The sequence below is a fragment of the Cupressus sempervirens genome, chromosome 9, assembly GCF_028749045.1.
Source record: "Cupressus sempervirens isolate cs-2001-9-10 chromosome 9, ASM2874904v1, whole genome shotgun sequence".
NCBI classification, from domain to species: domain Eukaryota; kingdom Viridiplantae; phylum Streptophyta; class Pinopsida; order Cupressales; family Cupressaceae; genus Cupressus; species Cupressus sempervirens.
The window spans coordinates 471,831,815-471,975,993 of NC_143126.1; the positions used below are offsets into that span (position 1 = coordinate 471,831,815).

Below are 144,179 nucleotides of genomic sequence, written 5' to 3' on the forward strand. Positions count from 1 at the left end.
AGTCCATGCATTCAATGAATGGGCACTTTGTGTGTGTGTTTAGATTAGTAATGGATGGTACTGAATTCCATAGTGAGAAAGTCTATTATAAATCATGATCATTATGTCTGATCAAATAATGCTTCTTCTATATTACCGTGTCTCTTAATAGAGATACTTTGTTCAAAATTTATTGATAGAATCATTCGTCATATCACTATCATGATCCCTCTCAACCTTGGCCTTTTTGATTTTGCCCAAGTTGTCATTTCATATTAAATAATTATGTATTTTGACTATCAACAATAACTTTTTTGAGTTTTTCAAAGTTACTATTCCATATTCAATATTTCCATTTGTTGATTGTCAACTAGTGCAGTAGCACCAACATTGTTCTTCATCACTTCCCTAAATTTTGGTGTGATAGTTAGCCATAACATATCATTTCATATTTGAATTATATTATAGTTAGTTCATTTTTTGTTTGGACTCATTTGAGTATCTTTTGTCCCAATATGACCATGATATTATATTTTGGTCTTAGAAAAATGAACAATTAATCCATTACCCACTTTAAAACTATCGTTTGCATCTTTTGTGTTAGTCTTTATCTTCTATTCCACAAAAAAGAACCCATACTATCTCATGGTCTATGCTCTCACTCAATAACTTCATTATTGATCTTCAAAGAGAACCCAAAAAGTTAATGCAAATGGGTACTTTGAAATCTACTCAGGCACCATTTCTAATTACAACAAATGAAAATCATCAAAAATTCAAAGAGGAGAAGAAAACACTAAAAATGACAAAGAAGAGAAGAAAGAAGACAAATTTGATAAATTCAAAAGGGATAACTCATAAGTAATGGAGCAAGGGAGAGTTAAATGTTTGCTTTTATAATCAAAATAGTCATGAAGAACATCAATACATCAAACAAAAAATAAACCTAACTTTCCTACTAAAAAGGAAAAATATTGAGGTAAATGCCTTTTTTAATGCATACTCTTCAAATCAAAAAATTTGAAGGACAAAGAGAAATTGAAAGGGATGGTCTTATTTTCTCAAATCGAATATATGAATGAATATGAAAAGAAAAATATCTATACATCTTGTTGAATTATCATTTGAACCTCAACTCCTTGACCCATATACAAATTTTTATCCACAAAATCTAAATTAATGAATGTAGACACATTATCTTTCGTCTTAACCTTTATTTTCCCTTCTAAATAGTCAACCTCTACAGATTTCTTATTTTATTTTCTTTTGATATAACACATACAATTTATTTTGATAAAAGATAAAGTATCCATCAACTCTCTACCTTGAATAAAAATAAATATAGTGAGAAGGAAAAGAACCTTTCCACCAAGCAATATATACTTTATGACTAACTATATAATATAAAAAATAAGGGAAAAAAATTATTAACTCTCATATTTTTAGTTATATCACTTTTAAACTAAGTAAATTAGTAATGATTAAAATTCATTTGTTAACATAGATTTTAAGGTTATAGATACATCTTAAATAGACTTAGTGGTAAGGAACTTCATACAATTGAAAGAGAGGTCATAAGATTAAATCATATAAAAAATGAAACAAGATATGTATATAAATATAGAAATATATGACTAATATTATAAAATAAAATAAATATTTTCCTCTCCTAAACTTTAAACTTAGAAATCTAACTTATATACAAATCCTTAATGCTTTCTTTTCTTACATTCTAAACTTGACTTCTATGCCAATTCCAACTTCATTTTAGGATGCATCCGGCAGTTACATATTATTCTAACTTGACCACATTGCCATTGTCTTTGCTATCACTATCAGTATCATTGTCACCTGAATTTGCTTGCGTCTCCATGAGAACAGAAGTTCTAGGCTCAACTTTCCCTTCGAGTATCAGCACCACTTGCCCCATACTTGGCCTCATATTCTCATCTCTATCAATGCATAGTAATGCCACGACAATTGCTCTTCTTATCTCTTGAATATCTTTCTCCTCTGCAATACCCTTCTCCACAATATTAATTGTGTTCCCACGACATATCTGGGCTGTAGCCCATGTTGGAAAGTAATACATACTTGAATCTTCCACGTTGAAATCAAGAGTTCTTCGCCCGGAAATGATTTCTAACAGAGTCATACCAAAACTGTACACATGAACTTTGGGAGTGATGGGAAGTCCGGAAATCCATTCTGGAGCCAAATAACCTCTCGTCCCTCTCGTTGTGGTCACTATGCGGCTGAAATCTCTGCTCACAAGCTTTGCCATCCCGAAATCAGCCAACTTGGGTCCAAAATCAACATCGAGCAGAATGTTATCGGGTTTCACATCACCATGAATGATGTGATCTCTGCATTCCTCATGGAGGTAAGATAAAGCTCGGGCAGTCGCTAGAGCGATCTGGAAACGGGTCTTCCAGTCAAGTACCTTCCTTTGATCACCAGGGAAGAGAAGAGAACTTAGGGAGCCATTGGGCATGTAATCATAAACTAGTAACCGTCTGGGTCCTTGTACAAAAAACCGTCGAAGCCTTACTAGATTAGCATGGTGTATGTTTCCAAGAGAACTAATTTCGGCTCTGAATTGCTTGTCATCTCGGCTCGAACTGGACTCCAATTTCTTCACGGCCACAAGTGCACCGCCTGGTAGAGATCCTTTGAAAACTGAGCCGAATCCTCCGCTCCCCAGCTTAGACCTGAAGTTCCTTGTCGCAATCTTCAACTCCTTGTAACTGAACATTCTAAGAAAAGAGTCGGAAGAATATTCTTCACAACGTTCAATAAATCGTAGCCGATCTTGACGCCTCCTCCACATCAAAAATGAAAAGATACCCGCAAAAATGACGAGAGAAGCAAGAATACATAGCACTAGAAGGAAGATAGGTTTGAATTTGGAGGGCGATCGTGGCTCATAATTTGGAAGGAGGCAGCTACTTGAATGAAGACATTTGAATTGGTTTCAAATGCAGTGTTACGCAAGCCTAGCAGAGTTCCGGACCAGATGTGGCAGGGCCCTGAAGGCAAACTGAAAACATAAGCTGTGCACGAGTAATTGCTGAGACATGCATTCTCGCAATCCTTCTTTGTGGGTGCGGCGTATGAAGACGCATAATAATCATTGGGCAATGTTGTGTTGGAGTCGAAGAATATGTCGGTGCTGCAATTCAGAGGGCTCTGGCGAACACAGCCACTGGACCACCATTCCCTGGAATCCCAAGCTTGATTGACTTTGGGAGTGAATCCATTTACAGAGCTGCAGAAGTGAAGGTTGCCAGAGTTGCAGATAGCGAAAGGGCCACAGAGAGCATATACGGCGCATTCGTCTCTGGGCGCAGACCAGACCATGTTCCACTTGCTGCCATCGAATACAAGATGTCGAGTATCTCCAGACTTCATCATGACGAAACGTATCAGCCCATGCATCTTGCGCGTCTGTGTTGAACGTTCGTACAAACTAGAGCCATTAGTTTGAACGCTGATATTGAAGAAATCTTGGTTTGACATTTCTGGAACATTACTGAAAATTTTACCGTCCCACACTCCACTCTCCCAATACTTCACAGAATTATTCCATAAATTCACCAATTGCTTGGCGCCAGATGGACCCGCTTGATGAGAGAAAAGCCCGGGAGCGGGATCCGATCAGCTTTTCGAAGACACCAGCTTTTGTCATCCACCGAATCTCGTCGCGGGCAGCCAGGTGTCTGTCGGATTGTCGAAACTCTGCCAAACCGTTTCATTTTTGTTTTCATTGCTCAGTATGATAAAGTTACCGGAATCTAACATCACAGCCCGGGATGCCTTGTTCGATGTGTTGACTGACCAAGTAGCCTTACCCTCCGCATCAAACAGATCCAGTTTACCTTCTCTCGACAGCTTCAAAATGCCAGGCTTGTTTCTCGCGGGAGTTTCTCTGTTGGCCACCCAAACGAACGTCTTCTCTAGTAAATTAGCAAACCAGATTCCAATATACCAATTTTTTGTTCCATTTGGGTTGAAGAATCCCAATTCAAATGTGCCGTTCTTGGAAATTAATGTCTGATTTCCAGCCAGCGAGGCAGGGAAAGAGTGTCTCGAGCCTCGACTGCAGCTGCATAACTCTTGAGATGAATAACCACCGAAGCTGCAAAAGGCAGGCTAAAGCTAGATTTTGCCCTCTTTTCGGCCATCTCCAGGGTGTTGGTGATTGAACTCACTCCCCTGTGCACTTAAAACAAGAGTTTCCAAGCTCTTTTAAAATAAATATCTCCGAAGACTGATGGGAACGTGAATGGTGGCAAGTAAAGTGATCATCAAAAAGATTTGAAGATAAGGGTCCGTTTGGTTCCTGGAAGATTAAATTGGCTTTTTCAAAATCGAATTTAAAAATTTGTGCGTTTGTTTCAAAATTTGCAAAACAGAATTAGCATACGAGACTTCCAATTATGCCTCAAAACCAGGTTTTCCAACTTCCTAAAAAAAGTAGGAATTGAAAATCAAAACCTGGTTTTGTTTTTTAAGGACTGTAAAAACACTACATTTTGAAATTTGTCTTCAACTCCCAGCTAACGCATAAAAATGTGTCTTCACATGCATCTTCTGAGTGAAACAAACGGTTTCAGTAAAATCCCAAAAATCGGAATGAAGATATACAAAACATTGATTTGGCTAAACCAAGGTTTGTAGAAATTCGGGTTTTTTAAATTCCATGAACCAAACGGACCCTAAATGCTTTAAGAAATTAGAGGTCAAAATGTTTCTCTCATCCCGTGTCATGCATGTTAAGAGGGTTAAAAAAGAGTTGGATGGTGGAGTAGATAAGCCTCCCTACAAAAAGGCATGCCACATACAAAAGAGTTGGACGATTATGAAGGCTACGACTAAACCATTATGTTGTATTTTCAACATTACACACCCTGTTCCAAAATTTCAATGTGTCACAGCCAAATTTAGACTCTATATTTCAGTATGATTTATTTATTTATTTATTTTTGACTCTTTTGAGTAGGTCAGATAGTTATTGACCTAGGTCACTATGGTTAGTTGATCACATGTGATGCATTTACATTTGTATATGTTAACCTTATATAGCTTTGATGTTTAATTATTTTTGACATGTGATTATGGTGTATACTTTTATATCACGTGATTAATACTATATCTTGATGTTAAAAAATGAAATAAACACACGATTAAATATGATTAATTTTATTGATGAAATATAAAATGTAAATGATGAATGAATATATGCTCAATTTATTTCGATTTGGATTTGGGACTAACTTACTGATAGCACGTTGAGTTATTATTGTTACATAGGAATGTGAAGACGAGGGGTGGTTGAGGTAGAGGAGGCTAGCTCCTCAGTAAGGATGTGATCGAAAAAGTATGTTTGCACACACCACTTAGTTTAAAATCTGTTGTGAAAAAACAAATCAAAGCTAAGTTTAATTTGAATATTTCCTCATACAATTAGTTGTACTTATTTGAAAATTAGAGATTAATGAAAATATTTTGTTTACAATATTTTAAGGTAAAGGAACCATTATAGAAATAAATTAAATTTAATAATCTTCTAAAGTAATAAATGTTAACTACAAAATTAATGATCAACTTAAAAGTGTTTTAAGTTGCATGATGAACTTAACCATAGATCTAGCAGAGTGGGCAATGATTAATGAATAGTTTATTAATTAGCTAAACTATAGTATTCTATTTTTTAAAGAAGTTACCATTAGATTAAAAGACATGATACATTAATCATGAACTCAGACTACTCACTCGAGTTGAATTCAACATCTAAGACATTGGGAAAGAAATTGGAGTGTGTCATTGATAAGAGGAGGAGGCCCAAGATATTTCATACTTACTAGACCAACCATAAAGTTGATTGGTTTTTTTTTAATGCCCATGCTGGATAGGAATCAACTCTACTAGCTTATTCCTATCCTATGTCTATCATTTACAATGGCACCACTATAAACAAACTATGTGAGTAGAGAGTAGTGAAAATATTTTTCAAAGAGCTTTGAGAAGAATGAGGAAGGAAGAACACACATGACCAACAAAGTTTTAAAACAGTGGTGAAGATAAGATTAATTTTAGAACTCATATCAAACATTCCTAGTTCCAATTTCTTCATTCTTTAACTGTTGAAATAAATTGTTGTTGAAATATTAAATATGATAGTTGAATCCAATTATAACCATTTGTGCAACTTAAAATTGTAATGTTATTTTTTTAGAAACATTTCTTTAATTAGAAAGGTCATTATATTGATATTGCAATTTCTATTGAAGTAAGATGGTTACTTTCAATTACATATTTTATAAACAATAATTACATCAAAATTCTATTAATAAATAATGAGGGTTATCCACAATCTTATTATTACCTCACAAAGGCTTTGACTGAGATATCATTTGTAGCTATAGATTTCTTTTTAGAAAACTCTAGTAGTGATGATGTGAAACTAGCTAAATACATAGGTTTATTATGCTTGTAATGGTTTGGTGATTATATTCAATAAAATTGTTGCTCTTTATAAATCCAAATACCTTATATTTTTCATGGGTAATGGCAGCGTTGGGAAATGTCAAGTAGACTATATTGTTGGTTTGAAATCGAATAGCTAATAGTACTTGCCAACTGTAGAAAACTCTTTCCATTAATTAGAGGGAAGGTTGCTAGTTTAGTTATATTTGTGATCTTTTTTCTCAATAAATTTTTAATAGAAAATATCTAAGCATAGAGACTAGAGGTGCAATGTTAATCCTTTAATTATCACTTGCCATGCAATTTCAACAATAGTAATATCACTGCGATAGTCTAAATTTTGTAAACTCCATGACTAGGGCCCTCTAAGAATAAAATGGTCATGTAAAAATTCAGTTTAATCATGTTTTAGAAACCATCTAATTTATTGTACAGTTCAGATTCTATAATGCTCTGTGGAAAAAAAATAGAATAACCAATTTTGGAAGTTAAGAACTTTATTTTCTAGACTCCATTGATCTGGACAAATAATTCCTTTTAGGCAATATATTAAGTGTATCATTCTCATTTCTCCTCTATCATTCTTATCTTTCTTTTTATTATGATTGTGAATATGATTGTGAAATGAAAGTAGATCCTTGACTTTGAGTTGTATAATTTTTTTTTTTGAATGAGCCGGTTGCTCAAGTCCATCGATTTAGCAATAAAATCATTGCAAGATAAAGTTTTCATTAAGAAATATATTGTAAATAAGTAATAGCACAATTTGTAACCTAAAGAAATATATTTTTTACTGTTGATTAGATGACCCTATGGAATAAGATATAATGATTTTCTTAAAATCACTTGTACTTGGAATTGTGCCAAGCTTTAGCAATTGATTAAATATTGTTTGTTAGTATGTTTGTTAGTTAGTCTATGATCTACTCTCAACACAATCTAATCATGTCAAATAATTTCTTTATGGTTAGAACTATCATTTTTAATACTATATATAGTATAATTATTTTAATTGATGAAATGAGTAAAACTAAAGTCATCTGTGAGAAACCTCTGCATGCCATGTAGTCAATCTTGTTGATTATTATCTGTTAAATCATGTATGGCATTGTTGTATTTTTCTTTCCAAGTTATCTAAATAAAACATCTACAAAGGTTAATTGTATAAAAAGATATTTAAATTTAGAATCTTCTAATTTCATGTATCTATCCATTAGGGAAAATAAAAGAGAATTGGTCTATTATTAACAAGACAAATGATTTGGAAAAGTGAAAGAACAATTTCTGAATTATGGTGTGTAATGTGAAGGATGGAGAAGGGTGAATAGAATGCTTATTTACCTACCAGTTATTTGGTTTCAAAAGTTTCCTTGACCAACGCATTATTTCATTTTATTTTATTTTTTGCATACATTCTTTTATGTGCTTGATTAGGTGTTATTTATTTCTCTCTACCACCCTATGTGTATGATTTCTACTTAGACTAAATAATGTTAAGTAGTTAGATGTATAGTTATGTGAGAGCAATTTTAGTTCCCCAGTTTTAAACTTCAATTTATCATCAAGTCAAGTCAAATCAATGGCATAGAATACACTAGAATTTTCATGTCACATGTTGAAAGGTCAATTTCCCTTGGAGATGGATCCCTAATCGTCACATGAATATTAGATCAAAGCTTTCCACAACATCATAGCTTATATTTCATGTGATGAAAGATGAGTTTGAAAGCTATAAAAAGTGACCTAGGCAGTTAAGTATGTAGTCATTCCAACATCGCATAGTTAAACAGGAAGTTGAGATCTTAAGTTGCAAATTTGCACACAAGATGAAAGTCAATTTCACATAGTTAATGCAATAATATGGGTGGTAAAATAGTTGATACTTTTCAAGTTGTGAGGGTGCAAAAAGGATTCTACATGTTGAGAAGGCATAAGGTGGACCTACAAGAATCAATATGAAGGATAAATCTCAGTCATTGATCAAGGATAAGATCAATGATGCCTCTTTCATCTCAGGAAATTTTCCTGCAAGTACAAGATCACTTCAGTTAATCTCTAGAAAGGATGCCCAATGTTGTCACATGTTAGAAGTGAAGGTGGGCAAAAGATGTTACGAAATAATGGCAGGTGGCAAGTGGGCCCATAACCAATGGTCTCCTAGGACAATGTAAAGGAAAGACATCATGCTAAAGGGTTAAAGCAGAAAAATAAATTAAATAGTGCCATGTGTCAGGAGAAGGTAAAGGCATTTTCTTTGTCAACACACGAAGACTTAATCACAACTATCTATCAGGCAATAAGGAAAGATATATTGACAATGGTCATTTAAACTTGGGTGTCTTTTAGAATCTAAAGATGTAGTTGATGGCGCAGAAGGAAGATTGAAAATTTCTAAGGGAAATCCAAGGATAGAAAAGGACATCGGTGGTATCAGTTGTCGATGAGGAAGGTCAACTGCCAAGATCATGACAAAAATATTGGGATGCTTCATTATCATCCTTATCTTCACAATTCCCTCTTCTCTCTCTAATGTATGATTATGTAATGGGTGACTATTTGTATGTCGTATTCTAAATGGTTCAAGTTCTAAAATGTAATAATGAATTGTAAGGGCCAGATATCTAAAGGCCTATAAATGTAACTTTCATAGTGAATACAAGGATTGACAAGTTTCATGCATTTCTCCCCTCATAGAAGAGACTATTGAGAGAGAATCAAGATGTGTATGGAATGGAGAATTTGTATGATGTCTACAACTAGGTAAGGTTATGTTTTAATTACACTTAAGACTATCATGCATATGTTTCTTTCATTGTCTCCTTTAGCTGAGAAAGCATGCATGTAGATTAGTTTCTCCTCATAATTGTAGGACAAATACATTGTGGAGCTATTAATGTCTAATTGATTAGAGAGTTAGTAAGTGTTGATAGTTAAAGAAGTCAAATTGTTGTATTCCACGTGTTTCTTCTCCTTTCCTTGGTTGCATTGTATCCCTTGCATGTGTAATGTGATGTTAGAGTTGAATTGAGCTAGGAGTTTGCTACAAGGAAACCTTGACTGGTCTAAGAGCCACTTAGGGTCATAGATGTTGATTTTCCATTACAACCCCTTTGCATTTTGTAGTATAGATGCATTTAGGAGTAGGAGCAGTGTTAGTAGTTTTCCCTAAATCTCATCTATATTTATTATGCCTATGAGAAATATAGTTAGCCTCTTCTACTCTTAGGTTACTTGAGCATACCCCATAGTCACCCTTTAATCAAATAAAAACACAATTCATTGTATATCTTACATATAAGGGACATGTACCTTATAATTCAAAGGGAAGTGATATAACACACACACAAACCTATTTGTTGGTGACATCCTTTTTTTTCCTCACATTCTAGGTGTCTAGAGTCAAGGTAAAGACAAGTTAGCAAGAGGGACAAACTATTAACCAACATTTTTTGGTTACTATGTTGGTGATTGGAATCAAAGACCAGTGCTTGGTTTCTCATTCTTAGAAATCTAAAAGTGTATTCCCTAGGATGAATACTGGCAACTCTATATGAAGGACATATTCCATTTGATCTAAGGAGGTCCAATATAACTCAATGGCCATGCCAAATTCAAAGACTAGGAGAATGCCAAGGCCTAATCCCACTCTCCAAGAACTCAATGAGACTACTGACAAGATGCTGCAAGAGCTTCAATTTTTATATAAAGAAATCATCTCCCATGCCGTCTAAGAGAATATCAACATTGAAGAGGATCATGTTTCTACATCTCTATGGGAATGCGTGTGAACTAGATTCTACAAAATGAAAGGCATGTAAAGAGAGGAGTTGAAATTGAGGCAAGAAAGGCTAAAGCTCATTCTTGTAGAACTCCATGCCATGGATGACAAAGTGCTTCATGATATTTTTTATCACTATAGAGAAAGCATCTCCTATGCAGTCTGAGAGAACATCAACATAGAAGATGATCATATGTCAAAGATGTTGTGGAATAACATTTGTACCCTTTTCGAAACACTCAAGGACCTAGAAGAAGATGAAAGCAAGAGGCTAAAACAAGTGTAGATAGTTAAACTCAAAGAACCCTTGACGAAGTCACCTGGCTCTACTTCTTATGATTTCCAAATGTCTAAAGAGTAGGTGAACATTCCTGATGTTTTAGGAAGAGACAATATAAGTCTTCATCATCTTGTTTTGAAGCATCCATTCAATTATGGGAAACTAAGAGGTATGCAAGAAAAAATCCATGAAGAAACCTACCAGTATGAAGAAGAGTTTCAAGAAGACAAGGTAATATTGTTCACTATTAAGGAATACTGTCCTAAGAAAGATTTGACTAAAGACGAAATTTTTGTTCTGAACTTTCATCCTCTAACCTCTTCTACCTCAACAATGGATATAAGTCCTCTTGCGAAAGAGAAAGATGTTGTCTATTGGACCTTGCCACCATTCGAAATCACTTGATGACCCAAGTAAAAATACAAATCAAGTTAAAGAAGGGCCATTAATCGTTGATTTTTCTTCTCCTTCTCCTATGTCTGCTCTTGGTATTTTCATTTCTAAAAATAATTTTGATACATTGGAGGATAATGAGAATGATGATTACTATATATCTGAGGGTGATTTGACTCTTGAATCCAATGAAGTGGATGCTCATCTAATGAAAGATCTTATGTAGAAGAAGCTTCTCTTTACCTAGGTTGATGAAGCTCAATTATGCGAGAGTTTCACTAAAAGCCCCAATGCTAATCACCTTACTCCTGATAAGGAGGTGTGTGATGATATTCCTCTCCTAGAAGATTATTCAAAGGAGACTATAAGAGGACTTGAGGAGGATGAAGTAATCTATGATTAGGCATGGTTGTTTGGACCTGAATGGATATATAGCCAGCTAGTGCATATAATCAAAGAACATGTAGAGTTTCCATGTTATTTCTACTGCTACAAGTAGGAGTCCTTCTTAGAGAGAATAATCAATTATGGAGGAAGGGTGTTGGTCATAGAATTGTTTTGACATTCAAGTGTCAACACACTTAACCATTTCCACCTTATATGCGAAGTACACTATGTATGCTGAGTGAATTATAGTATGGGCTGAGTCAAAATCTCAATAGGTGTTGAGTGACTTTAGGTGCCGAGCAAGCAATGGATGCTAAGAAAGTAACATATGCCAAGCTACATAGAACGTAGTATGTGCCGAGTGATTCAAAAATATTTAGGTGTCGAGCAATCCAAAAAACTAACACGTCTCGAGTATTACAGGAATGTTCATATGCAAAGCAACACAGAGAGTAATGGATGCTGAGTGATCTAGGAAAGTTCATGTGTCAAGTCATAGAGAGTGTAATAGGTGTGAAGCAATACAGAAACTTACATGTGCCGAGCACCAGTAATGCAATATGTGTCGAGTAACACATGATCAACATAATAGTTTGTACCTTTACAAACTAAGATGTAAAACCATTTTTACATGACTCACGAAGGGATAAGAAGATAAGATCAAGCCTTTGCATTTACCTATGAAATCAACATGCAACCAATCAAAAAATTTGAGACAACATGCAACCAGTAGGTGAAAACCAAGGATTCGAGTAGGAATTTTAAGTTCATGATTGCATTGAAAACTTTAAGTCCACAATGTCTTTATAAGGAGATTTAGACACCATATTTTTTTTGTTCAAAAGGTTGTTGAGGTTGTTAGAGCTATCAAGAAACTGTTGTAGAATAGAGCAATCAGTAGAGGTGTCAAGGACTTAGTGAAATTAACAACATCTACACATCTAGTTGATCAAAACATAACATAGGACACACACAAAGATCAAATCAAGAAACGATTAGAATAGGAAGAGCAAATCTAGCAACTAAACCCAGCAATTAGAGATTGCATTCTATCAGATCTATTGTTCTAATACTCTCTCACAATTGTATTAGATGATGAAATGCTATGTTGATAAGTTAGCTTAATAGCTAGGTAGGAGAACCTTTGGAGAAGGTGATGAAAATCCTATTGAATTAAGTGGGTTTAACAACCTATTGTAAATCCTTTAACAGGGTGATGCTTCTTGTAAAGTGTTTTTAAATTCTCTAACCAGGTCACTATTGACACAATGTAATGTCTTTAATAGGGTAGACCATCAGAAGTGGTTGAACATATTGTTGTAGTAATTTTTGTGCATGTCATCCCCACCCCAGGTTTACCTTCTTATTCCTAGAGGGTTTCTGGGTCATCAAATATTTTGTGACATGTGTTGATGCATGCTTTTATTTCATGTTTTCTTATATGTTTACATGCATGTATTTTACTTTTAGTTATGTGTGAAGGAGGCTTTAAAAGGATAAAAATTAGTTACTTATGATTCACCCCTCCCTCTCAGAAGTAATCTTCCCATTTGAACATTTCAAAAATTGGTATCAGAGCTTTGGTTCTCACAAGGAAAAGCCTAACACCTTAGAGAAAAAGATTAGAAGATGGAAGTCTTCAAACTTGGGAAGATCATAGACAATCAGGTGATTGATGTGCACCTCACTCTACACAAGGTAGAGGAAGCTAGAGAGGAACTGAGAAAATCCTTAAAAAGAAGGAAGGACATAGCCATAGCTGAGAATGACATACACTACAAGGAGATTAACACCACACAAGTGTTTGCTAATGGAGATTCTAAGGAATTTGATGCAGCAATAGCATAAGTGATGGAGAAAAACAAAACTCAAGTAGAAGAGATAAGATCTCTTAAGATGGAACAAGACTCACAAGCCATGATGCTATGTGAAATAATCGAATAGAAGAAAAGAGCAATTAAGGATAGAGCCATGCTTGAAGATGACAAAAAAAACCTTGCTAATAGAGTTTAGGAGAAGTCCATAGAACTTACAAGGATTTCCAACATGTAATTGGATACACTTAGCCAGATGATGAATGCTCATCATGAGCTAAACATGAAGGACATTGAGATATCCACTTTGAAAATGTAGAATGAACAATTGCAAAATGAGTTGAAAAGAGAAAAAGAGATAGAAAAGAGTTTCAAAAAGTCAAGTGAAGCCATCAAGCACTTTGAGCAATTGCTAAAATCACCAAAATCTAGCAATGACACCTCAAGACTAGGATTCACCAGTATTGAAGAAGGTCAAACATCAAAGAGTGTAGAGAAAAGGAGTGACAAAGGTAAGAACTCTAAACCCACTTGTCATTTCTGTAATAAAAGAGGGCACACTGCTAATGTATGCAGGAGTAGAAAGACCAATCAACAAGACACATCCAAAAGTAAAGGTTATTGCCACAAGTGTAACATGCAAGGACACCTAACACAAGATTGCAGAGCCAAAGTCATGAGGACACCACAATTTGATGGTCATTACTACCACTGCAAAAATTATGGACATAGAGCTTTTGAGTGCAGATCAAAGTCTATATGGACACCTAATCAGCTTGTAAGGAGAAACAATCATGCACAACATTACAATTGGGATTACAATACTAGGAAAAATTGTCATTACTGTTAGGAATATGGTCATGTTCCTTAGAACTACATAAGAACACACTTCAAGGGAAAGTACAATAGATGGTTGAGTCAAACTACATGTTTCAGTTGCTTGAAAAAAAGACATGTAAGAAGATATTGTCCAACAAAGGTCAATGCACCCAAGTTAGAAGTCAATGAGGGTAAAGAAAAGATTGATGTGAAATACATTAGGGTAGAAATGGAGAAGACATGGCAAAGAAGAGATGGATCAAATACATCTAATGGAGGGATCAATTCACCCAAGAGGTCAAGTGATCACATTTCATCCAATTAAGTATGAGACAGGTATATGGGGTTGACATAAATAAAGATGTATCATACATCAGCCCAAGGGAACAAAGAAGTGATACAAAGAAGAAATCTACATGAGAAAAGATGCCAAGACAAAACTTGAAAATTTTGTAGAAGATGCTGAGCTACCTTTGGTTGTTGTGTAAAACTCTAGGATATGCCTAGTTTGAAGGTCAACTTGATGCCGAGTGAGATATGTTAGTCATTTCTAAGTGAACATAATTTAGTTGATGCCGAGTTTATGAAACCTTTGGATGCCGAGTTAACATCCATAAGCACTATAAAATAAATGCTAGGTTTTGAACCTAATAAAGCTGAAAATCATTCATTTTTGTGTCATTTGAACATAAAGCAAAGATGAGAAGAGTGAAGAGGTGATCAAACAATGATTCAACAATGATTTGTATAGATTTTAACAAGAACTCAACACGACTCCTTCAATTCAAAAGGTATTTCATTAAGTGCCAAGCTACACAGTATTTGAAAGTTTATTTGAATATTAAACCCTAGTTCAGTTACAATGGTATCTGGGTCTAAAACCACAAAGGGAAAGGATAGTCACAAGCTTCAACTTGTTAATAATGAAGTAAAGCAACCAGAGTTTAAACCCACTCTTGAGGTCGCTCACAAAAATGACCCAGGCAGTGCCCTATCAGTCATTCCAGACAAATTTGTAATAGTCCAAGACATGAGGAAATACTATAATTGTAAGATTGGAGCCATAGGAGACTTAGATATCTTCAATTCCTTTGACAAATTGTGTGACAAGGGTATACTAAAAGATGAGTTCTCAATAGTTGAGAAGGAGGGTTTAACCAATGCCTTATTTTTTCCCATTATTTTTAAGATTGAATGGTTTTTTATAGTGCTAAGTTGAATCCATGATGGTGCATTTTGGTTAGAGATTGGGCTAGTGAAGATTACAAAGAAAATTGCTCATAGGGTTACTAGTTTCTCAACCCTAGATCGGCCAAAAAAATTGGGAAGTGACAAAAGGGAGGCTATAGATAAGAACACTGGTGTAAAATGGAATAATAGGGGAATGACTATTGATACAATCACTAAACACTTATTGGATTTTGCTGTCAAAATAATATCCCATATATTTTATCAATCAAGCAAATTGTACAACATGTCATGTATAGTAGTAGATGTTGCATACAAACTGGTGAAGAAGGATCACACATATGACTTAGCAAAGCTCATGCTACAGCAAATCAATGAGAATTTGGGAACCATAAGGAAATCAAAAGGAGCTCAGTGCTAATTTGGATCAGTATTGGTATATATCTTCTTCTATGACATGAAATAATTTCCTTCAGTAGGTAAGGTGAATTGGGATCCAAATAAGACAATAGTTGCACAAATTAATGAATTCATTGACTAGATGGGAGACAATTTTGATGCACAAATGACAAGCTACTTTGAGAACTTCAAGAAGTCCATGAAACAAAGGATGAGGATACTAGTATCACTGGTGGAATAGCACATAAATGGCATCTATTTTTTAGTTGACATTGACTACAACTACATCCAAGTAGTGGTACCTAGAGTTATATGGCTTAGGCCACTTGGATATGAGCTTGATGTAGACCAAGCGTCAGTTGCAATTACTACTCTACTTGCAGAGGAAATAGAAAAGGCTACCAAACCCTTTAGGACTTATGACATTGTCAAATCTAGGGTAGTAATAGATCTAAAGACAACCTCTGCAGTAAAGAGGAAAGATAAATTGATAAAGAAAATCAAGAAGAAATTTGGAGCTAATATTGGAGTAGCAAGCATTGTAGAAGAAGAAGAACCAGATGAAGAAGAAGATGAAACTGAACAAGAAGGAGAAGATCCAAGGCAAAGGCCATTGGAATTAACATAAGGCCTAGGTGAGGATAGAGAAGAAGGTGTTGAAGAAGCACCCACCAAAATTAAAGCCACCAAAAGGAAAGCTAAGACTTAGCCTGCACCACAACCTAAGGAAAAGAAGGCAACAAAACCTATTGAGGTTAAAGCAAAGAAGCCTACCACAAGAGCTACAACTCAAAAGGCTAAGGATGAAGCCAAAGACAAGAAGAAAGCCACAAAGAAGATTGGTAAAGAGCCAAGAAAAAGGAGGAAATATGTTGCCCAACCAGACATAGATGAAGAGAAAATAGAGTTTGATAATAATAGGCAGTTCAAAGTGGTAAGTCGTCCTAAGTCTACCATTGATAAGTTGTGTGTCTAAAATTGTGGAAAATAATATAGAAGAAAATAGATGACGTTTTTGATGAAGAATATAAGGCAAAAGCCAATGCCAAGAGACAAGAAGTTAAAGAAATTAGAAAGAAAGAGGAGAAGAAGGGTGAAGAGAAGAAAGATGAAGATGAAAAGAAATGTGAGGAAGGAAGAGTAGAAGAGGAGAATAAGGGAGATAGAGAGGAGGAATTGGCCAAAGGAGAGGAAAAGGAAATAGATGAACAACAAGAGAAAAGTGTGCAAGACACACAACTACCACCTCCAAGCCCTCCTCATGCCACCATCACACCTGCAAAGACCATTAAAATAAAGGATGTTGTTGACACTTCATGTCAAATCATCAATCCTTTGACTGCAGAGGATCTCTCAAAGATCCTTGATCAATCTACACAACAAGCTTGCCTATGCACAAATCCAATATTGGTTAGTGTTGATGAGTTGCAAAAAGTAGTAGAAGATCCAAAAGAAGTCAAGGTGAAAACAAAAGAACCACCTTTGACCATCAAAATCACTAAAATTGTACTACTTCCGCCACCATCTCCACCAAAATAAGTAATTGATGCACTTTAGATGCTGAGTGCAACAACAAGAGAAGATATAGGAAAACAAGAACAATCAACAAGTACACCCCTAGTTAGTGTGTTGAAAAAACAAAAACTAAAGGAGGAGAAGGAAGAAACAAGAGATGAGTAGCAAACAACAATATAGACATTGGTTGAATTACCAAAAACTAGTACTCCCACTTAGACTCTTTAGAAGTTGAGAACTGATATGATAACCATGCAAGTTCAAACACCAAGCTTGAGCTCCAAAAAGGTAGCCAAGATGCTTCACTATGGAGATCCTGAACTTGATGAAGAGATCATCATTCCCTCCTATGAATCCAACATCCTTACCATAGAAAAGATCAATAAAATACAAGGTGCATTGGATAGAATAAAAAGACAAGAGGTATTGAGGAGATAATAAAAGTATAGGCAAGCATTGAATGAGATGAAGGACATCTTCATGGATTCCTTCAACATGCAGTCACTAGATGAAACAAGACCAATAATAGAGAAACTATCAGACATAGTTGACTAGGTGACTAATGAAGACCAAGACACTAATACAAAATTGATGGAATGGTCATAAAGGAAGTTTCAAGGTAAAGTAAATGAGAAAATATCTAATGATATAGCATTGTCACAAGTTGAATTCGCTAAGAAACTAGAGAAAGTGAAAATTGTACTTGGAAACATGTTCTCCTTGTACAACAAACTGTGTGATTTTTCCAACTTCACATAAGAGACTAGCCAAATAATAATGAGCTTGGAAAGAAATCTTAAGATTTCTAGCATGTAGCTTCCAAAAAATCTAGCTCAAAGTGAGAAGTATTTTGCCCAAATGCTTCACACTCAAAGGGAGTTAGCTATACTGATAGCAGAGGAGACAAACATAAAAGAAAAATTGATGCAAATTCAATCCTCCATAACTCCACACTTAGAGGTCCTCCACAAGGAGCAAGCATACGTAGAGATAGTCCTCAAGAAGGATTCAAAGCTTTCTACACTTGATGGACTAGTACACCTTGCTACAAAGATTGCCATCTTGCATAAGTCATTGGACATTGCATTGGAAAATTGGGATGCAACTTTGAAGATACTTCTGGAGGTAAATAGTACTTTTTTTGCTAAGTATGGTATTACTCCTTAGGACCCTTTGAAATCAGTGTCAAAAAGGGGGAGATGTGTATAGGGATATATATATAGTAGGGGGAGATATATATAGGGAGATATATGATGATATATGGAGAATACCAAATTTTGATAATTTTGATTACATTCTTTCATTCATTTTGAAAATAAAGTGGAAAGATTGTAGATAGCCGAAAAAGGGGGAGACAAGTAATAAGACAAAGTGAAGGGGAGATGCAAAATTTTCTTGGAAAATAGATCTACAACATGGATCTCATACAGATCAGATACAACATACAGGCACACGGAACATGAACATGACAAAGAATACAGAGAATCAGGCACATCGGCACATTATTTTTGTTGCAAGAATAGACAAGGCATAATCAACTTAGCAGGAGTTATAAGGTATATTGCTATTTACAAAATTTTGAAATTTTGCATATATGCCAAGAAGAATAAATAATGTACTCAATCAAGTCAATTCATGAATGCATAGTTAAGTGTTTTTGACACTCATGCCAAAGGGGGAGATTGTTGGTCATAGAATTGTTTTGACATTTGAGTGTCAACACACTTAACCATTTCCAACTTCTATGCCAAGTACACTATGTATGCTGAGAGAATTATAGTATGTGCTGAGTCAGAATCTCCATAGGTGCCGAGTAACTTTAGGTGATGAGAAAGCAATGGATGTCAAGCAAGTAATAGATGTTGAGCTACATAGAATATAGTATGTGCCAAGTGATTTAGAAATATTCAGGTGCTAAGAAATCCACAAAAGTAACATGTGCCAAGCATTACAGGAATGTTCATATGCTAAGAAACACAGAGAGTAATGGATGCTGAGTGATCCAAGAAAGTTCATGTGTTGAGTAATAGAGAGTGTAATAGGTGCAGAGCAATATAGAAATTTACATGTGCCGAGCACCACTAATGCAATATGTTTCGAGTAACACAAGATCAACATAATAGTTTGTGCCTTCACAAAATAAGATGTAAAACCATTTTTGCATGACTCAAAAAGGGATAAGAAGATAAGATCAAGCCTTTGCATTTACCTATGAAATCAACAAGCAGGCAATTAGAAATTTGGAGACAACATGCAACCAATAGGTGAAAACCAAGGATTTGAGTAGGAATTTTAAGTTCATGATTGCATTGCAAACCTTAAGTCCACAATGTCTTTATAAGGAGATTTGGACATCCTATTGTTGTTGTTGACAAGGTTGTTGAGGTTGTTAGATCTATCAAGATATTGTTACATAATAGAACAATCAAAAGAGGTGTCAAGGACTTAGTGAAATGAGCAACATCTACACATCTAGTTGATCAGAATAGAATAGGGGACACATAGAGAGATCAGATCAAGCAAGAATTGGGATAGGAAGAACAATTCTAGTACCTAAATCAAATAGTTAGAGATTGCATTCTATCAGGTCTATTGTTCTAATACTCTCTCACAATTGTATTAGATGATGAAATCCTATTCTGATAGGTTAGCTTAATAGCTAGGTAGGAGAACCTTTGCAGAAGGTGATGAAAATCCTATGGAATTAGGTGGGTTTAACAACCTATTGTAAATCCTTTAACAGGGTGACACTTCTTGTAAAGTGTTTGTAAATCCTCTAACTAGGTCACTATTGACACAATATAAAGCCTTTAATAGGGCAGACCATTAGAAGTGGTTGAACATATTGATGCAATAATTTTTGTGGGTGTCATCCCCAGCTCAGTTTTACCTTCTTATTCTTGGAGGGTTTTTGGGTCATCAAATATTTTGTGTCATGTGTTGATGCATGCTTTCATTTCATGTTTGCTTATATGTTTACATGCATGTATTTTACTGTTATGTGTGATGGGGGTTTGAAAGGATAAAAATTAGTTACTTTTGATTCACCCCCCCTCTCAGAAGTACTCTTTCCATTTGAACATTCCAACAAAGGGATCCTAATTTAGTCAACCATTAAGTGGATTCACTTGAATATCTTTGGTCATTGGTTTCATAAGGTGATATTTATCTCACCTCTGTAAATATGTTAGGTTGGGTGTGTGTTTTTAGTTTAGTTTTTCTTCTTTCCTGTCCTTCTTTCTATGTGTTTGATTTCTCTTTTCGTTGGCTACCCTACGTCCCCACCAACCAAATGCATAACATCTCCTTGTGTTATTTAAGACTCTACAACCCAATGGACTAAGGCATTGATCTTTGTTGTTTGGTGTTTTTTTATAATAAAGGAATAAAATAGTTGGTTTGTGTGTGCATTTTCCATACCTATGTGAAACCTGAGATATCTAAGTCCCTACTTAGGCACTTACATACCTAAGTCCCCAAGTCAGAGCTAGCCCTAAGAGAAATTTTAGTTCCTAGTTTTAAGCTTAAATATGTTGTCAAGTAAAGTCAAATAAATGGCACAAAATACATTTAAATATGCACATCACATGTTGACAGGTCAATTTCCCTTGGAGATGGATCCCTAATTGTCAAATGAATATCAAATCAAAGGTTTCCTCAACATCACAACTTATATTCCATGTGATGAAAGATGAGTCATGAAGTTATGAAAAGTGACCTAAGCAAATAAGTATATAGTCATCGCAACATCACATAGTTAAATGGGAAGTTGAAATCCTAAGTTACAAAGTTGCACACAAGGTGATAGTCAATTTCACATAGTTAACATAACATCATTGGTGGAAAAATAGTTGAGACTTTTCAAGTTGCAAGGGTGTGAAAAGGATGGTACGTTTCAAGAAGGCATAAGGTGGACCTACAAGCATCGATATGAAGGATAAATCTCATCCATTGATCAAGCACAAGATCAACTACGCCTCTTTCATTTAGGGAAATCTTTCCTATAAGTACAAGCTCATTTTAGTTAATGTCCCAAAAAGATGCCATGTGTTTTCACATGTCAAAAGTGAAGGTGGGCACAATATTTTATGAAATAATGACAGGTGGATAGTGGGCCCATAACCAATGGTCTCTTGAGAAAAATTAAAGGAAAGACATTGCACTAAAGGGTTTAAGCCAAAAAACAAATTAAAAAGCACCACATGTTAGGAGAAGGTAAAGGTGTTTTCTTTGTCAACATGCAAAGAGTTAATCACAACCGTCCATTAGGCAATAGGGAAAGATATATTGACAATAGTCATTTAAACTTGCATGTCTGTTAGAATATACAGATGCAGTTGATGGCATGAAAGGAAGATTGAACGTTTCTAAGGGAAATCCAAGCATCACAAAATTCATGGATGGTGTCAAGTGTCGATGAGGAAGGTCAACTGCCAAGATGATGCCAAAAATATCATGCAATGCTTCATTATCAACCTTATCTTTACTGTTTCTTCTTCTCTCTCTGATGTATGATTATGTAATGGGTGACTATTTTTATATCCTATTTTGAACAGTTCAAGTTTCCTAAAGTTTAATAATGAGTTATAATCACTAGGTATCTAAAGAACTAAAAATGTAACTTTCATAGCGAATACAAGGAGCAACAAGTTTCATGCATTTATCTCCCTGTAGTAGAGACTATTGAGTGAGAATCAAGATGTGTATGGAATAGAGGATTTTTATGATGTCTACAACTAGGTAAGGTAATGTTTTAATTCCACTTAAGACTAGCATGCCTATGTTTCTTTCATTGTCTCCTTCAACTGAGTAAGTATGCATGTAGATTAGTTTCCCCCTAGAATTGTAGGATAAATACATTGTGGAGTTGTTAATGTCTATTTAATCAAAGAGTTAGTAAGTGTTGATAGTTAAAGTAATAAAAGTGTTGTATTCTACATGTGTTTATGCTCTTTTCCTTGGTTCCATTACATCCCTTGAATGTGTAATGTGAAGTTAGAGTTGAAGTGGGCTGGGAGTTTGCTCCATGGAAACGTTGAATGGGGGCCATGGATGTTGATCTTCCATTACATCCCCTTTGTATTTTGGTGTATAGATGAATTTAGGAGTAGGAGTAGTGTTATTAGTTATCCTTAAACCTCATCTAGGTTACTTATGTCTATGAGAAATCTAGTTAACCTCTTCTACTCTTAGGTTAAGAGGATACCCAATAATCACCCTTTGATTGAGTAAAAACACAATTCATTGCATATCTTGCATTTAAGGGATCTATACCTTATAATCTAGAGGGTAGTGATATAATTCCTCACATTTTGGGTGTCTAGAGTCAAGGTAAAGCCAAGTTAGCAAGAGGGACAAACTGTTAACTAGCAAGTTACACCATAATCTTATGATCCATCAATACCAAGTTGCTGGGATTATTGAGCAAGGTTTGGGAGTTCTTCATATCAGGAAGAACTTTAGGGGAGCTTACCACTCTATGGTTGAGTGGTAAAAGTGTTTGAGCCACACTCCTATATTAGGACTTGTAGATGGATGATAGAGAGTCTGAAGGCTTAGGAGACAAGAGCATGCATATGAACACCAGTCACTTTGATGGAATATTTAAAATTTTTGATCTATATTGACTAATGGGTCATGTTTGTGATGTATAATAAAATTTATATGTGATATGTACTTCTCAATATCCTTGTGGAGATTATAATTGTGTATATCAAATTTTATTAATGTTTTATTTAGTTATTTGTTTGAATATGTATTATTTAATTCATTTTGAGATAAAAAAAATATGTTTGACTAGTCTTGGAAATTAAAAAGACTAGGACTTGTATACTTGACCTTACGCTTTTTTTTCTGTTACTTTTGATGACTTGGCACTTATTAGGAAAATTAGTCTTTACACAATGCAACTCAATAGCCACAATACCTATACACGTAATGGACTTGAACAATGCAAAATAGAGATCCCACTTGACAAGGGAGTAGAGATCGTCAATCAGAAACAATGTATTTATTTTTCATTCCATCTTCTTTATAGTGTGAAAGTTTTTTTACGGAGTGTGTTAGTTAATTAATTTTTTTCTACAATTTTAACATATCATTGTATTTACAATCATATTTGCAAAAAGGAGTATAATCTGCTGACCTAGCAGTTTTATCGCTCATTTGAAAAGATAGGATTTTCAAGTAATGATGAACATTTTAAAAAGGTGATAGTAGGAGTCCTAATTATGACACCCTATAAGATAGGGTTTCTTTAGATAATGAATTTAAATTCACTCACCTCTTCATCAATTGTCTTAATTATGGCCAATCATGCTAAGTATAGATTTATAACCATAGGAGAGATTTGAAATTATTTTTTTGCAATTCCAAGGGATGGGTCTTTCCAAATATAAATGGTCATTTTGAGGGAAGGGTTATGGAAAGGAGATGAAGTGGCATGAATTAAATAAATTTAATTTTGGTTTCTCTCATGGAAATGCCAAATATAATCAATACATCATAGCCCATTTTAATAATAAGTCGGGTTGTCAAGAAACAAAAGGCTTTTCTCTAGTATCTTTGTGTATATTTCTTAAGCTTGTTGGTAGTATGGCATAAGCGATGATGAAATTTGTGAACAATTTGATGTTGATCTTGGGGACGTAGAGTTGATGGAGAGTGTTAATTCTTCGATTGAGCCTCTCAAAATTGAAGAGGGCATTAGGGATGATGAGGCTACATGGACTTATTTGAGGAAGGACGGATAATTCCATTTATGGAATGCATCAAAGACCATGACAAGAAGGTCTCTTGGTAGTTTGTTGACTTCTATAAGAATTGTTAGGTTAACATTAATGTGGTTTTGTTTGAAATTACAAAGGAGGTGATAGAGAACATCATAGGTCTTGCTTTAGAGGGAAAGAACTAGAGGAAGCAAACAAAGGTCGTAGATGAGACAAGGTTGCAAATTTTTTTCATCCTAACGAAGATCTAGTTCATTTCCATGGTGGTTTTTCTTGTGAGTAGCTTCTTGGACCCTAGGATATGGTTTTCTATGTCATAATGACTCAGTAAATTACCATGGAAGACATGTATAAAGTGATTTATTATTACTAGTTCCCCATTCTTAACCATTTTATGAACAAGGAATTATCTCTTTTCCTTACCAATTATTGCATTCAATTGAAGATTGTGTTTAGAACATTCAAAAGAAGAGGGTAAAAGCTTTACTATTTACCATCAAGCCTTAATTTTTCTCTCATCCTATGTCATGAATGTTAGAGGTGGAGTAGATAAGCCTCCCTAAAAGGCATGCCACATACAAACAAGTTGGATGATCATGAAGGCGACGGTAAAAGATGATTTGATTTTCAAAAAGTCCTTTCTCGCCAAAAGACAATTCCAATTTTTTTATTGAATCCCTCCCATCACTTCTTACTTTACATTTTCATTCTCTTTGAGCATATACATTTTCCTAAGGACATAAATAAGTTCAAGTTTGTTTTTTTCCAGTTTTGGAGTCTTTTTAAACAATTGAGTTATTTTTAGCATTCCACAACCTCTTTCAAGATTTTAATGTCGTTCAACCACTACGGCACCTATACATGAGATGGAATTTAACATTACAAAACAAAGATCACACTTGATGAGGGAGTAGAGATCGTCAATCAGAAGAAACAAATTTATTTTTCATTCCACCTTCTTACAGTGGATGTGTCAAAGTTTTGTTATGGGATGTATCAGCTGATGTATTTTTTCCTAAAATTTTAACCTAGATTCATATTTTGAGCTAAATGAAACCAAAATGAGGTTATTGCTCAATCCATGGTATTCAAGTGTTCTAAAAGTTTGAATAGATAATTTAGTTTTCATATGTTGTGTATGGGTTAATCAGAAATTGCATGACAAACAACTTAGGGAGTTTTAACTTGTTAGTTCCTATCTTATATGTAGGAGACTATAGTCTTCATGTGCTTTTTCTTCATTAATTTTTTCTTGAAATTTCTGCCAATATTTTTTAACCTATATTATTTCATTATATTATTTGATTTTTCACTTTCTTATATCCATTTTATTATTGAATGGAACAATTTATTTGTAGCCTTTTCCTAATTAGTTTTTTAAAAATGAAAATTTGCATGTTGTCTTCCACATGTCATTTATAAAAACTAACAATGTGGGATACCTCTATGCTTCCACATTTATCATGCATGCACAACACGTGGGAGTTAATGGCAGCCCCTTCAATATGCATGCAAATGTAAACTACATACGAGAAATGGAATGTTTTGTGCAGAAAATGGATGTTGCATGATCAAAATCTATTGATTCACATTTGGAACAGGAGATATCACTCTATTTATTTCCAAAGGGTTTCATTTACAATGGTTTTTGGATATATATAGGGATAAATAAAGAGAGAGTGTTCCATTTGCAAAGCCAAATGTCTTCACTATTAAGATAGCAAAGTAATAGATATATCAATTTTTTTTGTTCAAATGCAAACTCAAATACTTTATACATTTATACTAGTGAGAATGCTTCTGGGTGAAATTATCACAATTTGAGCCCTACAATGATGTGGTCATGATAGTGCACTGCATATTAATGGAGAAAGAGGATTAGTAGAAGGAAGATGATAGATAGGGTATTAAATGGGTTGCAAGGGGAGTGACACAACTATATTCAATAGCAAAATTTGCATATAGATGTCTATAAAAACATTTGGCATTGCTTTTCTGTATGTAGAAGCAGGGTCCTATGCTCTTGGAGAAGTCCTCCACCACTCTGGTATTCCTTTTCTTAAAACATTGTTTTTCTTTTGTTCCCCTATGTCACACCCAATTTTTTGGCTTGCCCATTTTATGGAAGTACAGACATTTTTTCTGATTTGGTTTGACTAGGGGAAAGTATTAGAAGAATATTAGGGGCTCATCCATAATGTCATTCATCTTAGGGTAGAGTTCCATATTTTCTGGATATAGAATGACTCTTTTTAATTTATGAAGTTAAATGCTATTGGAGATCATTTTAGTAATATTTTTACACAATTGTAGTGAAAAGATAAAATGGAAGAACCCTAGATAGAATAAAGCTATTTATTTTACCTTTAGAAGGATCACCTATTATTTACCCTCCAAATATTCAACCAGGATGATAATACTCACATAATCTAAGGAATACTCACTTCCTATTGACAATTATATGTGCAAACCATTTGGAACCAACTTCAACAAAACCAAGGATGGTTTGTTACTCTTTAGGCTCTGTAGAAACAAGGTGGGTATACCTATGGGATGATTCAGAATAAATGTTGCAGTATGAGAATTTAATTAGTTTCATTCTGCTTCTCATCTACTACCTCTACCATATACATAGTTCTAACCACTTCTTGACACTTTTAGATGATATACATCCCTATAAAAAAAATTGGTCACAATTCTCCTTAAGTTTACAAATATTTTTGGAAATAGCGGCTACCTAAGAATTAGAAATTAGATATAAATGAGTGTTGACCAACATTTACAACTTTGAACAAAATGAAGTAAATTTGATTTGATTTTAGATTTGATGCTTATTCATGATACACCTATCTACAGATTGGATTAATTAGATCAGTGCCTATTCCATTGGGATTTAGAGTCTACTCCAATTTATAGATATGATTTGTTGCTTTACAACAAATACTATCAACGATTCTTACTGGAATTCATTCTTATAGACATCATTTCTACTACGATAGCAATCCCATAAAATTCACTAAAGCTTTTACTTAACTCATTGAATTAATAGCAATAATGAATTGAGGTACAAACTAGATGAATTGCATTCAATTGGAAAAGCTTTGCTCACACAATATCAAAATAACCAGGTAATAACAAAGGAGATAAACTTCAGTAAAATAGATATGGGGATAGCTAAATTTTGTATTAATTTTCCTTGAAAATTGTATAAAATTGAAGTAAGCTCAAAATAACTTCTAAAAAGACACAAGGATCATATGACATCAATATATTCTCAGAGAAATTTACAGAGAAGATACATCATGAAGTTTGCTATCATAATTGGACCAAAACATACTTAGTGTAATACTAAAATTGCATTAGAAATTGGATCCTTCTCTAGCCCTGGAATCTCACTTATATAGTGTGAGATTCAACAAGCCTCGGACGTAGAGAACTGACAAGTGTCCTTTAACAAAAGATATTTACATTTTAAAACCAAGAAGAAACAAAACTTTATGTAACAAAAAGGTAATACATCACAATATTCTCTTTGGTGAGTCCTCTTTCTATTACACCTTCAAATGCTACAATTCCTATGATTGGCCTTTATTCATTCTGATTCCTTAGCATATGTAGCAACCAAGTTTGCTAGTGAGGTGTCAAGTTTTGATTCCTGCAGTTTGACCTCTACTCTAGCATCTTCATTCATATCATCATGTACTAACAAGGTGACAGATACATCTAGTTTCTTTTTAGCCACATCACCCAACTGATCCACTGTATCTCTCACTTGAGATGATTGTCCTTCTTTATCTTCTTCTTTCCCAGGTAGTGGTGGGAGTGAATTGATGATTTGAAGTTCATCTTCATGTGTTTCATCATCATCAATTTCAACTTCTTCCAACTACTCTTCAAAAGAAATATCTACCATCCACTTGTCAAAAAGTGTGTCATCTGGCCAATCAAATTGCAAAATATCCTATTTCCTTTTGATTAAACATTCACCTTCTTTCTCAATATCAATAAAATCCTTTTTCAAAGAATCAAAGAATAACTAAATTTTCACCAATTCCTCTATTGTGGTGGCCCACCATGCATGACCTATTTCATTTATGATTTTATTCATCCTTAGACAAAATAAATCATCTAGTTCTTTAGTTCATTCATCTTTACTTTTCAATTTATTCTTTCTATCTAGGGCATGAGGGAATAAATAAAATTTCCGGCTCTTATATTTATTCAAGTAGCCCACTATTATTCTTTGTAGGTGAACCCTTTTATTATCAAATTCTAGAAGATCATTAATAATATCATAGGATTTTTCAATATAATCATGTGAAGACACTATGACAGAATAGCACAAAAATTTCATTTCTTTCCTCCTCTTTTTCTTTCCCCACTTATTCACAATAGGCTTCAAAGCCTCATCACTTGCTTTCAATTCATCCCATATGTTTATCACTCTTTCCAGTTGATCATAAAATAGTGGCCATTCAATTTTATCTGCCAAATACATGAGAGCCTTCATTAATTTTTCTTCATACTGTACATTTAGCTCTACATGTAATGCCCACAACTTGCTCTTTTCCTCTTCAAAATCTTCAGTTGTGTAGTACTTTGGCCTTTGGGGTGTATCTGGTATTTCTACAAGGGGAGTGGATTTAAAAGGTTCCTCTAGAGGGCAAGGATATGCAATCCTTGGTTTGGAAGATCTTCCCAACACTTTATTTTCTAGGTTAATCCTCTTTCAAACCTCTTTATTGTAAGCCTCCAAAATTGTCTCATATTTACTTTGCGATTCAAACATGGCCTTTTCTTCCTTTTCAATAGTGGCCAAAACAAATTGAGATGTCCCTATGCCCATTTGAGTTGCGTGTACATGGGTGGTATCTACTACCATTCTTACAACTATATTTCACATCAAACTAGAATCATCTAGTTGCGATGTGGTAGCTCATGACCCTTTTCTTAATGACCAAATGACTAAAGTAGCCTAGTCTTCACTGAATGCAATACTTGTAAACTCTTTCCTATTTTGGTCTTGCAAATCTAGCTTATTTGAAATAGAATCAAATACTAAAGCATCAACTATGTCCCAATTGGGTAGCAACAAAATGTTTGATTCTTTTACCATTTTCCTTCCCTCTTTAGGGCTTACATTCTTAAATTATTTCATCATTTCCTCCTATACTTGATTTTGCAAGGAAATTTCATCCATTTTTGGATCCCGTGTTCTTAACTTATTACATTTGTCTTCAAATTTTCTGATATTGACCCTCCATGCAAATTGGTGGAAAGCTCTAGATTTGACAAAACTATCGTTTGATAAAAATTGATAACTAGCCTACTCTATTACAGGGTCCAATTCCCTACCTCTATAATCTACTACTGTTAAATCAAGACTTGGAATAGGAGGCTCCTAAGGGTTTCCCTCATCTAGTTCTGCTTGTGTAATAAAAAAATCCTCCCTATGACCCCATTTGCTCAATCTGTTCTATAGTGAGTTGCTCTTCTATAATCTGCATTTAGGGGATTGAGTTGGTGAATATTCCTCTACATAAGGATTCTATTCCCTTATTATTTTCTACCTCTTAGGAGAAGGCTCATCAAGTCTCTCTTCTAAAATAACACTAGTGGATGCCATTATTCATTTTCCTTTGTCCAGAGAAGCCTTTTTATTTTGAATTATAGTATAACCTAGCCTTTTTTGGAAAATTAGATGTATAGCTCCTACATTAGGAGTGAATGCCAACCTTCTCATGACATCCCTAGCCTTATCTAGATATGAATCAATAAATAATTGTTTCTTTTCATTGATAGCTTCCATTATTTCAGGAAAAGTATTCATGAGTTTATTTATTTCATCTAGCTCTATAGTAGCATTATCTAGAGGATTATAGTCCTTATCAAAACAATGTATAAATTCCAAGACCTTGGAGTAGACTCTCCATTTCTCTTTCTTGGTTTCCTATTCCTACAATGAGAACTCATTCCTTATGATGTCCTTAGGGAAATATGAGTCATGTTTTATTTTTCCTAGTTTGATTCTATGCCTAAAAACCAAGTTGTAAAATCCCTCAGTATCACAAAAATGGGTATGAGAAACAACCATTTTGTATTGATCCAAAATTTTATATAAGAAAAGCCAACACCCTTTAGTGATAAAAAATTGGTGGGCTATAGTACAGGTAGGGAAAATTAGCCCTTTTGCCTCTTCAACAAATAAGTTTCCTCCAGTCCTCCTAGCTGCCACAAAACTTCAGCCATTCCTACTTTTAGAGGTACCTAGTAAGGAAATACACGTGGGGTACCTTTCAAACCATAAATTTTGATGACAATAGAAATAAAGTATGGAATAAAATCCCCCCAATTGTGTGAAACCTTCAAACCAATAGAATTATCCATAGGCCTAATGAGACTCATTAGTGCCTTAGGGACTCTGGGATTGTCACTTAATATGAGGCATCTCAATTTGGATGAAAAATAACTATCAAACTTGACAAAACTAGCATTCTCTACATCCGAAGTCATATCTACACTCCATAACTAGAATGGGAGTGCTTCTCCATCCTACTCTCTATTTAATTCCATCTCCTTACCAAAATATGTCACTCCTTTAAACAAGAACATGTGCATCAACAAAGAATAGTGGCCAAAAGTTTTTCCTACTTTCCCCTTTGCAATTCCAACCAGGCCAGTATGAATCTCTTTAGCTAAATAAGAGGAAAAAATTAGAAATAACATCTACACCAAAAGAAGAAATCTGAACCATCATATACATAAAACTGATAGGCATGACATTCTACTCATCTTCACCAAAAAGTTGACATAGAGTCCTGTATGCCTCTACAGCCCCAGAAGTGAAAATTATTTCTTAAAGGGTTCCCTAGAGGCTGTAGTGATTAATGGTAAATTTCCAACTATGCTAATATGTGCCCTCAGTGCACCTCCCCTAATCACATCCTTCTTTTCCATGTATTCTTTTCTAATTCTTGCAAATTAATTGGCAAATGATAATCTGTCAAAGGTTCTAGACAAAATACTTCTCTAATCTCTTCAAGATTAATTGTAACCAGAGGCACACCATCAGTTCTTCTTACTACTCTAATAGCTTAGTCATAATTTTTTGCAATGGCTTCAAGAAGGTCATAATCCATAAAAAAACTGGGAACCACTAACTTTTGTAAATCAAAGTTCCTGATATTGGCATGTGGGGAGAACATATTCCTTTTTGAAAACCATTTCTTGAATAAAACAAGACTAGTTTCGGAAGTTTTGGCATCCTTGACCCAATTCCCCTTATCATATAGGCTATCTGCAATTTTTAGCCTAGGGTTTAAGGAAGTTAATTTCTTAACTTGCATAGCCTTAGTGGTGGATTTAGGGAGTAATTCTAGCAAGTCATCATGAATATTTCTAGATAAATAGTCCTCTTGCCCTAAGAAAACCTCCTTTGGAGGAATTTTAACTATAATTCACAGGAATTAAAATGCTACAAAGATAATTGTAAATAGGAACTTACTTGATCTCCTACTTGTTAGCTCTATAATTCTACAATATGTCGTGAACAATGGGGGAAACTGCTTCACTTTTGACTCAAGTTCGACACAATATTCTTAGTGATTTCTCTTGCTCAGAAAGCTTGAAGTTTTGTTTATATAAGATGAAAATGGTGAGATCCTATGCAATATACTCTATTTTTTCTCACACGGGAAGCCTTCAAACCTCATAAATGAACTGTAAGGGAAACAGAGTGGCACTACCTTCCATTTTCAAATATGCATCATTGATCTCGGAAAATCCTATGATCCAAGAGTGAAAATAGGGATGACTTAACTTCTTCTTGACATGATTGCAGTCAAACCAATGAAAAGTCTCCATATGTATCTTTCTTTCACTATTGGCATTTGAAATTGGACCCACTTTTCCTCGAGGACACGTGTCACTGTGTCGCTATCTCGCTATGCATAAAGAGTGAGCATATTGCCTATGCAAGATAGCAACAACCATTGATCTCATCTTGATCGAGCGATGAACATTTAATTCATTATTTAATACAACTAGTGGGTCTACTATCTATTTTCTCTTATCGCTATGTCACTCCCTTAAACTTTGATCACTTCTCCATAGCAACTATGTGATAGCCATAGATCTTGCTTGATCTAAAGGTGAGGAAACTACATTTCAATCACATAAACTATGGTGGGTCCTCCAGTCACCAATTCATGTTGGGTAAATAAGGCACAACTTCTTATAACAACTATGTGATGATTGTTGATTTTCCCTTGATCCAACGATCATTATCATTCATTTGTCATCTGACTTGGGCATGGGTCCACTATCCATGATGACGTGGGAACTATCCTAACATGCTGGCATATATATTACTATTTTAATCTTTATTGTGACAACTATCTTCTGGGCCTTGCCATGTTTCTCATTTTTAGGTGAGTTTCTATATCACTACTGGCGAGGCATAAAGCTTTCTTGGTCATGACATAGTGACCTCCAGTGGATTCAGAGTTTTTGGCACATATGTTCTTAGTAGGATGCTACCATGTCTAGGGAAGATGAGTCACTTCTGACACAACATTCATTGGTACCTACCTATTGGAATTTACCATCACATTATTACTTTTTGATGAGTCGCTACATCACTACCGGCAAAATCCCTTAACTTTCCAGTTGTGACATTTAGATAATTTGCATAAAATTTGGTGCTGCAAAAATATCTCAAGCATGATAACAGAAATCAATACCACTAACACAAAAATAAAAGAACACTTTCCATAATATATTTCTTGGGATCTTTGCAATCACTGCCCATCTCAAAAGAGTGCCATCTTTTATCTTTTTTGACCAATTGCTATGTCGCTACTGGTAAGGTACAATGATTTTTCAATTGCAACATAGTGACCTCTAGTAAAAATTGTATATCTGGTGGCAGGGAAAAGGTTACCTATCAATCTGATTACATTAATTAGTACCTTTGTCAGAAAAATCAATATGCATGGTTATGATACTATGTGGGAATTTTTTCTCTTGCCATCAATTTCAAAAGGTTGCCATTTTCCTCATTCTCTGGCAAGGTGCCATATTGCTAGCAAGGTGTAAAGACTTTCCAGTCATAACATAGTGACTCACCCAAAAATATAATTTCTTGTTACGCTAACCATCACTTGCTCCCCATGTGTCCTTTCTGACACTAACAACTCTAAGACAGATCACATGACTAAACCTTTTGCAAAACAATGTACCTTTATGGTGCAGATTTTCACTTTATGACATCGCACTTCAAATTACCAACAGTCTCTATGTCATTATGAATAAAAACCTTGCACATTTTTATAATGACAACATGACAACTGTTGATCTTATTTTGATCAAATGGTGGGAACTTTCTTGAAAAAGGTACTTAGCACGACAAAATTTAAGCGAGCAAAGAATATTCCTATTTTAAAAGGTTTTGTGCTTGAAAAAATTCAAAAGTAACAAGACCTAGGTTTAAATAAGGATTTTCAAAGGGTATGAAAATTGTAAAACCAAAAAATAGAAACCCTAACCTCATCAATAGACTCAACTCTAAGTTTTTATACCTAAATTGGGAAAATTTATCATGTAAAAAATCATACCAACACCACTGAAAGATCTGGCAAAGTAACAACTTGAAAATAGTGAGAAATTATAGGTGCTTGGCACTTCAGGGAAGCCGAAGTGAACCATAAATATTTTTGTGAAGTTGAGCAACAAGCCCACAATCAAAAATTCATGTTTACCAGTTCTTGCACTTGAGATCGCCTGTCATCACCACCAAATGACAACTATTATGTGTGCAAGCAACTTAGGGTATGAGTATGGTGATAGGGATTTCTAGCCGCTTTATCTAAAATATATTATTCTCTTCAAAAAGATTTGTGAAATTATTTATTTATAATTTGGTGATTTACTAGAACATTTTATTTTTCTACAGCAAATTTGAGCAATTCTTTTACACCTGATTTAGAAGTTTGAGTAGTTTTTTGTGAAATATATCATCTTTATCAACATCCAAACATCGCAAACATAATGAATTACATAGAAAGCCTCTGGTACTATCATGAATGCAAGGATTTCTAGTTATAGCATCTTCTTAAATAGATTATCCTCAATAGATTTGTTCAATTCATTACACGCAATTTGGAGATTTGATTTTTGGGAACATTTTCTAAAATATATCACCGTTTACTAGCATTCGACCATTCTGTACACAAAAATATCATTGTTGCCCCACCAATTTCTTACAACTTATAGAAATTTTATTTCTCTGCACAACTACATCTATTTGAAATTTTCTTTTGCATCTTTTCAAAATGTGCATCTGAGCTTGTTGATTCTGACTTGATTTTGACCTTGCATCTCAACAACAACACATAAGGTTTCTACTTAATGCATCTATTTAGCAAGGCAACTCTGATTAGCTTGAAGTTTAGTATAGTTATTTAGTTTTCTAAAAATATTTTTTCTAGATTTAAGAAAATAAAAAATGTAATTAGGCCTATTGATCAATTATATATTGAATGTGGTTGCTATCACCTTCTTGAGAGTTTTGAATTTTTAATTTTTTTAATATTTTAATATCAAAATTAATATTATAATTAGAGTATGTATTAATGGAGTTGTCATCATATTTTTAGATAATCTATATAATATTTGAATATTAACTATATGAATTTAAACTCTTAACTTTTTAAATTTATTTTTTATGTTTTTGGATCTATTTTGATTATTAAAAAATTTAATTTCTTAGACGTATCAATTGTTCAAATAATTTGAAAAAATTAAAGAGCCAATTCAATGTTGGAGCTTGTATCCTAGTGCACTATTTTAAAGTCATAATGATATATTCTTAGATGGGCAATGAAAGATTTAGCCCCTTTTAAAGTTTTATTGCTAAATTTTTGACACCAAAATTGAAGTGAAGGAGAAACTAGAGCATTTTCGAGAAAATTTAATATTTTTGAGAAACTTCAGTAGACCATAGGTGATTTGGGAAACTAATTTTGTTTCAATATAATAATAGATTAGCATGTGCATGATGTGTGGAATTTGGCTTTACATTGTCAATCTCAGAGGTATTAGAGTAATATGATTTTTGATTCAAAGAATACAAATAAAGTTATCACTTTCTACTTAATTTTTTTAATCACTCTTCAACTATGATTTCTATAAATTCCATCTAAAAAATATTAAAATAGTCATCTTCTATTGTAAATTTTGTAAATGAATATTTTCAAAAATTTGTATACATTTAACTTTTCTTGTATGCAACATTAATTAAATCAAATTTAGATTGATAAACTATTTTTTTTGTCAGGGTCGTTGTATGTATTTGATCATTTATTTTCTTTCTAAATTTACTTTATACTCTTTGAAAGGTAGTGACTGAAGCTCAAACAAAGCTCTTGTTTACAAGAATGATCAACTTTTCATATTCAATAGTCATTTTGTTTGAAATGAGTTTTAGATTTAATCATATCAGAAGCAAGCCTAAGGGTTATATTTATAAAAATGAATATGTAAGTTAATATGTTTTTGATAAGAAAAATAGGTTTTGAAGGGAGCCTGAAACCATTTACAAATCAAGAAATTTTCAAAGAAGCCCAAACCAAACAAAACAATAGTCCTAAGGTGAAACGGGTCACCCAACAAGACACAGTGACCAGGGTGGCATCATAGATAACATAGTACTCATTAGCCACACAAACAGGTTTTGAAGGGGCTCCTAAAACCCCAAATAGGTTTTGAAGGGTACCTAAAACCCTATACAACTCAACAACTAAAGGTGAAACAAGTCACCAAACAAAAGGTGACAAAGGTGGCAACATAAATAAAATAGAACACTATAGCCACATAAATAGGTTTTGACAAGGCTCCTAAAACCCCAAGAGGAGATAGACTACAAAGAACTAAAGGCTATAGAGACCAATAGGCCAAAAGCCATGAGAGTCAAAGAAGGAGAGCCACATTAGAATTTTGCTTTCGAACCCTTCTTATTGGACCCTAATGCCATATCAAAAGTGGGATTGGATGGCTTGACCTTTTTTCCTTTTACTGTGGTCCATCCATCCTTCACCAAACCAGTAGCCTTCTACCCCTAAAATTCAGCACCATCATAGCCAGTTCCAAAAACCCCCAAAGCCAGGGGAAAGGCCACAAAAGAGGAAGTGATAGTAGAAGCCTAAAATAGAATAACATCACCTAGAAACCATAGGAGAAACTACCTTGGAAACTCCAGAACTAGAATCTAGAGATGGACTGGCTACCGCCATAGAAGGAGCCAACTATAGATCCACCAACAAGGTGCCAGGAATGGATAGAAAAATAGAGGCAAAAATAGAGTCCATACCAGAAATTGGGGTAGCAAAATCTAGAGATGGACCAGCTGCCCCCACTAAAGGAGCCAAAGGAGGGGACAAACTAATAGTGACAGTAGCAAAATCTGCACTAGAAATAGGGATAGTAATAGCATAATCCACACTAAAAACTAGAATAGCCACACCAAAAAATAAAATAGTAGAATCTAGAGACGGACCAAAAGCCACCACAAAAGGGGCCAAAGGAGGATCCTTCATCAAGATTCTAGGAGAAGACAATTTATGAGAGATAGTAGAAGAATCCAGCACTAAAGTATCTTACAGAGAGACACCATTCTCTATAGAAGGGACCTTCTTGTACATGTAGTGGTCATCTAAGACCCCCTTCCACCAAGAAGGGGACATTTTTGGTCTAGATTTATTAGAAGAGCACTTGGCAACCAGGTGACCATTCATGTGGCAATTCCTACACAAAATGAGGATACCCTCATAGTCAAGAAGAATATTCCAAGAACCAAGAGGAGAATCCACCAAAATCATTTTTGGGAGTCCCTTAGAAATGTCAATCTCAACCAGCATATGAGCATATGTCATCTGATACACATTGGAAGTTTTCAAATCAAGCATCACAAAGTCTCCAAAGGCTTTCCCCATCTCCTCCAAGAAAGAATGCATCCAAAGGTGAAGGGGAATATTCAGCAGCCTTACCCACAGAGGGAACTTATTAAAATATTTTGTGAACAAGTTGAAATCCTTGTGCCAAATGTTAGCCATCAAGGGAAACTTCTCATCCCAAGTAAATTTTTTGATAAAAATGGCATTTCTTTCTTCATTAGTATCAAATTTCACAACAAAAAAATTCATTGCCAAAGGGTAAATCTAGGTACTCTCTGAGATGAAGGGCTCCCAAACACAGGGAATCCATGCATGCAAATATAAAAGAGAAGGCTAAAAACCCTTAACGAAAAAGGTAGTACCAGTGTCTAAGAAATCTTCCATCTTGATAGAGATCTTATCAACTACAAAAGAATTTAAATCAAGCCTTTTTGGGTTACATACCACAACTGACACAGTGTCATGGAGCCCCGAATAGATGATATCATGAACCCTAGATGCATAGTTTGACGACCAATACTGGCGTCATAGGTAGCCACATCAACATAGGAAATGGTTGAACCACTCATAGCATCTAGCAAACATGTATTCCCTCCAAGATCAACAGAAGCCCTATCCCAAGAAGCAGAAGCTGAAGTGACTCACACAAAGCTAGATGCAGGAGTAGAAGTCAAAGCAACCATAAAAAAAGATGGATAGAAAAAGTCAAATCCAAATATGAGAGATGGAATTGGACTTAAGAGCCAAAGCCAAAGCTAGGCATAGAAGTCGAGTCCGAAGCCAAAGCCAGGTGCAAGAAGCCAAGTGGGAAAAATTGATGAATTTATGTAAGTAAATATGTTAAAGGAGTATATTTTATATTATTTCTATAATTTTGAATAGTTCATTTTTCAAGATTCTTTATATTTTTAATTAAATCAAGATAGAAATAAATTAAAGCTTGTTGATTTTCTTGTTTCTAAATATTGAAATAATAAATTAGGAGACTTTTATCATAACTATATGGTTAGTCTTAAATTAAAGGAAGATAATGTAGAAAATTTTAAGTATTTTTTAAACAAAGGAGTTAAATAGGAAAAATATATATACTAAATTTGTAGCATCATAACATTGTTTAATGCAACAATCTGTAAATCTAAAATTTACAATTTTCTTAATAACTAGATAGAATAAGGAGGCCTTTATTTCTTGATATCTTAGTTAACATTTGCACTAAAGTGAGGTGCAATAGTTAGGCCGATAGTCGATATTTGTTTAATAATATATTAGAGGGCCGATGTATATATTTAAATATGTGAGATTGTCCTAAAAGTCATTCAAGATTGTCCTTGTAAAACTCCTAAGGTGATGATTGTGGCAATGATTAAAATTCTATATAAAATCTAACATTTCTATAAATTCCATGTCTAATATAACTCATATGAACTCTAATCATAATGTTAACCTTTATTCTAATAGTAATTGAACTCTAACCCTAACACTGTCTCTAATATAAGTCATATTCAAGAAACTTCATATTAAATTCTAATTGAGCTCTGTTCCTCATTCTTACCCAAATTTAATTGTGATCCTCAATCCCAAAGTTTATCTCAATAGTAATTCTATTCATGGATTTTATTTTCTCACCCAAATATGTTCAAATCATTTGATATTGTGATGTCCAAGTTAATATTTTTTCCTTCTTAAGATCTAAATATAATATTTCAATATTGATTGACTATAATTTTATCTTAATAATAATTCAAATCCTTATCTAATTTAACAATATATGTTTTGTGTAATATTTCTAAGGGTACAAAGAAAATTTGAGAAGAAATTTGACATATGCATGAGAGGTTGAGAGGAGGAAAATCCAAGTAAAAAAAATCATAGTTCTTAAAAGTAAACTTTAATGTTGTAATATTCAATCCTTACATTTTCAACATATATCCTATAATATATTATTTTAGGATTTACATTTATGGATGAATTTAAAATATTTTTAAAATATAAATTTATTCTAAAATTAAAAAATTGGACATTTTAAGTTACCAATTCAACCAACTTTAAGTCTTGAAGTGATAACTAATTCTTTTTTGAAATATTTTAACTTTTCTATATTTAAAATTTGATCTTCTCCATCTTACTCCATATTCGTAATTGTTAAATAATATCATTTTTGTGTATTGATAAAAGGCTAAAGCCATATATTATATAATAATTTAAAAAGCATTTTGCATTGTCTCCATTCAAACAAGCACTGGTAGGAAAGAATGAAGAAGAAAACCTCTAGTCTAGGCCGAGACACAAGTCCTAAATTTACAAAATTAAAAGGGGCATACCTCCATATTCAAAACTTAGATGATGTCCAATTTCTTACAATTTGAGCTTTAGCATAATGATTAATTATATGTGGTAATTAAATTTTTCCTTAATATAGGTGGGGCCTTAGGAGAGCATTCCTCCCTTTACAAATGTGTCCTTGAAAATTTGTCTAAATTTTGAATGATTCTTTTGAAATGTGCTTTTACTTGGTTTCTTTTCTTCATCCAACCTAATTTCCTTTTTAAAACAATGGAAACCCTTCAATTGTACAAATTAGTGTTAGAAAATTGAAATTCTATTGCAAATCATACTTATCATATATCCTTTTAGTAGCATCCTTAAAATTGATAGTCAAGATTGAGATTATTGATACTAATCCTTTACTATGGAAGATAGATAAATTTTGAAACTCCTTTATATTTGATAGGTTTTAACTGATTTAGAATAGTTATTTAACTTTTTTTCCCCTTTAACACTTCAGTCCTTAGTATATTTTCAATTACTTGATTTCTTGTATGTTTTTGTTCCCTTAGTTGAACTGATTAGCCTAATTTTACGATTCCAAATCTTAAATGGTCTAAAAAGGGAAAAATATTCTTGTGATATTCTCTTAATTCCCTAGATCTAGTGTGAAATAGTCACTATTTCAAATTATAGACTTACTGGGTGACTATGAGAAAAGACCAAAAATAGATAGGGCTAGCCTTTTACTAGATTTTATGGAAGATCTAAAATAAAAAAATTTCAAAGATCATTAATGTGACCTAATTACCTTGTAGAGCTTTTATTTATTTCTATAATGTGTGAATTATGAATTGGAGACAATTTGTTTACCTTTAGCTAGTTTTGATTTTTTTGGAAGTGGCCTTGAATCTTATCTTAGTACAATTTTCTCTTTACTAATTTAAAGCTAAGAGTTAGTCATAATTGAATGTATTTGGTAATTTTCAATATTTTCATACATACCCGTTGCAAATTGTCTTAAATTTCTCATTTTTGTATTCGTTAGAAACTATACTCAGAGCATAAATTAAGAGACACCATTCATTTAAACACATAAGAAAGGCTATCAATTATTCATGCAATAGGCAAATTTATAGACTAAAAAATGGAGCCAACCTTAAAAGCAGTATAGTATAAAGGTCACAATGAATTGCAACCATTTGTTAAGGTAATAAATCATATTGAACTTCTAAGATACACACACACGTGCACGCGTGTGCACACGCACACGCACACAATATCCAAATTTATATTTTATGTAACTACTTCCTACTAATCCTAGATAGTTATAGAGACTACACCAATGTCAAGCACTACTAGATTAAACTATAAGTATTAAACATCATAAATTCCAAAGAAGATGAGAAACCATGATGCATATATTATATTAAATATTTAGTCAAATTTACAAAGGGCCAAAAGTGAGTAGAACGATCCTTCAACTAACCTAGGAAACTTAGAAAGAAGCCTACAATCTAGGATAGCCAAATACAAAAAAAGCTATCCAAAAAATGAGATTGTAAGAAACAAAATCTAACAAAGGATAGAAAAAGAAGCAAGTCCTACCTAGGAGGGACAAGTACAAAAAGGAGACAGAAATGAAACAAAAAACCATATGAGGGGCTTAGAAATAGAGTAGGAGAGACAAGACCAGACCTGACTTAGTGATCACGATTAACAATTTTCCAAAAAACTATGATTAGATTGTCAAGCTCATTGATATCAACTTTTTTTTCTCTAGGTGCTAGGATGAATGATGCCTTCTTTCTTAGCTAGACTTGTTGAAATTAGTCATAGAGAAGTCCAAATTATTTAGGTCCAAGAAATCGACCCCAAGTTCAATGTAGGAATTAAAAATTCATAGGTAGTTGTGAAGCCATTCTATGCTTTGATCCTCTACAATACCTCTCCATTTGAGAAAAAATTTAGTGCTTTCTTTCATCTTTGGCTAAAATTTTTGGAAAAGGTTCTAGTGATAAATGTGAAAAAATAGGGTGCATGAGAACAATAGCATGATTGAAGCTTCCATGGGGATGGGTCATATAATCTTCAAGACTAGCAAATAATTTCCTATCAATTCTTGTAAAAAATTACTCCAAACATTCTAGCTATGTAGGATCAAATAGGTTGTAGGAGAGTCATATAATCTCCCACTAGGGAATCTAGGCATAGGCCAAACATGAGATAAAGGTTCTTATAATTGAGTTGTAAGTGTACCAAGAAAAGTCATAGTTGAAAGATCTCTCCCCAAGAACCCTAATCAATGATACCATGGACATATTATTGATAGGGTTAAAAATATTGTTCCAATCTTCAGGCTTCATAGAGCCCCTAAAAGCCATAGTTAGAACTTAAAAAGAGTGAAACAATGTAATGGCTAACTGCATCCTAAAGCATTCTAAACCTTATGACACTTATCACTATTAGAAAATGAAATGTCAATTGGCAAAAAGGAACAACTTGTTCATTTTATAATATCACCTTTGAATCCTTTAGAAAATTGTTGATATCATCAGCTGGAGAGTATGATTGCCTCATATCTAGTATGAATCTTTAAATCCCCAATCTCTATGTGTGTGAAAGATGAATTATTAATGATAGCTACGTGTCAGTTCTAATTCTTTTTAATAATAAAGTGGCAATCATGTTAAACATAGGTTGAAAAAATGGACTGTGTAATAAGAATGACAAGGTGTATCCTTTCCATAATAAGATATAGGTGTAAAGTGTGTGATATTTGAAGAGAATAAATAACAAGAATAGGTATGAGAACTAGTTGATGAAGAGATAGATTATGATAAGAAAAATAAGAGTTCTAAATAAATACTTTATCAATAAGAGAAAGTACAACTATTGGTGGCTACATGCAAATATAGTAGAATCTACACCATTCACTCCATTATTTGCTAATTGATTAGCTTCTTGTTTCCCTATTGGTAAATATGTTGGAGTTTGGTTTCTTCAAATGACTCTAAAAGAGGAAATACCATTTTGACCTTAGAATTGATATACAAATTTGGGGTAGATCTCTTCCTTAAATTATTGATGACAATTTGTGAGTCTCCTTCGATTATGATCTTCATAATATTTTATTCTAAATAGCTTCAGCCCTTCTTTAAGATCTTCTAGTTCTGCCACAATTTTAGAGGAATTACCTATAGGTTTCAATCTTTTTATTATCTAGTTACCATTATCTAAATGTAATCATGATGCATCTTATTAATTATTTTCTTAGACTCCCTTTCAAGGCTCTATCAAAGTTGAGCTTTGTCCAACCCAATCAAAAAAATTTCCTTCTTCCTATGCTAATTTTCTTTGATATTTTTTAACGACTTCTTGCCTCTACTTTATTGAGAAGTGAAGGGATGCCCATATCTACATTATTGAAGAGTATTAAGTTTCTCTTCTTCTATATTTCCCATAAAATAATAGATGGAGATATGTCCACAATTTATTGTATACTTTAAAAAAAAGTTATTGGGCCAACTTTTAAGATGTACACCTCTAAATTTCTATGTAGTAGAGCATACTAGTTTAGTTTTTGTCCAAGCCACTCCCAAAATTGCAACTAGGGTAAAAGAATTGATATAAAAAATGTTTTGAGTCTTCTATCTGGGATTCTCATAATAAGCATCTAGAAGGTCCTTCATAACCTAATTTGGTGAATCTATCTATAGTGAGAATCCTTTTTTACGTAGCAGTCCATAAGAAAAAACTTACTTTAGGTAGGCAAGTAGAATCCCAACATAGGTTAAGGGGAATAAAGGTTTCCTCCACAAGTGTGTTGTTTAGGATCTAATATCCTTTCCTAACTCTATAGACCCATCATTAGATGATACCCAAATTAATTTATCCTATCTATCTTCGTATGAAGATGATCTTTGGTTTTGAAAACTTGAGAACTCCACTTTTTCTTCCTAAGATAGAATGTTTCTTCTAAGGATCTCCATTCACTTAAATGTTCTCAATTCAATACTAAAATAAATCTATAGTTAGCAACCTGAGTCCCCTAGAGTTGGGAAAGAGTGCTTTTAATATTGACAGATAACTGATAATATTATGGGGGAGGAAGACCATCCCAAGAGTATTCCCAAAATAGGGCATCTTCTCCTCTCCCAATATCCCAAGTAATATTTTTACGCATGAGAGGGCAACATCTTATCATGAAATTCTATGTACTAGAGCCATAAGGAGGGTTTTTGACCTGGAACAATAAGATAGGATTATCTTCTCTAGAATATTTATGGTAAAGGATCTTAGCCCACTTACTATCCTTTTCTTGATACATATGCCAAATCAGATTTGCTCCAAAGGATTCATTTTCCCAACTTATTTTTTTGAATCCTAAGCCACCTTATTCTTTGGGTCTACACATGTTGTCCCATTTTACAAAGGCTAATTTTTTTTTTTTCATCTGAACTATTCCATAATTTTAATTATTATTTTACAGTCAAGTTTTTTTATTAATACTTTTAGGAAGACGGATACAAGAGATTTAATAAGATGATATAGCTAAGACAACTACCTTGATTTTAGTAGGTCTACCTACTTTGGTTAGCCACTTCCCTTTCTAGTTGGTTCTTTGGTGATCTATTTTATCTAATGTGTGATCCCATGCTTTGGGATTCCTAGAATGGTTTTCTAGATGAATACCAAAGTATTTGCATGGGAATTATCCTTTCTTATAACCCATAATATTGCAAATATCAATATCCAAATTAGCCCTAGTATTGATGAAGAAGATTTCAGATTTTTCTACATTAACCCTCTTTCTAGATGCTTCCATATAGTAAAATGATTTGTTTGAAGATTTGTACTTCAACTAAAGAACTGTTACCCATTGAAATAGTATCATCTTAAAATTTTTGATGGGTTATGATGGGGATATTTTTTGTTACCTTTTATATCTTTAATTAATCCTTCTTGTGATTTTTTATAGATCTTCCAAAAGATTCCACCATGATGATAAATAAGAAGGATGAAATGGGGTCCTCTTAATTGACATCTTGAAATATTAAAGAAACCTATGGGTGTTTCATTGATGAGGATATAGATCTTGGGGGTAGAGATACAATTAAAGACGAGGTTAACCTATTAATGTGAAAATCTAAAAGATTCCAAGGATTTATGTCAGAATCTACAATCTACCATATCATCTACTTTTTAGATATCTAATTTCATGACCATCGATGCTTTTTTATTGCATTGTGCTAAATGAATAGTTTCTTGACTAGTAATAATACCATTTAGAATTGATCTACTAGGTACAAAACTAGTTTTTACTTCTAATATGAGTTTGGGAAGAACCCTTTTTAAGTCTAAGGGCTAGGATTTTTGATAAGATTTTATAAATACTCTTGCATAGCTAGATATAGGTTTGAAATGGCTAGGTTCATCATAATCTAAATTTTTTGGGGATTAGGGTCAAGAAAGGGAGATTACGTCATGACACCTCGAAAAAAGAATTCTATAATTAGATAAAATATAAATTCATAGATTATTATCTATTGGTCACAAAAGATATATATATATATATATATATATATATATATATATATATATATATATATATATATATATATATATATATATATATATATATATATATATGCTTATGATTTATTTAGTCGTATTATTCTTAATAATATAATTTATAACTATCCATAATAATTCTATTTAATTAATTATATTATTCATAATAATATAAATATTAATATTAATTATGTAATACATATACATATTTAGGTCTTGAACTAATATCATTTATTTCTCCTTTATAATTATATATCAAATACTTCATAAAGTATATCAATACTTTTCAATATAACTTTATAAATTGTATTTACTACTTATTAAAATGCTCATTATTAAAATGCTCTCTTGTATCTATATTAATACTTCACAATTTCCTTTTGTAATAAATTGGATAAACTACACACGACCCGTCACGATACGTAACAACAGACGCAACACTTCACCCATAGCTCTCCTAAATAGGACAGCATGTATTTAAAGAATAAGGACATGGTCTTAAAGAAGGAGGGGATACACATTCATAAATTTACTTCAAGTAAGATCTGAATCATCCATCAAAATCCATCAACCATCGAATCCAAGAGAACAATTGTACAAAGGGCGTCTTCAGATTTCACATGAAAGGAACAGCTTATGTAAGGAAAGCATGGAGCGAAGCACGGAACATGTAGGAGGAGACCATCAAGTTTATGGTAGTACAACAGGGTATCACCTACGGTGCTTGAGTGATAGCAGACACCAACGACTAGATGTATAGGCCGATACATATGTTATACAGAACCTTCATTAATATACATACATATTGAAGGCATTGGTATCCATTCGTTATGTATATGCAAGGAATAAATAAGGATAGGGAGAGGTCAAGATTATCGACAGGTTATTAATAAGGGAGGAGTATAAAGTTGATATATAATTAGGATAGATTTCTAATTATAAATATTTTGTATCTTACATGCAAGTGATCAACATATCTATATTTTCAAGAGTTGGGAAACCTTTAAAGATAAAAAGAAAAAATTCAATATATTCCCAACCATAGAACAATAATTGAAGTTATATATAAGGTCTTAATTGAAATTAAGAACAATTGGAGGTATAGCCCAAAACAGGACATTACAGATTAATTTCTGTTAATAGTGAGCCTGAGTTTCTTGTTGCCTTTATTGCTATCCATATATATTCTCTAATTATGTCCCAACATTTATGGAAATTGAAAGCCTAAAATCCACCTGGGCCTAGTGATTTATCAAGATTCATTTTAAATAGGGTTTTTATAACTTCTTCCATTGATAACCATTTTTTTATCATTTTGTTATCTTCATCCATGATAATTCTAGGAATAAAGAGTAGAATTTTATTTTATTTTGTCCACTTAGAGAAGTCATGATTATTAAGGATATTCTTAAAGTAGTCCACCAATATTTCCACCAATTCTTTTTGGTTCTTCTTTAATTATACATTGAGCAATTTTTATTTTAGTGATTCTATTGATGTTACAATTTTTTAAAGTGTTATTATGGAAGAATTTGGTATTTCGGTCTCCTTTAGATAGCCATGTCTCTTTTGATTTTGTTTCCAAAATGTCTCTTCTTTTGCTACTATGTTCTCTTGTTTTCCTAATAGTTCTTTTTCTTTTAGATATTTGTCATTATCCATAACAATCCTAATAATTTCTTCATTTAGTTTTTAAGCTCTCCTTCATTGTCTAAGTTTTCTTTGAATATATTGTTAAAATGAGTTTTATTCCATTTTATGATTTTTTTGTAAGCATTTTCAATTTTGATATGAAACAAAACATTTTGGATCCTTTGAAAGATGATTCGTTGCACCATTCTTTTATGTTTTTCATAAAATTATCATCTAAAAAGTACTAATTTTCACAATTAAAAAGGGTTTTTGGAGGATTTGTCTAAGATTAAAAATTCTAACCTTATAGGGTAATGATTTGATCTAGTGAAAGGGAGAATATGGCCATGAAGGGCTATGTCTATTGTACTAAGAACTTCTTTAAATAAAAATGTCTAGTCTTTTTGCTATGTTACAGAAGCCTATTCTCCTATTGTTCCAAGAAAAATCTTCATTGCTGGTAGGGATATCCACAAGACTATTAGTTTCCAACCATTCTTTAAAGTTGATAGTTGCTTGAGAAACATTATTGGATCCCCCAATTTTTTCTTCTAGGTTGATAATTCATTAAAGTCTCCTCCTAGTAAAAATTTCCCTTCTTGTATACCTTCCATAAAATTTCAAATTTCTTACCATACTTCTTTTTTGACCACGATTCTTGTAGGAACATACACATTGATGACTGTAAAATAGATATTATGTCTATAATTTTTTATTTTTCCTCCCATCCAATTCCTACTTGAAGTTATTGTACTGAATTCAATTTTCTGTGGGTTCCAAAAATTTCCATGTCCTCCTGATGCAATGACTGATTAATTAAAATATTCTCTCAATTTCTTAGTTACATTTCCAACTTTGTTCATTCTTCTTTATTTAGTTTGGTCTCTTTAATTAGTATTAATTTAGATTCAAATAAGGTTGGATTACACTTAGTAAGTGTTTCTTGCTAGGGGTGTGGAGGTCCCTAGCATCCAATGAATTTCTTTATGGAAAGGCACTTCCCCTTCCTTGCATTTAGGATTTCATTTATCTTTTTCTGATTTTTAGCTTGCCCTGTTGCATTTCTTAGTTCTTTTAAAGACTCTCTACCCCTTTTCATTTTCTATTTTCCATAGATTGGGACTTTAAGACCATGCCGATTCATCAAAATACCTAGTTTATTTATATTCTCATTAGTATTTCCATTAATTGAAGGAGATATTTCTTCTCCCATCCTTTTCTCCTCCTCTACCCAATCTTGATAGATTTGTTCTTCCACCTTTGTCTCGAAGGCTTTTGATATATTTTCAGATGAATGATGATCCAAAATTTAATTTATATCATCATCCTTTGATTCCTATCCTAAGGCTTCTAACACTCTAGATTCTTCCTAGCTATGGCTATTTTCTAAATCATGCCCTTCATATGGTAATAATGCTTTTATGTTTCTGCTAAATTTATCTTGTTTACTATGGATTCAACTTCTAAGAAAACATTAAGATTATCATCACCCTCGTTGCAGTCCTTTTCCTGGTTAATGCCCAATTCTAGATCTTCAAAAGGACTTTTTCCATTCTCCAGTGTTTGCCAAGATTTGAATGTCTTTTCTTTTCTTTTCTTTTTTCTGAATGATTATATTGCTCCATTGCTCTATTGTATCTGGGAGGACATTTAAAGATGGATCATGTAGATAATGTTTTTTGCAATGTGGAGATTGATTTAGCGGTTGGGTCTTATCAAAAGTATCCAAATTCTTAGTTGTAAGATTTTGGCCTTCCATCCATTCCCTATTAGATTCTATATAATTTTCACTTCTTATATCTTGTATAAAATCTTCCTTCAGTGTGGATTGCATAATATTGTTCTCCATGTTTATGTCTAAGATAACACTCACTTTAAGATTTTCTACAAGTCCATTAGTTTGATCTTAAATGTATAAACGACTTTCCTTCTGACATTCTGCTAGGTAATGTGAGACTTGATTCTTTTTACTAAAGATTTCTTCCACTATTGAACCTCGTGGTAGGATGTGATGTGCCATACACTTCTCATTTCCAAGAGATATTTGGTCATATATATCATTTTGAGTTAGAAGTGTATCATGCCATGGTTTATGATAGCATTTCACATTGGAGTTTAAGGTGAGGATGGAAATATTATTGATCTACCATTGGTAACATTGATTCAAAGTGTCTACAGAGTTGGTTATTTCCTCTTTATTCTTAATGAGCTAACTTGCTTTCCATATTTCCAAATTCTTCAATAGTGATGTATTAGTATGAGTCAAGTTTTCTGTTACCAATTTTTTTAGGGGACATTTGGTACCATTAACTTCCTTATCTCAATGTTTCTATCTTGGTGTTTATTTGAACTATTTGTGCCTTCCCTCCTAGTTTCATTAATCTTAGATTTTTTAATCTATCAAACTCAACATGTACATATTCTTTAAGAAATTATTGAAATCAAATATCCTTTTTATGTGATTTGAAAGCCTGGTAGGTTGGGAAATCTTAATCTTATTGATTCTCCTTTTGTACCTATTGAATGTGAACCTATATACATATCTATTGCTGATTTTTTTTAAAGGTTCCTTACATCCAAATTTTGTGTTAATGAGAAAACTAGTGCTGTTGGTCAGACTATGATCAATTCCTAAGCCTATAAATTCACCCAGTTTTGGACCAATTTTAAATATAATCTAACTATTATTTAATTCAAGTACTATGTTTATGTATTCATACCAAGAGGGGGCTATACTTTTTCTCAAATTTTGATTGTTAAAATTGGGTTCCCAAGCTAAATATTTAACTGAATGCCCTTTATAAATTAAACATGAGATAACAATTAAATCATTTATAATTTTAGAATTTTGACAGTGCAAATATTAGACATTATTGGAATGGATAGAGAAACTTACTCGTTCTTCACAATGATTCCTTAATTATGTAATAAAATTATGATTATATGTCTTGAGGACCATTATGAATTGCAAAGATGTCTAATTCTTGGCATTCCCTTCATCTATCTTGCATATCCTCATTGCTAATGATCACGACATATTTGAAGTTCATATACTTCAGTTCCAAGCAATTTTTATATGAATTGCATATAGGGTTCGCTAAAGATGAGCTAACAACATTGAGAGAAGTTTGTAAGAGACCAGGTTTCCTATGAGGAGGGATGTAAGGTTGAGTACATTTGGATAGAGAGACAAAGTTGGAGGAGTTGGAGGGAAACAAAGAGGGCATCTTGGGGCCAATCAAGATAATATTAGCTTTAGAAATCCCTAAAGGTTTAGACAAGCTCAAATAATCTATTGACGATATGATTGACTTATTTGAAGTCATGGTAGAGCTAGGATTGATTGTGTATTTGGTTAATGCAAACATCTTAGGATTTTAACCAAATTGGTGGACATCAGACTTATTAGATAGCTCTGAGTGGGTCTTAAATTTCAAATTTTCTTGATCTTGGAATTATTTACGACTTCATACCTGAATCCATCCATCCCTCCTATTGTTGTTTAGATCCATAAGACATTGGGGCTACCACTCTAGCAACTTCTTTATCTTTGATGCTATGTGATTTGATCAAAGAAGCAAAGGAAGGATGATTTCTTTGATTGATGATCTAAGTCAGCTTGCTAATGCTAGATTTCAAATTTTGCATCGATTTTGGATTCCCTATTTTTTTTGGATGGAATGAAAGTCTTCCATTCTAAACTTCTACTTGCTTGAGGTTCAAGTGAATAAATCCTAGAGGTTAGATTTGTTGGAGGAAGAATTTTGTCATTGTCTGAAATATGATTGTGAGCACTATCATATTTTAGGGCTAGATCTTCCATAGATATCTAATGTAGCATATCAAATTTATTCATAATAGAAAGTAAGAATGATCATGAATATTTCGTGTAAGAAAATGCTGCTCTTTTTTGCTATTTTTTCCACTCTTCGAAGTAGAATACTTTTTCAAAATTTAATTATATAATATCACTTTTTAAAATAGACTATATTTAATAGTTAAAAATAAGACACACTCAATAGCATATCTATTTTAATTAGAAGAACTTAAACAACTATTTAATTAAAAATTAATGAAGAATACTTAGAAATATTCTTTTCAAACATCACAAATATAATTGTGGAGGGGACAATCACACGTGATTACATCATTTCCAACTTGGATGCATCTTCATCAGAGTGGCTTTATAACAAATAAGTTGATAATTATTCTCGAATAAATATATTACATTTACCATTAGTTTTAAGAAAACCTTAGTTCTAAATCAAATTGCAATATTATCAGCATACATTACAGTTGACTCTAAAGAAACAGGGCCATGAAGATGAGGGTTTGATCGGTTCAATAGGGTCAAAACCCAAAATTTCATGTCAACTTTTCCATTTATTGGAAGACACAAAATCTCTAGATAAAATTTAATATGATGAGTTCTATGCAAGCGAAGAATTGCTTCACCATGTTATGAGAAATATTGAGGAAGAAATCAGCTTATTAGTGAGCTCCACATATGATAAGAGATTATACATTTTTCATAGACACATGTTCAAAGAATGAGTTTTTCAATTATACTGATAAGTTGATTTCTGACATAATATTCATGTCAAAATTCCAACAAGGGGCTCAGAAACATGATATGTGATAATGAAAAGTAAAGGAAGTAAGGCCATGTTTTTGACATACGACATATTCAAACTTTGTGTAAACCCATTTTGGCATATGTGTTTGTAATGACACAAACACTTATGTAAATCATTTTGGCCAGCTTCTATGCAATATTTATAGATTGTAGAGATAGTTAAGGATATAATTACACATTTTATAAGAGGAAATCAATCACTAGGAAGACAAAGTAACCAATTAGAAAATTAGAAGGACAAAGTAGGAAAAGGGTGAATTATGGATCGTTGATTATGATCTAGAGCCTTCCACAATTTTTTTTTGAGAAATGATCAAACCTTAAATCAGTGTATGTGTAAAAGAAGCTCATGAAATGTGTGAAAAGGAGAAGAACTTAGTGAGGAAGGCTAAGTTTGATAAAGTGATCAGATAGAGAAACCTAGTAGTGAATGGAAGAACATAGAAAATTAGATAAGGAGATCAAAGTTAGACAAGGTAGAGAGAATATTTGTAATTAGCTTCATAAGACCAAACTAAAGGATTAGGTACTAAGATATTATAACTAGTGTATCAGGAAAAATCTCTTAACAAAGTGGTTTCAATAGATATCATTAAATCTCCTAACATAGTACTTACTTCATTGTAAGTTTAAATCTTTTAATCAAGGTAGACTTAACAGTCTTGTAATTCTTTTAACTGAGCATATCTCTCAAGGGGTAGATTATCAAAAGTGATCAAATTTACAACCCTAAAATGCAAACTTTATTATTGTAGTAGTGAAGATTTTTAGGTGTCATACCCACACTAGATTTACCTTCACCTTAGAGGGTTTCTAGGTAACCAAAATCTTTTTGTTATGTGTTTACATTTTCATGTTGATGGATGTGATGCAAAGTTAGTTAGATTTATTTATGTTCTATAGTTCACGATTATATGGTATATGATCTAAGATACGAGATAGATTAGAAGTGAATGTAGATAATTTTTTATTTTTTTCAACGAGTGAAAATATTTATAGATCCTGATTCAACCCCCCTCTCTCATTATCTTTCTTCCCAATAAGACTTCCAACACTATGCACTATAGATGAGGAGGATGCCTATGCTTTTGCATTGTCAATAGTGCTAAGATCTAGCAACATGAGACAAAAGTGCAAAATCTCATCAAAATAATTTGTGTATGTCATTTAAAAGAGGAATATTATTATGAAGATGAATATTCCATCAATGTGATTGACAAAAGGAGGATTTTTTTGATGATTTTAAACTTGAAATGACATTATGTAAGCCACTTTCAATGACTTGTCATGTAATAATATCATCTAATTTGAAATCTGTGCATAGGTGGAAGTTTAGAACTTAATATAAAGCTTCCAATTAGAGATATTTATTTATTTAATAATTATTTATTTAAAGAAAAACTAATTCTTGAACATTGGAAAAAAATCACTAATTTTTCTAATTTCTATTTTCTTTCTTCTTTGCTTTTACAAGTTCTAAATAATATCTTTTATAGTTTATATATTTTAAAGTCACTTCTCATTATATAAAAAATTTTGCATTTAATGAATAATTATTGATCAAGTACGTTTGAGTACTATTCAAAATAATAATCATGATCTAAGAATACTAATTTTGTTTGTTCAATTGGTCTTAAATCTACACCATGAACAACTAAACAAATTCATATTGATATGCATAGTGCAACTTTCCCTATGATTTCTTAAACAATACTAATAATTATACAACCTTTAGACAAGTATACATCCATTGTAAAATACATCATCTAAACATGCTTTCCTTAAAAAATAGAAAGGGACTCTAGCTCTACCAGAGCTCTTGTATTTTATTTAGCTTCTACCAATTTTTCTAATACTTATTGTCTTGTTTAAGTTTGTTCTCTATAAAAATCTTTAACTCTTTCATTGTCCTTGAACGATTCCACTATAAGCTCAAAAAACCTTAATTATAGTATTTAGAGCATGTCTAATACATTCAATAAGGTATTCTTTTCTTTTCTATATATAACTTTCAAGGAAGGACACCAATTGATTCCTATATTTCAAAATAATTTTTCACATATTTCTTAGTGGTTCCAAAAGATACTAATTGTAAGTGTAATTTAGTAAATCTGTACTTATTAGGGACATTTTTTTTAATAAGTTGTATCATACAAATTGTGTAATAAATAACTATTGAAATATCACTATAGTGGTATGTATTTTGTTGTCTTTGGGATATTGTTAAGAAATATGTACTGCTTAGGTACAATATTCATGAAGACACCCTAGTTGAAAGGATAACGAGTTATATGGTATTTTGAGGCAACATATTTTAAAGGGAATTTGTTATACACAAAATTAACATCCTCCTACCTACTAGGCATGTGTTTGCAAAAGGAAAGTACAATCATATATTTGATACATTTTCTAAAAATTTCATAGATTTCACTACAACCACTTAAATGGTTTGACTAATTAGGGTTTTCTAGTGGAAATCTCTCTTTATATTTTGATACTAGAAACCAGATAACATTAGTTATTTCATCCTTTGACAACAGATCATGGTAGTGGTACATATTACTCTTCCTTAACGCTAGATAAATATTATTGTCTTGTGGTTGTCTAAATCAAATAGGTTTATAAATTTCAATACACCTACTCAAAATTATCAAACCTTCTATCCTATAGTGAAGCATATTTAAGTAGACTAGGTGGCTGAAAGAATTCAAAATTTCCATGTTTTGTTGTCTCTATATTAAGCTTGATCATGTACTGCATCCCACCAAATAGTAATCATATATAATACTTGACTAGTTATTTAGATCCATGTTCTTTATTTGAATGGTTCATAAAAAGTCCTCAAGTATTGTTGATTAAATCGTATGACAAGCTATTAGTACTAATATTTTGGTAATGTTTTGGGCTTACTTCTTACTCCTACTATATTAAATCAAATAGTCAGATAAGTTTAGTCTTCTATTAGATACACATTTCCAAGTAAATATGACGAGAGGCTATTAGTAATAGAGTTATGGATGATGCAATGGGCTTACTTTCATGCCCCCTATGCTACCAGTGACATTAGTTTAGGGCTCTCTTGGACAAGAACACCAAGTTCTTTGGACTATAAGTAAACTTGTAGAGTATTTTTCATATTCTAAAGTTTATAACAAGTACTTGAAGTCACTTTTACGCCCACTTTTTAGACATCACACTTTAAATTATTCAATTTTTCTACTTCATAAAAAATATTGTTGTGTATTTATTATAGCATTTACCTTCTACAAATTCAAACTTGTTGATCTAGAAGATGAAATAGAGTATTTTTAGTTATGAATATCATATTCTTTATGCCTTTCTATTCTTTTGAATGTTATTCTTTTTGAAAAGGACCTTTAAAAAATATTTGACATTGCTTTAATTTTAATTCATCTAAAATAAATGCTATTATGTCGAAAATTGCTTTCCAATAATGATACATGTTTATAAATTTACAATTTTATCCACTTTCAAATCAAACATCTATCAACATTTCCCTTACAGTTCCTTTCAATAGGAATGATAACTTAATTATAAATATGAATAGCTAATAATAGCTTAAATGTATGTACATTATTCTAGATTAACCATGTCACCAATTATATCACTCTCAGTAATCATAGATCAGTAACTGTCTTGATTGTTTCTGGGCATGAAACCCTCCTCACAGCTGCAGAACTGAAACTTGTTGGAGTTACAGATACCGAAAGTGCCACAGAGGCCATATACGATGCATTCATCTCTGGGCAGAGACCAGAAAATAACATGTTCCTGTTGAGAAACATGTGTCTCAACCTTGCAATCTTTTCTTGGAAAATTCTAGAATTAGTTTGTGGGAGTTTTCCACTTGTTTATGCATTGGAAAGTGGTTAGTGAGTTGTTAAATGAGTCTTGTCCTTAGTAGAATATTGGGAGGCTATTTTTAGAGCCTTGATGACTCATTTTATGACTTTTATGGGGGTCTAGACTAAGAGACAAAATTGTGGACGGGATTACTATTTTAACCTGGTTGTTTTTCCATATTGGAAATGTAAATGTCAAAAATGGGTAACATGTGGCACGGTAGTTTTTCTCATGGTTTTGTAAAACCATAAGTGGTTTCCAGGTTGTAAAATCACTATAAAAGGAGGGCTTGGGGAGGTTTTTGTGTAATTGAGTTTAGTTTGCAAGACTGGTGCTAGAAGGAGTCTCTCCAAGTTTGAGTTGTGGTGATGCGCTCCTATAAGAACTTGCATTGCAAGCGTATTGTAATCATCTTGGTTTGATAATACATTATGCGAGTTTTGGAGGGTGGGGTTTTTCTCTCGAAAGGGTTTCCCCACGGTAATCACTATGTTGTGTGTTCTTTGTTATTTTGATTATGTTATTATGCATTTCTTGAGATCTTTGCAATAGTTACTTTGATTTGCATAATCTTCCTCTCAAAGATTAGTGTAGGAAGCGATTCCATGCACCTTTGCTTCCTTACAAGTGGTATCAGAGCCTGGTCAATTTTGGTTCTATTTGTTGGGTACAGGGTTTTTTGAGCTAATCAAAGTTTGAGTGGGAGCTTGTGTAGAGCATTTCATTTCTGTGTTGCAGGATTGAAAAGACGACAAGCATGTTAGGGAGAATTGATGTTGAAAAGTTTTCTGGGACAAACTTTGAGATGTGGAAGCTGAAGATGGAAGATCTGTTGATTGATCGAGATCTATGGGATGCGATTGATGAGAACAAGCCGAGGCCCACAGATCTGACATTAGCCGCACAATATGATGTGAATGATAGAAAAGCTAAAGGTCTCATTAGATTGTGTCTCGCAGACTCAATTCTGATTAATGTCCATGAAGAACCTACCGCGAAGAAGCTTTGAAAAAGGCTTAGTGAGATCTATCAAGTGAAATCACTTGTGAATAAGATTTTCTTGAGGAAGAAGTTGTATTCCTTGAGAATGGAAGAAGGTGGACAAATTTCTGAGCATCTGGAAAGGTTTAATATGTTGGTGACTCAGTTGACCTCAGTAGGGGTGCTAATGGATGAAGAATAAAGGTGTCAAATCTTGTTATGTTCATTGCCAGACTCATGGGATATTCTTGTGATGGCTATAGGGAGCACTTCAGTTGTCTTGAAGATGGAGGACGTTGTTGGTTCTCTACTTTCTGAGGAGATGAGAAGGAAGGTCTCTCTAAATTCCAAAGAGGCTTTGAGTGTTCCCGAAAGACCAAAAGAAAGAGGCAAGAATGAAAAGTAGCATGGCCATTCTAAGTCCAAAAATAAGAGGAGATCGAAATCCCCTAGTAAGTCCAAGGCAATTTGCTGGAATTGTGGCAAACCTAAACACTTCCGAAAGGATTGCAAAGAGGAGAAGGAAAAGAAGAAGAAGAAGAAAGATTCTGATTCTGAGTCCGAGAAGGAAGATGGAGATTCTTTCATTGCAGCCTTGGCCACTCATGTAGGTGAAAATGCATGGTTAATAGATTTAGGTGCATCTTCCCACATGACTCCTAATAGGAACTGCTTTAGTAAGTATGAAAATTTTGATGATGGTAAAGTGTATTTGGGTGATAATTCAGTACTTGATATTGTTGGTCGTGGAAGTATTCGTGCAAAATTTTCTGATGGTAGAATTAGAAGATTTGATGGTGTCTTGCATATCCCTAGACTAGCAAGGAATTTGTTATCTGTTAGTAAGCTAATAGATGCGGGTGTGCATGTACAGTTTTCTGAAGCAGGTGTAAAAATGGCGAGAGGCGCTATGGTAATAGCAAGAGGAAGTAGATTGGGTACATTGTACCAACTTGATGCATGTACAGTCGAGTGCAATAGTACTTCTGATAAGATTGTGGAAAAGACTACTCAGTTGGAGAAGGAGAGAGTTTCTCTTTCAATAGATGGTCATGGTTTTTGGGTACCCAAGGGTGCTTTGTCTATTGAATCAAAGTTTCCTGCAGAGAAGACTATGTTATGGCACCAGAGACTTGACCACATAGGTGAGAAGGGTCTACGGACCTTGAAAAATAAGAACCTTGTTGATGGGTTGAATGACTGCAATCTTGAGTTTGATTTTTGTGACCATTGTATCTATGGTAAACAAAACCACATTCGGTTTTACTCGAGTTCTCATAAGTCTTCATGTATTTTGGATCTAATTCATTCAGATGTATTTGGTCTAGTTGATGTTCCTTCTATTGGTAGATCCGTTTATTATGTTTCTTTCATTGATGATTTTAGTAGAAGAACATGAGTTTATTTTCTTAGGAGTAAAGATGAAGTTTTTAGTCATTTCAAAGAATTTAAAGCAATGGTTGAATTGCAGACTGGAAAGAAAATAAAGTGCTTGAGAACTGATAATGGTGGTGAATTTTGCTCCAATATTTTTGACACATATTGTAAAGATTGTGGTATGAAAAGAGAGAAGACAACTCCATATTCTCCACAGCAAAATGGAGTTGCAGAAAGAATGAATAGGACCTTGATGGAGAAGGCTAGGAGTATGCTGAGTGGTGCTGGACTAGAACAAAAGTTTTGGGCTGAAGCTATAGCCACTACCTGCTACCTGATAAGAAGGTCTCCTACATAAGCTCTTGTTGATAAGACACCAATGGAATCGTGGTCGGGCCATAAGCCTTCACTTAGACATCTGAGAGTGTTTTGTTGTGAGGCATATGCTCATGTGCCAAAGGAGAAGCGAACAAAATTGGACAACAAAGTTGTCAAATGTATCTTCATCGGATATAGTTATGGTGTGAAAGGATACAAGCTTTGGGATCCTGTTGCACAAAAGGTATTTCATTCCATAAGTGTAATTTTTAGAGAAACTAAGCCTTCTTCTATTACAGTGCAACCAGAACAAATTAAAGAAAAGAAAGATGTGATTCAACTTCTTGCTACACCTGAGAAAGTTGAATCAAGGCCCTTAGAAAGACAAGATGTTGAAGAGAGCTCTACGAGTTCTGAATCATCAGAGGAAGAGGGAGAACCTAATCATGAACCTGAACCTCCTGAACCTAAACCAGATCTTGTTTAAAGATCTACTAGACAAAGGAAACCACCTGAAAGGTATGGGTATTCTCCTGATGATTGGAGGTGCATATTTGCATTGAATGCTAACATTGATGAACTGAGATCTGTAGAAGAGGCTCTTGGTATGAATGATTCAAAGTCCTGGAAAATAGCCATGCATGAAGAAATGGCAGCTCTTAAGAGGAATCAAACGTTGGACCTTGTACCATTGCCTGAAGGATGGAAGCATGTTGGTTGTAAATGGGTGTTCAAAAATAAGATGGGTTCAGATGGAAGCATTGAGAAGTATAAAGCACGTTTGGTTGCAAAAGGTTACTCTCAAGTTGAGGGAGTAGATTATGGTGAGATTTTTTCTCTAGTAGCCAAAATGACATCCATTAGATTTTTTCTTTCTATTGCAACAACTTATGATCTAGAGATTGAGCAAATGGATGTGAAAACAACTTTCCTTCATGGAGATTTGGATGAAGAAATTTATATGTCATAGCTAGAGCACTATGTGGTGAAAGGTAAAAGTCATTTGGTCTATAAATTGAAGAAATCCTTGTATGGTTTAAAATAGAGTCCTAGGATGTGGTACCAGAAGTTTGATACATATGTGTTGAGTTTGGGATTTGTGCGATCTAAATCTGATCATTGTATATATTTCAAATTTGATGGTGATGGTTTTCTGGTTATTGCCTTATATGTCAATCACATGTTGTTTATTGGCAAAGGAAAAGGTTTGATTGTAGAGTTAAAATCTCAACTCTCAATAAAGTTTGAAATAAAAGATCTTGGTGCAGCTAGGCACATTCTGGGAATGGAGATTATAAGAGATAGATGGAACAGAAAGCTTTGGCTAGGCCAAAGTAAGTATGTTGGTACGATTTTGAAAAGATTCAATATGTAGGATTCAAGACCATTGAGTGTTTCAGTTACTATGGGAACAAAGCTTTCTAGCTCATAGTGTCCTACATCCCCATTGGAGATGGAAGAGATGAGTCAAGTACCATATCAGAGTGCTGCTAGAAGTTTGATGTATGCTATGGTTTGTACAAGACCAGACATTTCCCAAGCAGTGGGAGTATTTTCCCATTATATGTCTAATCCAGGAAGAGCACATTGGGATGCAGTAAAAAGAGTTTTCAGATACTTGTGGGGTACCTCAGAGTACTCAATATGTTTTCATGGAACAGGAAGTGAGCATTCCTTGGATATTCGAGGCTATGTGGATTCAGACTGGGCTGGTGATGTTGATAGAAGAAGATCCACCAGTGCATATGTGTTTACATTATTTGGTGGTGCAATCAGTTGGATGAGTATGTGACAAGCTATGGTCACTTTGTCCACTACTGAGGCAGAGTATATGGCAGCTACTCATGCCTGCAAAGAAGCCATCTGGCTAAAGAGATTGTGTTCAGATATAGAGTTCAAATAGGGTGCAATGACAATTTATAGTGACAGCCAAAGTGCAATTTGCCTAGCGAAGAACCTGACTTTTCATGCGAGGACCAAGCACATTGATGTACAATATCATTTTGTGAGAGATATGGTCGAGGATGGCAAGGTGAAGCTGGAAAAGGTAGAGACTTTGGTGAATGTTGCTAATGCATTAACTAAGTCCATGAGCAGAGAGAAATTCAGATGGTGTTCAGAGTCTATGGGCCTCTCGGCCCCTAGCAATTAAGTCCATGATATTTCGGATCCCCTAACTCTTGCAAGGTGTTTGACAAGTGGGAGAATGTTGAGAAACATGTGTCTCAACCTTGCAATCTTTTCTTGGAAAATTTCAAAATTAGTTTGTGGGAGTTTTCCACTTGTTTATGCATTGAAAAATGGTTAGTGAGTTGTTAAATAAGTCTTGTCCTTAGTAGAATATAGGTAGGCTATTTTTAGAGCCTTGATGACTCATTTTGTGACTTTTATGGGGGTCTAGACTAAGAGACAAAATTGTGGACGAGAATACTATTTTAACCTGGTTGTTTTTCCATATTAGAAATGTAAATGTCAAAAATGGGTAACATGTGGCATGGTAGTTTTTCTCATGGTTTTGTAAAACCATAAGTGGTTTCCAGGTTGTAAAATCACTATAAAAGGAGGGCTTGGGGAGGTGTTTGTGTAATTGAGTTTAGTTTGCAAGACTGGTGCTAGAAGGAGTCTCTCCAAGTTCGAGTTGTGGTGATGCGCTCCTGTAAGAACTTGCATTGCAAGTGTATTGTAATCATCTTGGTTTGATAATACATTGTGCGAGTTTTGGAAGGTGGGGTTTTTCTCCCAGAAGGGTTTCCCCACGGTAATCATTGTGTTGTGTGTTCTTTGTTATTTTGATTATGTTATTATGCATTTCTTGAGATCTTTGCAATAGTTACTTTGATTTGCATAATCATCCTCTCAAAGATTAGCATAGGAAGCGATTCCATGCACCTTTGCTTCCTTACAAGTAGTATCAGAGTGAGAAAGTCGAATATCTCTAAACTTGGTCAAGACGAAATGCATGGACGCATGAATCTTATGGATCGGTGTTGAACAAACATATACAAATATTTTAATTCCCCTTGCGAGGGCCTTTTCATTTCACACCCATATATTCTTCAAAATCATCTTCTTCTATCTTCTTGCAGGCACAAAACATTCCCAGCTACCCAATGAATAGTAAGGCCGGAGGAAAGTTGGATTTTTTCAAACAAATTTTTTGCTGTAATTTATTTCTCTCTATACTAATTTTTTTACTCTTCCTCCTTTTATGGTCTGTGGCATTTTTCCTCTTCAACTCTTTTCTGCACGCACAATCTTGTGTGCATTAAATGGACTTTTCTAACTTGGATTGTTGTCTGGAATTTTCCCGTGCACCCACCTGTTATATATGTTGATTAGGCTTTACCCTCAATACACACTTGATATGTCGTATGATGTTTATCTGGAGGAGTCATAATTTGTATAGAAGAATCTATTTATAAAATGGGTGTTTGCAAACTTGTTTTAATGCTTCTCCTTGAAGTAGATCAAGTGTAGTATTCCCTGAACTCGCACTGTCTGTGTATTTCAGTTTTTTTAAATGGAGAGGTGTCTAGTTAACCTTCTTTTGAGATTTTGTGAATTGGGGATGTTCTCCATTTTGTAGGGCATTTGTGTGCTTACTCAAATGCTTTAAGACTTTGATTGGGGTTTCCATGACAAAAGTATGTTTTCCATCTGCTTAGCTTGTTGATTTTACGATAATCTATTTGTGAACGGGTTCTCCTTTTTTATTACCTGTAAATTATAATTACTACTATAGTGACTGGTAAAGAAACATTTAATCTTGCAAGTTAAATCTACTGAGATATGCATCCTGAACGTCAAGTTTTCTTACGTTTAAATTATAATTTTACTATAGTGATTGGTAAATAAAGAAACATTTAGTCTTGCAAGTTAAATCTAGCACGATATGCATCCTAAATGTCAAGTTCTGAAAGAGAAGAAAAAGACGATAACTTATGAAAATGTAGTAAGATGCTTTACATTAGGAATGGATCAATATGAAGTAACAAAGTGATCAATTTAAAGGAAATATATTTTTATAAAAAACAATGAAAAAAATCACGCACATGCTTGAAAGATCAGTCAGTGTTGTAGGTAAATTGGGTTAAATTTAGTAACAAGAAATTGAAATGTTTGATCTAGATCAATGAGTAACATGTAAAACTCCAGATAAATTGGGTGAAATTTGCAGGGTTAAGACTGTATTGCATAGATTAGTATCTGGACTTTGTGAATCTTAGTTAGCTTGTAGAAGATTGAATCACGATGTAGGGCAAAAGCTTTTTCTTTATGAAGTATGAAATGTTTTTCAGAAGTTAGTCTAAAATGTAGTAGAGTACCATTAAGTTTGACTTTCTGCTATTGAATGGCTCAAGTATAATAATACCAAAATTCAGGCCATGTGAAGTTGTAAGAAAGCTTTACCATCTTGGTTGCCAATAGCTAGCAAGGATAAGACTTTGCATCATGTAACCAACTGATTCACCATTTTTCATGCTATGGTGAGATGCCCATGACCATGACATTTTTAGACTGGATTTCTAAATGTTTATGAAATATTGAGCACATTGCAAATGACATTAACCAATCTTAATCCTAACATACTAACAAGCATAATTATTTAGTGTACTAACCAAATTTAACCCTTATATACTAACAAGCATAATTATTTTGTGCAGAATAAAGCAATTCATGAATTTACACATGTTTTCTAAATTATTGAAAAGCAAATAAGTACCATTGACATCAAAGCCAAACTTAATCCTAATACACTAACAACATGTTTTTTTAATAGAATTTAGCAAGTTCATGAATTTACTTACCTTAGTTTTACCTTAGTTTATCCGCCATTAGAAGAAGTGGTCTATATTGAAGTTTTATTTAGGTATCACAATGTGATGTATCTTAGGTACCTTCATGCTCTCTTTTTTAATGGCTAGTGTTCAAAATTTATCTTCTACAAATGAGAATATATCATTTTAATAGATTTTAGTAATAGAAATAGAGATAAATAGAGATGATTAGCTGATGTTCTTGACAACATATTGCAATCTTCTTGAAATAATTTTTTGAAGAATGTTTTGACAATACGTGGACTTCTAATTTACAAAAGTTCTAAATTTGTCATGATTCTTGCATTGCAAAATTGAAACAACTAGATCAAACAACTTTTAAAGTTGAGATATGGTTGCAATTAGGAGAAGTAGGCTATCATAATGGCCATGTTATTTTAATTTTTAAGTGTAGTATTCTATTAATTTCATGTTACAACACCACCAAAGCACTTGAGGCTACCTATAAACAATAAACATGGTACAATAAAAATAGCTAGCTACTTGTTTGATGAACATTAATTGATTGTGTTGGAGTATCCAACAATTTTGGTTGCAATCTAGTGAATTCTATCTCAAGCATTTCAGTATTTTAAATACAATAGTGACTGACACTGAAGATGCTTACCCTTACATTTTTGTGCTTTTTGAGTTGTAACATTTTTCTTCTAAGTCAACCTTCCCTTCCTTCACTTGGGAGGAAGTATGCTGCCTTGCGGATCTTATTTTATTTGGTTTAAGCCTAATATAATCACACCATCATCTAATAAAGCAAGATTCATAACAATCTTTCTAGTATTAAGTCTCAAAATTTTCTTCATGTGCACATCTTAATTATCTCTTAGACTATTGCATAAATTGGATGGTTTTAGATCAAGTAAATATAAACGTCGTATTCTCAAAAATATTTCTATGAAGTTCGATGTGAAGATCAGAAGTTTTTTAGTCCATAATGCAATCTAATGAAGATCATCATTATTTAATATTTAATGTTTATTTTAGTTTTTTTTTTACATTTGTAATAACAATGTAGTTATTTGATTCTCTAGCTTTCACATCTATACAAGAGCATTATTAGTTGTTGTATTGTGAGATATATAATATGATTGTGCAAAAAGTAATATTATTAATGTTTTTGAAGTATTATATAGCAGCCAAAAAGATGAGGGGTTGACCCCAATGTACAAAAAGGCTGAAGAATCAACCAGAGGTTACCTCCAAGTCATATAACCGATACCAACTTAATACTTCAAAAAATAAGATATATCCATAGCAAGATTAACAGTAATACAAGTCCTTAAACTAATATGTAGGAAAGATTATAAAATAAACCAACAACACCTAAAAAAATCACTGCTATTAGTCCCATTAAATGACATAAGCATAAAAAGTAAAACCCAATAGGGTATCAATTTCATAGGTATGGGCATAAAAGCAACAAAAATAAACACTAGAACTAGGGCCAATTGCCCTCTTCCTACCCATGGTTGTCCTCCTTTTCATCAAGCACATCCTTATCCACATCCCCCACCCTGCCCTCCACCTTAACCAATTTGTCCAAGATGGTCTTTAGCCAATCCTTCACCAAAAACCCATAGATGGATCGGGTTGCCTTGGTAGCCTTGCCTAGGCCTTTCTCCTCTTTATTTACCTACAAAAAGTAGAGGATTGTTACCATGGATGACATTGGTGGAAAAATCAACTAAAGTTTCAAATCGCTGGAAGATACCAGTTTGATTGTCTGCTAGGTCCTTCATAGATTGCTCAAGCCTTTCCAATCTTGCCTTACTGTGGCTATGCTTGCAATTCTTCCCAACACCTTTGGGGGTTTCTTTCCTTGAGGATGTGATATCTTTCCACCCCACTTCTAGCCAGGGTAGCCTCAAGAGTGTCAGAGATATGGGAGGGGCTAAGAGAGCTGGTGGTAGGCTTGGTGTCCTAAGGTAGTCTCTTCTTTTTAGAAAGTTTGACATCACTTTCAAAAGAATCAAAGTTGGAGTCTTGCTCTGGGGGGGACTTAAATTTTTCCAACTAGAGATGTATACTAGTTCTTCTAGCACTATGTGTACCCTTCCTAGTATTCAAAACTGACTCTATGAAGCTAATTTTTAGCTCAGGGTCACCTTTGACCTTAGGGCCAGGGGTTTTCTTGAATTTCTTGTTGCTAGGGCCAAGGTCAGGGTCCAAGGAGAGTTGGGGGGTGAAAGAGACCGAAGGGTTAACTAAGAGCGGTGGATTTTAGGCTATGTGATGGATATACAATTTGTTCATTAGCCCCTAATGGACAAGGTAGAAAGTTTTACCCTCCTTCTATTTCCTCCTAGCCTTATAAATACAATCTTCTAGCAAATACAACAAAAGAAACAAGAAGGAATTATGGTCTAGATTCCTAAAGTGATTTAGAATGGGGAAATGCTAATAATATAATACCTTAAAGTGATCCTCCAGTGTGATATAGCACATAATCACATAGTAAATGGTGTCCCAAGGCTTAGGAAGGGCTTCCTATGAAAACCCACCACACATTCGCATCGGTTCCTCCTTGAATTTGAAATGTTTTCACAAACTAGATTCCTCATTAATCTTGGACTACCTCCACTAGTTCATTCCTTCCATAGTAAATTCTCCAACGCTCACAATAGTTTCCTTCAAGATTTTATATCCCATTCCATTGACAATTACCCTTCTGTCCTTCCAAGTTTGGAAGAATTGCATTGAGACAATCTCATCATGTTTCACCATACCCTTCATATATGGTAATAGGCCACCCTCCTTCAAGTAAACCATCATTGTCTTGCTGCTATGGATACATTCCTCCACACCCATCAAGTCAATGTGATCACTAGCGTTCATGTCATCATCCAGTTCAACAACCAATTCTTTAGACAACTAAATGAATATAAAATGAAAATCCTTAACAAATAAACTAAAAGGAGTACATAACCATCATATTTTTTTAGGGTTTCCTAAAAAAAAATAACCACCCTCTGTGACACATGTAAGCGATCTCTTTCCATCTATAAATGACCATCACTAGCTGTAGTTTGTGCAAGAATTGAACAACTTATCATTTTGATCATTAGTAGCCTATTCTCTACATCTCACTAAATCCATCTTCTGTGTCCTTTTTTCATAGTAATAAATACTCACAATAATCAAAACATTAATACATATCATAGTTATTGAATATAAAATGAAAATCCTTAACAAATAAACTAAAAGGAGTACATAACCATCATATTTTTTAGGGTTTCCTAAAAAAAAATAACCACCCTCTGTGACACATGTAAGCGATCTCTTTCCATCTATAAATGACCATCACTCGCTGTAGTTTGTGCAAGAATTCAACAACTTATCATTTTGATCATTAGTAGCCTATTCTCTACATCTCACTAAATCCATCTTCTGTGTCCTTTTCTCATAGTAATAAATACTCACAATAATCAAAACATTAATACATATCATCATACAATCTTTGCAAACAACCCCTTTATGGAGCGCCTTGTCCTCACGTCCATGCAAAAAATTGAAGGCCCACCACTTGTATTGATTATTCATATGGAATTATTGAAGTTATACTCCCTTTCTATTGCAACTTGCATTGATGATGGAAATAATCTAACATCCTCTCATTCAAATAATTGCATGACATGATGACCAAATTTGGCTAGCTCATCTGCCATGGCATTCCCTTCCCTATATATGTGAGCCACATAGATCTCATGGTAATCTTCCATCAATCTTTAGATTTCATCAATTATAACTTTAATTGACCAGTTTCTCTAGTACTCACCCTTAGTAGCCTTAATGATTAACATAGAGTCCCCCTCAATGGAAATCTTATTGATTCCCTGAGCTCTTGCAATTCTCAAACCCCACAGGAGTGCTAGTGCTTCAAACTCATTGTTAGAGCCACCTCCTTAATTTCTAGTATAGACAACCACCATATTTCCATAACTATTACAAAGAACACCTCTCACCGTAGTGCTACCCATCATGGCAAAACCAACAAAATTTAGCTTGATCCAAGACTCAAGGGGGTTGCCACACCATCTTCTTTCTAGCCAAGACTTTGGAATTATCAAATTGTGCCACAATTGAGCCAACATTCCAAGATGATGACAATTTCATATCTTCTTCACCTAGGGGGTTTAGGGGGGAAGGGGGCTTCCATCGCTAGATCCTACTACATTTTTTTAGGATCTTGATAATCTACCGTGCCACCCCCAAGCTGGTAGTGGCTTGTTCCTTGAAAATCCCATTGTTCCTCTCCTTCCAGAATTTCCAAGTAACATATGGGGGGAGAATCAACCATTAGTTTTTGAGGTATGGGTGAGAAACCAAACTATCCCAATGAGTAAATTGCTTCAACTCACACTCCATACACTATTGGACCTCCCATAAGACAAAAAATTTCCTCCAAACATCTATAGAAAATGGGCAATAAATAAGTAGGTGTGGAATAAATTCAACATCTTGGAGACATTATATGCAATAGTTAGTGTGTTGGCACCCTCTACACTCGAGGTTATCAATAGTGAGAATCGACCCACACAAAGTCATCTACCAAAAGAAGTTTATCTTTGGTAGGATCCAAGGGTGTCATGCTTTTCTCCAATCAACCCAGGCTGCTTCCCCACACAAACAATAGAGATAAGAAGACTTAGTTGTAAACATCCCTAAGGGTATGAGTTTCCATACCAAGGAGCCCTCAACCAGGGTGAGGGGAATCATATAGTTATGGAGAAGGTCCTGCAACTCTTGAGCAAGCCCCAACTCCATTGGCTCAAGGTTCTAGAAAGTCATCCATTGTCTATCAAGGTTGATAAATTTTTGACTCCAAGGGCCATACAATATAGTACACATCTCATGCAGACATAAAAACATAGTATGCATGAGGAGGTTATCATGAATCCATTGATCTTCCCAGAAGTCAATAGAATTACCATTCTCCATAATCTAGTGACACCCCATTTTCGATATCTTTCAGGTGTTAACCACATTGTTTTAGATCTTGGAGCCCTGGGGGAGAGCATGTGACCAAGGGAATTGGTAGGGAGACAATCTTCCAAGATATTTAGCCTTTATAATATTACACCAACTACCCTAGGTGTTCACTAATTTCAAGCCAATTTTGGTTAAGAGGGCCTTATTCAAGTGTCTTATTCTTCTTAAATATTAATAATGTTGCATGTAGGATAAATAAAACTAATGTGACAAAGAATCAATATGCATTTTGTATACTTTTATGTGTCTTAGCATGCAATCATCTATTGGGTATGTGCTGGATCATGGTCAACCAAACTATACTCTTAAGTGGCAATAAAAAAAAAAGCAAATCAAGGTTATGTCAACTTGACATGCAATTTTCTACTTGTTATAAACTTTGTATCTAAATGTTGAGGGAAAAGAATCTCTAGGATATTGAATTTAGTTTCTAAACTACTAGGCCTTATCTAAAAGATAAAAATTGATTGGTCAAAATTTTGAATTTTAACGCAATGGTACAAAAAATTTAGGACCAAAATAAGAAGTAGACGTATGTCTGACCACATTAATCAAAATCAAATGATAACTATTGGAAATCTGATTAAAAAGCTCATTGTTGAAGATCAAAGAGGGAGATTGTTGCAAAGGAGGAAGATTGTTGTTAAAAGAGTGTTTTCAATCATTGTTTTGTCATTGATGTCAAACCTACTATTTGTAGGAATGACATTTGCTTATAAGATCCAGGTACTATCAATTAGTTGATTGATGAAGAGGATTTGATCTACAAGATGTAGCAAGAGAACCTAAGGGAAAGGTTGAGTTATGATGTTGTAATAAAGTGCAAGGATCAATTAAGACAATAGTTAAATGATGTATTTATAACATACTCAAAGATACAAATGTTGGTCACACTTAGAAACATTGGAGGAAGAAGTCATAACAAGGTTAACGACAAAGCTTAAACTAAGATCATTAGTGGGTTCCGAGCAAGTTAGTTGAAGGTGAGAAAATTATTAGTTGAAGCTGAGTGATTTTTAGGTGCTGAAAGTGAAGATCAACTACCGAGCATAAAAAAATTCTTAGTTGGTGCCGAGTGATCTTCAGGTTCTGAGCATAAGGAAAAACATAGTTGATGCCGAGTAACACAATATGTGTTGAGCACTAGTATTTCAATAGTGCTGAGCTACTGTGTTATTTCAAATGATGAAGATTCGCCAAATCTGAGCTAACATAGTGGTAACATTGAATTTTGTGAATGAGCTGGAAGATAAGGATGATGAGCTGGTGGCATAGAATCCTATGAAAACAATTTTTGAGTGAATTCTAAAGGATAATTCAAGAAGTTTCTAGAAGAAACAAAATATGGATTAGATGCAATGAATCCTACCTAATCCATGCAAATTGAAGTTAAAGAATGGAAGAATTGAGTGGGAAAAGGAACTCCAAGACTTCTATTTAAGGAGTCATAGACCAAGAAGCAAAGACATCTAGGAGAAGGAAGAGCACATAGGCACTTCTTCTACAAATGGTCATGAAGAGATGATTGCACTAGTACATTGAGCATGGAGACTTAAGGGGGCTAAGCTTGAAAGGAGGGCAAGCTATCAAAGTTGTAGAGATTGAAGGCTAGGCAAGTGTACGAGCTGAGAAGTGATCTGAGATCTACAAGATAAGTTGTATGTTGTAGTTAGGTCAAATATTTTCTAATACTCTCTAGCAATTATATTAGATCTAAAAATCCAATGGACTTAGGTTGGTTTAATAGCCATTTGTAAATCTTTTAATAGGGTGGCATTCCAAGTGAATGTTCTAAAGTGCTCTAACTAGGGCCACTTCTAATAGGGTGGTTAAATCCTCTAACAAGGTCACATTTGACAATGTGTTGTAATTATTTAATAGGGTAGGCCTTTCATAGGGCATCACTTCAGAAGAGTGAGAATTGAGTAGCATGTTATGAGTGGTTTTTCCCAATTTGGGATTCCACATAAATTCCTATGTTATGTTTTGATTTCTTATGTGTTATACTTGCATGTTGATTTATAGTAACTTGTTGACTAGTAAAGTTAAAACTTGGATGAATGAATGGTTGAATGGGTTCACTATACTTAGTGAAAAGTTTGAATAGGACATTTGGACCTTGAATAATTGATTCACCCCCCCTCTCAGTTATACTAAAGCAATTCTAACAATTGGTATTAGAGCCATCTACTAATTTAGTTTCAACGTACTAGAAGCAGAAAGATCAAGATGTCCAAGAGAGAAGTTTCAAAGCTCAACAAAGACAACTTTGCTGCATGGCAGAGTCTGATGAAATTGCACCTTGGATCAATAGGTGACTATGCACAAACCTCAGTTGGAATAGAACATGTAAATCTAGCAAGACCCCTTACTACAAATGATTTGAACAAAAAGAAGGAACACAATCAAGAAATGTTGGAGATTGCCTCTACACTTAATTATGCAGAATATGATGACATCAAAGACTATGACACTACATTCAAGATGTGGAAAACCTTATTAGAAATCTATGAAGGAGATCAAAATGTCCAGAGAACAAAGAGAGAAAGCCTAAGAGAAAAGTTTGATGACATGAAAATGGAGTAAGGTGAAAATGCTACTTAGTATGCTACAAGAATGAAAGAAGTGGTAAGTGCAATAAGAAGTCTAGGTGGACAATTGGAAGAAGAGATAGCCATTAGCAAATACTTAAGAACTCTACTTCCTATCTATTCTATTAGAGTTTCAACCATCCAAGAGCTAAGGTGTGTACAAGGAAACACACTAACCTTTGAAGGAATAGTAGGAAGACTTACAACATTTGAGCTATCCAATTTTTACAAATTCAGACCTGAGAACTTTGAATTACTTTGAAAGCCAAGATGACAATAAAAGACACTAAGGAGGACACATCAAGAAAAAAGAGAAGAAAAGGAAAACATGCATCTAGTGATAGAAACACATATGAGGAAGATGTGGAACAATTACAAGAACTACTAGCTAGAAGATTACATAGAGGTAAGGGGAAATTCAAAGGTAAGCTCCCTATCATATGTTTCAATTGCAATTAAGTAGGTCATATAGCTACAAGATGTACATAGAAGATGAACTATAAAGAAGGAAACAAGTACAGAAACAAGAGAAAAGATGATAGCAAAGACTACAAGGAGAAAGGCAAGAGATGATACATTGTTGAAGAAGATTCTGATGAGAATGATGATGAAGTAGTCTATGTAGCTATGAAGGATGAATCAGTTAATGATAAGGATGAAGCAACAATATTGGTTATCTGTGTGAACAAGAATGACAAGTGGATCATAGATAGTGGATGCTCACATCACATGACATGAGATAAAAGTAAGTTCATTACCTTTACTCAATATGATGGAAATAATGTCAGATTTGGTAATAATGCACCATATCAAATCAAAGGAAAAGGTTCTATTAAGCTCATAGAGATAATTTCATGTGATAATGCATACTATGTTGAAGGATTGAATTACAACTTATTGAGTGTATCACAGTTAGGCAATGTAGGTTGCAAAGTTGAATTTGGAAACAAAATTGCCAAGATCTATGACACTGATGGAAATCTGATAGGAAAAGGTCAACAAACTAGGAGTAATCTATTTTATCTGGATATGGAAGATGCAACGTGTCTTGTTGTTGGACTTGATGATGTGTGGTTGTGGCATAAAAGGCTATGTCATGTTAATTTTGATAATCTGATTAGCATTAGCAAGAAGAAGAAGGTTAGAGGGTTGCCCTAGTTGAAGAAACCTAAAAACACAGTGTACAAACAATGTCAACTAGGGAAGATGACTAACTCTAGTTTCAAAAGAAAAACATACACTTCCAAAGAAGTACTAGAGTTAGTTCATATAGACTTATGTGGTCCAATAGAAGTAAAAAGCTACCTAGGAGATAGATACATAATGTTATTTGGGGATAACTATTCTAGGATGATGACTACTATGTTTTTAATGAAAAAATATGATGCATTTCAAATGTTTAAGTGGTATTTGGCTAGAGTTGAGAAGGAAATAGGAAAGAACCTAAAATGCCTAAGGTCAGACAAAGGAGGTGAGTTTACATCAAGAGAGTTTGAAATATTCTAAAATGAGAAAGGTATCAAAAGGAAAACATTAGCACCAAGAACTCCACCATAGAATGGTATTGCTGAAAGGAGGAATAGGTCAATGATTGACTATGCTAGAACCTTGATGATGGAGAAAAATGTTTCACTAAAGTACTAGAAAGAAGCTATAAGTACTGTAGTCTACACATTGAATAGAGTTCAAGTCAAGAAAGGTACAATTGCAACACCTTTTGAATTATGGTATGGTCATTCACCCAATGTTAAACATTTCAAAATATTTGGTTGTAAATGCTATATTTTGTAAGATACTAGAAATGGCAAGTTTGATGCAAAAAGTGACGAAGGTATATTCCTAGGATACTCCACTAGAAGTAAGGGATATAAGTGTTTGAATAGTAACACTAATAAGGTTGTGGAGAGTGAAAATGTAAGTTTTGATGAGCATGTAGAAGTTTAGGTTGATGAGTCCAAGAAAATAGAGGATTATAGATCCTTTGTATATTTCTATGAAGGAATGACTATTGAAGACAATGCTACAAATCAAGATGGGAATCAACAAATTTTTTTTGTATTTGCTAAGTCTCATCTTATGAATGTCGAGTTGCATTTAGAAGCCAAGCTGCAGAATGTAGAAAATGCACATTCTGATTCTAAAAATAGTACACATGAAATGAATGATGAAGTGGCAAATGAAGGAAAGAAAAATCACTCTAAAGCTAAATGATCAAACATGGAAAGAACGACAGAACTAAGATTAGCCAAGTATGTAAGAAGACATCACCCTATAGATCAAATCATTGGTGGCAAGGATGCTAGTCCAATGAGAAGGAATAGACTGAGGAATGAATCATGTCTGTTGAGCAAGCTTGAACCTAAAATAGTGAAATATGCACTACAAGATGATGACTAGTATAAAGCCATGGAAGAAGAGATAGATCAGATTGAGAAGAACAAAACATTGTCTCTAGTTCCTAGACCAGCCGATAAGAATGTGACTGGTACCAAATGGGTGTTTAGAAAAAAACTTGATGAGCCTACATTCATGTAGATTGGGGAGGTAACATTGATGATAAAAAAATCACCAGTGGAGGAGCACTTTTCTTAGGAAAGAGGTTAATTACAGGGACCTGTAAAAAGAAAAGTTGTACCTCACAGTCCACTGTTTAAGCTGAATATGTGGTAGCTATTATAAATTGCACCAATATTGTATGGATCAAACATTTGCTACAAGGTATGAAGGAAGAGGTAACTAAGCCTATGATACTTTATTGTGATAATATAAGTGCTATCAACATATCAAAGAATCTAGTAATGCACGCTAAAACCAAGCATATGCAATCAAGTATCACTATGTAAGAGAGTTGGCGGAAGACAAGCAAGTGAAGATGGAATATGTTAGCTCAAAGGAATAGATTGCTGACATCTTCACAAAAACACTACCCAAAGATGTTTTTGAATACCTTAGAGGTAAATTAGGGGTGATACCCCTAGCCAAGGCTACCTAAAGCAATTATAAAGTAATTGAAGTGCTGAAGTTCCAAATCAGTCACAAGAAAGGTGACAGAGGGGGAAATTGAATGAACCTGTAAAAGCTTCACTTGCATACTAAGATGCTAATATGTATTAAATAGCATTGTTGTCAAAGAGGGAGAAATAGCAAAAAATGAATCAATAGGAGAAGGATCAATATGAGAAGTTGTGAGATATAGATCAAATGAAGATAGAGGGAGATGTTGTTTAGAATAGTGGAAGATGAGAAATATAGAGGGAGAAAGACAAAGAACAAGGATACAACAACCAAGAGGGAGAAACAAAAATGAGGCAATCATAATAGTAGAAGGAAATGTGAAGTTACAGTTTATACTTTTTGGCATTTGACTTACTGTTCTAACCTAGTAAGCTTGTGGTTGAATAGTTTAGTCTAATGGTTGATCAGTTTGGTTTGCCATCAATGCCAAACAGGGAGATTGTTGGAAATTTGATTGAAAAGCTCATTGTTGAAGATCAAAGAGGGAGATTGTTGCAAAGGAGGAAGATTTTTGTTAAAAGAATGGTTTCAATCATTGTTTTGTCATTGATGCCAAACCTGCTATTTATAGGAATGACATTTTCTTATAAGATCCAAGTACTATCACTTAGTTGATTGATGAAGAGGATTTGATCAACAAGATGTAACAAGAGCACCTAAGGGAAAGGTTGAGTTATGATGTTGTAATGAAGTGCAAGGATCAGTTAAGACAATGGTTAAATGATGTATTGATAGCATACTCAAAGATACAGAGGTTGGTCACACTTAGAAACATTGGAGGAAGAAGTTGTAACAAGGTTGACTACAAAGCTTAAATTAAGATCATTAGTGGGTGCCGAGCAAGTTAGTTGAAGCTGGGAAAATTCTTAGTTAGAGCCGAGTGATCTTTGGGTGTCGAGTGAAGATCAGGTGCCAAGAATTAGAAAATTCTTAGTTGGTGTCGAGCATCAGGAATAACATAGTATGTGCTAAGCACTAGTATTTCAATAGTGTTGAGTTACTACATTATTTTAAATGACAAAGATTTGCCAAATCTAAGCCAACATAGTGATTACATTGAATTTTTTGAATGAGTTGGAAGATAAGGATGATAAGCTAGTGGTGCAGAATCCTATGTAAACCATTTTTGAGTGAATTCTAAAGGATAATTCAAAAAATTTCTAGAGGAAATAGAACATGGGTTAGATGTAATGAATCCTACCTAATCCATGTGAATTGAAGTTAAAGAATGAAAGAATCAAGTAGGGAAAATAACTCTAGGATTTATATTTAAGGAGTCATAGACCAAGAAGCAAAGAGCTACTGATACTATTAGTGCTAAAGAGAATTTTTTTTTGAAGTGGTTGGAAGGGTGTCAAAGAGAAGACATCTAGGAGAAGGAAGAGCATACAGGCTCTACTTCCACAAGTGGTCATAAAGAGATGATTGCACTCATACATTGAGCATGGAGACTCAAGGGGACTATGCTTGAAAGGAGGGCAAGCTATTAGAGTTGTAGAGATTGAAGGCTAGGCAAGGGTATGAGCTAAGAATTGATTTGAGATCTACAAGATAAGTTGTATGTTGTAGTCAAGTCAAAGATTTTCTAATACTCTCTAGCAATTGCATTAGATCTAAAAGTCCTATGGACTTAGGTTGGTTTAATAGCCATTTGTAAATCTTTTAATAGGGTGGCATTCCAAGTGAATGTTCTAAAGTCCTCTAACCAGGACCACTTCTAATAGGGTGGTTAAATCCACTAACAAGGTCACATTTGATAGTGTGTTGTAAGCCTTTAATAGGGAAAGCCTTTCATAGGACATCACTTCAAAAGAGTGAGAATTGAGTAGCATGTTACTAGTGCTTTTTCTCAAATTGGGTTTCCACATAAATGCCTATGTTATGTGTTGATTTCTTATGTGTTATACTTGCATGTTGATTTACAGTAACTTGTTGATTAGTAAAGTTAAAGCTTGGATGAATGAATGGTTGAATGGGTTCACTATACTTAGTAAAAAGTTTGAATAGGACATTTGGACCTTGAATAATTGATTCACTCCCCTCTCAGTTATTCTAAAGCAATTCTAACAATAACATTTTAAAACGATATTCTAGATAGAAAAATTACAATCATGCTTGTATGTGACACATATTTTTGTGTATTTTTATTCTACATAAATAATTAATTGTTAATTTTCTACTTTAATATTTTTGGAATAAAAAACTCTCATATCTGACCACCTTGACTAGTTCAAAAATCTTCAAAATTTAATTTTTCTTTTTTTCCTTATAGTAGAAGAAGCATAGAATGTGATGCATCTTTTGGATTTTTAAAATGCTGGGCCATTTGAAAGTTATAGTTGCTTTTCAAGCAATGTGTCAATCAACATTTTATATGTAACTCTATTAGAAAATAAGTAATAATTACTTAGTGAACTTGTAATTAAACTAACCTTACATTTATAGAATGCTAAGAACATTCTTAACAAACCCTTTTCATTTCATCATTTTTTTGTGAAAAAAACAGTTTTCAACTACATGTTTGAAGTAAAAAAGAACAAGAATAGGCAAAAAACACATTTTTGGGACAAGCAAAAAACACAATTTCAGGATGTTTTTAAAGTTGACCATATAGGGTTTGTATAAAAAGATATAGTAGACCTTATAAATATAATAATTATTTTTGTTTAGTATCATGATGGGTTGGGTGGGGAAGAGTTGGAATAGATTTTTAAATGCTTTGAGGCATTTCAAGACTACATATTTTTTAGATTGCTTTTTGGCACACCATGATCCTGCACATACCTTATAGGAAAATATAGGAATATAGAATCTATAAAGCATGAAATATGGTGAAGTTATAATTTTTGAGCATTTAGCGCTCTTGATTTTAATATTGTTGAGAAGTAATGAAGAAAGAGGAGTCATAGTAAATTAAACAGTGCTAAAAAATGTAATGACATTGAATTTATGGTTCAATAATATTTTTTATTTTTATTTTATATATTTGAGTTATTTATTTTTTATTATAGAAATATAGGTTTTGAAGGGGTCTAAACTCCTAACCATAAAATAGTAATAAAAAGAAATATCATAGGATTAGTCTTGAGCCTACATACAACCATGAGACCAAAGAATCAAGAAAAAAGAAAATATGCCTAATAGAGTATAGGGTATGTCTAAGATAATGGTCCACCAAATTGAGTCTTTAAGTGACAATAGAAATTCTAAAAACTAAGGTTAGGCATGTTGATATAATAATTTGGACATGTGATCAATCTCATATCAAAAAAGTCGAAGAAGAGAATCTATAGAAAATTTAATGTAATTTTATCTCCCTGATACCTGGTTGAGCTAAACACATTTCCAAAATAAATCATAGCAAGAAAAGTATCATATGATTTCATCTACCCTATAGAGTTTCCTTCATTTTCCATGGTTTTTGTGTATGCAATGTCCTAAAATCTAATCTTTTTGGACCTATGCAAGGGATAAAACATCAAATTTCCATCTTAAACACGATTAATCTTTTATCAAATCTTTGTTAGTTTTGTGCTTCCAATAGCTCCAATTTCTTTCAAACTTCATCCTTTATTTTTTACAATGAATTATAGAGTCAAAAGTTATCATTGGTTAACCCAGCCTCACTTTTCGCATTTTTCTTGTAGAGTCATTAACCAAAATAGTTGAATAGGTTAATGGGTCAATTTAAATCAAGTAATTTTATGCTATTCATGAACCTCATTCAAATTTTAAATTAAAATTATATCTAATGAGGTTAATATGTGTTTGTAAAAAACATAAAAAAATGACTTCTTAACCTTATCCTTCAACAAACTCAATGCCTTATCCATTCCAAAATGTCTAGCCAATCCACCACTATGTTTTTCCTTGATCAAATTCAACTTCATAGAACCTTTAGGAATATAGAACTGAATAAATTTGAACAACATACATTCTTGAATGAAATATACTTATCATACTTAATTATGTGGTCTATTATATTTTGTTCTCTGCACTCTCTCCATGCCTCAAAAACATTAGGGTCAGTATTATACAACTCTTTCATTTCATCAAAACTAAGAATTTCAACCTTCATCTCAGTCAATAGAGAACATCTTCTTCTCAAAGCATTAGAAAATCTACTAATAACTCCACTCTTATGCTTGATCACAAATGTAAAACTCTGCAAGTACTCAACCCACTTTATATGTTTTTGATTCAATTTATGTTGCTTTCCAAGTATTGTAAAGCTTTAGGATTAGTATACAACAAAAAATCCTTAAGAATCAAATAATGTCTCCACTTTTTCAATGCTTGGAAAATAGCATAAAATTCTTGATCATGCACAAAATACTTCCTGTTAGCATCATTCAACTTTTCACTAAAGAAAGCAATAGGTTTACATTCTTGACTTAATACAACTCCTATTACACTACCACTTGCATCACATTCAACTTGAAATACTTTGTTAAAATCAGGTAAAGCCAATATAGGTAACTAAACAACTTTTTGTTTTAACTTCTCAAAAATCTTATCAGATCCATGTCTCCACTTGAATTCCTTTTTATCTCCTCTCATTGTCTCATTAATAACATTACAAATAGAACTGAAATTTCTTATGAACTTTTTGTAGAAAGTAGCCAAACCATGAATTGATCTTACCTCATCCACATTGTCAAGTGTAGGCCACTCCAAAATTACTTTATGCTTCTAAGGACCCATCTTCAAACCATCAGCTAAAATCACAAATCCCAAATACACAATCTCCTCTTGCATAGAAAACTATTTTTTAGATTAGTCATCAACATCTCCTCCTTCAATCTTTGCAATACTTGTCTAATACATGCTCAAGATGTTTTTCCTTAGTCTTACTAAATATTAGAATGTTATCCAAATAAAAAATCACAAACTTACCCAAAAATCTTTTCAGAACTTCATTCATCACTCTCATGAAGGTACTAGGTGCATTAGTCAAACTAAAAGGCATAACAAACCATTCATACAAACCATCTTTTGTTTTGAAAGTAGTCTTCCACTCATCACCTTCTCTGATTCTGATATGATGATAGCCACTCTTTAATTCAATCTTGGAAAAATACTTTGCTCCACTCAAACAATTCATAATGTAATCCATCCTCAGCATAGGAAACCTACATTTCACTGTGATCTTGTTAATAACTCTGGAATTAGTACACATTCTCCATTTTCCATTCTTGTTAGGTTCTAATATAGTAGGTACAACACATGGGCTCAAACTTTCTCTGATCAAACCTTTCTACAACAACTCATGCACTTATCTATTAAGTTCCTCATTTTTTGTAGTTGTCAATCCATGTGGTTCTTTGTTTAGAAAACTAGCTTTAGGAATTGCATCCATATAATGACTTATACTCCTCATTGGAGGTAAACCATTAGGTATACCCTTGGTAACAATCTCTTTATACTCATTTAGTAATTTTGCAATTTCTTTTGGTACTTGGCTACCACAATCTGTCACCACTCGATCATTACCAGCTTCTACTACTTGGTCATTACTACCAACACTCAGTCCTCTAGGAACTATAGAAAAAAAAACTTGATTCTTTTTTACTTCCTTTTCAAATTGCTTTTCATTAACCATGCAAACTTTTATTGAACTACAACTAACCTCATCTGGACTTTCAATCAAAGGCAACAATATTTGCTTCTTCCCATTTACCCAAAGAGTATATTGATTCAATCTTCTATCATGTACAACATATTTTTCATATTGCCAAGGCCCACCCAACAAAATATGATAAAAGTCCATAAGCATAATGTCACACGACACTTCATCAAAGTGATTTCCAATCTTGAACTTCATAATACATTGCTCACTTACCAATATCATATATGCTCATCCTTGATCCATTAAACATGATAACGTTTGGGATGTTTTACCCTCTACAACTACAACTTTGTAACCAAATTTTTTGAACTTCCCCTACCAATGATCACCTTGCAACATTTTCTAGCCATCTTACATCTAGTCTTGAAAAGACTTCTTCTCAAAAGAGGTTGCTCATCACTTCCCTTATTACATAAGGTTTTTCTCACCATTAGATTTTCTCCAACCCTAGGTCCACTTGGTGAACTCTCAACGTCTTCTTGAATCACAAAATTTCTATTATTCTACCCACTTCTAGAAGATCTCATTCAAAATATCCATGCCCTTCTTTACCAAATCTAAAACAATTACCATGAAAGCTACCTTTAGAATATTAATTACATTTTCCTCGATAAGAACCAGTACCTCCTTGATAAGAACTACCACCTTTCCATTTGGTATTTTCTTTGTCATCATTCTTCCATTCAGATTCTCCTTTAGCATGCACATAACTATTAGATCTACCACCTTCACCATAAGATCTTCCTTTTCCTCTCTAGAATCTACCACCTCTACCTCTTTGCCTTTGTTCATGCTCCTTTGTCAAGATCTCCTTAGCTTTCAAGGCATATCGATATACTTTTTCCACACTTTCCAACTTCACAAAATATATTTCATTTTGAATTCTAGATCTCAATCCATTTATGTCCTTGCAATTTTTTCATCATCATCATCCAAATCTCTAGATCTGATGTTCAATTTATAGAATTCATTAGTATACTCTTTAACAGTCATTTCCTTTTGTCTCAAATTTTGCATCTTACTCAACAAGCTAACTTGGTAATTAGTAGGAAGGAATTTGTTCTTTACCTTGTTCACCATCTTTGGCCAAGTTCTGATCTTCTCCTTTTCTCTCCTTTATCTATCAGTATGCAAATGCTCCCACCATAGTGAAGCATGACCTTTCAACCTAGTAACTACAATCTTTACCTTCTTATTATCAAGAGTGTTCCCATACTTAAAATAACTTCTCCATATCTAAGATCCAATCTAACACAAAATTGGTATCCAATTTTCTATCATAACGAACTACTTCTACAATAGGCTTTAAATTTTTCCTAGATAACAGGGTATGTGCAGCATCATGGTGTGCCAAAAAGTGGCGATCTGAAAAATATGTAGTTCTGAAATGCCTCAAAGAATTTCAAAATCTATTCCCACTTTTTTCCCACCCATCCTGATACTAAATGAAAACAATTAATACCTTTATAATTCCTCCTATATCTTTCAATACCAACCTTATATGGTCATCTTTAAAACATCTCGAAAATGTGTTTTTGGCATGTTCTTATGTGTTTTTTACTTCAAGCATGTAGCTGACAACTTTTTTTTAACTAAGCTTTGATGTAAAGAAAAGGGTTTCTTAATAATGTTCTTAGCTTTTCATAAATATAAGTTTTGTCAAATTACGAGTTCAATAAGTAATTATTACTTATTTTCTAATGGAGTTAGCTACAAAGTGTTGATTGACATATTGGTTGAAAAATAGCTATAACTTTCAAACCGTATAAGATTTGTGAAATCCAAAAGATGTGTCACATTCTATGCTTCGACTAGTATAAGAACAAAAAAAAAAAAACTTAATTTTGATTTTTTTAGAACTAGTTAAGGTGGTCAGACACGGGAGTTTTTTAATTCTGAAAATAGTATAGTAGAAAATTCATAATTAATTATTTATTTGGAATAAAAATTGCCAAAAATATGCGTCACATCCAGGCATGAGTCTACTTTTTATATCTAAAATTATATTTAAAAATATTATCATTTGATTATGATTAAGGTGGTCAGACATACACCTACTTTTTATTTTCGCCTTGAAATTTTTGTAGTACTGCATTAAAATCCAAACTTTTGACCAATCAAATAATTTGTTCTCTAGATAAGGCCTTGTAGCTTAGAAACTAGATTCAATTTCCTACAGATTATTTTCTTAAAAATTTTTGATATAAAGTCCAGAACCACTTTAAAATTATGTGTCAAGTTGACATAACCCTGATTTGTTGGTTTTTCACTGCCACTTAAGGCCATAGTTTGGTACACCATGATCCTGCACATACCCAACACTCTCAACAACCTTTCTTCATCTTGGTCTTCTTTAGGTTCTAGATTAGGGTTTAGTGCTACTACTTCATCATCACTTACATCATCAAGATGTGCTCCCCTCCTCTAGGCTGTCTCTATAGCATCTAATCTGGCTATAATTTATCTCAATGTATCTAATATTGCATTATCAACATTTTCTTTTCCATAAACCATCTTTATATATCAAATTCTTTCAAGATCGTAACCCTCTGCAAGTTATATGTCAAATACATAGATTTGCAACCCTAAAAAAAAATCTAAATAAGGGTTCTACATGATTCAAAGTCCTAGGGAAAACTACCTCACACTTCGGCAATCTTCTTGCACACTCAAGAACAACCAAGCTTTGATATTAGTTAACACAGGGGGGTGTGAGTAACTGAGGCCAATTAGCACACTCAACTACCCAAACCACCATGCAAGAGTTAACAAAATGGAAGAAAACACAAAAGAGAAAAAAACCATAAAGAGATGGAACAATATTCTTTATTGATTCCTAAAAATATCATCATACATGCTTGACTGTAAGGCCTTCTAGGTTATGACCAGATACAAAATACATTCAAATCTAAGATCTATTTTCAAGTTTGGATTTCTAGACACATATGCTTTCAATTTCCTCTCCTCCCTCTATCATGACATCTACATCAACACATGCTCCTTATATAGCTAGCTAAGCCACAAGTCAACTAGTCAAGCATTTAATTACAATATAGTTCCACCTTGAAAGAGTAAACCAAAAATATAACAAACATGAGAAAAATTAAATGAAAAGTTATATTTAGGCCCACACATGAGCCAATAACATGTACCTAACTTAACAAGATGCCATTTAATCCTACAAAACTACAAAAAATGAAAACTCCACACGTTTCATGGGAGACTATCCAAAAATTGATACTCAAGAAAAATAGTGATATCTCATAGCTCTGATTGAATTGGAACTTGTTCTTAGAATTAAAGGTATTAATTTAGTTCCTCTACAACCCCTTAAGTTTTGAAAGGTTGATTCACCAAGGATAAGTGTGCATCTATCTCAAAAGTCATGTTCAAAAACCCATCATGCAAATTGTCATAAATCAATACTCTAGGAGAATTCCCATATCTCCTAACTTATAATGAATTAGGAATTGTGCCTTATAAAAAATGGATTAATATAGGTCTTCTTCAATACCTAAAACTTTTAGCCTCTAATACATTGTGTAAAATTAGTTACATAGCCTGCAACAGGCACCCAGAAACTAGAAAAACATAGCTCCAACAACAAGGTAAAAACAACTCAAACCTTAACATGATAACTCCAATCTCTTTGGACACATAGGAAAAGGTTCCCTAGTGTGTCTCAAGTGCTTGGAAACTACTAAAATCTCAGTAATTTAAGACACTGCAACTCAACAAAACTCTAAAAAGAATTAAAACACATAGGATAACAGTACAACCAAGGATGCTCCTACATTAATTTATGTCTCTAATAGTCAAAGACCTCTTTTTGAAGACTTATTGTCTTGGAAATTTTGACAAAAAATGATTAGTGTAGCCAAAAATATGTTGAAATATATCTCCAACCATTAATCTTTGATGATCCAATAGTGGTTAGCACATCAACCATTGCCTCTTTAGATGTTGCATCAGTGCACAATGTCATACTCTTTTTTTACTTGATATATGTATGCCACATGTCTGCTTTCTAGGATTTTTTTTTAAAAATGAATACCATATCCAAAATTGGACCAATTTACATCTCCAACCATTGATCTTTGATTATCCAGTAGTGGTTGGGACTTGACACATCGACCATTGCCTCTTTAGAGGTTGCATTAGTGCATTGCCATACTCATTTATCACTTGATATGTGTATGCTGCATGTGTACATTCCAAGGGTATTAATGAGTCAACTTTTGCCAAAATTAGCTTGAAATGTATCTGGGGTCATTGATCTTTATTGATCAAATGGTGGTCGATGTGTCCTCTTTGGGAATTTTCTAGTATAATATAAATTATGTCAATGTGTCACCATGTCTCACTCTGTTATTTACCATGTCTAAATGAATAGAGATTAGTCACATATCATACAATAATGCCATGCATTTTCTCTCTAAGGTTAGTTAAGAAAATAAGTTGAGTGTTGTCCAAATTACCCTGAAATACTTTGAGAGCTATTGATCTTTATTCATTGAATGTTAGTCAAGGAAACCCCTTTATTATATTAACACTTGTGATATTATATTAAATTATAATTATAATATTAGTTATTATTCTATTATAACAGTAATGAATAGTGTATTAAGACTTGTCCAAAGCGATCTAAAGTACATCCAAGATGTTTCATGTTTTAATTTAAGAAAAAAAATTCACATATTTATGAAAAGTTGTTTATATTAATTTGTGATTAAATAAGAACATATTCATGACAAATTAAATAGAAATAGGAATCTATATATCTGTGCATTAAATTCAAATGAATCATTTACATTAAAAAAATAATTATCTTATTTATGCTTTTGATGATGATTAATAAATAAAAAGTTGGTATGTTAATAGTGTTGCAATCAAAGTGTTTGGATGAAAGTGGAGTATTTTATAAATATTTAATACAAAATTGACTATAATGTTAGAAAACTACTTCAATAATTATATTAGGCTAATTAAGGACCTAATATAATATAGTTAAATTATTCTAATATAGATAGCATAATTAAAGTTTTAATTAAAATTTAAAACTTATTACAATATGAATAATTCACTAATGATACATCATTATTAATTTATTAGTTATTAGAGTTGACATTTGTTTTATTTATAGGTGCATTTTTAAAATGGTTGACCATGCCCTAGATTTTTGTAAAATCCATCTCTAGTCATTCATCTAAGTTGATCAAACAATGCTACAATGATAATAGTGATTTCACACTTGATGCATGTTTTCCATGTGTCTTCTTTCTAGTGCATTTGGAAAAACTATTTGGTTGTTGCCGAATTCAGACCGAAAAAGATATGGAGTCATTGATCTTTGTTCATCCAATGGTAATCGTGGCATCACCTTTTTAATATTACTAACGTAGTTCTTAAATATATTAGAATATTTCTAATTTTTAAAATAAAATAGTTTCTTAATGATACTTTAAATTTTATTACGCCGAGAGGCGTTTTATACAATCCCAACACAAGAATATGCCAAAATAGATTCTCTGTCAATAAAAAAGAAATGGAAGTAGTTACATACTAATTTTTAAAAAAATAATTTTATAAATGCATTTTCAATTTGCATTTGTGTTTCGTTTCAATTTGCTTTTTCTTTTTCTTTTTCCAACTGATGGAATGCAAATCGATTGTCAATCTTGTAATGGTAGGAAGCCATAAAGTCATTCCAAAACTTTAAATATATTGCCCTTGTCATATTCGAAAATACACAGAGATATTTGACTTCTGCTTTGTTTTATAATTTCTCTTGATTCCCTTGCTCGGATACAACATCCTTAACACCCAAAATTATACATATTTGCATGCCATAATCCACTGCTTCCCGTGGAGATCTTAAGAAGGCATCTGAAGTTTAGGTTATAGCCTATTCGACTGCATAGCATTAAGTCAAGTAAGTAGGCGTGTGATGCTTCTTATTTTGCCGGATACTAACAAGAAGACTATGCAGCTACTATTGTCTATTGCAGAGGAAGTTGCAGGGCAAGGAAGAGAATGAATAAAGGCAGGCTCAATTATTTCGTTGGCGAAGAAGTTTCTTCTTCGCATAGTTTGTCCTTGTCGACAACTTTTAGGGCAAATATTTCCCAGCTGTGAATGTTTCTCGCACGGTATAGTTTGGCGACCATGCCGATGCCGATTAGATGGCCTATTTCAAAATCTGGCAATTTTGAATCCATTTTTTGTTTACCTTCCTCTGTAGCGGATTTTTAATTTTGAAGGTTGGGATTTTAGAGAGCAGAGACAATGGAGAAATTTTGTCCCTTTCCTATTGCTTTTGATTTGGTTAAACCGATATTGGTTTTCATACTTTTTGGGAACTCATAGCAACACAAAATCACTTGCTCACAGCCAATTCAAATGTGTATAACGATATTCTTTAGGAAAGAATATAGGGCTATCTATTTTCCTTTTTTCCTTACCATCATGGTGTAATTAGTTCAAAATAAATATTATTTTAGGGTTTTACCAAACTTTGAGTTAATCAATGTTATTTTAATAATTTAGAGTTGATCAGTTATTATTTTGAAAACTACTTTAGTCACTTATGTGAAATTATTTATGGGATCCTTCATTCTATTTTTTCATTAATTGGCCAATCAAAATTAAGAATTAAAATGCTTAGACAACTTTAATATAGTTTTATTTAATTTTATATTTTCATGATTATAAAATTACTATTTATTTGTTGAGAAAAGTCAAACATTTCATCGCCGCTATGTTCTATTCACCATGGGATATGTCTGGTTGTGTTTGTTGTCTATTATTATAGTCATGCTCACATATATTTGGATCCAACGTGGTGGAGGTTGTTTAAGTGAGAATATTTCTACAGCACCAAATAATGGAGTGCACAATGTCAAACCTTAGACTATACCGAGTACCCACAACAAAAGTGTTGAATCTCGATCTCAAATAATGCATGAAATGATTGAGGAAAATAGTGAAGATTTAGAGAAGCTGGATTTCAGCTTAACACTCTTTCTAAGCATATATTTAGCCTGAGATTTTGACTTTTCTTTTCTTTTTAAATTGATTTTTTCTCATTTTCCTTGTGTTTGGTTAGTGCTTTAATGGTGACAGAGAGTTTTATTTGAAACATTTCTATAAATAATTATGTTTTGAATGATCCCATTAAAGGAGTGACATAGAGAAAAAACATCATCAGGATGAATGCCCATAAAAAATTGAGAGGCAATTTTAATTATGATTCTTAATGGCCATGATAGAGAAATGGCAATCCTCGAACCATCCAACTTCAATTCAAACTTAAGTGCTCCTCCTATTCTCCAAAATCACTACCTTTTTCCATTCCATTTTTTCAGAAGGAATCTCCATTAATAATCTACTACCTGCATGCTTTCCCAATCTCCAATTTTGGTTACTGAATAAAATTTCTTTACCATTAATTAATAGACACACATTTTTGAAAGAGAATAATTTCCAATTTTCAATCTTTTTCCTTTTCACAGGAAAGTAATAAATCTTCATTCATTAACAATCCACTATTTGCATGCTTTCACAAATTTTGATTTTGGTTACTCAATTAGTTCTCCCACCTTAATTTTATAGAATCACATTTCTTAATAAATTATAAAAATTCTTAGTATGAAAAATGTATAAGAGATTTATTCTATAAGTAAATTATAAAAAATTGAGCATAAATGGAACATCTTGTTTTTCTAATTGACAATAGTAATGTTTCTATATTCTCTTGCATTATTTTTAGAAGCATCTTTTTTATCTTCAATCACAAAATAATAAAGATAAAATCGAACCATCCTATTTTTTTAATTGAAAATAAATGTCTCTCAAGTAAATTAGAAATATTCTAATTATTGACAATAGTAATATTTTTATATTTTCTTACATTATTTTTAGAAACATCTTTATTATATTCAATTTAAAGTGAGAATAAACATATCTAAAGTAAGTAATTAGAAACATTTTAAGGAAAATATTAGAAAAGTATCTTTGTATTGAAAATAAATTGTTATTTTTAAATATCATATTTTTATAAATATCTATATAAATTTATTTAATTTCTAAATTAAGAAAAAGTATATTAAAAATATATTTCTATATTTTTTAATTTCATATCATTTCTCAAATATAAAAGTTCTTAGATAAATTTAAAATTAAGATTATATTGCACACTTAATGATGAATAAAATTGACAACCTTATTTTTTACATTTTTTATGGTTGCAACATTCATTGGGCTTAAAATTCATTATACTAATTCTGTAATTTATAAATTTTAGTATGATCATTATTTGGGTCCTCAAAGTAATGTTGCAGTAAGATTAATGCAAATCATAAAGACCATTTAGATTACACTAAATTATAATAAAAATAAATTAAATCTTAATCTAATTTTACATAAGGTTGCATACAACTCTTCACCAAAACCATATTAAGCATAAAATAAATGCTAATATAATTTGAAAATGTAATGCAAATAATAATTACAATGTATAACATAGACTTACCCTAACACTAAGTGTAACTGTAAAAATACCATTGGCCATAATTCCAATACGAGCACTACCCTTACCACTTTTTTATAATCCTAACACTAATATTATTTTTTACTTTGGTTTGTGGTCCTGTCCCTACCTCCTTTATCAAAAATATAAAGTGTCACAATAAAAAGTTAAATTTGATTATAATACGAGAACTACCCCTAACCATGTAACTTTCACCTTGGGAATATGATTAAACTTAACCATACCAATAAAAATAATCCTAACAAAACCAAATGTAGCCAAAAGAGAACCATAAATTACACTAAATTTTTTTGTATCCTCAAACAAGATATGACAATGGAAACATTACAGTATATATATTGAACTTATCATAAGGTTTCTAATAATTAAGTAATGTAATCATATTTATAACCCTAATTATAACCTAATTTGTGACCTAACTCTATCTATTTCTATAACTCTAATCATACACATAACAACAATCATTATCATTAAATCTAGATGTATTTGTAACTAAATTTCTAACCATATATCTAATCATAAGTCAAACATTGACCTTGTATTCCTAACCTTAACCCAAACCCCATCTATAATCCTAACACTAACCTTACCCCTAACCCTAACCCTAATACTAATCCTAACTCTAACCCTAAATGTAAGCATATCTTTAACCTTAAACCTAAATCTAACCCTAACCCTAATCATTATTCTAACCCTAACCCTAACCTAACCCTAAACCTAACTAAAACCCTAAATAATAGCATATCTTTAACCTTAAAGCTAACTCTAACCCTAACCATTATTCTAACTCTAATCCTAACCCTAACCCTAAGTATAAATCTAACTCTAACCTTGACTCTATATCTAATTCTACTCCTAACCCTAACCCTAATTCTAACCCAAATGTTAGTCCTAATTCTAAGCCTAACCCTCTTTCTAATTCTAACCCTAACTCTAACCCTAAACTTTAATTCTAACCTTCACTCTAACTCTAACCCTAAACTTTATTCTAACCTTCACTCTAACTCTAATTCCAACTCCAACTCTAACTCTAACTCTAACTCTAAAGTTCTAACTCTAATTCTAACCCTAACTCTAACCCTAAGCACAACTCTAACAGTAACTTTATTTTTAACTTTGGTTTGAGGCCCTCTGCCTGCCTCCTTTATCAAAAACATTAAGTGTAACAATAACAAGTAAGCATAAAACTAATCATTATCATTAAATCTAGATATGTTTCTAATTAAATTTCTAACTCTATATCTAATCGTAAGCTAAAAATTGACCTTTATTTCCTAAACCTAACCCAAACCCCATATATAACCTTAACATTAACCCTAACCCTAATCCTAAACCTAACTATAACCCTAAATGTAACCATATTTTAACCTTAACCCTAAACCTAACCCTAAGCCTCAACATTATTCTAACCCTAAGGCTAACCCTAATTCTAATTCTAACCCTAACTCTAACTCTAATTTTACCCATAACCCTAACCCTAATTCTAACCCAAATGCTAATCCTAATTCTAACCCTAACCCTCATTTGGATTCTAACCCTAACTCTAACCCTAAACCTTATTCTAACCCTCACTCTAACTCTAACCCTAAATGTTACCCTAACCTTAACCATTATACTAACCCTACCCCTAATCCTAATCCTAACCCTAACTATAAACCTAAATGTAAGCATATCTTTAACCTTAACCCTAACCCTAACTATTATTCTTATCTTAACCCTAACCATTATTCTAACCCTAACCCAAACTTGATAAATAACCCTTACCCTAACCCTAACGCTAATCCTAAACTTAACTCTAACCTTAAATGTAACCATATCTTTAACCTTAAACCTAACTCTAACCCTAACCCTAACCATTATTCTAACCCTCAGCCTAACCCTAACTCTAACTCTAATTCTACTCCTAAACCTAACTCTGATTCTAATCCAAATGTTAATCCTAATTCTAACCCTAACTGTTATTCTAATTCTAACCCTAAACCTAACTCTGACCCTAAACCTTATTCTAACCCCACACTCTAACTCTAACCCTAACCCTAACCCTAACCATTATTCTAACCCTAACCCTAACCCTAACTATAACCCTAAGTGTAAGCATATCTTTTACCTTAACCCTAACTCAAACCCTAACTGTAACATTAAATCTATTTGTATCTCCAACCCTAATCCTAACCCTAATTCTAACTCTAACTCTAACTCTAACTCTAACTCAAACACTAACTCAAACCCTAAACCTAACCCTAATTCTAATGCTCTATCTACCCCTAACTCAAACTATAACCCTAACTCAAACTCTAACCCTAACTCATAATCTAACCCTAAACCTGACCCTAACTGTGACCCTAACCCTATCCCTAACCCTAACCCTAACTCTAATCATAACCTTAACCCTAACTTTAGTCCCAACACTAACATTAACCCTACCCCTATGCCTAACTCTAATCGTAAATCTAACTCTACCATAATTCTAGACTCTAACCCTAACCCTAACCTTAACCCTAACCTTAACTCTAACCTTAAACTTGACTCAAACCCTTATGCTAACCTTAACCCTGATGCTAACTCTATATATAAACCTAACCCTAACCCTACCCTTAAGCCTAATCCTTTCTCTAACTCCAACCCTAACTTTAACCATAACCCTTTACCTATCTGTAACTATAACCCTAAATATAACTCTATCATAATTGGACTTTAACCCTAACTATAACCTTAACCTTGACTCAAAACTCTAACCCTAACCCTAACTCAAACTCTAAACCTAACCCTAATCTTAACATTAATTCTAATGCTTTTCTACCCCTCACTCAAACTATAACCCTAAACCTAACTCAAACTCTTTTATTCAAATATATCTGAATAAAAGAGTTTGAGTTAGGGTTAGGGTTATAGTTTATGTTAACTCTTATATTCTAATATAATGGAAGGAAACGCCGCCATTTTTCTTATATTATATTGCTAACTCTTTTATTCAAATATATTTTATGCTAACTCTTATATTCTAATACTAAACCTAACCCTAACCCTGACCCTAACCCTAACCCTAACCCTTTCTCTACCCCTATCTCTAATCCTAACTATGATCCTAATATTAAGCCTAACCCTAACCCTAACCCTAACCCTCATCCTAACAATTTCTTTACCCCTATCTCTAACCCTAACCCTAACCCTAACCCTAACCTTAACCCTACCCCTACCCCTAACTCTAACCCTAAATCTAACTCTACCATAATTAGACTCTAACCTAGCCCTAACTATCATCCTAACCTTAACCCTAACCCTAACCCTAACCCTGATCCTAACCATTTCTTTACCTCTATCTCTAACCCTAACCCTAACCCTAACCCTAACTCTAATCCTAACCTAACTCTAACTCTAATCCTAACACTAACCCTAACCTAAACCCTAACCCTACCCCTAACTCTAACTCTTAATCTAACTCTACTATAATTGGACTTTAATATTATACCCAACTCTATATATAAACGTAACCCTAACAATAACCTTAAGCCTAACCCTTTCTCTAACTCCAACACTAAACCTAACTACAACTATAACCCTACCCCTACCTCTAATTGTACTCTTAAATCTTACTATACCGTAATTGGACTTCAACCCTAATTGTAATGGTAACCCTAACTCTAACCTTAACCCTGACTCAAAACTCTAACCCTAACACTAACTAAAACCCTGACTCAAACTCAAACCCTAAATCTAACCCTAATCCTAACCATAATTCCTATGCTCTATCTACCCCTAACTCAAACTATAACCCTAACCAGGCTAACTCATATTTTAACCCTAAACCTAACCCTAACCCTTTCTCTATGGCTATCTCTAACCCTAACCCTAATTCCAATCCTAACCTTAACCATAACTCTAATACTAACACTAACCCTAATCCTAACCATAATCCTACCCCTAACTCTAACCCTAAATATAACTCTAACTATAAATCTAACTCTACCATAATTAGACTCTAATCCTAACCCTAATCCTTAGTTTAACCTTCACTAAAACCATAACCTAACCCTAACTCTAACCTTAACCCTGACTCAAAACTCTAACCCTAACCTTAACACTTACTTTAATCTAGACAAAAACCATAGCCCTAACCCTAACCCTAACCTTAACCCCGATTCAAACCCTTACCCTAACCTTAACCCTAATGTAACTCTACATACAACCCTAACTCTAAATATAAACCTAACCTTAACCATCACCCTAAAACTAACCCTTTCTCTACCCCCTTCTCTAACTCTAACTGTAAATCTAATTTTAACACTAACCCTAATCCTAATTTTAAACCTAATTATAACCCTAATTTCAACTCTAACTCTAACCCTCATTTGAGCTTCAATTCTAACTCTATCTCTAACTAAAACCTCAACTCTAATTCTAATCCTAACCCTAACTATATTTGTAACCTAAACCCTTATTCTTACCCTTGCCCTTACCTTAACCCTAAACCTAACTCTAATTCTAACCCTAACTATATTTGTAACCCTAATCCTAACATTAACTCTAACTCTAATTCTAAACCTAACCCTAACTATAACCCTAACAAGATCTGTAATCCTAAAAATAACCCTAGCCCAAACCCTAATGCTAACCCTGACTCTAAGTGTAACTCTATTCCTGACCGTAACTCTAACCTTATCCATAACTCAAACCCTAACAATAGCCCTAACCCTAACACTAACCCTAATTTAAATCTTAATGCCAACCCTAACTCTAATTCTAATCCTAATCCTAACTATAACTCTACTCTTCAATATAACATTTTACATAACAATATGCTTAAAATAAAATTGAACTAAAGTGATGAAAATAAACACCATATATAGAATTAAAAAATAAAATGTTCAAGAATAATTTTATAGTAAGTTTACACTATTACAATTTTATAGTACCTTTATACAACTATATTTAAAAAGAAATAAATAATTGGGCACTAACCTTAAAAAAATAGAAAAAAAATTAAAAATACTTTCCCTGTTGTGCTGCGATTGCCACTAGCTTATATATACCTATATACCTATATATATATATATATATATATATATATATATATATATATATATTACGGCGATAGTAATCATTCTCGAGGCGCCTATTTTCATTTTCATAAATTTCAACTGTGATTAAAATAACCTTGGGATTAAATGAAAATAGGCACCTCGAGAACGATTACTCTCGACGTAATATATATATATATATAAAAGCTAGTTATAAAATAAATCCATCTAATGCTAAATTAAATTTGATTGTAAAAGTAAATATCAATTTTATTCCACATATTCTATTATTCTGTACTAGTAAAATTGAACACTAAATTAAGTGATTTATTAATTAAATTAGTTGTTAAATGTTAAATCATTATATGTTAATTTTAATTCAATGTTAAATGTTATATTCTATTTCTTAACAAGTTAATGGAAAATTTTGAAAATGCCAAAACTTTGCATAAGTAAGCATAGCAATAAAATACAATGTTATATGGAACTCCAAAAATTTTATTAATATTCCTCGAAAATTACAATCTCAGGAAGATGCATCTACAATGACTGTAATTTCATAAAATAAAATAGAAAGTGAGATCAAATTATAGGGGAAAAATCTAGTACTAGGGTAAGTGCACCAAGTTGTGGTGCCAAAAGTGGGGTATAAGTGGACACATTTGTTTTGAAATTAGCAATTTCTGAACTTCAACAAGAATTTGAAGTTAGTTACACCCAAAATTTTAGGATATGACGAAAACAAAAGTAGTAATCCTTTTAATCTAGTTTCTAAACTACTAATTTTTTTTCAAAATGCTTTAGTTTTAGGTCCTCAAAAAAGGGGGCCACAGAAAGTGGTACTATTTATTCCAAAAAACCATAACATAGTACAAAGTGTGGCACCCCTAAAATTTTAAATTTTTTAAAAAAATTCTTTACTCGCTCTGGTCAAAAGTTACTTAATGCTATGTATTTTATCCTAGATTTTTTAGGTAATTTAATAATGTATTTTTTTAAATAATTTTTTAACTAGACACATCTCAAAAATGTGAAATATATATGTGCTCCCCCTATAAATGATTGAAAACAAATCTAAAATGAAAACTTTTTTTTTCAAAGTGTGTAGAATGGAGTCTAGTTTCTTAAAAACTAAGTTGTTGCAAAATTTGATGAATGAGCTAAAATCTACAACCCAATTAGTACATGTTAGTTTTTGACAAAAAAATGGACATACATTCAAAAGAAATTATAGATGAAAGGCTTGAAATAGTTCAAATTAAAAAAAAAATATATGGTTATATAGCTAACATAGAGACCTATAATGTCATGTAACTTGATCTTATCAATGCTCAACCATGAGGAATCTTGAAGGAGAGCACACAAGAAAAATAAATCATTTTTTGTATGTTTGCAGCAAAACATTTCTCAGACCAGTTTATAGACTCCAAACCTTTGGGTTGGATCTCCAACTCAAAACCAACCCTTAGGCTTGGTTTAATGAAAAGCTTTGAATAGAGCATACACCCTATAGTGTGTGCGCACTATTTAAATTTTTATTTATTTAGGTCTCAATAGCGCATGCACGTTATAGTGCACATGCACTATTGAGACCTAAATAGTGCATAGAGAGGGAAGAAGAGATGGAAAGCAAGAGAAAGAGAAAGGGGCAGGGGATGGTTGTGTGTGTGTGAGAGAGAGATAGAGAGAAAGTAGGGGATGGGAGAGGGAAGAGAGAGAGTAATTGATGGGAAAGAGAGAGAGAGGAAGTGAGAGAGAGTAGGGGTGGCAGAGAGAGTACAGGATGGGATAGAGAGGAAGTGTGAGAGAGAGTAGGGGTGGTAAAGAGAGTACGATATGGGAGAGAGATTGAGAGTAGGGGATGGCAAAGAGAGAGTAGGCAATGGGAGAGGGAGTGAGAGAAGGAGAGAGAGAGAGAGGAGGATGGGAGTGTGTGTGAGAGAGTGTGAGAGAGAGCAGGGGTGACAGAGAGAGAAAGTAGGGAATGGGAGAGGGGAGAGAGAGTAGGGGATGGGGGAGAGAGAGTAGAGAGGGAGAGAGTGAGAGAGAGATAGTAGGTGGTGGAAGAGGGAGTGGGAGAGGGAGAGAGAGGGGGGACGGGAGTGTGTGGTGTATGTGAAAGGGAGAGAGTAGGAGATGGGAGAGAGAGAGTAGGTGGTGGGAGAGGGAGTAGGATAGGGAGAGAGAGGGGAGGAATGGAAGTGTGTGTAAGAGAGAGAGAGAGAGAGTAAGGGATGGGAGAGAGAGGAAGTGTGAGAGAGAGTAGGGGTGGTAGAGAGAGAGTACAAGATGGGATGAAGAGATTAAGAGTAGGGGATGGGGAGAGAGAGATTGAGAGTAGGGGATGGGATAGGGGAGAGAGAGAGAGAGAGAAGGCGATGGGAGGCAGAGTGGGAGAGGGAGAGTGAGAGAGAGGAGGATGAGAGTCCATATGTGTGAAAGAAAGAGTAGGTTGAGAGAGAGTAGAGGATGGGAGAAAGAGTAGGCATTGGGAGAGGGAGTGGGAGAGGGAGAGAGAGGGGGGATGGAAATGTGTGTTAGAGACAGAAACTACGGGATGGAAGAGAGTGTGAAAATTTGTGAGAGAGAGAAGGGGGTGGTAGAGAGAGAGTAGAGAGGGAGAGAGTGAGAGTGAGAGAGAGAGGGAAAGAGTAGGCGGTGGGAGAGGGAGAGAAAGTGAGAGATAGAGTAGGGGATGGGAGAGGAGAGAGAGGGGGGATGGGTGTGCGTGTGAAAGAGAGAGAGTAGGGAATGGGAGAGGGGAGAGAGAGATAGAGAGAGAGTAGGGGATGGGAGAGAAAGAGAGTAGGTAGTGGGAAAGGAAGTGGGAGAGGGAGCGAGCGAGGGGGATGGGAGTGTGTGTAAGAGAAAGAGTAGGGGATGGGAGAGACTGTGAGAGAGAGTAGGGGTGGATGAGAGAGAGTGAGAGTAGGGGATGAGAGAGAGAGTAGAGAGGGAAAGAGTGAGTGAGAGAGACAGTAGGTGGTGGGAGAGGGAGTGGAAGGGAGAGAGAGGGGGAATGGGAGTGTGTGTGAGAGATCTAGAGAGTAGGGGATGGGAGAGGGAGTGGAAGGGAGAGAGAGGGGGAATGGGAGTGTGTGTGAGAGATCTAGAGAGTAGGGGATGGGAGAGGGGAGAGAGAGAGGGGGGGATGCAAGTGTGTATATGTGAAAGAGAGCATTTAGGGGATGGGAAAGGAGAGAGAGAGAGAGAGAGAATAGGGGATGGGGGAGAGAGAATAGGTGGTGGGAGAGGGAGAGGGAGAGGGAGAGGGAGAGGGAGAGAGAAGGGGAATGGGAATGTGTGTAAGAGAGATAGAGTAGGGGATGGGAGAGAGTGTGAGAGTGTAAGACAGAGTAGAGGGTGGTAGAGAGAACTCATACATAATGGGAGGGAGAGAGAGAGAGAGAGTAGAGAGGGAGAGAGAGTACTTGAGAGAGAGAGAGATAGTAGGCAATGGGAGAGGGGGAGAGAGAGGGAGGATGGGAGTGTGTGTGAAAAATCTAGAGAGGAGGAGATGGGAGAGGAGAGAGAGGGGGGATGGGAGTGTGTGTGTCTATGGAAGAGAGATTGTAGGGGATGGGAGAGGGGATAGAGAATAGGGGATGGGGGAGAGAGAGTAGGTGGTGGGAGAGGGAGTGGGAGAGGGAGAGAGAGGGGGGAATGGCAATGTGCATAAGAGAGATAGAGTAGGAGATGGGAGAGAGTGTGAGAGTGTGAGAGAGAGTAGGGCATGGTAGAGAGAGCTCATATGGGATGGGAGAGAGAGAGAGAGAGAGAGAGAGAGAGAGAGAGAGAGAGAGAGAGAGAGAGAGAGAGTAGGGGATGGGAGAGAGATAGTAGAGAGGGAGAGAGAGAGATAGTAGGCAGTGGGAGAGGGGGAGAGAGGGGGGATGGGAGTGTGTGTGAGAAATCTAGAGTGTAGGGGATGTGAGAGGAGAGAGGGGGATGGGAGTGTGTGTGTCTGTGAAAGAGAGAGAGTAGGGGATGGGAGAGGGGAGAGAGAGAGTAGGGGATGGCAGAGAGAGAGAGAGAGTGGATAGTGGGAGAGGGAGAGAGAGGGGGAATGGGAATGTGCATGAGAGAGAGAGAGAGAGTAGGGGATGGGCAGGAGTGTGAGAGTGTGAGAGAGAGTACAGGGTGGTAGAGAGAGATTAGGGGATGGGAGAGAGAGAGTGAGAGTAGGGGATGGGAGAGAGTGTGAGAGAGAGTAGGGGATGGGAGAGAGAGAGTGAGAGTAAGGGATGAGAGAGAGAGAGATAGTAGAAAGGGAGAGAGAACTTGAGAGAGAGAGAGAGAGAGAGAGAGAGAGATAGTAGGCAGTGGGAAAGGGAGATAGAGAGGGAGAGAGAGAGAAGGTGGGGATGGGAGTGCATGTGACAAATCTAGAGAGTAGGGGATGGGAGAGAAGAAAGATAGGGGGATGGGAGTGTGTGTCTATGAAAAAGAGAGAGTAGAGGATAGAAGAGGGGAGAGAGAGAGTAGGGAATGGGGGAGAGAGAGTAGGCAGTGGGAGATAGAGTGGGAGAAGGAGAGAGAGGGGGAATGGGAATGTGTGTAAGAGAGAGTAGGGGGTGGCAAAGAGAGAGTATAGGATGGGAGAGAGAGAGTTGGGGATGGGAGAGAGAGAGAGAGAGAGTAAGAGTAGGGGATGGGAGAGAGAGAGAGTAGAGAGGGAGAGAGAGTGAGAGAGAGATAGTAGGTAGTGGGAGAGGGAGCGAGAGAGGGAGGATGGGAGTGTGTGTGAGAGATCTAGAGAGTAGGGGATGGGAGAGGAGAGAGAGGGGGGATGGAAGTGTGTATCTATAAAATAGAGAGTTTAGGGGATGGGAGAGGGGAGAGAGAGTAGCCTGAGAGAGAGAGAGAGTAGCAGATGGGAGAGAGAGACTAGGTAGTGGGAGAAGGAGTGGGAGAGGGAGAGAGAGGGGGGGATGAGAGTGTGTGTAAAAGAGAGAGTAGGGGATGGGAGAGAGTGTGAGAGAGAGTAGGGGGATGGGAGAGAGAGTGAGAGTAGGTGATGGGAGAGAGAGAGAGTAGAAAGGGAGAGAGAGTGTGAGAGAGAGCTAGTAGGTAGTGGGAGAGGGAGAGAGGGGGGACGGGAGTGTGTGTAAGAGATAGTAGGAGATGGGAGAGTGTGTGAGAAAGTGAGAGAGAGTAGGTGGTAGAGAGAGAGAATGGGATGGGAGAGAGAGAGTGAGAGTAGGGGATGGGAGAGAGTGTGAGAGAGAGAGTAGGGGGATGAGAGAGAGAGTGAGAGTAGGGGATGGGAGAGAGAGTAGAGAGGGATAGGGAGAGGGAGAGTGAGAGAGAGATAGTAGGCAATGGGAGAGGGATTGGGAGAGGGAGAGAGAGAGGGGGATGGGAGTTTGTGACAGAGATCTAGAGAGTAGGGGATGGGAGAGGAGAGAGGGTGAGAGAGAGCAGGTGGTGGGAGAGGGAGAGAGAGTAGGAAGTGAGAGAGGGAGAGTGAGAGAGAGTATGGGATGGGAGAGGGGAGATAGAGTAGGGAGAGAGAGAGAGAGTAGGGGATCGGAGAGGAGAGAGAGAGTAGCTCGAGAGAGAGGGGGGATGGGAGTGTGTGAGACAGAGAGAGTAGGGGATGGGAGAGGAGAGAGGGTGAGAGGGAGTAGGTGGTGGGAGAAGGAGAGAGAGAGTAGGGTATGGAAGAGGAGGAAGATTGAGAGAGAGAGAGAGAGTAGGGGATGGGAGAGGAGAGAGAGAGCGACAGAGAGTAGGGGATGGGAGAGAATAGAGAGTGAAATAGTAGGGGATGGGAGAGAAAGTGAGAGAGAGTAGATGATGGGAGAGGGAGTAGGAGAGGGGGAGAGAGAGAGTAGGAGAGGGAGAGAGAGAGAGAGAGTAAGGATGGAAGAGGAGAGAGAGACTGAGAGAGAGAGAGTAGGAGATGGGAGAGGGGAGAGAGAGTAGGGGATGGGGGATGGTGGGATAGGGAGAGATGTGTTTTGACATAGTGCGCACGTGCTTTATAGTGCATACATGCTATAGTGTGTATGCACTATGTCAAATCACCCAAAAATAGTCACAAAGCAAGTTTGGGTCCCATTTCATCCATTCTTTGCTTTTTGTCTATTGTGCATTCTATTGTTCCAATAGAAAACACGGGTTTCAAGATGTTGGAAGTTAGCAAACACTATTTGAACACTTTTTGAAGCTAGCAAACTCTAAATTCAATCATTGGATATGCTAGTTGAAGGATTTTTTAATATTCTTTCTATAGAAAAGGTTAGTGAAATCCTTTTTAAATATTGTTTGTTGATATATAGAGACAAATTTGATTATAGTTTGACATGTTTAATATATAGTGAATTCACTAAAATTTGTATGTTTGAATGAATTGTTATTTGAAAATGGTTAGAAATTTGGCAAGTTATTTGATATATATTGTGTATTCATTGAAATAATTGTAATTTTTATTTGTATTTGAATGATTTTTAATTTAAAAATTGTAAGTAATTCAAATGTTTGAATAATTTGACATGTAGAAATCATCATCATGCCAAGGAAGAAACCAAAAATTCAAACAAATGAAGATAGGGAGAGAGATTTGGCAATTAAAAGAGATAATATGAAACTACTATGTGAAAAAAGAAAATTGCAAAGCAATAATGAAGAATTGACTTTTGAAGAGAATCGCAAATCACTAACACAAAGAAACAAAGAGAAAGAATTAGAAAGATAGAGAGAATGAATGGGACTATTATGCTCAAGAAGACAATTGAATTATGAAGCTACACCATCTTCCAATGTTGGAGTCATATCATCCTCTCATGTTCAAGAGACACTAATTTGTAGATCCAATGATGTACACACTCCATCATGTCATGTTGAAGGAACAACATCAACATATCAAGTAGGTGATATTCCATCTTTTGCTTCTTATTGCTAAGGCACATCATCCTTGGTTCAAGGTACGCAAAACACTCAACCTTATGTTGATGTTCAAAATGTGAGGGAATTGAAGAGATTATAACACCTTCTAGAATTCATTTTAGAAGACCAAAATATTTGATCAATATTGATACTAACATTTTGAAATCAATGCTTGACAATATTAGTAAGCATACTTGTCAAAGAAAAGTTAATCGTATGTGGAGATTATTCTTTAAAGAATTAAATATTACAATTAAATGCCAATTATTTGTTGAAATGATGATGAATTTGAAGTTTAGGCTATCATGAAGATTCTTGGGCTAAGAACGATGAACGATTCAAATGAAAAAACATTGTAAAGAATCTAATGAGTGCTTATGACAAAGTGGGTTCTAAATCACGCACCAAAGATAGTAATATCACAAGATGAGTACTTACATAGACAATAGTAAGTACCCAAATGAATAAATCTCAACTCATAAGAAAGACAAGAAAATATTGAAAATTGGTAGATGTACTCTAAGGAGAGCCATGCTAAGATGTGAGAGATTGGAAGATCTAACAAAAAATAAGTTATGGACATTTAGCGGTAGACTACCATGAAAGGATAAAGAAATTAGTGAAGTTTTGAAATCATTAATCAAAGATTTTTGAAAAAATAACACATGTTTCCCCTAATCAAAGAGATGTTGTAAGAAGGAGGATTAGTAGACAAAATTGTGACCCACATGCAAAACATTTCTTGGACTCAACTTAGACACAATTTTTTGCAAAATTTATTGGTATCTATCTTCAAATTTGAATAAGTCAAAGATTTTTTTAGATGGGTAAACCTTTTTATGTGAAGATAAATCACACATGCACAACTTCTTGTTGTAGTATACATATTGAATTTTCTAACCATTTTGATGTTTTTAGGCACATATGTGTGCTTTTGCATTCTAAGTTTGTTTTGCAAGATTGTGACATGAATGAGCCACCAAGATCAAGAGAATTCATATCTAAAATTTTATGTTAAATAGGGAACAACCAACAATTTTACAAGACATCATGCTTGGATGGTACATGCTTATTTTGTGATTCTTTGCAACTTTTATCAATTTTTGAACATATGGATAGTACACATGCAATTGGAAATTAAATAATAGATTATAGAAAATTTAAGATACTGACATATGTTCTAAAAGATGGAAATTAGGGTAAAAGATGTGATTTAGCCATTGAAAAGATTCTAGTGTATGAGTTCATGAAATTTTTTTGTGAAAAGATTATTTATGAGTATGCAAGGCATACATATAGAGCTTGATGGCTAGATTTTCAATTCAAGTTGTACAAGGATACATTTCCACTAGATACCATTGTTTCAATTGCAGACTTCATAGAGAACTACACACTACAACCACAGAATGAGGTACAAGCAATGTATTATACTTCTCAAAAGATTTCCATATTTGTTTACATAACATTCATGCATTCACCTACAAGTACAGAGGATGACAAGAATATTTTGAGGGAGTGTCATTTTTATATAAAAAATGATCAATCACATTCTACAGAGTTTATATAGGGTTGTTTACAACCATTTTATGGAGATTTGGCTAACAGGGGCATAACATATCATCAACACATTATTTGGTTAGACAATTACGTATCTCAATTCAAGAATGTACAAATTTTCTATTGGTTGAGCAAGATGCATAGGTTGTGTAGAATTCAATATATGTGAAATTTTATGGAGGTTGGTCATGGAAAGGGAGAGCATGATGGTGCAGGCACATTCATCAAAAGAGCCTTATCTTGTGAAGAACTAAAGTACAAAGATGGAGCAATATTGATAGTTGCAAAATTGATCGTCCAATGGTGTAATGCTATAATGGGTCTAAGTAAGGAAGGTGAGTCCACAGTTCATAGATTTTTTTGGTTGATAGATAATACTAACATTGCACCATATGAGGATTGTTGTACACTAATAGGATCTAGTGAGTTGTACTCTTTTAGAAGCTCTGATGTAGGTTCATGGAGTATCCCCACATAAAAAATGGCATGCTATTGTCCATCATGTGTAGAGGAAAATTGGGATGAGTGCGAGTTGATTGAATGGGTGGAAAAATAGGATATATGAGTTTTGGACCCAATTGACACCTATCGTCCCCCATAAGCACTAAAAATGGTAGAGATGGATTCATCTATTGAATTTTATTGCTTGTCTGATCTAGTGCAACCTAGTTTTATATATATATATATATATATTTGTAATTTCAATATATAACTTTTATAACTTTTACCTAAGTATTTTCTAAATTATTGGCCACATTTTGTACATTTGTCACTGCAGGCCATTTTTTTGCTATTATTGCACCTAAGGACAATGAAGAAGGGACAAATTATTATTTGTGTCATTGTGTCCAAGCCAAACAAAATTTGGATCACTCAGTTATAGATGGTGAAGGTTTAGAGTACCATGTCGGTGTGATGGTTGTAATTGACACATGGCTTAGATGATATTCTATGAAGAGCCTAACTTGTGGTTGTTTAAGGATTGGCAAACAAAAAGGAAGATTCTTCATTATTCAAACCTTGTTGTGACATCAAATGACCACTTGATAAAATATGGTGGAAAACCACATAATAAGATTCTTTGGAAAGTTTGCGAGTTAGACCATGAGGCAATACTTGAGACATTAAAATGTAGAGAAGATCCAGTTGGCTCATTCTATTGAATAGGGAGAGAGAGAGAGAGAGAGAGAGAGAGAGAGAGAGAGAGAGAGATCAATTGGATCCAAATACAATGTTGCGACCTCTCCCTCAAGACTGTCCACATGACAAGGTGGGTATTGTTATTATGTGTAAGTGATGAGATAAATTTAAATCAAAGATTTTATTTTTTGGTTTTTTTAGAATCTAGATACATTATTTTAATTTATATTAGATTCTTTAATAGGGCCCATTTTTCAGATTAGTCATTTGAATAAGTGAAAGTTTAGAATTTTTTGTTTAGATCAAAATGTAATGAAAGAATTGTTAGAATGTGAATTCTTTGTTATGTAAAGTCATGATTGTGTGCATGTAACTAGAAACTTCAAACTGGAAAAAGCAAGGATACAATGGGAGAAGTTCCCAAGACTCATCAAGCCATTCCGTAAGCCACTTGATCATTGCTATAAGCTCAAAGAAATAATTCTTTGAATTTGGAACATTGTTACCAATAATGATATTATGACTAACAAGCTTTTATCTTTTATTTTATTTTTCATTCATAATTATTTTAGATAAACTCTAAAACAAATTTATATCCAAATCATAAACTTATGAAACCCATCCTATAAATTTTTTAGATGTTGTCTATTTGGAAGCATTAAGACCAAAGTGTTTGATCTTTGGTTCACTCCTAGTCACAAGAACTAGTAACTAAGTTTTCTTACACATATCATGCATAGGAATTATTAATAGCAATCACAGGGTCTTTACTTACAACAACAATATCATCATTCATTTTTCTATTTCATTATTCCTATAGAATTAGTATAAGAATTAGGCCCAGAGTCATTTCTTATCTACACATCACAACTTCCACAATCCTATCTCGTGGAGCTCTTATTGCAACCAATTCAATATTTTTCCTTTTATTTTTTTGAGTTCACTAATAATCATTAACATTCAATGCAAGAGATTTAAGATGAATTTTCTAATCATCCATATCATACATACTCTGCTTTTAGTTTTATCTTTTCTTCCAGGGATTTCCAAATGATTGATAGAATTTTTACTTTGAATTTGCAACATTACGTTCTTCTAACCCTAAAAACTATCATCACTCATCCTAACATTTTCCATCAAAATAGATTTAGGATATCATCACTTCCTACTTCTTCATCCTTAAACTTGGGCTCCCTACATGTAGGCCTACGGTGAAGAATAATAGGGGTAGAAAAGAACTAGGCTAGCATAGCCAAATCTACACCCCACACCCCTAACTATTGAACTCAATTTGTAACCCACTACTCCCTCTGCATTCACGCATTGAAAACTATAGAATAAGTGTTCCATTGAAATTTGTAAGAGAATCTCTAGAGATCAACCTCTAATTTGAAAAATAAGCTATTTAAAGGTATGCTTATTTGGATTCTATCTAAAAAAAAATTCCAAAATGTTCTTATGAGGGTTGATTGATTCTCATAAATTAGATATTTGGTATAGTTATTCCTCAAACTCTAACATTAAACTCCATTATGATGCATTATAATCTGTTATCCCAATGTGATCTTAGATTGATCAATATGTATCCTCATTTTAATCTTTTCTTTTTGTAAGTAGATGCATGTATCTAAAATATGTAATACAAGGTCAAGGAGTTGGATCATCTAAAGAATTATTTCCCCCTTTAAACTGACAAATTACTCTTATGAATCATTTGAAGAGGATACTAAATCACTTATAATCATCTAAGGTCTAAAATCGAGTCATCTAGATTATATTTTCTAACTAAATCCTAGACTAAATATTGTTATTAAATTGTCATAATGTCATGCATTCAAGTCTCAACCTTAGTGATTTTGATGATTAATGTGTCAAATTACAATTTACCATTAAACTAAACCATAGCTACAATCCATGGTAGTGGCTAAATTTTTTTTAAAGCTCTTTACCCATTGTAAAATTAAATCTGTTACATTAACTAGTCTTCATTCTTAGTCAACTTTGGGTTAAATTGTAGTTGGGTTTTCCTTTCCCATCTTTGTTTTCTTGTAATTCTATGTTTTCCTTAATTTTAGAACATTTCCATCTAAATGATGCTGATGGCTTTAACTAGGAAGTCAAATATGTTAAAATTTAATTAGATCTACCTCTTAACAATTCCTTAAACTAGGTTTACACTTAAAAAATTAAATATATCCAATAGGCCAACACATGCCTGATCCATTACTAAGGTGATACATCCAACATTTAAACACAATGCAGTGGACTTTAAATGACTATCAACACAAGACAATGTTAGCCATAGAGAATTTACCAAGCTTATCTCAATCAGCAACCCTAAGGATGTGGAGTAGAAGAATTTGTAGCTACCATCACTTGGGAGTTGTAGTGGATGATGTCAACATGTAATCTATAGTCTAAACTTTATACACCCTCTATCCATGTCTTGGCTTACCCAAACCTCCACCTACATCCATAGGGTAAATCAATAGCACTGATAATCTTCTTAACATATATTATTACATTAACATTCAAGTCAATTAAATAAGACTTACATGTGTAATTAGTACACACCACGAAATAAATCTATTCTTCATCAGTGGAAACAAACATGGACATATCAACTTGTTTTCATTATCTCTTGAGATAAAATTTAGAATCAATGCATTTTCTATGGCATTGCTATATTCATCATAGTACAACTTAAAGAACAATACTAGAAGATATTGATTCTTGAATGAGTAGATACAATAATTTTATGAAATAAATAATTTGTTCTCGTGGTAGTCTTCTGAGTTTGCAGCCAACATATGAGCAGTTATTGCTCACTCAAATTTTTAAAATGAATAGTATAGAAAAAATTTTAATGTAAGATTTGATTGTTTTTAACCCATTTATTCTTTGAGAATAGAGAAAAAATGTAGAATTATTCATTCTAAGTTGGAGAATCTTTGCAAGTAATAAAATTGCATTGTTCACATTTTCTAAAGTAGAAGGGGAATGGAAAGCCTTTAGAAATTATTGTTGATCTTTTTGGAAATGTAGATTCTTTTCATTTACCACCCCTTTTAAGTATATAGTGATTCTGGTTGCAATTTTTTGGCTTTCAAATAAGATATATATTTTTTCATTAAATAGAAGGGAAATGGCTATTACTTTCAATCGATCATGCAAATTAAGTGAAACATTAACAATAGAAGTTGTCCCTAGTAGTCGTGTCACCATTTTGTCACTCTAGAAGTGGAGCTAAATCATTCTCCCATTTTTTATTGTAGATAATAGCTATTATGGGTAGTATTGCATGCCCACTGGACACAAATGGGGAGTTCAAAAATTCATTTAGCAATGGATGGGATTGACTATTGTCCAAGCATCCTATACCATTCCACTATTGTTTTGTTTTGCTTCTTATATTTTGATTCAATTTCTCAAATATGTTGTCTAGTTATTAGTTATCCGTTATTGATTGTTGTAGATCATAAACTCAGAATTTTTTGTAATTCTGGGTATTGGAGGTCTAATAGTGCACTGTTCATTAGTCAACAACAATGATCCATGTATGGTAGGATGCCACAATTGTTGTTATGCATGGGGTATTTTGGATTGCTTTCTAGCATCCATGGAAGCTTGTGGGGCACTCTTGGTTATTTTTGTAATTATTTTTGCAATCCTTAGCATTGCCTATGGGCTACTAGCAGTAACAATGGAAATTCAAAGGATATGGCAAAGACACTAGATCACATTTTGACAAAAAGGGAACTCGCAAAGGTTGTTTTTAAAACTCATTTTGGACTTTGAAATCTACAAGACAAATAATTATCTACATTTATCTTTATTATTTCCAGTTACTGTTTATCTTTTATTTATTTACTTTTGCAATGTATTTTACTTTTATTTTTAGGAATATGTTGTTGAAGACTTGCATGGACAATATACACCTCCTAATCTAGAACTAGAACATGAAGAATGCTTGAAAGCCTTGAAGCTCCTATAAATCCATTTGAAACCCAATATGGTGTGTGTACCAGTTTTATATTTTACTTTCTTCCTTGGCCTTTCTAGTAAAATGCACAAGTATCTTCAGATATGTAAATGTTTGTGCCTATCAAGCATGCATAAGTTCACACTTATAGTAGGCCCAAGAATGGACTCCTCTATGACTCTAAGCTAATTTTAACTATTAAATTTCTCCTACGGGTTGATGGTTTCATATCTACCTTCATTGAAACCATAGACCAAGGTAATGTGGCAGTATTAGTTTTGATATTGAGTCTTCACCACTTCATTGCTAACATTGGCAACCAAAGCATGGTGCTTCTAATATATTTGCTTCAGTAGCTATTTATTCCATCTATTGATTGTCATTGTAGCTAATGAGATTATATGGAGCATTGATGTGGTCACTTGAAAATTTTCTAAATATACTATAAGTGATGCGGGTATATATTGGGTAGGTTGAGCTTATGCTTTGAATAATAAAGAACTTTCTAGAATCACCCTATAAGCTGATTGGTCATATGGCAGCCTAATAGAGTCTAGTATAGAGGATTGTGCCCTTGTGAGATTACATTTATTTGGTTATGTTCCTTCTTACAATTTTTATTGCCTTATGTTTTTTGGGTTCAGATTTGAAAAGAAGACACTCTCATGTGTCCTTTGTTAAATTATTGATGTAGTGTTGCAGAAAATAATTCTTTTCAAATCAATTTCTTTCTAGAGTTGGTCAATATGAAATATAGTTAGTATATTCCAAAACAAGTAAGAGAACCTAGAAATAATTTATCCATGATCATCATGAGATGACCATCTCAAAACTGTTCATTGAGCTCATTTTTTTGGCTACAAGACTAATACTCTTGATTTGCTTCCAAATCATGGTTGCCTATAACAGATACCCAAGAATACTTGTAGTCATTGAATTCCAATTTGTTGGACTTTGACTAGTAAATTATTATCATAAAGTTGGAATGTTTGAAAGGGTTAATACTTGATTATGTATATTCATCTCACGTGTCTTTCATGAGGTTTGTACTATTGTAACATTTTAAGATTTAATTTTATGGATTTTTCCCTCATGTTGTACATGATAGGTTCGTTCAAGTGACATATGATGAGGTTGTCTATACAACATAATGATTGAGTTGAAGTGATCTATGAAGTAAAAGGCTATTTAATGTAGCTATTTAAATCATGCATATTTCATGGCAATTTCCCTCTATTTTGTAGTCCTTTTGCACAACACTATTTCTAACATGGTGTTAGTTGTTCAAGTTCATGAATGATCAAAATATCTGTGACTATATAATAACTATGTATGTGTTGGCCAACAATTGGAACATTTGTGGTTTCAAGATACACTCCTTTTTAAGCCCTTTCATAGTTTTTGGATGCAAGTTGGTCTCTATGCATGTAGCCTCATTCCATGAACCCCCTTTGTCCAAGTGCTTCTCGTCTGCTACACTCTCTTACTATTTGTGCATGCTGCTTGAAGAATTGTCCAAGCTTTGTCACCCTTTTTGTGCATGTTGCTAGAAGTACTACCCAAACATTTCTATTTCTACACCGAAGTACCCAACTAGCTTTTTATGCCTCTTATAAATGAGTAGAATAAGTGTAATTTTATTTTGAATTTGGTTAGAAAAAATCACAAGGAATCCAATGTTCTTTTTTTTTCATTATTTTGGGCTTTTCTTCTCAAAAACTACAAAATCCCCATGCATCATAAATGATTGTTATAGTGCTTGTTCTTTATAAAAATGCATTGCAATAAAGTGCCACTGACTACATTCTTCTAAGTCATTTTTGATTAGGAATGCATCAATGTTTTTTATTGTACAAATAGGGGAAGTTGTTAATCCTTAGACTTGTAAAATGTCATCACACAAGCATTTTGTAATTAACTTAAATGGAGTTCCAAGGATGCTGGCATTAGTGGAAGAGATCAAGTTCTTAGTTCTAGTTCACCATTTGCTTCACTTGAGGATACAATGAATAGACATCATGGTGATGGTGGGTCAATAGTGGACACAACATCTGAGAAGTAGGTTTTGATTAGTAAGGTCCCTTACTCTCCAATAGGTGACCTCCTAAAAGATGGACTTGTTATATCATTACATGCAAAAGGTTGACTAGGATACCATGTCTCTAGACAAAGATGTCTAGGTGGTGGTTGGTATCTACACTCCATGTCTAATGTTACTAAGAGAGATCCTGCTACCTAATTTCTTGTTGTTTTCCAAAGGAAAGCAAGTGGATATAGTAAATTTTCCAATAGAACTTCAAATTTTTGCAAGTTTAATCCTTCAAGTTAGTAACCAGTTACAACATGTACATATATATATATATATATATATATATATATATATATATATATATATATATATATATATATATATATATATATATATATATATATATATATATATATATATATATATATATATATATATATTGTATTGATTTTCTCTAAAAAAATTAATCCCTTGGTTGATCTTGTTTTTATGTTCTCACAAGTTGGCTCAATCATATGTAGTTGATATTTGCATCTTATTTTTCTTCCTAGAACTTTCTTCTTGTTCATGCTTGGGTACCTAGATTCATTGAAAACCTTATGATCAGTATTAGTCATGAGTCCATCCACCCCAACTTTCTTATCATCAATTAAATCTTGAATGAGGTATTTAAGTTTAATATAATTTGATGCAGAGTGTAACAATGGAAGCACAACCTGAAGACCCAATCCCAAAACCAACACTCAAGATATTCAAAGGATTGAATAATTGGTTTGTTTCACTTCAACAAGTGTATACCTCTATAAGGAGCCACTATGAGGGTTTTAAGACTCACCATACAAAAGTATGACACAAAGCAATTTTACCCAAATCAAGCCTTTAAGGACAAGTTTCCTTTATTTGGATAATATAGGGATTTTATGGTTCTATGTCTCACAACTTCCAACAAAGGCTAGAAACTACTTATTCACAACCCAACTAAGAAAAATTCAGCATTGGTTTCACTCCCAACAACCCACAACACAAATTGCAAGGAAGGACCTCGAATCCTCTTAGGTCTCTAATCCGTGATTTTTGCCACTAACTTCAAGACTTCTCCAAAGACTTAAGGAATGAATCACACTTTTAGATACCCTTTTTCAAGTTCTCTCAAACCCCAAGTTGTAGAGATTGACTCCACTCTAGCATATAATACCCCCGACTAAGTACACATGCCTAATTAATTAGGTTAGGCTTGGGTTTCAAAGAAAGAGGTTAGGAATGGGTGCATAAAACCAAAACTCCACTTCTAGGGTGTTCTACTAACTCAAAAAAGGACAATTTTTTTGATCACCAAGTCCTTAAATTCTCTCCATCTCTTTATCTAATTTGGTCTCCTTAAAAATGGTCAAATACATGGTGATATTTGACCTAGGGCTTCCTCCCAAAATTCAATGCCTTCAATTCCTGTTCCAAAAATGCAAAAGTCTTATAGTACACATCCCTAACTTTCCTCATGCAAGTGGAGAAGAAATTTTTCTTGTGCATCAGCAAGTTAGGGCCATTTGAATGCCAAAACCCTAAAATTGAGGGTTTCTCAAACCAACAAGCTTATAAATTTGATTACTTTTGAAAGAAAAAGGATAAAAACTTCAAACCACTACCAAAACCCTTTAGACACTTAGCATCAACTTTCAGATTAGAAAGGTCATCATCCACCCCTTATTCTTCCATACTGTACTTGTAAAATGTCAATTTTTTTTTACTAAAACAAGTATATTTTATTTATTTGAAAGCAAGTTTACAATTAGATCTTCCCTCTTTATCCATTTTTGAATCTCTCAAGCCTAAATAGGTTGTTTCCAACCATTCCACTCAATCATCAAATGGTTTGAGCTATGATGATGTAAAAAGAGAAATTTTTTATAAAATGTTGTCCTCTTGCATAAAATGTTGTCCTCTTACATTTTTATTCACATTTTTCCATAACATTAAGAAAAAAAATTGAAGATTAGGATACCCATTTTTCTTCTCTATCACATATCAAAAGATGAGGTATAATTGTTTTGGACCAAGTCTCTATTGTTACACTGTGGGCCACTTTTTAGGCATAAAAATGAGCACTATAGGTGACTTTTCAAGGAAAAAATGACTTTTATGTTTCTTATAAGGTTATAAAGGTCCTTAAGGTCATTAGGTTAAGTTTTAGGTGTCTAAAAGTTAAGATGTCAAAAATTGTAAAAAATTGCAATAGATGTCAAAGCAAAATTGCAAAAATGCTAACAATTTTGCAAGAGATTGGGAATTGGTGAATGGATGAGTATTTGAAAATAAGTTATTTTAGCTTTTCCAAACATTTTCCAAGTTTTAGAAGTGGAATCAAGTAAAAAATGTAAAAATTGCAGTTTTTGTGCAAAGTTGCATTGTTGAAAGTTGTAAAAGTCGCTCAAATTTGCAACTTAGTCGAAAAGAAAGTCGTGAGATCAAACTGTCTATTCTATTAACTCTGGTTTGATAGATAAACCCTATCCCCAAGCTTGTTCCATCCCACTGAGTGCTCAAACATTCTTAGGCACGTCAAACTGAAACGTCCCTAAGGGTCACTAAATGCCATAGGGTAGCGATATTTGACGGGGCATATCTCAGAGCTCATGCGAGGTATGGATGTGATTCTAATTCCTATAGGACCATGTTGTAAAGACCTACAATAAACTCTCTCACTTTTTAGGGATCTTACTCTATTTTGATTTTAGGACACCATCTCGAGTGATGCTGAAACTTGTAATGTTGGCCAATACAAAGTTGCCAACTACCAAATCTCTCTCACCTTTCGTCTTGGGATCGAACTATCTATTCCATTAGCTCTGGGTGGTTGGGTAAACCTTATCCCCAACCTCATCTCATCCTATTAAGTTTTTGAACATTCTCAGGCATGCCAAACCGAAATGTCCCTAAGGGTCACTAAGTGCCATAGGGCAACAATCTTTGATGAGGCATATCTCAGAGCTTGTGCAAGGTGTGGATGCAATTAAAATTCTTATATGAATTAGTTATGGAGATCTAAAATAATCTCTCTCATTTTTTGGAGATCTTACTCTATTTTGATTTTGTGATGCCATCTTAGGTGATGTTGAAACTTGTAGTGTTGGCCAGTACAAAGTTGCCAACTACCAAATCTTTCTACCTTTCATCCTAGGATTGAACTATCTATTCTATTAGCTCTGGGTGGCTAGGTAAACCCTATCCCCAACCTTGTCCCATCCCATTGAGTGCTTAAACATTCTTGGGCACACCAAACTAAAATGTTCCTAAGGGTTACCAAATGCCATAGGGTAGCAATCTTTGATGGGGCATATCTTAGATCTCATGTGAGGTATGGATGCAATTCTAGTTCCTATAGGACTATGTTGCGAAGACCTACAATAACCTCTCTCACTTTTTGGAGATCTTACTCTGTTTCAATTTTGCAACACCATCTCGGGTGATGTTGAAACTTGTAGTGTTGGCTAGTACAAAGTTGCCAACTGCCAAATCTCTCTCACCTTTCATCCTAGGATCGAACTATCTGTTTTGGTAGCTCCAGGTGGCTAGGTAAACCCTATCCCAAGCCTCATCTTGTCTTGTTAAGTGCTCACACATTCTCGAGCACACAAAACCAAAACGTTCCTAAGGGTTACTAAATGCCATAGGGAAATGATCTTTGACAGGGCATATCTCGGAGCTCATGTGAGGTATGGATGCAATTCTAGCTTCTATACGACCATGTTGTAGAGACCTACAATAACCTCTCTCACATTTTAGACGTCTTACTTTATTTTGATTTTGCAATATCATCTCGGGTGATGCTAAAACTTGTAGTGTTGGCCAGTACAAAGTTTCCAATTGCCAAATCTCTCTCACCTTTTGTCTTGGGATCAAACTATCTATTCTATTAGCTCTAGGTGGCTAGGTAAACACTAGCCCCAACCTCATCCCATCCAATTGAGCACTCGAATGTTATCGAGCATGCTGAACCAAAACATCCCTAAGAAAGATAATGACACATTAAGGGGCTTACAAGAATTCATAAGTTTCTATTTATCTCCCCTACATTGAAAATATCATGGAGGAAACATGGTGTGATGTGTAGAAGGAGAAGATTCTAAAGGGATCATAACTTTTCTCCTCATCATAACTCATGATCTTAAGGGTTTATTAGAGGTAGGCTTAATATGGCACATATTCTAATGTGCCATAGGTTTATAAGGTTGTGTCAAAACTATCAAAGGAATGATAGAGATCACTATTTTGCATCATTATGAGGGTTTTTCAAGGATCTTATCTTATGTAATGTCATATTTATGAATAGCAAAGAATACATTCACTACCTCTTGCATTATCATTCAAAAATACCAATCACATTAACATGCTCCTAAATGATAGATTTTTAAACTGTGATGTCTTTTAGCTCATTGTCTTATATTGAATAATGGTTTGGATCTTCTAAAATAGTGTGCTTTTGATCATTATGGGTACATGTGACCCTCACCTATAAGGAAACTTGGCAATAAAGAATATAACCATTTCCACATAACCCATAATAGATCTGAAATGAATACGAAATTAAAATCCACATGCAAGAGAATAGATAACATACCCACAAAATTGTGACACAAGATATACCCTGGGAAACCCTCATTGAGGGAAAACTCGAGCCTCCAAAAGCATCCATCACCATGTATTTTTGCTAAAAAATACATGGTGATGGACGCTTTTGGAGGCTGGGTTTTTCCCTCGATGAGGGTTTCCCAGGGTATATCTTGTGTCACAATTTTGTGGGTATGTTTTCTATTCTCTTCCATGTGGATTTTAATTCCGTATTCATTTCAGATCTATTATGGGTTATGTGGAAATGGTTATATTTTTTATTGCCAAGTTTCCTTACAATTGGTATTAGAGCAAAGTTGTCTTTCAGTTATCCTCTGCAGGAAAGTCTCACAGTTAAGTGGGAGTCTCACGGTTGAGTGGGAACAATGGCAGATGAGGGTAAGTTGAGGGTTGACAGGTTTAATGGGCAGAACTTCCAGTTATGGAAGATGCAAATGGAAGACTATCTATATCAAAAGGATTTATGGAAGTCGTTGGACGACAAAGCCAAGAATCAAGGAACTATGTCAGAAGCTGAATGGGATATTTTGGATAGAAAGGTATTCGGAAGCATTTGGTTATGTTTGGCACCATCGGTGGCATTTAATATTACAAAAACAAAGACGACAAAAGATTTGATGAAAATTCTAGCGACACTATATGAAAAGCCCTCCGCTTCAAACAAGGTATTTCTCATGAAGCATTTATTTAATATGAAAATGGCAGAAGGTGGATCTATTGCAGATCATTTAAATGAGTTTAATACTATTACTAGTCAGTTATCTTCTGTGGGTATCAATTTTGATGAAGAAATTAGGGCTCTCTTGATTTTGTGTTCTTTGCCCGAAAGCTGAAATGGCTTGGTAATGGCGGTGAGTAATTATGTTCTTGGATCTAGTACCCTAAAATATGATGATGTGATTAGTGTTGTTTTGAGTGAGGAAACTCGTAGGAAATCCTCAGGTGGATCTACATCAGGAAGTGCTTTGAATGCACAAAGCAGGGGCAGAACAACTGAGAGAGGAAGTAACTCTGGAAATCATGGAAAATCAAGAGGAAAGTCAAAGGGGAAGAGGTCTCAATTGAGAGGACCAAATGATTGCTGGTACTGTGGGAAACCAGGTCATAAAAAGAAAGATTGATGGAATCGCAAGAAAAATGAAAGAGATAAATTAGATGGAGGCAAGGAGGCAAATGTGGTAAGTAACAAATCTGATGAGGATGCTTTGCTTCTATCTTTAGAAAGTGTTGATGATTCATGGGTTTTAGATTCTGGTGCTTCATTTCATGCTACACCTCATAGAGGTTATTTCACTGATTATGTCCAAGGGGATTTTGGGCTTGTTTATTTGGGGGATAATGAACCTTGTCAAATTGTTGGAAATGGAAAAATTAAGATTAAGTTTCATAATGGGAATAATTGGCTACTACATGAGGTAAGACTTGTTCCAAGGCTAATTAGGAGTTTAATTTCAGCGGGGCAACTTGGTGATGAGGGTTGTGTAGTTACTTTTAATGATAAAAATTGGAAGGTTTCAAAAGGTTCCCTTGTAGTAGCAAAAGGTTTGAAAGTAGGCACCTTATATCTTTGTACAGGTCATATTTTTCCTTCTACTTTGATTATTTCAGAGAAAAATGAATGTTCAAGAACAATTGCTGCAGTTGAGCAGGGAGAACAAATAGCTACTGTAGATTCTGATACAGCGTTGTGGCACAACAAACTTGGTCACATGAGTGAGAAAGGTATGAAAGTACTTCATTCAAAGAAAGTTTTACCAGGTCTGAAATGTGTTAATATAGATTTCTATGAAAATTGTGTGTATGGAAAACAAAAGAGAGTGAGTTTTGTAAAGATTGGGAAGGAAAAACAAAAAGGGAATTGATTTTGATGAGATATTTTCTCCTGTTGTTAAAATGACTTCTATTCATACTATTTTAAGTCTTGTGGCTATTGAAGATTTGCATTTAGAGTAGTTGGATGTTAAAATAGCCTTTCTTGATGGTGATTTGGATGGAGAAATATATATGGCTTAGCCATAGGGTTTTGAGGTCAAAAGTAAGGAGAACTTAGTGTGCAAATTGAAGAAAAGTTTATATGGCTTGAAGAAAGCACCTCGGCAATGGTATCTAAAATTTGACAGTTTTATGCATAGATCTAAAATAAACATGGAAGTAAAATTCACATGCAAGAGAATAGACAACATACCCAAAAAATGTGACACAAGATATACCCTAGGAAACCCCCATTGAGGGAAAAAACCCAGCCTCCAAAAGCATCCATCACCATGTATTATTCAGAAAAAGTACCATTGCCATACAACCATGGAAGCCTTCATGGCCATAGCCACAACCAAGCAAACTATGTGAACAAGCATGAATCCACACATCCCATGCCATGCTTCCAATCTTCACAAATGCTCCCTTGGCTAACTTGTCAAGCCTTGTCCCACTTGACTCTTTCCTTTCTCACTCTTACTCTCTCTAAAACAACTACCCTTGTGGCTACTTATATAGTAGCAAGTCCCACAAAACCACTAAGTGGTATTACATAAACCATGTGCTACCTAACCCACTGACCCCACATTTAATATTGAGCATTTAAGTCTTTTCCCCAATATTAAATAATTACATGAAATATTATCACAATGTTACAATACAACTCATCAACAATATTCCATGGGAATCTTTACATGTTGCATGTCCATCTAGGTGGAACATTACATGATAAAATAAAATAATAAAATATAACAGTATTATGCAATGTGTGCAACACCCATTATCTCAACAATCTCCCACTTATTGTATACATTGCATAGGGTCAATCTGTAGCCACATAAATGAACAAGGGAACAATCCCTCCCAGCACATCCACCATCATGGATCAAAATACACCAAGTGCTCCATCCTGGTACCCACAAAAAAATCAAAGTATCCAGCATCTCAAACATGAATGATCTCACCTCCTATTATGCCACTACCACTTGACATACATAGAAGCAATCCAAAGAGAAAGCCACCCAACTTGTCGCATTAGAAGATCATAAAATCCTGTACCAACTAAAATTCCAAGCACAAATAACCTGATCCAAAGGTAATCTCATGTATCCATAGTTGTCAAAATACCCATAGCTGAAATAGCACCCATAGCAAGTGCCAAACCCATCCAACTATCCATACCTCAAAGGTATAACAAGTGAATCTCATATTATCGACATATCCAATCTACAAGCGGCAATCACAAGCCTCAAGAGCAATACCTACCACATATATACCAAGAAGCTCCCACTATAAAAGATAATGCCAAATCTATAACCAATCCACTCAACAACATCTCAAAGAAGTGAATCCATGTAGTATCAAGGACATCCACAATACATAAACCAATATCCTGCAAGAAAAACTCTCATAACAAGTTTCCAATAGTCTCCCAAATTCTCCACAACCAACAGAGGAAAGAGAAAGAAATAACCATGTCATCTCTCACATGACATGCATGAGCACAAACCAGTGATCACAATCTCCAACCAATCTCAAATCCAATGTAGGAAAAACCAAACATCCAAGAAGATAACCAAGACTAGAGAAACCATGAAAATCATAACCTGTATCATGTCCTTCTACACACACCTCTAGATGTAAAATGTGCAAGTATGATCTCCTACATAAAACTCCAACAAGAAGCCTTAACAACACCCAAACCATACCATATAACTCATCATGGATGTAAGCCTCTCACAAGAAGATCAAACTCAATAAACCATTCCTAACTCAAGGAATAACCATTCCTAATCCAAGGAATATGCCCAATATAAAACCATCTCCCAAACTCAACTAGCATAATAACATATGCAAATAGAGATAACCAATGCTAAACCATCTCTCAAATGAACCCTCCAGAACTAACTCATGTACCATAGCTCAAGATCCATATCCATGAAAGACAAGCATAAATATAATGCAACTAAGAGAAGCAATTGGCTATACCTCTCAAGTAGCAAACCACCAAGTAGACCAAGAGTGGGGAATGAGAATGCTCGTCAAGATACCCAAGTCTCTAACCAAGACTCATCTAAGAACAATCTCCTCTCAAGTCCATATTAGGTGACTGCCCCTCAGACTTCTTATTGAAACCGTCAGCTATCCCAAAAAATACTTCTCTAATCCAAGAGAAATCAGCATCACCACCGTCTCTAAGTATCCATGAGCACCTGTAACCAACCAATCCATGCTAACTCCAAATAAAACATAGAAATATCATGAAGTATCCAGTTTATGATCAGTGTTCTCAATACCAAGAAACTAAACCAAGATCAATGTCAAAGTTCCAACCATGGCCTCAACAACATAAACATGACAATATGATCTAACCATCTCAACTAAAGAGATAACATGCTCCATATGAACATACTATAACATGTCACAACTCTAAATGTGTATCAAGAGTATACCATGACATAATAATGAAACCATCCTTATACCAAGGATAACATGTCAAATAAAAGCATAAACCTCACCTTTTCCAAGAACCCTGTGAGTCCTCAAGATGCAACCATCTCCACACACCATGAAGAAAAAACTATCTCCACATACCAAAAAGAACCATCTCCACATACCATGAAGATAACCAAGAAATCCATGAGTCTTCAAGATCTAACCATCTTCACCCACCATGAAGATAACAAAGTGCACCATGCAAATGTCAAAGATGCTTTTGCAGCAACAGGATTTAAGACAAACCTCCAACATCTACAAACACTCAATAAATATATCAATGGCAACAACTCCCACTCAACCATGGTACCAAGTCTCCCATGACATCATAAAATCCATCTCCTACATGAAGATCCAAACCAAACCAGGAACTAATTCTGCACTGTCACCCCATCACTGTCACAAGCTCCCACTGAACCATGTATCCAAGCTATCCATGACATAATGATGAAAAACTATCCTCTAATCATGAGAATCAACTAAGGCATCAAACCATTAAGGAACTCAAAGTGCACATCATGAGATCCTCAAAAAAAACTGAATAACCATGATCCTCAACTAAGAAGATATACCACCATAACCAAATCAGAAAAAATCCAAACTAATGAACATCAAAGATGTACCTGTATAGCCAATCATGTCATGCCAAAAATCTATGACACCATGATCACATCCATGAATCGAGCATCTGTCTCTCAAAGTGTCCAACCTATCAGCATAAAATAGTCAACCACAATCCTCCACCATGACTATACCTGGTAACAACATCTCATCCCTTCTACATGAAGAAAGGCATTGATATATTTATTGAGTGTTTGTAGATGTTGGAGGTTTATCTTAGATGCTATTGCTACAGAAGTGTCTTTGACATTTGCATGGTGCACTTGTTATCTTCATGGTGTGAAGATGGTTAGATCTTCAGGACTCATGGAGTTCTTGGTTATCTTCATGGTATGTAGAGATGGTTCTTCATGGTATGTGGAAATGGTTTTCTTCATGCTATGGTTTTATTATTGTAACCCAAGATTAAATCCATGGGAATGCATGAGAGGATAAAAGAAAGGGCAAGATATATGAATGATTTATTGCAGATCTAAGGGTTTTGGATTTGCTTTTATGATGGGATGTTAAAATATTTAGGCATGTGAAATTGTTGGAGAAAAGGATTTTTTTGGATGTTTCATTTAAAATGAGGGTTTTGGGGGGTAGCTTGCATAAATGACCTCCTGAGTAAAAACAGACCTCAACATTGGATCTAGGTCAACATTTTCATAAATTTTGATCTATAATATGCCCTAGATTGGCCATGTTTAGAGGAAATGAAAGAGTTTTTTGGTTTCAACCCATGATGGTCGTCAAATTTAATCTCGTTGAAATTTTCGTCACTGAAAAAAAAAATTAAAAAATTGAAAAATCGTACTAAAAATGGTAAAAAGATTGTCTTAGTAAAATGGCCATAACTTTCTCTCAAAATATTGAATTTCAGAGTTCTTATAGGCGTTGGAAAGCTAATTCAGAGCACTACAACATGGTGTAGGTTTGGTTCTGTGATTTTAAAATTTTGTTAGGTTTTAAGAGCCCTAAATTCAGATGTTATTTATTTTGAGCACGGATTAGGGCATAACTTGGGCATACAGAGTCAAATTTTGGACTTCAAGTAGTCAACGAAAAGCTCTACACATTGGTTCAGATTTGGTGCATGTTTGGCATGATTTATTTATTGATATATTGATTTAAATAGTTTATAGATATATTTTGACTATGGTAACATTATGAGTTTATGGCATTGGAGATTTAAGATTTGATGTCATTGTATACTTAGTTCATACTTCAAATTGGTCTCATGATGATATGGTTATCAGTGTTTGGTTTGGATATGTATGATGACTTGTTAGATCTACAAGTTGTGTAGTGTTGTAAGTGGTCTATACTTATAGGTTGCATTTATAGCTTGGTTATGGGTTGTCTTTGCCCATTGATCTTCATTATTGATGCATATTCAGATTGGTGGCTTGGATTTGGGTTGTCTATGCCCTAAGTCACATGATTTAATATTTTCTTCATGTAGAAGGGATGAGATATTGTTACCAGGTACAGTCATGGTGGAGGATTGTGGTTGACTATTTTATGCTTATAGGTTAGATATATTGAGAGCCAGATGCTCAGTTCATGGATGTGATCATGGTGTCATGGATTTTGGCATGACATGATTGGTTATACAGGTACATCCTCAATGTTCATTAGCTTGGATTTTTTGATTCATTTATAGTGTTATATCTTCTTGGTTGAGGATCATGGTTATTTGGTTTCTTTTGAGGAGCTCATGATGTGCACTTTGAGTTCTTTGATGGTTTGATGCCTTGGTTGCTTCTCATGGTTAGAGGATGGTTTTTCATCATGATGTCATGGATAGCTTGGATATACGGTTTAGTGGGAGCTTGTGACAGTGATGGGGTGATAGTGCAGGATTAATTCTTAGTTTGGTTTGGATCTTCATATAGGAGATGGATTTTATGATGCCATGGGAGACTTGGTACCATAGTTGAGTGGGAGTTGTTGCCATTGATATATTTATTGAGTGTTTGCAGATGTTGGAGGTTTATCTTAGATCCTGTTGTTGCAGAAGCGTCTTTGACATTTCCATGGTGCACTTGTTATCTTCATGGTGTGAAGATGGTTAGATCTTGAGGACTCATGGAGTTCTTGGTTATCTTCATGGTATGTGGGGATGGCTCTTCATGGTATGTGGAGATGGTTTTCTTCATGGTGTATGGAGATGGTTGGCATGAATCCACACATCCCATGCCATGCTTCCAACCTTCACAAATGCTTCCTTGGCTAACCTATCAAGCCTTGTCCCGCTCGACTCTTGCCTTTTTTTTCTTCTTGTCTCTCTTTGCAACAACTAGCCTTGAGGCTGCTTATATAGTAGCAAGTCCCACAAAACCACCAAGTGGTATTATATAAACCATGTACTAAAACCATGTGCTACCTAACCCACTGACCCCAAATTTAATATTGGACATTTAATTCTTTTCCCCAATATTAAATAATTACATGAAATATTATCACAATGTTACAATACAACTCATCAAGAATATCCCATGGGAATCTTTACATGTTGCACATCCATCTAGGCACAACATTACATAATAAAATAAAATAATAAAATAACAATATTATGCAATATGTGCAACAACCATTATCTCAACATCACCAATGTATGATAGTTTCATGAGAGGCAATTAAAAAAAAAAGTCGAAGTAAATAGATATATAAAGTACGAAAGTATATGGTGCAAGAGCACCCTTCCAAGGCTCCCACCATTTCATTTTGGTGTAATAAACTTCTCTTAAGAAGTATGTGAATAAAATGAGAGAATATATCTCATTCTTGTGTGTTCAAGCTAGGATAGGTTTTGAAGTTTCCTCCTTCATCTTTGTTGGTAATGCCTAGCTAGGAGAAATCAACAAAGAAGTACTTCTCAAGAGAAAAGTATAAAGATTCAAGACTTACCCTTTGGATGGATTCAAGAGGGATATAAGAAGGTTAGTTCTTGAAGAGGAAAAGTTTCTATGAGTTGAATAAGGTGTTCAAAAGTTGAGGATAGCAGGCAGCCCTCAAAACCCCCAAAACCCTCATTTTTTTGCATTATTGTTGTACAAATTTTTGGTTGCCTAAAAGCTAAAAAATATTTGAGTATGGACTATGTGAAAAAAATGTTCTTAAGGCCAAGTCTGATGAATCCATAAGGGTAATAAGTTATTAGCCTTATAAATCCAAGTGGAGGCCTAATTAGGGGTTCTTCTAGTAGCCTTTTTGTGAAGAAATACTTAGAATAAATAACAAAGTTTATATAAAGGTCATAGAGGCCACTAAAAATATTTAAAAATATCTAGAACAAGGGAAAAAATCCCTGAGCTTCCTTTTGATTGCATCATATGTTAAGCATCACTGTTGCCTAATACTTAGTGGAAAATTTGTAGAGCTCCTTGTATTTACCTTTGTCATTATCCTTCTTTTCAAGTGCATTCTTCTTCAACTAGCATAAAGATGTGGTCAATATGTGCATGACTTTCAATGAAAAATGGGAGTTATTCTACATCTTCTTGTCCAACCTTGTAACTCTTTCCTTGACTTTATTAAGCTCTTCCATAGTTTCCTCACACTTGTCGCACTGCACACCTAGGATAGTTGTATTCTTACTAATCACATGTGGTTTAACAACTTCCTCTATTGATATTTCTTAAGGGAGGTCCAAAGGTTCCATTTTGAGGCTTTTAGGGATATGGGATGAGCTACTAGTTGTCTCAAAACAAACCTTAATCTCAACCTCTTTTTCCTTTTCCTCTTTTTCATCACTCATATTCTCCTCTCCCTCATTTGACTTAGAGTCCACTTTCATTTTCTTCCCCTTTTCTACATATTGTATCACAAGTCTCTTGGAGTGACAAGGTGTCTTAGTTTCTTTTAAGACATCAATGTTAGAGTCTATCTCATGAATGATGAATTTGGTCATTTTTGAAGCCTTGGTCTTCTTTTTGGTACAAATGATTTCCTATTCTTCTCTTTTGATTTCTCCTTAGAAGCATCATTAGGAGAGGTTGAAGAGAGCCATGCAAGAATTTTATCATATGTTTTGGAGGTACTTTTCCTCACAGGGACAAAATGTTAGCTTACAAACACTTGTAGATATTTTTAATGACAACAACAAGATAAAAAATATATGAAGTAGAAAAATATAAATTTCACCCACATCAATTGACCCTTGATCTATTATGGAGATTGAAAATATTTCACTCAAAAGTTGACTTCTATATAAAAAATGAGAGAGGGGCCAAAGCTGGTGCAAGCTATTATCGTAGGAATAGGAGTTGAAAACTTGGATAGTATTGTTAACATAATAAGGTTTAATGCTCATTGATGCATGCCATTTAGGTGGAAAAGAAATTGAATTTGAAAATTCACTCTCTTTGTATGATGCATTAGGAATTAGATGAAGAGAAATCCAAGACTAGTAAATAAATAAATGGATTGTTCAATAGCATAGGGCATAGGGGAGGTGTCCCCAACAATTCTAGGAGTGGGTTGCTTTTTTCTTTTGTTAACTTTTTTTTGTAGAAGCTAGTGCACATATTATTTTGGGGGGTTGAGTGCATAAGTTGTAGAATTATTTAAAGAGAGCTTTATTTTTTGGAGTTTTGTTTGGGAATAGTTTTTTGATAAGGTCTTTTGAAACTAGGAGAATGGTAGATTCTAAAGAGTAGACTTTTCAAAATCCAGCTTTGTAAAAAAATACCATGTCATAGGCATGAGAATATTGTAAAATAAATTTGATAGACTCTAATTTTAGTAGTGCAAATATGAAAATATTGTTAAATAAAGCCAGCTCTTTCTTCATTTTGCAATGCAAATTTGCTTGGGTTTCAATAAGAATTTATGAAGTTGGGCATCAATTTGTTGTTCATTGCATCTAACTTCTTGTTATATATTTTGAATTTGTATTTAGATTTATAATGCTACTTATATTAGATTTATGGGATATATAGCTCTTTGCATCCCAAATCATAAAAAATATTCATTAGAATTCAAATGTGACAAAGATATATCTTAGATAAATAAAAGCATTTACAATTAAAATATAAATCTTGCCACACAAACTCATAGATTATTGAGATCTTCTATCTGGTTATGAAAATTTAAATCTTAGCAAAAAGGAACTTTAGTTTATTTCAACTCTACTTAGTAAAATCTAGGTTTCTGATGGCTAGATAGAAGCTAGTGTGAACCAGCCCCAAAAGATTCAACCGTCAAACAAAAATGTCACTTTACATTGGTATTGTTCCATGCATGGATTATACTCATTTTTTCAAAAATCTACTGTGTCAAGGATTCCATCGTCAAACTAGGCACAATAGATTTATGAGAAATTATTGATTTGGCAAGATAAATATATTAAAAATTTCCTCTCACTATGATGTAGTGAATCGATTCATAGGGAAGGGACGTATAAAGAAATTAATTGTCTACAATAGGGAGTAGTTTTAATTTCCCTTCTGAGGGATTGAAGAGGGGTGTGAGGAGGTTCTAACTTAAGGAGGAGGAGTCCTGATGAAGTGTGGAAGATTTTTTAAAAGTGGGGACAACAGGTAGCCAAGAAAGTCATACCAAACCCTCAATTTTTCTATTTTTGTTGCACGGCCTATATGCACCTTGAGACCCTAAAAATCCTTGAGCATGGGTCCTATGTATCAATTTTTCTTAGTCTAGCAGTGTTGAAACTCTAAGACAAAGTGATGCAGTAGTACATAGTAGAAGTCTTCAAATAACAAGGAATGGTGGAAATGCTCAAATTTCCTCAACACCCAAGGTGAAGGGTCCTAGTGCCAAATACCTATCATAGGTATGGAGATGGGCTTAATGGAAGGTTATCACAACTCCACAAGACAAGGTAACCTAATCACTAGGTCTACCCAAGTACCAAGCACCAAAAACTCAATATGCACTACTGGATTCCCTTGGCCAAAAGAGGGATCAAACCCCAAAAACTGAATACAAAGACTAGGTGTGGCCTAAAATCATTGGCATGGCCTATTTAGGTCCTAAAAAAATGAATCTAGGATTCATTTCATCAAAGAAAACTTATAGTATGAAGTTGCTTTGAAAAACCACTAAATTGGCTTGTAGCCCTCCTAGAATGAGGAAGAGGTGTAAATTTGGATTCTTCCAAAGGACATGATGACTTGACTAGTGATTTGGACACCCTTATGGGTCTTATGAAACATGCAAAAGTTTCCAAGAATGGAGAAGAATGGAGGTTGTTGCTATTGCAACATTAGATCAGATTTGAAGGCCTAATTAGGGCTCTGTTTGCACTGTAGGCACACTTTCTACAAAGAGAAAATACAATCCAACAATTAGAACATGTGGGGGCATGTAAATGAGACAAATTTCTAGGATCTTAGCGTCTAGTGAACCCAAGAACTCAATATAGAAGGACTGTTGTAAATGTTGATTTGGTGTACTCTTCATGAAGCACACCTTGGGTATGGCGGCAAACTCACCTCCTTGCATCTTCTGGAAAAAAAATTGCAGAATATGAAAGTAAATTATTACACCTTGTATTCCACCAAAGAGAATTAATTTCTCATTGTGGAATATGCCAAAATAACCCAGCCCTTGTAGGCTGATTTCTAGGAAGCCGGCAAAAAAAATTGAATAAATTTCAAAATATGAAGAGTTAGAACATGAGACTTGTTGAAAAATGAAATAGATAAAATTACCTAACTTTTAGATCCATTGAGACATCTTCAATCATCTGTACACGTCTGTACCAGGGTCTGCAACATGTGTTTATGCAAGAGAAAATGTTGATTTTATTGCTTTCAATGCCAAAATTACATATCGGTCCTATCACCCACCTATAAGGGATTATATAGGATTCTATCAATGGTTATATGAGTGGTTTGAACCAACTAGACATTTAGGAGAGGATTTTACAAGTTTTAGCAACTTTTTAAGAAGTTGCTTTGACAACTTTTAGAGCAATTTTTGCATATTTTGCAATTTTGCATATCTAGTGACCAAAATTGGTCCTAACCTTATTTTTATGATCCTTAAAGGATGTTAACATGAAAAAAATGTAAATAACTATGCATCGGATAATTAATGACCAATCTTGTAAATAACAAGGGCTTATAAAATGCCAATCTTGTAACTATGGCCTTACAATGAGATCCAATGTTAAATCTATTATTCCTAAGCATGAATAAAGTCAACAAGGACCTTAGTTTGAAATCTTTATGGTGCTTGTTGAAGGTAGATTGGGTTATTTTTCATCTCAAAGGAGCTATTGGACCTAGAAATCTAGGTAGAGGCCTAATTAGGGGCTCTCCTTGTAGCCCTTTTGTGAAGAAATCTTGAAATCAGGTACAAACCCATTGTTGTTATCCATTCAAGCATAGTAAAAGTGTTCCAATAACACCTTAGGAAATCATAGAAACCTTGTATAGACTAGGGAGTTCTATGGTACCCTAGTAGACCTATAAAACCTTTGGAGGGATATTGTTCCTAGAAGAGTAAGGGAGTGATGCTACAAGTTTGGATCAGTTAACCTAGTGAGGAGGTTAGTCAAGGTTAGTGGATGTTCTAAGTATAAAGAGATCCTATAGACCACATAGGTGTACAGAAAACACCAAGATACACATATAATATACAAGGTTGCATGGGGACAGGGGTACTTAGGGTATGGGTATGGGTACGGGTACAAGTATGGCTATTTTTTATAATAGGGGATGAGGTTACTTGGGTATGTCAAACTTTAGTTTTAATTATACTTTTATATTTATAGAAAACCTAAATTTATGAGTCATGAAAATGATTTTTCAAATCAAGAACAGTGATAAAGTTTGCAAATGTAATGTATTATTTTCAATTTCAGATTTGTTATATGTTTGTAATAATAATTTATGATAAATGGTTAGATGCATAAGATAGAAGGTAGGCTTTAAACATGAACAAGAATATCATAAATCATATGACAATGACATATTGCAAATGATAAATTTCTAGCTTTAATACTAATAAAATTTATTCCTGATCAATATTGTATCAAATCAATTAGTATTGAATTAAGCTTGATAAACAAATAACAGAGAAGGAAAAATTTAAACATGAACAAGATAATAAATCATATGACGATGACATATTGGAAATGCTAAACTTATGCTTAAATAATGATAAATTTTATTGTTAATCAATATTCTATCAAAGTTTTGAACTGATTAGGTATTGAATTAAACTTGATAAGAAATGTGCTGATACACAAACAAAAAACCGAAAAAAAAAACCAAAATCTCAATCAAGGTCCTTAGCTATGATGCTCTCCACCAAGTACCCAGTACTTGGGTACATGGGTATGAGTACCAGGGGTGTGGGTACAAGTACCCATGCAACCTCATAATATATTATGATAACCAATAATGTCATACATGAAGGAACATATAATATATTATGATAACCAATAATGTCATACATGAACGAACATATAATATATTGTGTTAACCAATAATTTCATACATGAAGGAACATATAATATACGATGATTAGCAATAATGTCATATGTGAACAAACATATATTATAAAATGATAACCAGTAATGTCATACATTAACAAACACATAATATATTATGACAACCAATAATGTCATGCATGAACAAACATATCATATATTAACCAATAATGTCATAAGTCTTATAATTTCATGCATCAAATAAATGTAATACATCAAATATAAAATGTCATATATATATCAAATATTTATCGAATATGTCCACTAACATAAAATCCAACATATATGTCCACTGATGCCTATACATGTATGTCTATCAACTATATCTTCTCCTTCCCATGAGAGGAAGGAAACAATTCTCTACAGGTCTTCGATTGTCATGTGGAGGGAGACAGTGATGATGATGGGGTCTTCCTCAAATGCTCGCTCATCCTCTTATTGAGGCTCTTCTCTAACTTGAGCTAATACAAATAAAGTATATATGAATCAATAATTATTATTCATTGAGATAAAATATATGTACACACAAATTTAATTATTTTCTTACCACCATCATATAGTTGCTTTGCAAGTCCACCTCAAAGGCTCATGGACGATTGGGTGTGACAAGACCCTACAATAATTGAATCAATATCACTTATAAATAACATTAGAAATTTTGATACTAACTATTATAAACAACAACTAAAACCAAGAAAATTCTTTCATACCTCAGTCAATGGCTATGAATTAGCCTTAGTTGTAGCCATTCCACAATCAACAAACTACCAAAGATGAGGAGGAGTCTCAGATGTCAAGAGCTGCATGTCATACAATACATGTTAAATGTAACATGAAACATGAAACAAATATAATCAAATGAATTTTATAATTAACATGAAACAAATGTACCTCTATGAAGCTCGTATCATTTCTAGGCTCGAAGTTCATAGTGAATGTTGACATTTCTATAGAGAACTTATGCATATGCATAAATTTTTTTGTCAATCCTTCATATGATTGCTTAATAAATATATGTATTAATTTAAATGATTAAATTGATACATACCTCTAGACTCACCAACGAGATGAAAAATGGGCCCAAGGGATCACTACCAAGGCCACCAACACTCTAACCCTGAATTTTGGACAATGCGAATACATGCTAATTAATTCTAGTCATTCGCTATACATATGAAATGTGATCAAATTAGTTTATTACAATTGTAATTTATCTATGTGTCAATGCCAAATGTCTCATTCAGGAACTAATTAGTCACTAGCCCATCATCCTCACCATCTTCAACATGATTTCCAAATGTGCATAAGGATCCGCATGATGTGCACATGTGACCATGATGTCCAGAAGGCTCCTCCTCAACTAATGGACTCATGCAATGAATGATAATTTGCATCAAAGCACTAATAGTCCCTAGAGCATTGGCCTCTACATGTTCCTTCACAACTGAAGGAATAGTCACATGCTCACCCTGTAGCTTGACCACAGGTCCCTTAACTACATTAGGGTCATGACATGCCCCTAGCCTCTCAAATGATGACCCCCCACCTCTACCCTGAGAGTCTAATGTATCAAAATAATTGGGGATCTCCCCAAGGACAAACTCACAATACAATTTCCTTAAGAAATACATCGGGAACTCATGATTATTTCAAGGAAGGGCATCAAAAACCATCCACCATCTATCCCAAAAATTATTTCTAATACCATCTTGTATGCACCAATGGATGGGGAGCCATTTAGTACTCTCTCTAACAGTATCTTGTTCACCAGGCTTTATAAATAATGCACAAATCCTACCTTATGGTATATCCTTTTTTTAACATCTTGATATGATAATTTATTTGCATAATATCTTTTTTTTTCATCCCTCTTAACCCACAAAACATCTAACTGACCACTAACATAAGCTATGTGGGTCTTAATGGACTCGAGGGAGGATGCCAATTGAGCTCTCATTGGATTGGTTTGTCCACAAGATTTCAACCTACCAATGAGTGCTTTTAATTCATTTTTTCCTATTTAAAATGTTTTCTTGTGTGCTAGGAGGAAGTCTTGCAATTGGTTCAGGTTGCAAAAATTTTTGTTCTTGTTGTGGAGGGTTTTGGTTTTTATCTTCTTGGGGATTTTCTGGTTCATTATTCACATTTCCTAATAAGAAATCAATTGAAGTCTAAATAAATAAACAAATTTAAAGAAAAATTGAAAAAAACCTACAAAAAAAAATTAAAAAAAGAAAAAACAATGCAAAAAGAAGGTTATACAACATATGGCATGCTTGCAATCTCAAACTTCAACAACAAGGAGGCAGATTGGCAAGGTGGGTGGCAAAAACCTTCTATTCTCTCAATCTGCATATGCGTTGTGAGGAGGGGAAGTAGGAAAATAGAGAAAAAATGAATGGGCTATGGGTATGTCGTCCATTTACAATATTTTGGGTTTTTATAAAGTGCATACATGCTATAGAATGTATGCATTATAGCACGTGCACACTATAGCACGTACATGCTATTGAAAACTAGAAGAAGAAAAAAAAGGTGTCACCTTTTTGGTACCACAACTTGGTGCACTTACCCACTACTGTATAGCTTGTGTAGAAAGCATGAGACCTTACTAAGGCTATAAATTCTTGAAGCCACTAGTTGTCTTGTACCACTTCATCAAGATTATATCATTTTTGAAGAAAATCCAAGCCAATTTGTACCCATTTCTTATGGCACTTCAACTACCCAGTAGTCAGGCCTTACAGAAACAGTTGTAGGACCACATTTTGGTTATGTTATAGAAGCTTGTGGATTTCACTTGCCCAAGAGATCCCCACCCATAAACTTGCATGAGCAACAATGTCAATGTCATCACCTAGGTATTCTACTTTAAAAATATTCCTCAAGATCAACAAAATGGTGACCCTTTCTTCTCTGAGGTCAAGCAGAGAGGTTAGAAAATGGGACAACGTGTTTGTGTTGACACAATACCTATTCTTATTCTCAAAAAACTTGTACCCCAAAACCATTTTCATAGTATGAATAATGAAATCCATAACAAACACAACCTCATTGCAAATTGACAATAGGTTTTCATCAGGGATGTTGCCTAACAAAGCCTTATGTTCCTCTTCCAATTTGCATGTTAGGTGAATTAGAGTGTCCATCTTGATTCACAATTTATGAAATAATTAACTATATAACAATGACTATAGACTATTGACTATAGAGAAATGAATACCAATTTACCATACCAAGTAAACCAGACCAAAATTTAACAAGCACTACAAGTATAACTACTAGAAAAATGATTACCAAAATGATATGAGAAATTATATAAGAAGAAGCTCAATTTCCTATAAATAAGCTAAGTGGGTGAGTGATGGTCCCTAAACATTTATAATTCTGGCATTTAGTTCAATTGTTTTAAATGATTAAACCTTTAAAAATCTTCCACATAAATGCAAGTTTGTGCAAAAAAAGCTATGATGCATACGAAGCCAATGGAAGAGGGAATGTCATTAACAATGAGAAGACATTTATTTAATGTCCACTATAAATTTTATAGAGTAGAAGAAGATGTGTCACCATTTTGAAGACTTGAACAAGGTTGAGACTTCATTCAAGATGTTTGGCCCAAATAAACCTTCAATAGTTGATATATTATCATCATACAATAGTTTTTGGATGAATTTTATCGGTTACAAATGTATGTTGGAGATATGACATGTTATTTGAAATATTTCTCAAAAATCCATCAATTTAGACATCAATTCTTGATTGCAGGTATACTATGTACTACTACTAACCAAAAGATAATTACTAAAAATTGAAATTACATTTGAAAAAAATTTGGAAAGTAATAATTAAATACATCATCAGATTACTATAAAATAATTAGAGCCCAAAAGAAAACACCATGCCACTAAAATATAAAAAATATCAAATATCAACAAAAAGGGGTTTACTTTGCATTATATTCTCTATATCTTCTTTACATTTCATCTTCATGTGTGTGTGTGTGTGCATGCACGCGAGCGTGCATACATATGTGTGCATGTGTGCATGTGTGTGCACGCATGCACATGTGTGTATACATAAACACACATACTATACTATACAAAAAAAGGTTGTGGTTTCCCTCAAAAAGGGAAGTGAAAGCTTTGAACTGTTACATTTTAAATTTATATACTTCTTGATAATATATTTTAGAAAAATAAACCCTAAGTAAATCGATGATTCTTTGTGTAACACTTCTTTTATCCTTCAAAAAATCCTAAAAGAATTGAAGTTTTAGTTTTTCTATTACATTGCATTTGCAATTTGTTCTTCAAAATTAGTAGGGTTGAGACCCATTTCAACGAACATTGCACAGAAGTCTACATTTTCCAGCTCTTTGATGACCTCCTTGAGATTAGTAAAGATAACCTATGAAGTTGCAATAAGTCCAATAGTAAGATCACTTTTTTCCTCTTCCATTTCCACAATCAGATATGAGTTGACAATAGGGCTTGGATTTTCATTTGACAATCCCTCTTCCACTGGCAGTCCCATTTTTAGCAATTGGCTACATTTCTGATAATGGAAACCATTGACCAGGGTGTCTACAATTTAAACAATTTTTTTTCAACCAAATTCCACTCTTCCATAAATGCAATAGGACATTACACATACATGCCATCCTATAGATACACCATTTTCTTATCACTCTTTGATTTAACACTACACGTAATCTTTTGATAATCTGACTACCAATTTAAAAAACATACAATTAATTTCTATTCATTGACTCGTTAATTGATAACATCATTTTCTACCACATTCTCTAATGGATTATATATGCTTTTAAATAGATGGGAAAATTATCTAATCCATTATATATTTTTACTAATAAATGAGATAAATCCCATAAGACAATATATATATATTTTTCCAATAAATGGGGAAAATTGCCTTATACAATATGTATAATATTCTAATAAATGAGAATATTTTATTTATACATTTTATTTTTTGATCACAAGGGACAAATTTGCCTCAATTTTATGAAAATTTTTAATGGTCAAAGAAAAATTGCATCTAAAATTAAACTTTTCCTAATGTTGGAAAAAATCACAAATAGAGATTAATTTTTTCTCCCTGAAGCTAATGTTGGATTTACCACAAATTTATATATTTTTCTGGGAGGGGGTTTCTTAATGTTATGCCTACTATTTAGAATGCATAGTAGGAAATTTTTGATAGTTTATTTTCATGATATCTTAATCTTTAGTAATTCCTTAAAGAAGCATGTAGAACATTTGAGAATATTACTTGAAATGCATCGAGTAGAAAGGTTATTTATCAATAATGAAAAGAGTAAAGTTTGTTAGGAAAAGTTAGTATTTTTGGGCAATGGTACTTCATTAGATTTCTTAAGTGTGGATCCAGAAAAAGCTAGGGTTATTATTGAGTAGCCAATTCCTCAAAGTATTGTTTTAGATTAAGGTAAAAGCAAGTTTTGAAGGGGCCTCAAAACTCTTTACATCAAAAAGAAAGATATACCATGAAGCTCTACCAGGTTTTAAATGGACCTGAAACTAGTAGTACAATTAAACCAGGTCAAGCAAGGACTTGAAACCAATAGAAGTGTTCAGAAAAAGAAACTGGCGAGGACACTAGAACCTGGAAAAATAGACTGGAAAGCGAGGTACCTAGAGAAACCTCCTAGACAAAGAAAATCACCTAGGATTGTTGATCAAATTTGTTCTTCTAGTCGCAACTTCCTTAGAAATGTTCTTTCTCCAGTGCTTATTCTTGAAGCAGGAGAAACTCAGGCTTTTGTTATCTAACAAAATCCTAACAATATCTAAATTATGAATACTATTCAACCCCCTAATATACCAAATAATGATTTTCATATCTATTTTTTAGAAGTAAAATCTAGAATAGTTGGCATGCCTGCCATCAGCAATATTCTACATACTTTCTAACTCTCTGGTTTCCTTAGTGGTTCTTCTTCTAGATTTTTCTAGACAACCAACATCTAGTTTCACCTTGGACTGCTGTTCTACTCTTTTTCCATATTTATCTAGAGTAGAAGCAAGAGAATTTATCTTGGTTTACTGGACTTTTTTGCTACTTCTAGTCTCTACCCCTTTAGTAATGTTCTTAATATCAGCTCTTTTTCTTTGGTTTGGTTTATGCTTTGAGTTATCTCCTTTTTCAATCACAGCATCTAGGGGGGGAGGTTCATCCAAAGGAAGGTCATAATCTACCTGAGACAAAATTTGGAACTCTGTGGACTGAGAAATAGGAAGATCACGCATCTTTGATTGATTTCTAGCTTCAACCAATAATTCACCTTCCTCTAGCATGGATTTATCCTCTAAATCTCTCCTTTGATCTTCTATCCTTTGATAAATAACAATTTGTTTTGATAAATCAGCTAGATCATCTATTCTTTGCTCAGGCATTATGGTATTAGATTGAAAACCATGTCCTTCTTTCTCAAAGATTTCTTTCTCAAATGAAGGCTCTTTATCCACCTTAGCATGTGATGATATAGAATCATCTTTGGGTTTCCATACTTTCTTTTGCTGGATCTTGGTCTTTTTCCCATTTGGAACACTGTTCGAATGATTTTTACTTTTGGAGGGACAGTATTTAACTAGATGCCCCTTTTTTACAAGCATAGCAAGAGTTAGGCAGATCTTCAAAAAAAAAATCTTGAGTCTTTTTACCAAGTTTGGATATTAGTTCCACCTTGTCTGGGAGATGATTCAGATCGGCCACTTTAACAAAAAGTCTGGCACTTTGGAGAGTGGTTCTGGAAACTATAGTATTATCTAGTGCCACTAATTCACCAAAAGAATTGGCAATACCTTTGAAAATGTCCTCATGCAAAAATTCTAAAGGGAGACCAAGAATTCTAGCCCAAATGGGGATGGTTAAGAAAAAAGAATCTGAAAGATCCATGTTAGGCTCCCATTTTTTAATTTTGAGAGAACATTTACCAAAAGACCATGGTCCCCCACAAAGAACCATATTCATATCTTCAATGCAATTGAAAACAAAAGAGAAGAATCCATTCAACATTGGGCCAATATCAAATTCTCCTTGAATAATCAATTTCCTTTTAACCATTTTTCTAAGAGATTCAAGAACTAGTCTTGCTCCTAAAAATTTACCCACTAGGGTGAAATCCATGGAGGACACAGAAAAATCAACTAAAGGATCTGAAATAAAAACTTGAAACTCAACTTTCTCCCAGCAAGACTTAGCAGTCACCAGCATGAAAAGAGGTTTTCCTGTAGGTTTCTTTCCAAAAAGAGAAGACCAGGGTTTCAGCCCTTCTGAAAACATTTCCTTGTTAGAATCAGGAACATCTTTCTCCTTCCTGAGATCCTACTTCGTCCCATGAAAGGAATCCAAAGGGGGGACACAAACCCTACAAAAAGGACTAGACTCACGTAGCTTCCTTCCAATATCCACTTCAGCCAGAGAGTCTGACCTGAAATTCTTCTCAGAACCCCCAACACATCCTCCAAGGATAGAACATCCTGTCGAAATCTCTCTTACCAATTTCCCACCTACTTACGAACTAGATATTTGAAATTTTGATTGAGCACAAGAAGGATCAGAATCACACAAGTTCTTTCCATTATCCACATTAGCCAAGGATTTTGTCCCAACATTCTTCTCAGAACCCCTTCTAGTGCTTGGAGGTTCAGATCCTCCTGCCACATACTCTCTAACTAGATTCTCGCCTACCCTACAAAAAGGACTAGATTGTGCATCTTCTTTCCAATATCCATGTTGGCCAGAGAATCTAACCCAAAATTCTTCTCAAAACCCCCAACAGATCCTCCAAGTATAGCACATCCTTCTCAATTCTCTCTGACCAGTTCTCCGCCTGCCTGCGAACCATATATTTTGAAATTTGATTGAGCACAAAAAGATCAAATTGACACAAGATCTTTCCATTATCCACTTTGGCCAAGGATTCAATCCCAACATTCTTCTTAGAACCCCATCCAGCGTCTAGAGTGTTGGTTCCTCTTGCCAAATTCTCTTTGACCATTTTCTCACCTACCAGCAATCCACCCAATTCAAATTCTTAAAGAGCGATCCTAGAATCCTCCTCCATCAAACCAATGTTACCATTAGACCAACAAAATATTAATGTTGTTGTAGAGTGTCTAAAAATATTTCCTCAAACTATTGTTGATGTGAGAAGCTTATTTGGTTTTGTAAATTAATATAAAAGATTCATCAAGAATTGTAGTGACATAAGTGCAACATTGGCAAATTGCATAAAAGGGAAGATCTTTACTTGGACAAGGGTACCAAATCTTTGTTTTGAGTAGCTCAAAAAGAATGTACCAAAAGCACCTTTTCTTATCATACATAATTTTGAGAAAGTTTATGCTAATATTAACAATATAGAAATAACAATTACATGAAAAGATGATTGATATTAGAAAATAATATAGCACACAAAGATTTAATATGGTTCACCCAATCCTTGGGCTACATCCACCAATAATGAGTCTAGTATTCTTATTATAATCTAATTATAACTTGATTACAATCTATAATCCCTTACAACTCAATACTGTCATAAGAAGCTACTATATCATTATACCCTTATGAAATCCCTAACCCTAAGTCATTTTATACAATCTTTTTGCTACTTACATATTAGGGCTAGAATAAGCTAACCAATAGAAAAAAAAATATAACATCTGGCATTTTTTACAATAGTAAATCCATTTTTGGCTTTGGGGGTGTTGTCCCTTGACCCTTCCCTTTATCCCAAAAGGGAATGTGCCTAGGTCCATTGACCCCAAGACCCTACAAGGGGTACTACCCCTTGAGTCTACCAACCTACAAGGGGTTTTGTCCCTTGACCCCTAGAGAATAGGAGTGCTACCCCCAAACTCTTGTAGTAAAATTTGGGGGAATTGTGTTGAATAAAGTGAGAAAAATTAACCTTCGAGTATGATTAGTTTGCATCTTGCAAAACATTTTATAGTTGAATGTGATGTTTTAGAGGTAACTATTGGGGGAGTATTCAATCAAGAGGGGAAATTGGTTTCCTTCTTTAGTTAGAAACTAAATTAAGGTAAAAAGTGATACAATACTTATGATAAAGAATTTTATGTTGTAGTAAATAAGCTTTAAAATATTGAAGGCACTATCTTCTACATGTCAATTTTCTATTAATGATTGATAATCAAGTTTTAAAGTATATCAATTCACAAGGTAAATTATCCCATAACCATCCTAAATGGGCTCCCTTTTTACAAGCCTATATATTTGATGTGTAACATAGTAGTGGTAAGAGAACTATACACTTGGATGATGCTTTGGATAGAAGATGTAACTTATTAGTTGTAATGATTCATGGATTGGTTGGCTTTGAAGAGACGAAAAGAGAATGTTTTGATGACTAGGTTTTTTTGGCATTATTTCGGCAGCTTTAAATAGTTAAAACTACACCAAAAGGCTTTCATTTGAAGGCTACATATTGTTAGATGGTTTCTTATTTAATGGGTCTCAACATTGCATCCCCCTCGGATCACTAAGAGAAAAAACTAATATCATAAATGTACTCAAATTTTATGGGTGGACATTTGGTTAGAAAAAAGGCATTAGGACTAGTAAATGAGAAGTTGTTTTGGCCTAATATGAGGAGATATGTGAACAATTATGTTGTTTCTTGTAGGTTATATCAGTAATGAGCACAAAATACTTGTTTGTATATGCCCTTACCAGTGTCAAAAAATTCATGGGTCGATGTCTCTATGGATTTTAATTTGGGTTTTTGAAGAACCCAAAGAGGGAATGATTACTCATTTGTACATGCCCTTACTAGCACCTAGTTTGATGTGCTTTGAGATGACTATTATTGAAGTAATGGTGGATTGTTTGCTACCATAGGTTTTATTTTCTTAATGCCTTTATTGAAGGTGATGGTCTTGTATCTTGTGGTTGATTTGTGGTGGCCCGTTTTTTATAAGCCTTTGTGGCATCTTGGTTTGGACCATGTTTAATTGACACATAATTTAATGTTCTTATTTCTACTACTTTTATGTTGTTTTACAACTATAGAGACTTTAAAAAAGGATTATGTCTATGCAAAACCAAAATTAACACATTTATTTTAATTGTTAATTAAAATGTAATATTCCCTAGATTTTGATATTTAATTAATTTTAATCGATAGGCTTATATGTTGGAGCTTTGCTCTTGAATTTTATTATTTTTTAACTTGTCAATCCAAGTCATAAAATTTATTTATAATTATTTTCAAATGTTTTTCATTATTTTAGAGTTATTTTAATTTCCTTTTATTTCTTTTAAATTTCTTTCTAATCTTATCTTCCCTACCACAATTTTATTATCTATTTATTTCTCTAAATTGTTCCTCCTCAGTCAGATTTGATGCATTAAAACATTTCCTTTTAACTTTTTTTTCCTTGCTTTCAATCTTTTTAGATCTACAACTATTTGGATCATTTTACATGTATTTAGAGGTAGAGTTTTAGTGGTTTCTTAATCTCAATGCTATTTCAACTATTTTCTTTTTTCTTTTCCATATTTTTACTACATGGTAGTCATCGTTGTTTCATATTCATCTTTTGGATCCACTTCTAAAATTGGTAGGAAGTAAATATGGATGAAAAGCCCAATTTCAAATTTCAAAGATATATATATATATTTTCTTATAATTATTCATGCCAAAGTTACCTTGCAGTTATTTGGAAGGCAGTGGTATGAGAATTTTCCCTATAGGCAATATTCATACATGACCCAGTTGGTTTTCTCTCCTTTGCATTGGAAGATGTAATTGTCTTCCATTGTAAGCTGCCAGACATGGCAGAACATCCACCATCCCACTATGTCTTTCACTCAAGCTATCACTACACCTGCAGTCTCCACTACACCATCAATCCACTCTATCTCCATTATGTTGATAGCTCACTCTTCCTTGTGCTCTATTCAATCCAGCACACTTAGCATTCATAGGAGATAAGCCTATAGTTTGTCATGCATTATTAGCTTCTCATATCCCACTATAGTTTTCATGATAATGTTATTTATTGTTTGATGTTTAAAAAAAAAAAAAGATTTTAAGCTTGATCCAAGACCTCTTTAAATAGAGGCTCTTTGTAATGTTTTCAATATGGGGAATAAAGACTTCTTTCTTCTATGTGTCTATTTTTATCTTCTATTATTTCTTTCAAATTGGTATCAAAGCCTTAAGAGACTAAAAATAGACTGTAGAGATATTTTTTTGATAAGAGAGAGTTTATAATCTTATTTCTGTTGTAGATTCACACAAATCTTTAAAGAAGGAGATGAAAGATGATAATTGTAACAATTAAGAGAAGGTATGCATCTCATTTCATAGACTAAAATACGATAAGACGATTATTTGATTCACAAGGAGAGCTAATTACTTTTATTGTTGTTGGTTTAAGCTATATGTCATTATCTTAGAATTGTTTAAAAATTTTCTTTGAAAAATAAAGTTTAAAAGAGTAAGCTACAGTTGTAACTATGATCATTATTATGGCAACAAGAAGTAGTGTAGCTTAACCACAAATTCCTCTATTTTTTAGTTGAAATTATGAGTTTTCAGTTATAAAAATGAAAACATTATTTTGTTCTCAAGGCATATAGGATCTTATTGAAAACATTTTTAATGAAGCACAAGATGAATTTGTATTAACACAAAATGAAAAAGATAGATTACAAGATAGTAGGAAAAAGCATGCTAAAGCATTGTTTCTAATTCAAAAATCTTTAGATGAATCATTTTTCCCTAAAGTTTCTATAGCTAAAATGTCTAAGATTGCATGATGTATTTTAGAAATAAAATATCAAGGGATAGCAAAAGTTAAGATTGCTAAATTGAAAACTTTAATGTGTGAGTTTGAAAATTTTTGTATGAAAGATTTAGATTTAGTTGATCAATTTCTCAATCAAGTAATGATGGTATTTTAATAAGATTAGATCCTATGCTGATGTTTTGACTGATCAAAATGTTGTTGAAAAGATAATTCATATTTTTCCTAGAAATTTTGATGCAACTATTGTTGTTGTTGAAGAATCCAAGGACTTCTCAACACTTTCTATGATGAATTATTGGGTTCTCTTTTATCTCATGAATTTATAATGAACAAAAATAACATTTATTGATGATTTTAGTAGGAAAACTTGGATCTACTTTCTCAAAAAATAGAGTGAAGCCTTTGAAACATTGAAGGTGTTCAAAACTTTGGTTGAAAAATAAAGTGGTATCTACATCAAGGTATTATGATTTGATAGAGGTGTTGAGTTTAGTTCTAATGAGTTTCTAGACTTGTGTAGATATCATGGAATTTAGAAGAAGTTTACCACAAGGTACACACCACAGAAAATGGTATAGTAGAGAGAAAGAATAGAACAATAATAGAAATGGAAAGGAGTATTTTAAAGGCAAAAAACCTATCCAATGTTTTCTGGGCAGAGGTAGCAGCATGTGCTATGCACATCTTGAATAGAATTCCTACCAAAAGTGTCGAGAGCACAATTCCACAAGAAGCATGGAATGCTAAGAAACATAATGTATCTCATTTGAGAGTTTTTGGATGTGTTTCTTATTCATTGGTGCCATATAAATTAAGAAGGAAATTAGATGATAAAAGTGAAAAATGTGTCTTTATTGGTTACAGTGAAGAATCCAAAGCGTATAGACTATATAACCCCATTCCAAAGAAATTGATCATTAGTAGGGATTTAAATTTCACGAAGAAGATTTATGGGATGGAAATTATCACAAAAAGGTCACAATTGGAGCAACAATAGTTTAGAGTGATGAAAAATCAAACGAAGAAGGTACTCAAACATGACCGAGAATTGCACCAAGGAAATTTTTGCAAGGGGCATCATCTCCAATTTCAAACACAAGTGATGGATCAGATTCTACATTTTCAACACCAAGGTATAAAGGTAAGAGAACAAGAAGCTTAAAAGAAACATATGATCAAAAAGTTGAGAATGTGGAAATATGCTCAAGTTTTGCTTTATTTTCTTGTGATCCATTAGATTGTGAAGAAGTGGTTAAAGAAGATAAATGGATCAAGGCAATGAATGGAGAAATTGATTCTATTGAAAGAAATAAAACATGGAAATTAATGGATTTTCCTAAAGGAAAAGAATGTATAGGAGTCAAGTGGGTTTATAAAATTGAATTTGATGTAGAAGGCAAAATTGTTAAGCACAAGGCAAGGCAAGTTGCTAAAGGTTTTTCACAACTATATGGGATTGATTATAATAAAACATTTGCTCCAGTTGGTAGACTTGATATAGGTTGAACTATTTTAGCAATATCTCCAAAAAATAAGTGGAAAGTGTATCAAATGGACGTAAAATAACCTTTTCTGAATAGTTTTCTTGATGAAGTGGTCTCTATTAAACATGTTAGTTTATGGTGACTAATCAGGGAACTACTATACATACTTCATAAAATCTTTGGGGTTACTATTCACCAATGGCTAATATTTTCCAATTGGCTATTGTTCATATTTGCCAATTTATGGATGACATGTTGTAACTAATTTTAACCCTAAAACAACAAAAAGACTTGTATAAAAGGGCTTAGGGTTAGGGATTGTTTCATAAGGTGTGATGTAAAAATTGGTTCTTGCAGTGGTATTGAGGTATAAGGGATTAAAAATGGTAATCAAGTTTTAATCACTAGATTGTAATATTATTGGACTTTCTATTTGGTGGACGTAGCCCAGGGTTTGGGTGAGCCACGTTAAATCTTGGTGCCTTGTGTTCTTTTCTGTGTGATCTATTATTTTCTGATATTGTTTATGTTTGCATGTAATTGTTATTTCTATTTGAGTTTTAATCCTAACAAAACAACCACCTAGTTATGAGGTTTGTAGGCATGAGAAAAAAGTATATAAATTAAGCAAGATATTGTATGGTTTGAAATAAGCACCTAGAGCCTAGTATAAGATGATTGATTCATACATGATAAGTAATCAATTCAATAGAAATAACAATGAGTCCAAATTTTATATAAAAGCTAATAAGGAAGGTCAAGTTTTGATTGTGTGTTTGTATGTTGATGACTTGCTATTCACTGGAAATCTATCAATAGACATGTTCAAGTCAGAAATGATGAAAGAATTTGAAATGATAGATTTGGGGTTGATGAGATACTTCTTAGCGATTGAAGTTATTCAATGTGATAAAGGTATCTTCATTTTTCAATCCAAGTATATAAATGATTTTTTGAAGAGATTTAAAATGATCAATTATAATCTAGCATCAACTCTAGTTGCAACAGGAACAAAACTAAGCAAGGAAGAGAGTGGTTCAAGTGTTGATCCAACTATGTTCAAAAGACTTGTTATAAGTCTAATGTATATGATAGCTACAAGGCTATACATCATGTGTGGTGTTAGTTTGATCTCAAGGTTCATGGAGTCTCTACAAAATTCTCACTAGAAAGTTAAAAAAAGGATATTGAGATATGTTGCCAAAACCACTACATATGAAATTCTATATTCCAAAGATGACATTTTTGGTTTGATTGGTTATAATGATAATGATTTTGCAGGTAGCATTGATTACAAGAAAACATCTTCTAGATATATCTTTCACCTTGGATTAGGAGTAGTAGGCATCAAAGAAATAGCCTATAGTGATCATCTCATCAACTGAAGCAGAATATGTAGTTGCCACTTTTACAACATGTCAAGTAGTATGGGTGCATCAAGTTTTTCTCATTCTTTGTCATCATCAAGAGGAAGTAACACCAATCCTTTGTGATAACAAATCAATAATTGCATTATCCAAGAATTGTGTACTTTACAAAAGGAGTAAACACATTGGCACAAGTTACCACTTCATCAGGGAATTGGTTAACAATGGTAAAATCTATCTTGAGTTCTACAAATCTAAAGACAATTTAGCAAATATTTTCACTAAAGCATTACCGCTAAGTAACTTTGAATATATGCAAGGACAAATGGGTGTTATTGATGTAATGTTTCTTAATGAAATAAATTAAGGGGGAGTGTTGGTAGATGTAATTGTCTACCACTATAGGCTACCAAACATTGTACACCATCCACCATCTCAATTAGTCTTTCACTAAAGCTCCCATTACACCAGAAATCTTAACTAAACCGTTAGTCTACTCTATCTCCACAATATTGACAATTCACTCTTCCATGTGCTCTATTCACTCTAACACACTTGGCACTCATAGGAGATAAGCCTATAGGTTGTCATACATTATTGGCTTCTTATATCCCACTATAGATTTCATGTGGATTTTTAATATTTTTCATACAAAAAAGTAGTTGACCAATACAAGACTCAAAATCTTTACTTCATTTTGTCATGAAATTGATTATTTCTTGTATTTTAATTTAACCTAGTTATGGTCTTCCTTGACAGTAAAATTGTCATGTCTTGGACTTGATTTTTGAGCCAAGAAATATTGTGGTATGATAGAGGTGCAACTATTTGGGACATGAAAAATGGTGAAATCTAAAGATCATCATGACATTAATAAAATAAATGATGGGAAAGCTACCATGATTCACATTTAGTTTTTAATTTTGTCATCAAAATTGGCAAGGTTTATTCAAAATTGTTAGGCACACATTCACATTGGCTAAATTATTATAAATATCTCACTTATTTTATGTAACCAAAATCTCTTCCAAATTGGCAGGTTGGCAAAGTGTTCTAAGTTCCCACCTAGCACACTTGACGGATCTTTCGGCCCAATAATCAATCATTTACAGGTAGCCATTTCTTGTATCTTCAAACCATTTATCTCTTATTTTCATATCTTTTTAGGACTCTCTTAACTTCAATGAAAATTTATTAGATTTTGTTCCCCTTGAGAGACCTAGATCTTTCAAATATGATGGGATGTGGTTTTTTAATCATGTAATTAAAATATATTTATTTCAGAGCCTTGCCCCTAATACTATATAGACAAAAAGATTGAGATGAATTCCATTGATAAGATGTTGAAAAGAAACTTTGCAAATAAATGACATCCATTAGAGTCTATAACTTATTAGCCCAAATATTTGTTCTCGTGGAAAAATGAAACTATGAGTTACCCATGCATATAGATTCTTGGCATTTTTCCACCATGTGTTTATACTATAATATTTTAGTAAAATATAATGTGCATAGGAAACACTAAGATGGGAGAAAAAAAGTACTACTTCAGCTTGAGTGACATAAAGTACCCATTGTGACTTCGAACAAACAAACACATAGAGGCCAGACTAGAAAACAACAAGAAAATATAGGGAGATTTTCAATTCAAGAACCTTTGTAATCATGGGAATGAAGAATACCTTGGTTTTCTATAGGGAAGGCCTCCAAAGTGAAAGAAATAATAGAAGAGAAAAATAGACACACAGAAGAAAGAAATCTTTATTCCCCATATTGAAAACATTAGAAAGAGCCTCTATTTAAAGTGGTCTTGGATCAAGCTTAAAAGCATGAACAAATACATCACACAATAAATAACATTATTTTTTTAATATAAACTTTTGACCCCATGATTGAGCATCTAGTTTTGTGTGAAGTACTTGGTGTTGGTTCCCAATACTTGTCTATATGATGTTACATTGCACTATTTGCATCAATGCATTAAACAAGAAAACATAAATTCAAAATTAACTAGCACTTGCATCAAAAGGAGGTGGAAGGGGTATGCCAATAGTTTTTTGTTTTAAAAGAATAATTAAAGATTATATATAATTGAAGGAAATATTATAGAAATATACAAATATTTTGAATTGAAGAAGTGAGTCATGAGCATAATAGTAACCTTTAAGGAGGAACATGAAATCTGTTATTGAAACATTGTATTTAAAAGTATAACATTTTAAGTGAACTATAATTAAAGGAAAATAAGATATAATTAAATACCTAAGAAAATGTTAACACTAATACATATATTCAAAAAGGAAATCCTTTTAAAAATAAATAAATTTATAAGCCTAAAATAGCATTGAATAGATTTGTCCATCTTTTCTCCATATTTAATCATTGTCATAATAATTTATAAAACATAAAATTTGTCAATAATTTACTACACAAAAGAAATTAAAAAAATAGAAATCAATCACATCTTTACCTTTTTCTAGTTGTGTTATAATTTAGAACACTTATTTCCAATGTAAACTTTTCCTCTATTTGTAAGCTACATTATTGTCTTCTATTCCTTATTAAGGTTCCACAAATCATTAATCATATGTATTTATTAAATTAGAAAAGTATACATGAAATACTAAAAGTGAGAAATAGATAAAATTGAATAATTTTTCCCAAGCTTAATTTTTCATTTTAGTAATCATGTCATTTGGATAGAAAGAAGAAGACAAAGAATGCCTTCTGCCACAATCTAAGAAGTTGGCCTACAACATCCATGAGAAATATTTTGTTTTTCACTCTTAGGTTTAGAATAAAGTCTCATTTTAAAATCTTAAGAATATGACATGCAAGTGGGACCTATGCTCATAAATCTTATGAATATGATGCAATCCATTCCATCATGTTTACAACAAACATTGCATTCCCACTTACTCAAACAATCTCTAACAAGTAGGCATGTCTTTTCCCTAACCTCCACAAGCTAGTGCTTATACTAAACCATAGAAGGAATTATCCAAACACTTCAAAGAGTATAAATTCAATAGTTTCTCTCACTTATGCTACCGGGAAAGAGGACTTTCCCTACCCCATTATCGTCTAAAGTTTGATCTCAGCCAAAATTTACCAATAAAATGAAACTATCATTTTGTATTTCTTTTATTACCAATCCTTTGATGAAAGGTTTAATAATTTTTTTTATAATGAGTGGCATTAAAAGAGGGAATTGGAACGAACCTGATTCTTTGTACCCTGCTGGGAAATGCAGTTGGTATATTATTGAGGTAGGCAAATTCCCTTCTGATGAGCTCTCTTTCATAGTTCAAAGGCACCTCTAAATTAAGCTCATTCTCTTGATCAAAAGAACAACCTTGTAATGACCCCTTTTAAATTCTTTGACCTGATATTCAAAATTTAGTATAAGTTTAGGAAGTCATTCAAGTTAAACATGCCTTGGATCCTTATTATTATTCAAAATTGAGGAATTGAGCATTATAATTTAATTAGTTTAATTTATTAGAAAGTTTCACTCTATAGCACCAAGCAAACTACTCTCTTCTGGTCATGACTATCTAGAGATGGTAGATTGACGATGCAAAGGGCGCGTGAAACAAGCTACAAGTGGCTCCTTGGAGGATACCATTAGGTGCTCGAATTTACTCCGCCTCTCCCTCCACCCACTCCCTATCTGAAGATGTCATAGCTTAGATGAGAGCAAGCTTCCTAGACTATATTTGAAAACACATTTTTAATGGTAATTCTTAA

The 144,179-nt window shown here is 33.8% G+C and overlaps 2 pseudogenes; one reads left to right on the top strand and one right to left on the bottom strand.

The window, feature by feature from the left end:
- Positions 1 to 1,771: 1,771 nt before the first annotated feature.
- LOC149539366 (G-type lectin S-receptor-like serine/threonine-protein kinase At2g19130 pseudogene) lies at positions 1,772 to 4,163 on the bottom strand (annotated as a pseudogene).
- A 10,638-nt stretch (positions 4,164 to 14,801) lies between these two features.
- On the top strand, positions 14,802 to 105,573 carry LOC149539367 (uncharacterized; annotated as a pseudogene).
- Positions 105,574 to 144,179: the final 38,606 nt, after the last annotated feature.